This window comes from Manis javanica, chromosome 16 (genome assembly GCF_040802235.1).
Source record: "Manis javanica isolate MJ-LG chromosome 16, MJ_LKY, whole genome shotgun sequence".
Taxonomy (NCBI): domain Eukaryota; kingdom Metazoa; phylum Chordata; class Mammalia; order Pholidota; family Manidae; genus Manis; species Manis javanica.
Window position 1 is genome coordinate 47,875,095 of NC_133171.1, and position 118,672 is coordinate 47,993,766.

Sequence of the window (118,672 nt, forward strand, 5' to 3'; positions counted from 1 at the left end):
AGGAATTCCTAAGCATATGTAGACTATAGTTAGAGAACTGCTGGTCTTAATATTAAAAAGAACTGTCAGCATTTTATTCATATGTTACATCTTGTCCACCTCCTAAACTGGTGTAGTGTAAATATTTAATTTCCTTGGAACATCTGCTCTGTATCCAATATAAACTTTTCCCATGGATTGTCACTGTATCCTCACAACAATCCTGGCAAATTAGATCCATTCTATGGATGAGAAAGGTAAAGCACAGCATACACAACTAACTCAGGGTCACACTACTAGCACTTTGGAGCAAGAGTAGGAAAAAGCACTGGAAAATGGGTTAAGGCCAAATAGCAAATGCCAGCCTGTGACTTTAGCCTATAATCCTGTAGTCAGAGGGGAAACATTGATAGTTTTGGGGTAGGGGACTGGCATACACTAACCAGAGGAGCGAAGATCCAAATACACTCAGCAGAGCGCACACACAAAGCAACGCTGGGTGCAAATATACAGGGTGAGCAGGAAAATAGATGACAAAGAAGCCTGTGGAATCGCTCACTAGCAATACAGTTGTAGAGAATTTCCTAAGCGGCATGTTTTTCCTACAGTAGTTGTTGTCATGGAGTTGACCAGAATGTCAGACCTGACAAAGCTCCACCAAGCAGTGGCTGCAGGAGACGGCAATTCGGTGAGAAAGATTTTGAAGAGAGGTCTCTGTGACCCAAACTATAAGGACATGGACTGGAACGACAGAACCCCACTTCAATGGGCTGCGATTTAAGGTGAGTGGGAAATGCCTAGGGAAGTATCCAGGCCTTTGTGTCCATTTGTGAAATCACCGGTCAGTCGTCTGTATGGGGAGCATAAAGACCATCTCATGAGAGCTGGATGGGACATTTCATTCCCGGCACCACCACTCGCTCATTGTAGCACCATAAATTAGTTATTTAACATCCTTAGGCCTTAGTTTATTCATCTATGTAACGGGAATCTTGTGGTGAGGATTCAGTAAGATAATGGGTGCATCGTGGCTAACACACAGTCCGCTCTCAGTTAATATTAGCCCTCTTCCCTCTTGACCTCTGGCAGGAATGGAGTATCATTCCTGTGGTGGGACAAGGACTGTGTCTTGTCCATTGCTGGGTCCCCCGTGCCTAACACAGCTCAGTTATGTGATGGGAGGGCAACAGGGGCAAAAATTCAGCCAGTGGTCGTATCAAGGCCTTTGGCAATAGAACACCAATGAAGAATGTCAAGTAAGAAACTGCTCTAGTAAGCTTCACTTTTTAAAAATTTGTTTTTATTCCACTATGGAGGATGGATTGGAAGGAAGCAAGACTGGCTGCAGAGAAATCAGTTGGGAGAATTTTAAAGAAATTTAAGTATAAAGTGATGGTAGCTGTATCAAAGCAGCTTTTAATGAACATTTGCTATATGCTGGACACTATGCTGTGTACTTGATGTCTGCGATTTTATTTGCACCTCACAAAAACTCAGGAAGCCGTGATAATAGCCTTAATTAAGCAATGAGGACACTGAGCTTCAGATGGTTGTTCTTGTCAGGGTGCCACAGTTAGCCAGTGGCACTTATTGTCAGGTCTGAAGCCATATCTATTGGACTGGAAAGCCTGTGCTCTTAGTCTGTGCTAACTGTAATGTAAGTGGGACTTAAAATATTTTTTATTGAGATATTATTGACATACAGCATCCTATCAGTTTCAGGTGTACAATACAGTATTATTAGCTATAGTTTCCATGCTGTACATTACATCTCCAGGACTTATTTAGCTTATAACTGGAAATTTGTACCTTTTGACCCCTTTCACCTAATTCATCCTCCACCTCCACCTCCAGCCTCTGCCTGTGGCAACCCTCAATCTGTTCTCTGTATCTATGAATTTGGTTTTTGTTTTTTAAGATTCCACATATAGGTGAGATCATACAGTATTTGTATTTCTCTGTCTGACTCATTTCACTGAGCATCATGCCCTCAAGTTCTATCCATGTTGTCACAATATACTTGTTTTTTAAATCAGCACCGAGACTGCCTGAAGCCGAGTAAGCCTTGCCAGCCAGCAAAGGCAAGTGTAGAGTGACTTGGGAGAGAAAACAAGACTCCCAGGAATGGCCTGCGGGAATGGGCGGGGCCGAGGGGTGTTCTAGAAGAAGTCTAGGGAATAGTGGATGGCTTCCAACCCCAGGTGGGAGCAAGGCTCACAGGGCGAGGATGGAGCACTGAGTCCCCGGAAGGGGAGCGGGAGAAGAAGGGAGGAGGGGTTGATGCTAAGGAATTGGCTGGGCCTGCCAATGTCTCCCCTCCTTTGTGCTATCTAGGTTAGCCCTGGCCTTAGTCCAGCAGAGACGTTTCAATCTTAACCTCCTCCTGTTTCTTCTTGATAAACTGAAGGGCATTTGGACGTGATGCAGCTCTTAATAGAATATGGAGCCAGGCCCTGCCTGGTAACTGATGTGGGCTGGACCCCAGCTCACTTTGCAGCTGAGTCAGGCCATCTGAATGTGCTCAAAATTCTCCATGCACTGCATGCCGCCATCGACACCCCCGACTTCTTTGGAGACACACCAAAGAGGATTGCGCAGATCTATGGGCAGAAAGCCTGTGTGGCATTCCTGGAGAAGTAAGTTTCATTTATTTCCAGCCACAGAAAGGACAGAAACAGGAGCCTGTGATCAAGGTCTTTTCCAACTCAGCGGTCTCAGGTCAATGAAAATGAAATGAGAAAATCCAGCCAAATGTTGTTTGAGTTGTTTTTCATTAAATTTTCACTGAGGTGACTAGTTTGGGGTATAAACTGCATTGTTTTAGATTAAGTAAAATCTATTGTTTTTAAATTACACAAATTGTAATAATTATAACACACATAATTATTATAATTTTGATCATATAATTGTTATAATTATTGTTTTAAATTATACGAAAATTATCTCAGATAAGAGAGGTGGGACACCAGGTTTGAAAACGGAACATGGGACAAGATTTGTATATTCACATTAACTGTGTGACCTTGGACAAGTTAAGTCTCCTGTCTGATCCTCAGGTTCCTCATATTTAAAATGAGACAGGTGAATTAGGCTATCATCCTTACGGGCCCTTCTACCTTTTAAAACTTCTATTCATCTGTGAATCTCTACTCACACACTCACCAAAGATAAGAACGTCCCTAATATTTGTTAATATTTTGTCAGCTAAGAATTCAAATAGAATTAAGTATCCATTATGTACCTGAGAAGTACAGCTCTAGAAAGGATGGAAATAAAATTTAGGAATTTGTGATTTGGTTAATAAGTAATTTATGCAACAGACAGTAAAGTAGCAAAGTGAAGGCAGCACTGCTTGAAAACTGAACTGAGATCGATAGCGAATCGATCCATAGGGCAGTTCTTGGTGAGCAGGGGGAGTGACAGTGAGATGCCTTTCTAAGAACTTGAAAATAAAATTATTTTCAGAAACTTAGACTATCAAATCTTTGCCTGCAATGAGATTAGTCATCTGTAGGAGTAACTAAGGAGACCGTCTCTGGAAAGCGGTGTCCTACATGTAAAATATTCAAAATCATAATCGAGGTGATTTGTGGAACCAACAAGCAGAACCTTGACCCCGACTCAAAGACTCTTCCTTCTCCCCCATCCTGCTCTCACTGCCTGCATTCAGGGACCTCCTCCATGCGGCTCAGCAACATTGTTCTCCAAACTTTTTAAAGCTCTAATACACCACTAGGCAACCATTGCTCTCTTTCTTCATTTACCAGCTCCTGGATCATCACACAGGTATTTGAGGGCATCAGGCCCTCTTCTCATCCAACTTCTACCCTCCCAAACTGTCACCTCCCTCTAGGCTCACCGCCTGCATGTGGACGCCACCCCTTCCCCTCTCTTCCTGATATTCTTAAATTCCCATCTCCTGTCCTTCTGTAGTGTCTAAACCAGGGTTCACAAACTTGGATCGGTCTCTGTCTTCTCCACTCCAACGCTTAGTCTGCTGGAGAAAAGCCCACAGGTAAGTAGATGGGTGGGTACCACCAGAACTTCTAGGATTTTTATCTTCAGCTGAGCCCCCAGAATAGCTTGGCTATTTACCTAAAAGTTAGGTTGGCTGTCTATTGACAATCGACAATTCCAAGTCCCCTTCACATTCAGCATCTCCTGCAGAAGGTATAGTTTCTACTTCACAGAGAACACTGAAGCCTGGGTATACATTTTAAACCTCTATTACCTATATATTGTATATACATGTACATCTTTCCCTTCTTACCTTGCTGCCCATCATTCTATAAGAAGTCTCATCCCCCATCCAGACCCTTGATCCAGTCCTTTGTCTCCTTTCGAATCATCATTCCTACATTCTTCATTGCTTCTTTCATCCTCTCTTCTATATTTTTAGTTTTTTTCCAATTCCCTCTGTTCAGTTATTTTTGGCCAATGGACATGCTCCAATTGATCTTATTAAAAAACACACAAGTGATTAGAGGTCATTCTCATGTCTGCGATGACTTTCTTCTCTCCTTTTCTAAGGAACTCGAAAGTTAATCTATATCATTGTCTCTACTCCCTCACCCACTTTTCAGACTTCTTCCGCTGTCATTGTACTGCATCAGCTCTCATCCAGGGATATTCTTGTTGCTAAATCAATGGCATCTTACCTCTTCTTAATTCACATCTTCCCTCCACTTAATCTGGTTTTTGACAACTCTTCTCTCCTGATTTGTCTGACACTGCTCTAGTCTAGATCTCCTTCAGTCTGTCTGACCATGTCTTCTCATGATTTCTCTGAGCTCCTGTACTTGAAGCCTTTTGGATGCTGAAATTTCTCAGGGTCCTGGCCTTGGCTGCCCTCTGCTGACTTTCTCTGAGTAGTCTCAGCCCCTCCCTAGTGATAAGTGGGTGGATGAACATGCCCCATGACCCCAGCATAACTGAAGTGAAGGAGGAGTAGTTCCTCCAAATGGTGGAGAGTGTTACTACCAGGAAAAGTGGGCAAGCAGTGCTGAGCCGACAAAAACAACGGAGGTCACCTGCATCATGAGCAAGTCATTACTGACCATCATTAGCTCCCATGAGGGACTTCCCTTTTGACAGAGAGAAGGAATTCTGGTTAAGGGGAAATTAATCTGAACCTTAAAAGACAGCTAAGATCTGACTAATGGGGGATAGAGGAAGATCCTTGTTTTGGAGGGAAGGCAGAAAGTTGGAAATGTGCATAAGGTGTGTGTATATGGGAGAAAGTGGGAAGATAAATGGCCTGGCTAAGTAGAGAATTCATGAGGAAGAGAAGTAGAGAATAAGCTTGGGTGAGTGAGTGACCACAGACAGCTGGGCAGGCAGATGAGTATGAATTCATCAGGGAGGAGCAAGATGCAACAGATGCTAGCGAGGTTCTCTTGTAGTGGAAGAGGTGGTGCTGTGCAGGTAGGATTGGAGGCAAGGAGATCACTTACAGAATCTCTTAACACTCATATTGCAAGTAGGTGGGCTCCTAGGTTAGGATGGTAAAGAGAAAAGATATAAGAGAATTTCCTAAAGAAGCCTAGACAGTATTTGAAAGTTTTCTGAAGATCCTAGGAATCTCAGTAGAACAATTCAACTTTAAGTTTAGCCTAAGTAGTAAATTTCTCATACAAAAAATATTTTTGAGTCCTACTATGTGCATGGCATCAAACTAGATGCTAAAAAGGATTTAAAGATAAATCAGATACAGTGCTAGACATTAAAAAGTTACCTGCCTGGGAAAAGACATAACTTGTTTACATAAATTATACTAATATAAGATAGAAAGTGATACTGGTTAAAAGAACAGGGCGGAAGAGGGACACTATGTGGTCTGAATATGAAGAGATCATATCTAGCTTGTTGGGGGCATGGGACTTGAAGGACAAGGAGGTTTGTTAACTTCTAAGTGAACTGTACTTTTTAAAATGCTTTGCAGTTAAAATGTTTGCCCTGCCTGTACCATCACCCCTCAGATTCCATCCATGCTCATATTGGCTCAGATTTGGTCTATGTGAAGTGGCTTCACCAACGACTTTAAGCAAGCCACATGCTTACTTAAATACAAATACCTCAGACACAAAAGTTACTTTTGTATGCTTCCTATTGTCCAGGTGTGTATGATGACCTATTCATCTAGTTCTCCATTTATCATCTGTTCTGTTATTCTATATCTGTCATCTACATATTATATATAATTGAACTATTATTTACATAAATCCATCTATACCTATAGCACATATGCAATTATGAGTAGTTTTTAACATGTTTCTGCACTTCAAAATTTTATACAGTGAACAAACATGGCTTTATAATTAGGAAAAAATACAAAATAAATGAAGGAAAACAGCCTCCCAATAATACACTGGTTACTTTATAAATGTCAACAAATAAAAATTATCAGCACCTTCTTCAAGCTAAGCACCTGCCTTCAATCCTCCTAGCATCCAACTTTGCCATTTTTTTGCCTTCTCAAAGTAGTTTCTTTCAGATCTGAGCCCTCCCTAAGAGTGTACTTGGAAATGCTCTAAGTTGCCCTCCTTCCTTCTCGATGGGATCACTGAAGTGCCCGGCTGTGTGTGGAGGGCGGGAAGAGGCCCACCCCCCAGCCAGGCCAGGCTCTGGGGTCTGCGTGCTGAGGGCTGCCGTCTCCCCTCCCCCAGGGCTGAGCCTGAGTGCCAGGCCCACTGCCTCACCGCCAGGCGGAAGGGGCTGCCATTGGACCAGCAGGATGAAGACTGGGATGCCAAGAAAAGGGAACTGGAGCTGTCTCTTCCCTCCCGGAATCAAAACACTAATAAGAAAAAGAAGAAAAGTCGAGGCCCCACCAGGGTCGGCCATACCAAGGAGAGGAGAGCGTGAGAAAGCCTGTGCCCAAGAGGCTAGACCTGCTTTCTGGTGGAAACCTTTCCCTGGTGGCAGAGTCAACTTATTAGGTGTGTGTTGTCTTTACATGATTTTTCCTCATGGACCATTCCCAGACAGCTCCTGAACGTCAAGACTTGTCAATGGCAAGACTTGCCAATTGAGCGAATATCATTATATACCCAGGAGGAGCAACCTGGACAGTAGACTGGCTCAGTGGAAATAACTGGAAATCCTGACACGAATTAATTTCATCCCACCTAACTAGTGAGAGAGAGCATGAGGTAATGGAACATGTGATTATAGCTCTGCTTGTCAACTATTTAGGAAATGTAAATAAATACAGATGAGGCATTTCCAGTGAAAATATTACATGCAAATTGAGATGTGAGGTACATGTAAAACACATACCAGATTTTGAAGACTTAGAACAGAAAATGTGAAGTAGCTCATTGATAGTATTTAATATCGGTTACATGCTGAAATGATAATATTTTGGATATTGGGCCAAATAAAATAGATAACAAATAGGAATTTTACCATTTTCCTTTCACTAGAATGTTTAAAATTATATAGGTGGCTTGCCTTGCTTTTCTTCCCTATCAGATGACACCACAGTAGAAACCAGAAAACCATGGGAGCTCCCACCAGGCAGCTGGCTTGGTGCACTTTAACTGGCTACCCTACGTTTTAGGTTTACTAATTTCTCTCCCTAAGTCAATAACTTTAGGCACCTGACATTCTTTACTACATATTACTCAATAAATGCTACTATTAATACAGGCTAAGTTCGGTTTGAATTTTCCAAAATGAATAAATACTTGGACCCCTCTGTTGGGCTAGGGACCCCCAAATTCTTGCTAAATTTGCAGGAGAGAGATCAAAGACCTTCTGCCCCCTAGGAATCATGCAAGTGTTTCTCAACTTTATATCAAGGAGTTCAGGAACTGGGGAATCAGCTGGTACCCTCTGTATCATATTCCCATCTCTGGCCTGCTCACACTGAGGCATTTCTCTGGCCTTATCTACCACATGCACTCATTGCACTAGTCTTTGAGCAAATTAATCCACAAAGATTTCTTTTTTAATGTTCAATGCAGGAATTTTCATGGCCATGTGACTCTGTGCCTCCTTATCAGTTGCCGTGAGACTTGATGATTGCAGCCTATGAAAAATCTAAAGTCATAAAATACCTCTCACTGAGAAGTTAAGGTTGCATATGCAGCAGTGAAATTTGAGGTCTGGATATTATCGCTCTTACAAAAACGTCAAGCTACGTAAGACTTTGGGTTGTCTTTCCTGCCATCAGAAAAAGCTCTGGAACTGGTTGGCAATGAGCCAGTAGACATTAGATGAAATTTATTTTTAACAATTTACGTGCCATAAAATGTTTTCATTTTAAGTGTACAATTTGGTGACTTTTAGGAAACTTACAGAGTTGTGCAACTATCACCACTACCCAATTTTAGAACATTTTTATCACACCAAAGAGATCCCTCTTGCGCATTAGCCAGTCATTCCCCTTTCCCACCCTCAGCCCCTGGCAACCATTAATCTACTTTCTTTCTCTGTAGATTTACCTCTTCTAGAAAATGTATACAAGTGGATAGATGGGTTCTTCACAGTAAAATCATATCTCTACTGCTCATAAATATGATCAAACACTTAATGAATACATATTAAGCACACGTTGTGTCAGGCATTGTACTAGGGATTTGCCCTAAAGTTAGCAAAACAGAATGGTTCTGGTCCAGCTAGGAAGGCAGGAAGTTCAACAACCAAAACCAAGAAAAGGTGGTGGTCTGTGAAAGGGGAGGCCCAGGACTCTCTGGGAACCCTTATCTGGAGCTCATAAAGTAGTTTGAAGAAGTCAAAGGAGGTTTCTGGAGGAAATGGCATTTCAAGGGGAAATTGAAGGGTGGGCTGGAAACTGTTGGGGAGAGGACTCTGTAGCTAGGGAACTGCTTTATGAAGGCCCAGACATAGGAGTGTTGAGTTTGAGGGTCCAAAGCAAGGGACCCAAACAAGCTAAAGCTGGAGTGTAGTGTGTGTACAGGAGCAGAGAAGAGCAGAGGAGATGGTAACATGGGGGGTTAATGACCTTGGAGGGTAAATGAAGCCAGGTCACAGTGGGCTATGGTATGATACTTGGATGGTGTCCTGACGGCAACATGAAGCCTCTGAGAGGCTGTAGGCAGGGTTGGTTGTGGCATAATGGCATTGCAAGCAGATTGGAGCTGGGCAAGAATTCGGACAGGAAGACCAGCTAGAAAAGTGTTGGAGTAACTCAGAAGAGAAATGCTCCTGGGAGGCAGCATAACTTAGTGGTGAAAACTCAGATTCAACATTTTTCCAAAGACATACAGACAGCCAAGAGGCACATGAAAAGGTGCTCGGCATCACTAATCATCAGGGAAATGCAAATCAAAACCACAATGAGATACCTCCTCACAGAAATCAGAGTGGCTACTGTCCAAAAGACAGAAATAACAAGTCCTGGAGAGGATGGGTGGAGAAAAGAATCCTTATGCAGTGTTGGTGGGAATGTAAATTTGTGCAGCCATTATGGAAAGCAGGATGGAAGTTCCTCAAAGAATTAAAAATGGAACAACCATATGATCCAGCAATTCCATTTCCCAAGGGTGGTCAGGCAGGAAAATTCTCTCTTATTTGGGGGACAGCCTTTTGTCCTATTCAAGCCTTCAACTGATTGGATGAGGCCCACCATGTTACAGAGAGCAATTTGCTTACTCAGTCTACTGATTTAAATGCTAATCTCATCTAAAAACACCCTTACAGAAAGACCCAGAATAATGTTCGGCCAAACATCTGGACAAATTCACACATAAAATTAACTATCATCTGGGTCAAGAGGAAAGACAATAACTGGGGGTGGGGGAGCCATTTTATAAAGTGGAGTCAGGGTGGGAATCTCCGATAGAGGCCATTTGAACACTACTCTAAATGAAGCAAAAGCAAGAAGCTTTGGAGGAGGATCATTGCAAGCAGAGGGCCCAGCAAGTACAAACCGCTGTACCTGGGATAGGTTCAGGATATCTGAGCTCCAGGAAGAAGCCCTATGGCTGGAGCATGGGGCTGATGGGGGCATGTCAGGGAAGGAGCCGAGGCTAGAGAGGTGGACAGCCGCTGGTTCATGTAGACCTTGTGGGCCAAGGTGAGAACGGGGCATTTCATTTAAAGGGTCACGGAAAACGACTAGAGTGTTTTAGCCACATCTCTCTGGCTGCTGAGTAGAACATAGGCTGGAGAGGGGCCGGGTGGAAGCAGGGACACCAGTCATGAAGCTTATTGCTGTCATCAGGCTAGAGACCCTGGTGGCCTGGGCGGCAGTGGCTGCAGGGAAGGTCGTGAGAAGTGGCCAGATTACAGATATTCTGGAGGGAGTGCAGAGGACCCAGTTGTAGGGTGGATAGGTGAGTTACTGGACACATTAATAGAATATAGACAAATGCGCAGGATTTGTTGTGCCCCATCAACCCTTTCTACAGACCCTGATGATGCCTGATGACAAGCCAGCTTTCACAGAGGGACCCTTTTGCTGACGTGGTCTTTGTCAGATGCCTGTTTTTCTGAATGGCTACGGGTGTGCCCACTCTTCTGGAAAGTTGCTCTTGGTTTATTCATCACTATGTGCTTCTGTCTGTGTGCCAGGGAAGGCATCTCTGTCCATGCTGCCTTCATATTTCTTGGTAGCTCCACTTTGCTTTGTGATTTCTTTGTGGCTAGTTAAACATCATGGTCTTATTTGTTTTGTTTTCTCTTATTTTTCCAAAGGACCACAGTGTTATTAGGATATAATTTACATACATCAAATGCACAAAGCTTAATTGAACAGCTTAATCTGCTTACCTGTGAAATCTACATCCTAAACAGGATTAGAACATTCCCATTGCCCAGGAGAGTTCCCCCAGGCCCCTTTCCAGTCCATCTTTACCACTCTAGTTCCTGTTCCCCCAACCTCTGTTTTGATTTCTGTCACCGTAACTTAGTTTGGCCTATTCTTGAATTGCATATAAACAAATCATTAGTATGCCTTATTTTGAATCTGGTTTCTTTTACTCAACATGACGTATTTGAGATTCATCTATGTTACTGATTTTGTTGGTAGTATGTCCACTGGATGAATATAACACAATTTGTTTATTAATTCACCACTTGATGGACATTTGCGTTGCTTACAGTTTGAGGTGATTATACTTAAACTGCAGTGAAACATTATTCACAATAGCCAAGATGAGGAAATAACCTAAATGTCCATCAACAGATAAATGGATGGTCTGTATACACAATGGAATATTATTCAGTCTTAAAAAGGAAGAAAATCCTGCCATTTGTGACAACATGCATGGACCTGGAGACATGGTGCTAAGTGAAATAAGCCAGTCACAGAAGGACAGATACTGCATGATTGCGCTCATGTGAGGGGCTAAACTAGCTGAACTCACAGAAACAGAGAGTAGAATGGTGACTGCCAGGGGCTGGGGCGAGATGGAAATGCGAGTTGCTGTTCAATGGGAATAAAGTTTCAGTTATGCAAGATGAAAAGTTCTAGAGATCTGCTGTACAACGTAGCAGTTGTGATTAACAATATTGTATTTTACACTTAAAATTTTATTTAATGTTCCTAAGGCCAGTCCAAACCATATTGAAAAAGCCCATGTTTTTTCTACTAATTCTACAACCTCATATAAGAAGTCCTTGTGGACCTCATTTTTCATGTTTTATCAGGATGCCCTGACCAGCCTGCTAGGTGGCTGCTTTGCTTTTTATGAGACATTTTGGGTGTCCTCGTCATGTTCTGTTTGCTTGACAGCTGCCCTACGGTGTCTGAAGTGCTGACCTTATCTGAAGTCTGAAGTCTGTGTGGGTGTCCCTACAAGGTCTCTTTGGTATTCATTTGTTTGTCCCCCTCCACCTCTACCCTCCCAGAGTCTCCCAACTCCTTTCTCTCTCCTTCCCTTGTCCCTGTAACTTTGCCCCCACTTCACATCACCACTATCTCCATCACCAAACCCCATCAAAATTTACCTAACCCTCATCAATGTACATCCCTGAATCAACTTCTCTCCATGGTTAGAAGTATCTTCCCTCAAAACTACCTAGTTGCTTTCCAAAATACTCAGCCTATTTGTGGAGATACTCTTTCTTTGAAATTAAAATAAGAAAGGTACTAACAATTATCTTTTGACCTATCTAAACAAGTTATAAATACAGTTTAAAATGTTTACAATTCTGTGATCCCTGATATTTCTCTGAAATTTAATTGACGGTTTCTGTAAAACCAAAACTGTCATGTGCAGTTTTTTAGAAAGTGGGCGCCCTCTTGTGGACCATATCATACCAAAGACAGATTTCAGTCAGGAAGTATTAAACAATCTAAACACAGCAGAGCTCACCAATGTACACACGGAATTCCTAGTATTGAATTATAAAAGCAAATGAAATCTTAGAAGTAGATAGTAAGGCTATTCATGACCTCAAAGAACTTAGAATTTGAGGTGGTACATCATCAAGGTGTGACATCATTTTACAGATAAGGAAACCAAAGCTCAAAGTGAAGTGGCTTGTCCTCAAACCATAAAACAATACAAATCTGAGGTCCTGCCAAGAATTCAAGACCTTTCATGAAAACAGTGTTAACCCGCTGAGTAATCACATAGGGCTACATGTCGAGATAAATACATAGTATGGCAAATACATAGACTTTTAGTAATACCTGTTCTGCATTCCTTAAGCATTCTTAAAGTTTCTTGCCTCTGGAGAGAGACTTTGTGGGGAGGCTAGTTAGGCTCGTTAGGAGGCTGATGCCACAGAAGGGAGTGGCCATACTGATCTGAGATGGGGCACTACTGGGAAGTGGGGGAGCAGACGGTTTTGCCAGTTGGTTATGAAGTGAACCCACAGACCTTCCTGAGATTAATTGCTGTGAGAGGGAAAAGGCAAGGACAGCTCCTAAATTTCTAGTTTGGATGGCAACTGAGAGTGAGTAAGTGATGGCTGAACAAGTGAATAGCTGGAGTGTCTACATGCTTTTTTAGGATTCAGCCACAGAGTTGGAAAGCTTTTGTGAGTGTGCATGTCCACATGGGTGTTTAACCGATAGCGGGGGAATTAGAGAGGCCATGGCTGGCTTGGGAATATTAATGAGAGGCTGCTGCTGTTACTTAATAAAAGGCATGTAAACATTTTAGAAGTGACTAACCACTCTAATCTCCAAGCTTTCTGGTTTTAATAATCCCCAGTTTTCTGGGTTAAAGCTGTTGTGAAAAATAGAGGAGTAATGTATTTGTGAAATGCATAACACTGTGCCTAGCACAGAGCAAGCACCGCATAAACATTAGTGATCTTATTGTTTTTGTAATAATGGATTCACAGAATTCAAAGTAATTTAAGTTTAATTTTCATTTATTGGTTTCTTTCATACTTACAGTGTAAGTGGTTATAACACAAAGTATATATATATCTCATGAAAAATCCTATACATGTATTTCATTCTTTGATATGATATTCTGTAGTACAGCCTTAATTTTAAAATGAAAATACTCGTTTAATAGATATCTAGCATAACATGGTGAAATCACCACATTTTATGTTTACGGTGTGAGAAAATGTGTGTGTGATATTAAAAAAAGATCTTCTCCTAGTCTTCTGCTTAACTAGGCCATTGAAATTTACTTATGAAATAGAAGGCAACAGAATCTTTTATTTCCTTCTTAGCCCATGTTAAGAAAATATGTGGGTCTAAAAACTCAGTATGAACACTGATGGAAAACGGTAGTGATGCATTAAAAATGAAGTTAAATTGTCCCGGAATGTTCAAACTGAATTCTGTCCCCAAATCCTAAACATTGGATTAGCTTCAGCAAAATTGAAATTCGTCTTTATTTCAAGAAGGAGTTGAAGTACCTGTGATTAAAAATGCCTCATTTCTTCAGAGTAAAAAAATAAAATAAATGTTATTTAGTAGTATTGTCAGTAGGGAGTTTTAGCTGGGGCATTAAAAACCTGATTTTCTAGGCCCAATTATAGATCTATTGGATGCAGCTTTTTACACATGTGGCTTTACCCTTAAGTCCTGGAAAATAATGCAAATAAAAATGTGTGTTTGAGTCTGTTTACAAAATGGAATCCTTAATAAAACAAAGCTTGTCAATGGAGGTAATTCCACTATAGCTTTCTACTCCCTGTATTCAGGAGGGAGATACTTAGCATTCACATACTCCTTTTTTCCTAACGCAATTTTGCTCTCCAGTGTTAAGCAGCGTTGTCTGTAATGACTCTTGCTATACTAACTATAGCAAACAAACAAAAACATTTGCTACCATCTTTAAGTACTAAAAACCTCAAGTGTTTCAGTGATAAGAATAATGGTAAACTCTTGTGTAAGTCCTTATTAAGTTGTAAATGATGCTACCGTATGTCTAGGGTCCACACGTGAAGAATCACAGATCCAGGACACTTGGGATGCTGATTGCCAGGGCCTTGTTTTTTAGATTACACTATGCTACCTTCTTGTTCTTGAAGAGAGAAGCAATTATTGGCAGTGGCCTCAAGAACAAAATCTACTTTGTAGAGCTTTATTATTCTTGCCTAATTTGCCATAACTCCCACCTATTGCTGTTGGCACAACCAACTGTACAACATATAATCAATTAAAAAAACCTTACAACTGTTTTATTTGTTGTCTGTAGCCTTGTTTTTTTCTTATTCAGAAGAGGATTAATACCTACTTCACTGTTTTGAGGATATAATCACAAAATCATGTATGTAAGTGTCCAATACAGTACTTGGAACAAAAAATGGTATCTAGTTAATCTCATGATTTTAGCAAAAATATATTTTTAACAATTTTAATTGATTCGTGTTATCTAATACATTTTAGTAAAAAAAAATCTAAGAAATACGTACCATGGAATTATCTTTTGTGGATTTGTGTGTTTTTATTTCTGGAATGTTTTTCTCAAGAAATGCTAGAAACCACTTTTTGGATTTTGGCCAGTTTCTAGTGAGAATAAAATTTGTATATAAAGTAATCTCAAAGCACTTTAGGAGTAATAAGTCACAGCATAAAAATAGGAATGCTTATATAATTATTTCTGCAAATTTCTTCATTTTCAGCTAGACCTTTAACTGACTTACTAGTTCACCAGGAAAATTGAGGGGGCAGAGCAGCCACATTTTAGTTGCTCCTGCAAGTAAATCTTTGGCCGCCTGTAGGATTAGCATTGAATAAGAAAACAGGACCCACGGCTTGCTTGGTCTATTTTTACTCCGGCTGTTGTTAGTTGTAGGAAGATAAAAAACTAGCACAGTGACCCATTGCTGGGTTAAGCCAGGTAAAGCAAACTGGCTATGATCTTTCTAATCTTTTCAGATCAGTCAGCACTATACACCAACTGCTGCCTATAAATGAAAAAATTATGTGTTACTTTGCATTTGAACCATTTTATGAACATTTATCTTAGCCAGTGATGAGAAATACATTTGGCCAAACCTACTTTGTCTCAGAGGGAATAAGGACAACCATGTCTGATTCTGAGACGGGTGACTTGATGATTTAGCACAGTTCCAGACTGTCACAATCAATGTGATAAGAATAAGCTATGAATGGAATAAAAGGCCTCAAAATAAATTTATTTCATTTTAGTTTTCTCTCTCTCATTTTTGCTCCTCAAAATAAGTAAAAAAGGAAATAATGTACCTCTCTTCTTCTTCCTCCCTCAATTCCCACACATACCAAAAACAAAGTGGTCATAAGAAATAGCTTCTGTCTCTTCCACTTAAATTATTGTTATATCTACCTAAAACAGAGAAATAAGAGAAATGTATGAGTTGCAGAGAGGAGCTTGGTCAAAGAATTAATTATAAGAAACAACTTTCTACCTTAGGAGATATTCTGGTATCTGGGATGCATACTCAAAACCTTCGTCATAAACTTGAAAATGTTGATGGAACTCCCTGATTTTCTTTTCATTTATGGGAAACATACCTTTTTTAAAGAGTGCATTCACTGTGACTGGATAAAGGAGATGTCTGCAAAGAGAAACACATAAAAATTCCGACCCAATGACCAAAGAAGAGAGGCACAGGGTACAGAAGAGGGCATTATTAGTAGTCATGTATTAGACGTAGATAAGGACATGTGACATATATTCTTTTGGGAAAAAGTCACTCTTAAGAAGTTTTAATATTTGCTTACTGTGGACAAGTGTGAGATGACACACAGAAATATATTGATTCAATATAATTTCAACAAGGATTTATTTAGCAAATAGTAACAACCAGAACTAAGATGAAGACTATGCCTTTAGACAGCAACAAAAAATGATCAAAGAATCAAGGGTAATATTAGTCATCAAATTTCCTAATATTTCACAGGACCCTATAAGCCTGAACTATCATGTATTTTTTATTGAAGTATTATCGATATTGAACTATTGCATATTGAAATATAGTGCCTATCATCAATAAGTATGTGACTAAAATGATCACTGTGGTATATTTAAGTAAAAGAGTATTAAAGAATGTTAATATGCTCTAGATTAGTAACACTAATACTGTTTATTTAATTTTTATTTACCATCCCTTCCTCACTAGAAAGTTTTCAGGATGTCCTTCCCCCAAAGACATCCGAGAACTTGCTGCATTTTGCTGTACGCTGGGCATGCTAACAGTTTAGTTGCTTGTTTGTTTTCATTTTTGCTTTTTCCTCTCTTTCTGGACCTCTAACAACACATTCAATGTAGTTCTGTTTTATGAGTCTGAACCGTGAAACCCTGCTTTCAGCGGCCCAGTATCCCACTGACATGGATCAGTTTACCAAACCTCCTTCTGCATATGGAGTTTTTTTCACGGCTCTATGCCCAGCCCTTACCTTTGCCAGAAAGCCTCAGAAGGTGGCAGAGTGCTCCCAGGATCCCTCCACTGCGCTTCCCTGTCTCACCTGTCTCTCGGCATCTGCCTCTAGGAGGACGCTGGCTCAGTCTTGAGGCCCACACTGACGTGAGTTAGCCTCCTTGTCAAGTCTTACGAACACCACCTGGCCCCTTGTTATCTATGTTATGATACTTTCCTCACCCATGCCCTTTCAATGTCCACTTGTCCTAATAATCAGAGATTACACAGAACTGTGATTTTGAACACAATATATAAAATTCTGACAGATGCTTGACAATTGAGAGGTAAATCTGTGTAAAGCTTACACAATTGTATGGAATGACTAAGGAGAAATTACTGTAAATGTATTAAAATGATTGCCTTCGTGTATTTGCTTGCTTTAAAATTGGAGTGCTAACTGAAAATTGTCCATTTATTAGAATTTAAAAGATCAATATAATCTTTCAATTGCCTAGTTAGGTAGACCTCATTAATCCACTAGATAGTTTTTGCAATCCAAGGTACAGGCCTTAAGTTTTTTATTCCATAAAAACCCCAAAAAACAAAAAAAAGAGGTCAAATAATATGAATTGTACCTACTTACCTTACTAAATTGTTCAGGTCCATCGTCCCATGAGCACCTAAATTCTCCAGTTGTTCGTGTAATCCTTCAGACAGTTGTCCAGTGAATTGATATAGGTTGAAAGCCCCCATTTTCCCTTTCATCACAATATAAAGCTTTTCATGCAGTTTTAAAAATATATTTTTTGGAATTGATGCTGTAAACAGAGAAAGTTATTTTCAAAAGAAGCAACAATTCTTTAGAACAAAGAGTCAATATACCTTTACTGTTACTTAGTCAGTAAAGACTACAGCCAAAGTCCTTCTAGTACATAAAATCACCTCCTGCAAAAAAGCAGGTGAAGATTCAACCTATACTGTGAGCTACTAAAAATCTGTAGAATGATTCACTTTAAGGGATGATCTACAAGTGGATGACAAAGAGGGCCTCTGGGAAACACAAATCTAGTGATCTTATTTCCATATTTAAAAACCTTCCACGGCTTCTTACCTCTAACAGTTTACAAGGCCTTCTACCATCTTTCTAGATCTCCAATGACATTTCCAGTCCCTTTTCCCTCCCCTCCAAATCTATACTCCATACATGTTTGAAAACAGAATCTTTTATATATCCCAGCATTTTATTGAGCTGTTTTATCTGCTCAGAGCATTCTCTACTTGACCAACCTCACTCCTCCCCCTATACACCCACATCTGAAAGCTATACATTTCTCCTGCTAATTGTTATTTCTCCTTCAAGTGTCTTCTCAAATATCACTTCTACCAGGAGATCTTTCCTAACACCATGAATACCTTTGGTTCCAGAGTTTCTTTTATATTTGTGTTCATGTTCCTTCCAAGATACACATTCCTTGTTGGGTTTAAGGTGGTAAGAGCATATATGAGTTTTTAAACCCATTACTCCTTTATATATTTTTTCCATTCTGTTTTATGGTCTTCAAAGCAACTTTTTCAAAAATAATTTTTAATTTTATATTTCATTATCTTATTATGTTGTAGGTTATATTTTGTGTAAGTTAATTAAAAATGGTTTCTACATTTCCTGAGCATACATCTTCTCTGTGGTAGGGGAATATATGAGAGGAATGTGGAGCTACCTTGAGTAAATCCTAACATATTTCATCTGTTAAATTTGTTAAATAGAAATGTTTAAACATGAAAATGCCTAGACAAGTAGAGGTAATAAAACTTAATCACTTCCATATGCCTCTGATAGATGAATAAGTTGGTGTCTTTTTATGAAGAGATATGTGAACTTACAGATAAAAAGCCTTCAAAATATTTATATCTTTGGATGTGGGACTCGACGATTATCAAGAAGCACTAGTTAAAGAATTAACCAACATGCTGTGACTTCCATGTAAACAAAAAGAAATAATCGTGTTATTGACCACTGACAGCTTTTATTTTTATCTGTTTTTTTTATTAAGGTATCACTGATATACACTCTTATGAAGGTTTCACCCTTATTATTGTGTCCTCCCCCTCATACGCCATTGCAGTCACTGTCCATCAGTGTAGTAAGATGTCACAGAGTCCATACTTATCTTCTCTGGATCACTGACAGCTTTTAAAACAAACTTTCTGTCTTAATGGCAAGAATGGCATGAGAGGCTACATGAAAAAGAAACTAAGAAAGAAGCAAAAAAAGAAAATAAAGAGGAAGAAGCCATAGGCCACAGAAGCAAGCACAGATACTGTGAAAGCAGAGAAAAGAACCAAACACAAAATGCACTGGCTCTGCCTCCTCGGGAGGACAAATGGCATCAGCACTCACGTTTGCAGCCTGGGAAGAAATAAAGGCAGACAGACAGACACACTGGAAGCATGCTGAGGGGTGCAATCCAGCAGTGTCTGAGGATGGAGAATGAAAGGGCATATGAAGCCAAGCCCCACTTAACTTAATAGCCCTATGGAATATGTCAGAAAAGGCCATGTTAAAGAGCTCACTGAGCAGTGGAATTCTACTTTCAGGGAGCAGAGTAGCAACATGTGATTAAGACAAGAGCTAAAGCCTGTAGAACATGGTACACAAAGCAGCATGACACAGTTAACCACATCTTGGGAGCTATAACAGGAGACAGATTTCAAATACTTTCCAGGAAACATCAGTAAGGTAACCTCACCTCTAATACGTGTCTAATTGAGATTTAAATGTATTAGGCTGCCAATAATTTGATCTTCAATAACCAAACTCATCATACACTCTTCTCTCCTATCTCTACTCTAAAGAATAAAATAATGGGCCCTCATCATTCTTGATAAGTGAGACTGTAATTACTACCTAAACTACTCTTGGATTCCAATGTTGTATTTCAAATGAACTATCTGAAACACTCTTTACCTGTACGGTAGACAGGATTTTGCACTGCTAGTTCAAAATCTACATCTTTGGATTTGAGAAGCATGTTAATTCCCTCTTCTTCAGTAACAAAGGTCATTCAGATACCCATAGCAAAGACAGTGAATATTGGTCCATACTGAAAGAAAACACATAAATATAGATTAGCAAGCATTTCTGATAAGTTACTGGGCCATGGGTTATGCCAGAACACTAATACTGAAATTACAGTCAAGATACAAATTATTATGGTTATATATCTTAATTACAAATGTTGACTGATACTGCCAAATCTAAATTATAGAAATCCTTATTTATTCTGTCCTAAATACTTCCTTAAGTATCATGCCATGGCCCACTGTGACCTGGCTTCATTTACCCTCCAAGGTCATTAACCCCCCATGTTACCATCTCCCCTGCCCTTCTCTGCTCCTGTACACACACTACACTCCAGCTTTAGCTTGTTTGGGTCCCTTGCTTTGGACCCTCAAACTCAACACTCCTATGTCTGGGCCTTCATAAAGCAGTTCCCTAGCCTACAGAGTCCTCTCCTCAACAGTCCTGCTTATTTCCAGCCCACCCTTCAATTTCCCCTTGAAATGCCATTTCCTCCAGAAACCTCCTTTGACTTCTTCAGACTACTTTATGAGCTCCAGATAAGGGTTCCCAGAGAGTCCTGGGCCTCCCCTTTCACAGACCACCACCTTTTCTTGGTTTTGGTTGTTGAACTTCCTGCCTTCCTAGCTGGACCAGAACTATTCTGTTTGCTAACTTTAGGGCAAATCCCTAGTACAATGCCTGATACAACATGTGCTTAATATGTATTCATTAAGTGTTTGATCATATTTATGAGCAGTAGAGATATGATTTTACTGTGAAAAACCCATCTATCCACTTGTATACATTTTCTAGAAAAGGTAAATCTACAGAGAAAGAAAGTAGATTAATGGTTGCCAGGGGCTGAGGGAATGACTGCCTAATGCACAAGAGGATCTCTTTGGTGTGTAAAAATGTTCTAAAATTGGGTAGTGGTGATAGTTGCACAACTCTGTAAGTTTCAATATTTTTCCAAAGACATACAGACAGTCAAGAGGCTGTGAGGAGTAGCAGGTGCTCCCATAGGACGCTGGTGAAAGTATAAATTGATACAAGTTCTAGTGATCAAGTCTAGACTATCATATTTAAACACACATCTGAACTGATCATTTAATTGCAGTTTAATTCTGACCACAGGGGAATAAAAACAGCATAGATGCTGTAGTCAATCTAATACTTTTCTAGCTGGTCTTGCCCAGCTCCAATCTGCTTGCAATGCCATTATGCCACAACCAACCCTGCCTACAGCCTCTCAGGACACCATTCATAGGACTTTGTAACTGATTATATGTAGAGGGTGAAGGTGGGAAAGAAGGAAAAAGGGCTTTTATGTTTCTCGTGTGGGAGACGATGAGGATGGGTGAGAGCACTGATGAAGAATAAAATCAGGGCCAGGAAGGGTGACGCGCAGGGAGATCATCCAAGCACAAGGGAATACTGAGACCAATTCTCTTTATACATGGGAATCAGGAAGTGTAAATGACAAAAAAAAGTACTTAATATGTGACAAATGCTATGTTAAACTCTTTACACACATTTTTGAAGTCTTACAAGAACTTAGTAAAACAGGTGGTGTCATCATTTTTCACATGATAAAAATATGGCTCGAAGTATAAGAAACTTGCTCAAGTTCATAGAGTGGCAGAGCTGGGAAATCTGGCCAGATCTGGTCCATTCTAAACCCTGTTCCTGACTAATAATGAATTGTCTTCCTCAAGATCCTGCAGTAAGTTATAAAAATGTTAAAAAGAAAAGAGATAGTGTATGGTGATGGGGAGATGTTACCAGAGAAAGGCTGGCTAACCATCAAAGATCACCAGGGTGGCATTGCCTTGTTGATTAGCCACAGTACAGGACCCTGAGCTAAGAAGCCTGGCTCATGGGCACTTTCAAGCAAAGTGGCCTTGCAAATGCCAGCCTCTCCTCAGCTGAATTCACTGAAATTAATGATTGGACAACATTATCGGTTCATTCACATTGAGAAATACACTTGGCAAGTGATCCAGATGCTGAAGTCCTCTCGTCAGCATGCTTCCTCCTGAACTCAAGCTACAGGGGAACTAAATTATTATCAGAACGTTGCTTGCTGAACACAGAATAATAACAGGAAGAGCTTGTTTGTAAACTTAATATTTAAGAATATGAACCCAAGAGCCTTTATGTGTTTAGCTCGACAGTAGTAGGCATGGAGAAGGACTCTTTCCAGCAGTTATGGCAACAGGCAGACCAGAGAAGACAACATGGGTTCACATATACTTGAATGATTCCAGTGGTACAACTATGCCAGTGAGGAAAAAACAAGTCAGCATTCAGTGCCCACACATGCTCCTGCCCAGAGGCTCAGCATATCCCATCTCAGTATATGATATGCTACCCATGTCATACAGCTGTATGATCTCCCCCTTTAACTTCTATTCAAAACCCAGCTAAATTCAGTCCCAATCCCTTCTGCTGGGTAGGGTTAGTATGGCCTTTACTTTGTTCAGTCACTGACTAACACGTATTCCACTTGCATATGGTTTGGTTGCCTACGTCATTAACATGAGGAAAACGTCTGGCTGCCAGATCAATTAGAAATGAGTCCATCGTCCCTGCTTAACTAAGACCTCTGCTCCCTCTTCTTACTGCAGTTATATCATTAGCTTCTTTATTTTTGTTTTCACAAGAATATGGGATGGTCATAGTTTCATATTCTTTATTTTGTCTGTGTCTTCACACATTTAATGGACCATGATGTGTTCTCCTGAATCCACTAGTAGATTCTCAGTCTGCCAATATAACATGCTCAATATTTCCAAACACATATGACATAAATACCGCTTCACAGACTCTCTAACCAAATGCATCTTACACTCTAATTGCTTAAGCTTATTTCTCTAGTCTGATAGAGTTACTGATCATTATTACCCATCTCCTGTAAGCCAAGCCAGACAGGAACTGGATCCAAGCCACCCTTTCTTTGATGGTTACTTCCAGTGTTCCCTCTGTGACTTCCCTCTGTGATTTGTTAGCATTTGTATCTTCCATTGCTGATTAACTCTCATCACTTTGGTATTCTTTTTGGTACTGTTACACCTTCATTCAAGTTACTCAGGTCCTTCCGAGCTAGAAGCTCTTTTCTCCATTTAATGTGAAATTTTATGATACATCAGGTATCATACATCTTACGACCTAACTCTCAAAGGACAATCTTTCATCATCACTTTCAAGTTCTTACATGCCTCCTTGTCATACTCCACATACAAACTACACATAAAGGGACCCAGAATTCAGGCATGCTGAGTCCCAACCTTTTAGTTAGTAATGGTTCAGTACAAATGGGAGCCAGAAGCCTGTGGTCTAGCTTCACAACATGCTAGTAGGCATTTGGTTGTAAGATTCCGTGTCCTCATCTATAAAATATGGGTATCAGTACCTTTCCTTTCTATTATAAATTATTCAGAGAAATCTGTGAGACATAAAACATAAAATGTTTTGTATGTTACAAAGTGCTCTGCAGGGATCAAATACCAAAATACTTGTTTCAGCCTAAGTGGATTCAAAATGATGCTCATTCAAAGATGTGTATGCATATATGTAGAATATTTATATAATTGCTTTGAAATATGTACTACCTTCTTTGGTTAATCTTTCAGACCCCTTGGTCACTGGTATTCTGGCTTACTTATGAAAAAATCAGAGAGATGAGTGGAGTCAGTCTATTTTAAGCCCTTACAGATGCAGCCCTTAAAGATACAGTGTTCAGTATCATTGAAAAATGGTCATCTGCAACACACACCCCCTATCATTCCTACCTCGTTAGGAAGACCTTACTTCACAGAGACTGTGATTTATAGGGAGCAGCACTTTATTTGTCTCTGGAAACCCAAGTTCTTTTTGACTCCTCTTTTTGTTCAAAAGCAATCTGATTGGATCACAGAAGGCCACCAAGTGAGACCCAACACTGCACTTTCTAAAGAAGAATTGATCCTGATCACTTACTTTGGGCAAGAAGATTCGACCTTCTAGATGCTATTCTATTCTGAGGAGCCTGCTTAGAGGAGACTTGCCAGGAGGGAGACAGCATCTCAGATCTGAAGTAGACAATAGGGATGTGGAAGAATATATACATTCATAGTGATTAAGAAATGTATTTAGCCTGTAATGTCTATTTTCAATTGAAATTTGATAATTCATTTTTTCTGTTGTGGAAGTGTAAATACTGTAAATTATAGGGAAGTAAATGAAAATCCACGAATAAACAGTTTGAATTTCCCTTGTGTTGAAGGAAGTTGATATACCTTTTCTTGCCAAGAGAATGAAAAAAATCAAGTTGAGATGATATTTGGATTTTAAGGAAGGAAGCTTCTTTCTGTCAGTTTCCCATTGTTAGATTTATGTGAATTGGTTAGCATTTCACTGCACATGCTGAGGACCTCCAGACAGCCACAGACTGAATCTTGACAAAAACAGAGAAGTGTTTGCTTTGTTACATATCGCATTGCAACTTGAATTTGTTGCTAGCTCTCAAGAATCTCAATATGTTTTTAAAAATTCTAACTTATTTGATTAAAGCTCAGATGGATAGGTCCTTTTTATTAAGTGACTTCTGTTACCAGCCTTTCGGTGGCATTTTAAAAACAAGGCTGAGATGAAGTTGGCCCATTCTGACATGCATCCTTTCTTATCTCTTTTCTAGCACTAAAGGCTCTAAAGAGAGAGAGAGAACTCAGAAATCACACTAAAGTTGTCTCTAGCCTGAATCTTGATCAGTTTGACAAAACTTCCTCCCTTTAAAAAGTGATAAATATAAACTGCCTGTGGTATAGTTATGTCTCCAGTCGCTGAATCCAATCCCTTTTCTTATTTTAGAAAGGTGAGAGATTTCAGATTCACCTGTGTACTACCTGCCCCAAACTCTGGACCGGAGGCATTTCTGGATGGATGCCACAGTTATGGATAGAGGCTGTAACTGTCAAAATAGGAAAACTCAAAAACCTCAGACCCAAGAAAGACCTTAGAGCTGACCAAACAGAATTTGTCATCATGGACATGAATGATGTTGAACAGAAAAACATTTACAAGTGCTCTGTGATTGCACTGATGTTTAATCACTTCCATTTAGGAGGGGAAATATACTTCAATATATATTTTAATATGATGTACTAATACGCAGTGGCTCATTGTTTTCCTATAGAATTTGTAAAATGTGGGGTTTAATCTCTTAAAAATCTTTAGGCAACCTAAGACAGGCACAGTCGCAGGGGGGTCATCAGGTGAGAAATTGGGGATCAACAGAGGTGAGGCTCAGAACCTCACCCCCCACCCCCTGTTTTGAGAGAAATCTTCTGCATCCGTGGATGTTTTGTTGCCCTTGTCTAGCCTGGATTAATACTTATTCTATAGGCACAGACCTGATCATCTACATTTGCCCTCTTACAGCACTAAATCATGTTTTCTACCTTTATCTTGCATCTACCTACCACTTTAGCATTTCATTAAAAAAAGGGGGGGAGAAATGTGGGATTCACATATAAATCAAGTATAAGAATCAAATGAATAATCATATCTGACTTGATTGTTTATAGTTCATGATGCGTGATCAAAACTGAAAGTTTCTGTGATGACTGCCCTTGCACTGTTCACCATGTAAGAACTTACTCGCTATGTAAGAACTTGTTCACCATCTAAGAACTTGTTCGTTATGCTTCAGAAGATTGGAGACTGTTGAGAATTAGGCTTGGGGTTGATTAATGATTGTGCATTGAGTCCCCCTATACAGAATTTTATTGTTGTTAACAACCATTTGATCAATAAATATGAGAGATGCCCTCTCAAAAAACTAAATAAATAAAATATTTTTTAAAAAAAATCTTTAGGTGGTCTGTTTTTCCATTGTGTTTGTGTGTCTGTATGAATTGAGTTGTTAAATATGTTTAAACTATGTACTTAAGAGTCCCAAGTGTTCTGCATTGGAACCACTGTAAGGAACTTCTGCTTTTTATGTTTTATAATTTTTTAATTAAGTAAAGACTCTATCAGAATACTTAACATTCAAGCTGGACCATGAAAGAAAATATTAAGTTTTATTCTTTGAGGGGCTTGGAGTGAAAACATTGCTTAAGTATTAAAACTGTTCTTGGTATCTGGATTCAATATGAATAATTGGAAGTTTTTAACCTGAAATGAATGACCCCTTTGGATCACCTAGTTTAACCCTCTCATTTTACATATTAGGAAACTGATAAGCTTCTTAGTAGCAGAGCCAGGATACAAAAATACAGGTTTCCTACTTACTATTACAGTTGACAGTTACTGTACACCAATCAGGTACTGAGTAAATGCTTTATGTCATTTTCACAACAACCCAGTCCAGTGATCTTGAATCTTCCAAAAACAGATTTTTCCTTTATGGCATTTTTGTCTTATAGATTTTAAATTAATTTGAGCACAAATTTTAGAATGGGCTCACCATGCATTGGCTGAACATTAAGACCCTGCATAGTCTGATCAAAGCCTGTTACCCAACACATTTATCCCATCACATTCATACTATCCCAGTGAAATCATATTCATTCATGTACCTTGGAACTTTCATTTATTTTTAACAACTTAAATCACCTTGTTCCTCTCCAAAACAGTCCACAGTAAATAGGAATTAAAATTTCATAAGTTTGTGTCCATACTAAGAGACTTAACTGTTTGAAGCTCATTTTCTTACTATACTACTGTTATATGTGGTATTTATCTTCAGCTCAGCATTGATAATACTTAGCATCGACTTCTCTTTTGCTTAACTTCCACATTTTTTCTTTTCCCAAATGACTTTTTTCTTATTGAAATTTCTTTTTAGTTCTATACAGTTCTTTGCTCTTTATATGCAGAAGTGAATTAGCAGGAATATCTAAATAGAGATAACACTTTTTAAATATGTTTTTAGTGCAAAATAGTGTATCTTTATCAAGTACTCCAAATCCTATTTGATTATAAGCCACTAATGGGAGGACTGTATCTTGTTTTTATTATAAATCTCTACTTTCAGTAGCATTTCTTTGCTGTTAGGTACTCAACAAAAGTTGATTATAGTTACATGTAATGTGAATCAATTAATTTTGTCTTCATTATTTTAATCTGTGATCATCGTAAAACTAGTCTGAAATTTCACTTTGCTAAGAAAAAAGGCAACAAATTCAGGGAGATTTTAAATATAAAAAAGAATTTGCTGTCTGTCATCTTCAAATTTTTAAGCACAACCATTTATTTAAATTGAAATACATGTTCTTCCCTTAATTATACATGTAATTCTCTTAACAGTTAGTGAAAACAGATTTCCTCAGGTCCTCCACTGGAAAATGTTTTATTTTAATGCTTGATGGTTCAAAAAATTAGGGGAGTCTTCAATTCTCTTCTCCTTAATGAAACCATGACTCTTCAAGAATGATTACCAAATATATATCATTTTTAATGCCAGGTAATGTGGATGAAAGACTGAACCTGGATTCTAAAGACCTTTATCCAGTTTGGGTTCTACTTCTGGAAGAGTGGTATTATAAGCAAGTCCTTCTGCTTCTCCTGGTTTCCATTATTCCATTTCCTTTAAAAGATGAGGTGATTAAACTCTTGAATCTTAACTTGCATTTACTTGAAGGAGGCCATTATACTTTATGTCCTGTGAAAACAATAGGATTTTTAAAAATTTTTATTGGGATTTGTGTTTTCCTGTATTTAATTAGTATCTCACATTTCAAGATCAGGAAAGGCTTATTCAGGCCTTAAAGTATAATACAAACTTTATATGGCTGGAGGTCTTACACAGAAACCTTCCTTCCGAGTAGCAGATTCATCTGCCTTCAGACAACTCTGAGCATGTTACTCCTATTCTAACCTTCAAATGACCCTTTATACACACGAATACTGTATCTAAGACCCGTCAATCTGACTCCAACCTGTTTTTCTAACCTCTGCATTTCACCGCATACCTGCATTCCACCTCCTTGCAAATGTATGGCTCCACTTATTTTTCTGGAGATGCTCTTCACTTGGCTGCTTCTCATGCAGTGTTCCTGCTGTGCTTCTGCCCAACTTTCCTCCCACTGCCACCACTCATTCTTCATTTTCATTGTTTAAATCCTACTTTAATATGTAGAATGATCTCTGAAGACTTCAACATTTCTACACCTCCACGTCTCATTCCTTGTCCCACTGTGGCTGTATTTCTGTATGTGGTATGCCTGCTGCTCCTATACAGAATGAGCTGCTTGCAAGGAAGGACCATGTAACACATCTTGGTTCCTCTTATAAACTTCAAATAGAGGCCAATTAGGTATTTGTTGAATTCAGAGATGTTTTGGGGGATGGAGAGAGAAAAACATTTGTGCACACATGATTTAAGTCGTTATGTTCTTTTTCTGCTACTTTCAGAATAATTATGTTGGGTCAGTAACACGATTTCATGAGATTATCATGTTAAGTGCTTACCTGCATTTTCAAAAGACTGTGTTTCAACATATGCAGTTATAATTTTTTGAGAAGTACTCATCAGTTTAACAGCTATTCCACAAAAGTCTAGAATTTGGTAGTTCTAAATAATATAAAATATTTGATTAGTTGATTAATAATGGTTAATAAGTAAGTGATGAGTTTGTATTCTCCATTTTAGAGTGTGTATGGAAATTGCATCACTATTTTGGCCTTCATCAACACCCTACAAATGCACATTTTACCCACTCAAGTATTTTATTATTTCTGAATTTTGAAGAATACATGATTATTTTTCTCTCCCCATACTTTACCCCCATCAGGCTGCTGTGATAGTCAACAGCAGCAGGAGCCACTTTGAAGGTTTGATAAAAGCAGATGAAGATGCTTAAAGATGTCTGTTTGCTGAAAATATCTCATAACAGGACTATATGTGAGTAAATATAGTATGTTATTTTGCTTTTTTTTTTTTTTTGAGAGGGCATCTCTCATATTTATTGATCAAATGGTTGTTAACAACAATAAAATTCTGTATAGGGGGGTCAATGCTCAATGCACAATCATTAATCCATCTCAAGCCTAATTCTCGTCAGTCTCCAATCTTCTGAAGCATAAAGAACAAGTTCTTACATGGTGAACGAATTCTTACATAGTGAATAAGTTCTTACATGGTGAACAGTACAAGGGCAGTCATCACAGAAACTTTCAGTTTTGATCATGCATTATGAACTATAAACAATCCGGTCAAATATGAATATTCGTTTGATTTTTATACTTGATTTATATGTGGATCCCACATTTCTCAGTTTATTATTATTATTATTATTATTATTATTATTATTATTATTTTTAATAAAATGCTGAAGTGGTAGGTAGATGCAAGATAAAGGTAGAAAACATAGTTTAGTGCTGTAAGAGGGCAAATGTAGATGATCTGGTGTGTGCCTATGAACTAAGTATTAATCCAAGCTAGACAAGGGCAGCAAAACATCCATGGATGCAGAAGATTTCTCTCAAAATAGGGGGGGTGAGGTCCTGAGCCTCACCTCTGTTGATCCCCAATTTCTCACCTGATGGTCCCCCTGCGACTGTGCCTGTCTTAGGTTGTTCCTCCCTTGAGGAATCTTACCCGTCTCTGGCTAACCAGTCATCTTCCGGGGCCATACAGGGAAATGTAAAGTTGGTAAGTGAGAGAGAAGCCATATTGTTTGAAAAGGTTAGCTTTTTACTTCTTTGCAGATTTATGCCCTGTGGCTTCTATGCCCAGCACTTGTCTCGAGGTATCTTTACCACCTGGAGGAATTATGATACTCGGTAACTTCGATATGAGGCACGAATTCTATTTAAGGGTTGTAATTAGGAAGGAAGAAGAAAAGCTATAGAGGTAGCATATGGAAGAAAACATGGGAGGATTATTTCTTTGACATATCTTCTTGTAGAGTACCTTAAGCATGTATAGGTTTTAAACTACTAACTAACTTGCGCACACATATTAACATAATAGGAATATGGTGACATAAACTAAGCAAACCTATAATTACCAGCCATCTCCAGTGAAGCCAAGAAACCCTGTTAGGCATCCTAGGCATTTGTGAAAATTTGTCTATGATATGATGGATATTGTCCAACTGTACTTGAACAGTCTGAGAGAAATCAGACAAATTAAAGCAACCCATTTCTGGGATCTGTTCACATCCCATATGTTCTTTTAACCGTAGATAGTCTATAGTCATAAGATTTTGGAGCGCTACAACTTGCACCCCTCCCAACTCCTGATTGAGTTCCAACAGTACAGATCCGGTCAAATTCGTTGTCTCACTGTATGCACATGCCAGCCTAGACATCTCCCTCCTCATTCCTATGGCAAGTCCAGGAAACGGTGGGGTGGATGCAGCCACAACCGCAGCATCGTCCGGATCCCTGTGGAGGCTTTTTGATGATCGTCCCACGGCACAAGTCCTCCAGAGAGTGCTGATGCCGGAAGCTCCTCCTCATATCGTATCTTAGTTCATTTTCTGGGTAGCTAAGCTAGGCCTTGATCTTCTGCATAGAAACAAACAGACCCTTTGCCCACACTTTGACATGCCCTCTATACCACTGTGCAGAACTCATTGGAGGTCAGCACACAGGAACTGATTTTTTTTTTTATTAAGAGAAAGGAATATTATCAGAAAAGAGTACCTCCATAGCTGATCATCTGACACCCTTTAAGTGATCAACATTAAGGATGTTTAAAGCATGCGTTGATCTTTGATTTACCAATAGTTTTATCCTATCAAGGAGTAATCCCCCTTTTCTTTCTTCCTTTCTTTTTTTTTTAATCTTTAATCTACACTTACATGAAGAATACTATGTTTACTATGCTCTCCCCTATATCAGGTCCCCCCTAAAAACCACATTACGGTTACTGTCCATCAGCTTAGCAAAATGTTGTAGAATCCCTACTTGTCCTCTCTGTGTTGTACAGCCCACCCTCCCCTTTCTCCCTCCCCCCCATGCATGCTAATCTTAATACCTCCCTTCTTCTTCCCCCCTTATCCCTCCCTGCCCACCCATCCTCCCCAGTTCCTTTCCCTTTGGTACCTGTTAGTCCATTTTTGGGTTCTGTAGTTCCGCTGCTGTTTTGTTCCTTCAGTTTTTCCTTTGTTCTTATACTCCTCAGATGAGTGAAATCATTTGGTATTTCTCTTTCTCCGCTTGGCTTATTTCACTGAGCATAATACTCTCCAGCTCCATCCATGTTGCTGCAAATGGTTGGATTTTTCCACTTCTTATGGCTGCGTAGTATTCCGTTGTGTATATGTACCACATCTTCTTTATCCATTCATCTATCAATGGACATTTAGGTTGCTTCCAATTCTTGGCTATTGTAAATAGTGCTGCGATAAACATAGGGTTGCATCTGCCTTTCTCAAACTTGATTGCTGCATTCTTAGGGTAAATTCCTAGGAGTGGAATTCCTGGGTCAAATGGTAGGTCTGTTTTGAGCATTTTGATGAACCTCCATACTGCTTTCCACAATGGTTGAACTATTTTACATTCCCACCAGCAGTGTAGGAGGGTTCCCCTTTCTCCACAGCCTCGCCAACATTTGTTGTTGTTTGTCTTTTGGATGGCAGCTATCCTTACTGGTGTGAGGTGATACCTCATTGTAGTTTTAATTTGCATTTCTCTGATAATTAGCGATGTGGAGCATCTTTTCATGTGTCTCTTGGCCATCTGTATTTCTTTTTTAGAGAACTGTCTGTTCAGTTCCTCTGTCCATTTTTTAATTGGGTTATTTGTTTTTTGTTTGTTGAGGCGTGTGAGCTCTTTATATATTCTGGACGTCAAGCCTTTATCGGATCTGTCATTTTCAAATATATTCTCCCATACTGTAGGGTTCCTTTTTGTTCTATTGATGGTGTCTTTCACTGTACAGAAGCTTTTCAGCTTAATGTAGTCCCACTTGCTCATTTTTGCTGTTGTTTTCCTTGCCCGGGAGATATGTTCAAGAAGAGGTCACTCATGTTTATGTCTAAGAGGTTTTTGCCTATGTCTTTTTCCAAGAGTTTAATGGTTTCATGACTTACATTCAGGTCTTTGATCCATTTTGAGTTTACCTTTGTATATGGGGTTAGACAATGGTCCAGTTTCATTCTCCTACATGTAGCTGTACAGTTTTGCCAGCACTATCTGTTGAAGAGACTGTCATTTTGCCATTGTATGTCCATGGCTCCTTTATCAAATATTAATTGGCCTTATATGTTTGGGTTAATTTCTGGAGTCTCTAATCTGTTCCACTGGTCTGTGGCTCTGTTCTTGTGCCAGTACCAAATTGTCTTGATTACTATGGCTTTGTAGTAGAGCTTGAAGTTGGGGAGTGAGATCACCCCTACTTCATTCTTCTTTCTCAGGATTGCTTTGGCTATTCGGGGTCTTTGGTGTTTCCATATGAATTTTTGAATTATTTGTTCCAATTCATTGAAGAATGTTGCTGGTAATTTGAGAGGGATTGCATCAAATCTGTATATTGCTTTGGGCAGGATGGCCATTTTGACGATATTAATTCTTCCTAGCCATGAGCATGGGATGAGTTTCCATTTATTAGTGTCCCCTTTAGTTTCTCTTAAGAGTGACTTGTAGTTTTCAGAGTATAAGTCTTTCACTTCTTTGGTTAGGTTTATTCCTAGGTATTTTATTCTTTTTGATGCAATGGTGAATTGAATTGTTTTCCTGATTTCTCTTTCTATTGGTTCATTGTTAGTGTATAGGAAAGCTACAGGTTTCTGTGTGTTAATTTTGTATCCTGCAACTTTGCTGTATTCCAATATCAGTTCTAGTAGTTTTGGAGTGGAGTCTTTAGGGCTTTTTATATACACTATCATATCATCTGCAAATAGTGACAGTTTAACTTCTTCTTTACCAATCTGGATTCCTTGTATTTCTTTGTTGTCTGATTGCCGTGGCTAGGACCTCCAGTACTATGTTAACTAACAGTGGGGAGAGTGGGCATCCCTGTCTGGTTCCCGATCTCAGAGGAAATGCTTTCAGCTTCTCGCTGTTCAGTATAATGCTGGCTGTGGGTTTATCATCTATGGCCTTTATTATGTTGAGGTACTTGCCCTCTATTCCCATTTTGCTGAGAGTTTTTATCATGAATGGATGTTGAATTTTGTCAAATGCTTTTTCAGCATCTATGGAGATGATCATGTGGTTTTTGTCTTTCTTTTTGTTGATGTGGTGGATGATGTTGATCGGTTTTCAAATGTTGTACCGTCCTTACATCCCTGGGATGAATCCCACTTGGTCATGGTGTATGATCCTTTTGATATACTGTTGAATTCTGTTTGCTAATATTTTATTGAGTATTTTTGCATCTACATTCATCAGGGATATTGGTCTGTAGTTTTCTTTTTTGGTGGGGTCTTTGCCTGGTTTTGGTATTAGGCTGATGTTGGCTTCATAGAATGAGTTTGGGAGTATTCCCTCTTCTTCTATTTTTTGGAACACTTTAAGAAGAATGGGTATTATGTCTTCTCTGTGTGTCTGATAAAATTCCGAGGTAAATCCGTCCAGCCCCGGGGTTTTGTTCTTGGGTAGTTTTTTGATTACCATTTCAATTTCTTTGCTCGTAATTGGTTTGTTTAATTTTTGTGTTTCTTCCTTGGTCAGTCTTGGGAGGTTGTATTTTTCTAGGAAGTTGTCCATTTCTTCTAGGTTTTCCAGCTTGTTGGCATATAGGTTTTCATAGTAGTCTTTAATAATTCTTTGTATTTCTGTCGAGTCTGTCGTGATTTTTCCATTCTCACTTCTGATTATGTTGATTTGTGTTGATTCTCTTTTTCTCTTAATAAGTTTGGCTAGAGGCTTATCTATTTTGTTTATTTTCTCAAAGAACCAGCTCTTGGTTTCGTTGATTTTTGCTATTGTTTTATTCTTCTCAATTTTGTTTATTTCTTCTCTGATCTTTATTATGTCCCTCCTTCTGCTGACTTTAGGCCTCATTTGTTCTTCTTTTTCCAGTTTCGATAATTGTGATGTTAGACTATTTATTTGGGATTGTTCTCCCTTCTTCAAGTGTGCCTGGATTGCTATATACTTTCCTCTTAAGACTGCTTTTGCTGCATCCCACAGAAGTTGGGGCTTTGTGTTGTTGTTGTCATTTGTTTCTATATATTCCTTGATCTCTATTTTGATTTGTTCATTGATCCATTGATTATTTAGTAGCATGTTGTTAAGCCTCCATGTGTTTGTGAGCCTTTTTGTTTTCTTTGTAGAATTTATTTCTACTTTTATACCTTTGTGGTCTGAAAAATTGGTTGGTAGAATTTCAATATTTTGGAATTTACTGAGGCTCTTTTTGTGAGCTAGTATGTGGTCTATTCTGGAGAATGCACTTGAGAAGAATGTATATCCTGTTGCTTTTGGATGTAGAGTTCTATAGATGTCTATTAGGTCCATCTGTTCTAGTGTGTTGTTCAGTGCCTGTGTGTCCTTACTTATTTTCTGCCCGGTGGATCTATCCTTTGGGGTGAGTGGTGTGTTGAAGTCTCCTAAAATGAATGCATTGCAGTCTATTTCCCTCTTTAGATCTGTTAGTATTTGTTTCACGTATTTAGAATGGTTATATCCTCTTGTTGGACTGAGCCCTTTATCATTATGTAGTGTCCTTCTTTATCTCTTGTTACTTTCTTTGTTTTGAAGTCTATTTTGTCTGATATTAGTACTGCAACCCCTGCTTTCTTCTCACTGTTGTTTGCCTGAAATATGTTTTTCCATCCCTTGACTTTTAGTCTGTGCTTGTCTTTGGGTTTAAGGTGAGTTTCTTGTAAGCAGCATATAGATGGGTCTTGCTTTTTTATCCATTCTATTACTCTGTATCTTTTGATTGGTGCATTAAGTCCATTTACATTTAGGGTGACTATTGAGAGATATGTACTTACTGCCATTGCAGGCTTTAGATTCGTGGTTACCAAAGGTTCAAGGTTAGCTTCTTTAGTATCTTACTGCCTAACTTAGCTCGCTTATTGAGCTGTTATATACACTGTCTAGAGATTCTTTTCTTCTCTCCCTTCTTATTCCTCCTCCTCCATTCTTCATATGTTGGGTGTTTTGTTCTGTGCTCTTTTTAGGAGTGCTCCCATCTAGAGCAGTCCCTGTAGGATGCCCTGTAGAGGTGGTTTGTAGGAAACAAATTCCCTCAGCTTTTGCTTGTCTGGGAATTGTTTAATCCCGCCATCATATTTAAATGATAGTCATGCTGGATACAGTATCCTCGGTTCAAGGCCCTACTGTTTCATTGAATTAAATATGTCATGCCATTCTCTTCTGGCCTGTAGGGTTTCTGTCAAGAAGTCTGATGTTAGCCTGATGGGTTTTCCTTTATAGGTGACCTTTTTCTCTCTAGCTGCCTTTAAAACTCTTTCCTTGTCCTTGATCCTTGCCATTTTAATTATTATGTGTCTTGGTGTTTTCCTCCTTGGATCCTTTCTGTTGGGGGTTCTGTGTAATTCTGTGGTCTGTTCGATTATTTCCTCCCCCAGTTTGGGGAAATTTTCAGCAATTATTTCTTCAAAGAGACTTTCTATCCCTTTTCCTCTTTCTTCTTCTTCTGGTATCCCTATAATATGAATATTATTCCTTTTGGATTGGTCACATAGTTCTCTTAGTGTTGTTTCATTCCTGGAGATCCTTTTATCTCTCTCTATGTCAGCTTCTATATGTTCCTGTTCTCTGGTTTCTATTCTTTCAATGGCCTCTTGCATCTTATCCATTCTGCTTATAAATCCTTCCAGGGATTGTTTCACTTCTGTGATCTCCTTCCTGTCATCTTTGATCTCCCTCCGGACTTCATCCCACTGCTCTTGCATTTTTCACTGCATCTCATCCCATTGCTCTTGCATTTTTCTCTGCATCTCTGTCAGCATGTTCATGATTTTTATTTTGAATTCTTTTTCAGGAGGACTGGTTAGGTCTGTCTCCTTCTCAGGTGTTGTCTCTGTGATCTTTGTCTGCCTGTAGTTTTGCCTTTTCATGGTGATAGAGATAGTTTGCAGAGCTGGTAAGAGTGACCGCTGGAAGAGCTTCCCTTCTTGTTGGTTTGTGGCCTTCCTCTCCTGGGAGAATAGCGACCTCTAATGGCTTATGCTTGTCAGCTGTGCGCAGACAGGGCTTCTGCTACCTGCCAGTTTGCTATGGAGTTGATCTCCGCTGTTGCTGTGGGCGTGGCCTGGCTGGGGCTGCTCCTCCAAAGTGGTGGAGCCCCGTTGGAGGGGGAGCGGCCGGGAAGCTATTTATCTCCGTAAGGGGCCTCTGTGCTCCCTGTTGCCCAGGGGGTTAGAGTGCCCAGAGATCCCCAGATTCCCTGCCTCTGGTCTAAGTGTCCTGTCCTGCCCCTAAGACTTCCAAAAAGCACTCTCCAAACCAAAACAACAACAGCAACAACAAAAGAGGAAAAAGAAAAAAAAAAAAAAGGAAAAACGCACGATTTTCTTTGTCCTCAGGCGCCAGTCCCAGGCACCTGCTCACCGGTCCTGCTGCCCTGCCTCCCTAGCACCGGGGTCCCTGTCGCTTCAAGGCTTCCAAAAAGCACCCGCCAAAAAAAAAAAAAAGTGAAAAACGCGTGACAGTTTGTCCTCAGGGGCCGGTCCCAGGCACCCGCCCACCGGTCCTGCCGCCCTGACTCCCTAGCACTGGGGTCTCCGTCCCTCCAAGGCCTCCAAAAAGCACTCGCCAAAAAAAAGAGGGAAAAACGCGTGACCCTCTCCATCCCTAGGCGCCGGTCCCAGGCACCCGCTCACCGGCCCTGCCGCCCTGCCTCCCTGGCACTTGGGTCTCTGTCCCCCTAAGGCATCCAAAAAGTACTTGCCAAAAAGAAAAAAAAAAGGGAGAAACGCGTGATTTTCATTATCCTCAGGTGCGGTCGCAGGCACCCGCCCACTGGTCTTGCTGCCCTGCCTCCCTGGTATTGGGGTCCCCGTCCCTCCAAGGCTTCCAAAAACACTCGCCAAAAGAAAAGGGGAAAATGCATGATTTTCTTTGTCCTCAGGCGCCGGCCCCAGGCCCCCGCCCACTGGTCCCACCACCCTGCTCCCTAGTATTGGGAAAAACGCCCTGCTTCCCTGGCACCGGGGTCCCTGTCCCTTTAAGGCTTCCAAAAAGCACTCGCCAAAAAAAAAAAACCGCTCCGGTTTCTTTCCAACAGCCGGGAGCCGGGGGGAGGGTCGCTCGGGTCCGGCCGGGCCAGGGCTTGTATCTTTCCCCCTTCGCAAGGCGCTGGGTTCTTGCAGGTGTGGATGTGGTCTGGATGTTGTCCTGTGTCCTGTGGTCTCTATTTTAGGAAGAGTTTTCTTTGTTATATTTTCATAGATCTATGTGTTTTGGGGAGGAGATTTCCACTGCTCTACTCACGCCGCCATCCTGGCTCCGCCCCTCTATTTTGCTTTTTAAAATAAATGTTTTAAAACATCTAATTGGTTAAGGGTTTTGTTTTCTGTTGCATTTTTGTAAATGATGGCAAATGTAGAGATGAGTTTTAAATCTTAATCTTTTCACAACTGAAATAGAAACAGGCTTAATTTAGGATGTCAGATTTGAAAAATTTATTTTAGCAAAAAAATGCTCATACCTTGTTTCTGTAAATATACTTATTTATAATAAACCCAGTTCTGCTATTAATCCCGTTTTCCCTATTAATCCAGTTTTGCTCTGACTAAAAGAAATAGATAACTAATAATTAGAGTGGTAAACATGTTCACTGGCTGAGGATAGAACAGGAAAATAAAATGGAGTTTTTTAAACACTGACAAATTATTCTTTTTTTTTAACACCATGTTCTATTTGGTTTCCATGATACTATTTAATCCTTCCTGTCACTTATATTTTTTGTCTCTATTCACTGTTTCTTTGCTAACAAAAAATAGAATACTGATTATCCGTCCTTCAAATTTTGTGTTCTTCAAAGTTCTGTTCTTGACCCTCTTCTCAATTTTTGCTTTTTCTAGGAAGAACCACACATTCTGTGATTTCAGCTACTACATTTAGGTTGGTAATTCCCAAGCATGGAATAGGCTCTCAATAAATGGTGGATCTTACCACTATCTGTTTCTGCTCCTACTCATTTCTCAAACATTAGTCATGTTTTTTCAATTGCTTACTGTATATTTCCACCAAGATGACCCACAGTCTTTGTGAGCTCAAATTCCCCAACATTAAATCAGTATATTTTGTCTGAATCCTTCCTATTTTGCTTGTAAAATCTGCTCTTCCTCCAGGATTCTGTGTTGCACTGCACACACACTATTGCAGCCAAGAAATCACAGGTCATCCTTTACTTCCCATTTCTTTCCTTATTATCAAAATGCTTAAATCCTTTTATAAAAAAGAAAGTACAGACTAATGTATCTTATGAACATAGATGCAAAAACCCATGAGCACCACTTCATACTCATCAGGATGACTGTTATTAAAAAAAGGATTAATAATAAGTGTTTGTGAGGATGTGGAGAAATTAGAACCCTTGTGCATTGCTGGTGAGAATATAAAATGGCTAAACTACTAAATGAAACAGTATGGAGGTTCCTTAAAAAAATAAGCATAGAATTATCATATGATCCAGCAATTCCCCTTCTAGGTATATACCCAAAGAATTGAAGCAAGGACTTGAGTAGATATTTGTACACCAATGTCCGTAGGGTTTTTACATAGCCAAAAGTGGAAACAATCCCATTACCCATTGACAGATGAATGTATGAATGGATAAATAAAATGTGGTATGTACACACCATGTAATATTATTCAGCCTTAAAAAGGAAGGAAATTCTGAGACATGCTACAACATGGATGAATTTTGAAAACATCATGCGAAGTGAAATAAGGCAGACACAAGTGGGCACATATTTTATGATTCTACTTACATGAAATACCTAGAATAATCAAGTTCATAAAAAGAGGAAGCAGAATACTGGTTACCAGGGACTAGAGTGGAAGAGAATGAGAAATTAGTTTTGAATGGGTGCAGACTTTCAGTTTGGGATGATGAAGAAGTTCTAGAGATGGACAATGGTGATGGTTGCACAACAATGTGAATGTACTTGATGCCACTGAGCTATGCACTTAGAAATTGTTAAAATGGTAAGTTATGAATATTTTACTACCACAAAAAAATATGAAAAAAATGTCCATGGGTACAGATGTGAAAAAATTTAACAAATTGAATTAAGCATTATAAAAAGAATATACCTAAGTGGGTTTTTTTCTTCCAGAAATAAAAGATGGATTCAACATTCAAATATCAGTCACTATAATTCACCTTATTAATGAACAAAAAATCATCTCAATGGAATATGGAAGAGCATATGATAAAATACAATATCTATTCATGACAAAGGTCTCAACAAACTAGGAAATGAAGGGAATTTGCTCAACCTGGTAAAGATCTAAGTAAAACCCATGGCTAACATCAAACTGGTGAAAAACTGATGAATTTCTCCCTAAATCAGGAGCAAGACAAGGCTATCCATTCTCACCATTTCTACTCAAAGCTGTACTGGAGTTCTTCCCCATTATAGAGAGGCAAGAAGAGAAATAAAAGGCATATATATTAGTAAGGAAGGCATAAGACATGATACCATGTAGAAAATCTAAAGGAATCCATAGATGCAGATTTTTTACATGCACGTGTGTGTGTGTGTGTGTGTAGTTCTATGCAATTTTATCACCTTTGTGAGCATCTGTAATCACCACCACATTCAAGATCCAGAACAGTCTGATCACGAGGCTGGGTTCCCTGGAAGTAGCTTGAATGGACTCACCAACTTACTGAATTCTCATCAAAATTCTGAAAAAGAGCAGACGCTATTTGCTGCTGGCATCTCCATGAGTTGATGAAGCAGATGAATTGGCCCAGCTATGCTGGCTAGAAGGAAAGCCTGACTCTGATGTGGCCCAATGGTTAAAAAAATGTTTGTTGCATCTAGTGCAAAAGACAATGTTGGCTGTAGCCCTTCAGCAGGGCCTGGACTGATGAGCCAAGCAGGAGTGCACTGTCTGCTCTAAAAGGGACTTAACACCAAGGGAAACAAAAGCAGAAATGAACACATGGAACTACAGCAAGCTAAAAAGATTCTGTACAGCAAAGGACACCATCAGCAGAACAGAAAGGCATCCTACAGTATGGGAGAATATATTTGTAAATGACAGAAGAGGTTAACATCCAAAATGTATAAAGAACTCACATGCCTCATCAAACAAAAGCAAATAACCCGATTAAAAAATGGGCAAAGGATCTGAACAGACACTTCTCCAAAGAAGAAATCCAGATGGCCAGCAGGCACATGAAAAGATGCTCCACATTGCTGACTATAAGAGAAATGCAAATTAAAACCACAATGAGGTATCACCTCACACCAGTTAGGATGGCCACCACAGAAAAGACTAAGAAGAAGAAATGCTGGTGAGGATGCGGAGAAAGGGGAACTCCTACACTGCTTGTGGGGATGTAAGCTAGTTCAATGACTGTGGAAAGCAATATGGAGGTTCCTCAAAAAACTAAAAATATAAATATCCCACTCCTACAAATTTTCCCAAAGAAAACAAGTTCTCAGATTAAAAAAAGAGATACGCACCCCTACGTTTATCACAGCACTATTTACAATAGCCAAGATGTGGAAGCATCGTGTCCACCAGTAGATGAATGGATAAAGAAGAGGTGGTACATATACACAATGGAATATTATTCAGCCATGAGAAAGAAGCAAATCCTACCATTTGCACCAACATGGATGGAGTTGGAGGATATTATGCTCAGTGAAATAAGCCAGGCGGAGGACAAGTACCAAATGATTTCCCTCATCTGTGGGGCATAACAACGAAACAAAACTGAAGGAACAAAATAGCAGCAGACTCACAGCTCCAAGAAGGGACTAGTGGTTACCAAAGGGGAGGGGTGGGGGTGGGTGGATGGGGAGGGAGGGAGAAGATGATTGAGGGGTATCATGATTGGCACACGTAGTGTGGGGGGGACATGGGGTAGACAGTGGAGCACAGAGAAGGCAAATAGTGACTCTGTGGCATCTTACTATACTGACAGCCAGTGACGGCAATGTAGTATAGGGGGGACTCCATAATAAGGGTGAATGTAGTAACCATACTGTTTTTCATGTGAAACCTTCATAAGAGTGTATGCATCAATGATACCTTCATAAAAATATAAAATAAAATAAATAAAAGGGACTTACACCAAGTCCCACTGCAACATGGGATACCTAAGGGGCTGATACTCCTCAAGTGGCAGGTAACAAATCCTACCATTTGCAACAACATGGAGGAGCTAGAGGGTGTTATGCTCAGTGAAATAAGCAAGCTAGAGAAAGTAGAAGTATGAAATGATTTCACGCATCTGTGGAGTATAAGAACAAAGCAAGAACTGAAGGAACAAAACAGCAGCAGAATCACAGAACCCAAGAATGGACTAACAGTTGCCAAAGGGAAAGGGACTGGGGAGGATGGGTGGGAAGAGAGGGAGAAGGGGGAAAAGGAGCATTACGATCAGCACACATAATGTAGGGGGTGGGCATGGGGAAGGCAGTACATCACAGAGAAGACAAGCAGTGACTCCATAGCATATTACTATGCTGATGGACAGTGACAGTAATGGGGTATGTGGTGCGGACTTGATAATGGGGGGGAATCTAGTAACCACAATGTTGCTCATTTAAGTGTATATGAATCATACCAAAATTTAAAACAATAACACACAAACGAAAAACAATATTGGAGTTTTGGTGCTGTACAGATCGTGTTATGGGGTGAGAGTTGCAGAGTGGCTTTCCAGAGCGTCCAGGCTGCAGCAGGTATGAGTGGCATCATTCATCTGGTCCGGTTGGGCACCCTGGCACCATGAGCAGGTGCTGAGGATGAAGCAATGGCAGCTGGGTGGATGCTGTGTGCGGCAGGATGATCCACGACGGGCGTCAGTAGGGGGACAGCAGAATCACCTGTCTGTGGGGAAGAGGAGAGAGGGAGAAAGTCACTGAGAAGGTCTCCCTCAGCCCAGCCTGGGGTATCAGCACCTGTCTAGGGCCCTTCTCACCTGCACTGTCGTTTCGCCTTTCTTACAACACGACATAATCACCGTAAGGCACTTCTTTCCCAGTGACCCCGGAATCTACTCCGCAACTTCCAGCGGGGGCTGAAGGCTGTAGTTTCCCTCACTCATGGGGTTGGCCAAGTTCCTTGTCTTCTCAAGCCCACCCTTGTCCTGCTGGCCTGAATCCCACTGATCCCCCTGCCAGGTCTACCTAGGGGCACCATGGAGCGTGCTAACATCAGGCTTCCGAGAACCTGTCTTTCCTGCATCAAGCCTCAGAGCACACTCTGCCCATATCCTGTCCTAGGCTCATCCGTCTCTGGCAGGAAGTCCACTCTCATCTTCCTGTGTATCTACTTCCTAGCCAGGCCCTTGGCCTCCCTTCTCAGACCTACTAGAGTGTCTCCTCTCCCCTGGGCACCTGGCTCTGGTCCACCCTATTGCAGGCCTCACAAAATCACCTTCCCCGAGAAGCAGCTCCTGGCAGCTGCCACCTTCAGCTGTGCCTCCCCTCTGCCTGGGAATCCAGCTCCAGGGCCCAGCTGCCTTGCTAGACTCCTCACCGCCAAGCCCCTCACTGGTCACCAGCCTGGCCTGCATGCATGCAAAGCCTGTGACCCTGCCCTGTGTGTCCCTAAGGTCCCACTCTGCCCCTGGTGCTTTTCCGCTTGAGAGCTGTACACTCCCCTGGCCTAGCCCCTGACCTTTTTGCGAGAGCAGAACAAACAAGGCTGCCTATGTTAGTGCATGAAAGGCCACAAGGGGCCCGGTGACACCCCGACCTCTCAAGCCAACTGCACATTTGTAGACTCTACTCACCCGTCCCCCCCCACCTTGTCCGTATTGCCACATTCCTAAGGCCAAACTGGGGCACTCTGGCCCTACAGCCCCAGAACACTGGACCTGGATCTCCCTTCTCAGCACTGACGTCAGCCTTCTTCTGCCCACGGGGAGGTCCCAAAGAGATTAACTGTTTCTCTTGGGCATATTCTTAACTGTCTATTTCTTCAAGTCAACTTTAGAATTGTTCTGATCAAATTCCCTAAATGTGTGTAAGCAACAGCTTATACAATGACACCCATTTTGCCTAAAAAGGACCTCGAGAGGGGGTGGCATGGGTCACCCTTGCTGGGAGCCCTTCTGTTGCCTGGGGCGCCCGTTCAGTGAGAGGGTAAGATTCCATCCTGAACCTGACTCTCATGATGGATCCACGAGGGTCGTTTCCCATGAACTGTGGGCCGCCATGGGCTCAGGCAATGGGGAAGAGAATCGTGTGCGCGTGCGGGTGTGTGTGTGGGGGGGGGGGTGTGTGGTGTGTGTCGTGGTGTGTGTGTGTGTCTAGTGTGTGATGTGTGTGTGTGTGTGTGTGTGTGTGTCTAGGAGGGTGTGTGTGTGTGTGTGTGTCTAGGAAGGTGTGTGTGTGTGTGTCTAGGAGGGTGTGTGTGTGTGTGTGTGTGTGTGTGTGTGTGTGTGGAGGTGTGGTGTGTGTGTGTGTGTGTGTGTGTGTGTGTGTGTGTGTGTGTGTCTAGGAGGGATGCTCTATAAGGGAGCATTAGGAGAGAAACTCCTCTGGGATTTGAAGGCAGTGGGGCAGAGTCACAGGCTGTTTCCCAGAGCAGAAGTGAACAAGGCTGCCGCTGTTAGTAGGTACAAGGCCACAAGGCCACTCCTTGGTAACATGCCCCCAGGCACACTGGGCTGGCTGGCTGGCGCTGAGATCAGGTGGGGCTGGGGTCTTTCCTGCTCTGCAGAAACTACAGGGCCCAGTGACACCGAAGCCTCTCAGCCCATCATTACCTTGAGGCCTAGACTCTAACACTGAAGGCTTAAAGAGCAGGAGCCAAAACCCCAGCACCTGTGAGAGGGTCTGGATGTCCAGCTGGAACACTACAGTCCTGGGGTCTCTAGTGCTGTGGCAGGGGAGATGGGGGGAGCCCGTGCACAGGGCACAGCTCTCCTCAGCACGAGCTCAGTTCATGTAAGAAATCCTGTGTGCTGCCACGTACTGTTGGGGTAACCTTGCCCACTTCCCTGACCTCTGGGAAAGAAGTGGTCACCTGGGGCTCACAGCACTGCTGGGACGACTTCAGAGGTGGAAATGAGGGGCTTGACCAAACCCTGGGCAGCTGTACATGCCCAGAACCCATCACTCTGCTACCCTCCTCGCCTGAGCTGGGCCCTTGGAAAGGTGACCATTTCAGACAGTTGCTCAGAGTCCCCACCCTCACCTTGCTGGGCACGAAGGCCATCCTAGCAGCTTGCTCTTCTCCACACTCTGGTCGCTTGCCTCCCCTTGCTTGAACTCTCTATCTGGCCCTGTTGTACCTGCCCCTGTCCCTGCATGGTGTCTCCGGGTTGTGACTCCACTGGTCAGAACCTAGAGCCCACCTTCCACAGGAGACCTGAACCTCTGATGCCAGGCAGTGGCCCTGCTGGTCTCATCAGCCATGTGCAGAGGCTTCTGGGGCTTCCCAGAACTTCTTCCTGGGGGATGGGGGTCCTTCAGGCCCCTCCTCCAGGTGCCTGTCACCCTTTCCCAGTGGGTCACAGGGACCCTGCAGTTCTCTCCCTCACTCTGCGGAGGGGACCTCTGCAAGAGCAGCAGCTGACACTCACATTTCCGGGGAGTGTTAATGGCAGAAAGAACTTGGCACAGACCTTCCCCAGCTGTCCCTGCCCTGTGTGGGCTCGTGCCGTTCAGTTTGTTCTCCCCGATCCACCTGAGGGCCACTGAAGCCCAAACTTTGCTGGGGCGGACAACAAGCTCTGCCAGAACCGCGGACTGGCACCTGTCGGGCAGCCACCCGCACCCAGAAGCCTGCGCCCGTGCCAAGGGGGAGCCCCGGAGGCTGGGACCAGCCAGGGTTGGGGGGGGAATATGAGCCCTCGTGCCTTTTCTCTCTCCCAGGCCTCTAGGCCGGGACGGTGTCTTGTACTGTGGCGCCAGGTGATCGAAGCCCAGCACCCATAACCTCACCACCACAGAAGCCCGGCCTTCTGGGCCCGTGTCTGTGGGGCAGGAGCCGGCTGCCCCTGTCCTCCCTCAGCCCAGCCTGGGGTATCAGCACCTGTCTAGGGCCCTTCTCACCTGCGCTGTCGTTTCACCTTTCTTACAACACGACATAATCACCATGAGGCACTTCTTTCCCAGTGACCCCGGAATCTAGAAAGGGAAAACAGTGTCTGCTTCCTTGCAGGCAGCTCCTGGGGCAGGGACGCTGTAGCTGCTGCCCTGCACCTGTCACTTCCTGGCCATTCCGCAATGTTTGCTGGCAGAACTCAAGGACCAAGGAGTCGCACCCTGTCCCTTAGGAGAGAGCCATCCTAGGGAAAAGCCAGCAAGCTCTTAGTTTGCAAATAAGGCTGTTCCCCAAAAGGGCAAGAAATTCTGTCACATCCCCTTCACTCCCTGAGGCAGCTCCCTTAGACAGACCTGGTCCTGGGACTCTGTGACTTAGAGGGTGGCCAGGGTTTGAAAGGACAGGGCTGTGCTCACGTGACCCTGGTAGATTGGTCTCCCCAGGCCACCTGCATCCATACAGGGTACTGACCCGGACAGGGAGGCCCACCTTCCACTAAACCCAGACCCTCATTTCCTGCCCCGGGACACCCACCTGAGGTGAGCCATGCCTGCTCATCTGATACTTGGGCTCTGTGCACACCTGGGCTGGGCCTCCCTCACAGCCTAATGCACATAAGATGCCCTCCACTCTCCCTAGCCCTGCTGCCCTGAAAGGCCAACCCTACCAGAGCTCCTCTCTCAGCCAGGATTCAGGGATGAAGGCCTGTGAAATGCAGCGCCACATACATGAGAGCCCAGAGGAGGGGACCAGGTCCTGAAACCCGAGCCTCTTTACCATAACTCAGCGAGTCCTATGGAAGAGGCTCCTATACACAGGCCCTTGAAGACTGAACAAATGCCCCTTTGTTTCAGTGGGAATCATAGCAGTTGTTGAAACAGGCCCGAGTTGCTAATTCAGTGACAGAGGCCTTTGGTCAGGCTCTGATGGGAGCACGAGAAGGGTGTCCTCTGTGTGTCACTGTGAGTCCCACATCTTAAAGGGGGCCCCTCTCTCTCTGCTCAGGGCATGAGAGCTACAGGGTTCGGGGGGATCTCCCTAGGCTGAGGGGGACCTCATTGTGAAGGCCAGTGTGCCCTCAGGCTCTGGCAACACCACAACCAAACATGACCTACCGTGTCTGGTTTTGGTGGTGGCTTCTGGGAAATAGAAAGATGGAGTTATAAACACAGGGTGAGAAGGGCTCTGGCTCAGCCATGCCCCCAGGAGGGGACCTGCTCTGCAGCACAGGGACAGAACAGGGCTTTGGGTGTCCATCTGGGTGCTCGCTGCGTGCGGGTCTGTGGCCAGCTGGCTCCACCTGCCTGAGCTGAGCCCACACTTCCCTGTGCGTCCCGGGGGGGACATTCAGCCTGGGATGCCTGGTGCTGGTACAGGCGTCTAACCAGGTGGTTTTCATCAGCAGCCTTTAGGTCGTATGAAGACAAGAGCTCCTCCCCTTCCCCTCCTGCTCCTCCCTCCCCTTCCTTCGCACACCCTGAACCGCCCCTGTGCCCAGAACTCAGGGAAATCCACCCAGCACCCTGGCTTCCTGTCCTCATGCTCCCACTTTGCAGATCTCAGACCTGCAGGTGTCTTGCTGGTGCTGCCCTCTCACACCTCTGGGGGTCCCTCCCCCAGAGCCCCCACACCTGTCCTGGGGAGCCAAGCTAGCCAGGCCTCTGCGCCCGTCCTCCCCGGGGCCCGCCTCTGCCCTTTGCTGTTGCTCTCATTAGGCAGGACACTGGCCACATGCCATGAAGGTGACATTTTTTCCCCCAGTACCCCAGGGACCGAGGCCAGTCGAGACAGCAGACCTGGAGCTGCCATGGCAGGACTGGGGCCACTTCATTTCTGCCCCCTGCCCAGCACGGGGCCCAGCACAACATGGTCCTGAGTAGTGACTGGGAGGGAAGGACAGGGCTCCAGAGATGGGCAGAGGCCATGTCTGTTTGTAAAGGCACAGCTGCCCCCGAGGAGAGCAATCCTGGGGCACCTGGCCCTCCCTGTGGGGTCATCATTGCAGGAGGAATCTGTGTTTTCTCCAATCCACAGTAGAGGTCTCTCCCTGGCCTTTGTCCCTTTGAGTCCTTCAGAAGCCTGAGTCAGGGCCTGGGGTCACTTCTCCTCAGGGGGAGGGAAGCCTGAGGCACAAAGCTCCTTAGAGGCCAGGCTGTGTGCCCAGGAATGGGAGGGCAGCTCTGAGCCTCCATATGCTCAGCTGATGACCTCGGAACTGATGGGACCTTCCCACAGGCGGAATTCTGGGGCAGCCAGGAATCCCGATACTTTGGGGGGCTGGGGAGGGCCTGGGCCACAGGGCTGTGTAGTCAGGGGTCACTCACACATGCAGTGCACCGTCGCCTGATACAACACCAGAGCAGCACAAGAAAGGGCAGCACCATGAGAGGCACAGCCCAGTAGAGAGTTTTGATACTGAGGACTGGACTGGAAGACTTTTCATCCGGGTAAATATGTCGTATGACACCCGGCACAGCATGTGGAAGGGTATGTCGTTGGGCAGCTGGTGATACGGCATCCAGTAGGGCAGGTGGGGTCCTCTCCTGAAGAAAGCACACACGTTAAGTCCTCGGTGCACCTGAGGTGCCTATCACTTGGCATCCCACCCCACACCTCCAAATCCACCTTTACACTCAGACTGTCCCACTCTGAGAGGGCCCAGCAGGCCAAGGAGCCCAGGGCTGGATCCTCAGGGCCCCTGAAGAGCCCTGGGCCACAGACCCTGCACAGAGGCTCCGCCTCAGAGCCTTGTCAGGGAGTCCGGCATCCTCTGTGCTGGGCCACAGGCAGCCCCCACTGCACGCCTGGGCTGACAGCACAGGGGCCTGGGGAGGAGCACACCAGTGAAGGCACACAGAGGGTGCAGGGGGCGCTGCTGAGGCCGGGATGAAGGGGTCTGCAGGATGAGGGCAGCACCCTGGGTCTATCTTCCCATAGCCTTGCCCTCACTGCCCCCTTCCACAGAGCCACTCAGACCCTCTGAAACTGCACTTCCACATCTGTAGGAGCGAGTGAGTGGACACCTGTGAGGTTTAGAGTTCATAGCCTGTCCTAGAACAGGGCAGACCCATAACGAATGGGGGCTCCTGTCCTGTTGTTACTCATGGCCAAGGAGAAGCTCACTGCATCTGTGCACTCAGGTGCTGCAAGTGCTGAACCGTTACACCAAGTGAGATGCTTCAGAGAAGTGTGACAGGGACAGGGCGAGACTGACTCAGTGCCCAGGAGGCAGGGCAGAGGAAAGGAGAGGCCAGGCCAAGGCTGGGGGAGAAGCCACTGTGCTGGGAGTAGACACCAGCTGGCTCCTGAGTTCTTTTCCCAATGTGCCTGTTGAAGGGCGGCTGTCACTGGTTGGTACTCCTGATGGGCAAATGGGTCAGTTCTGTCTGCTGATCTGTGAGCAGACACCCAGGGATAAGTATAAACAGACATGCACAGGAGTGTCAGGGCTGTTGGAAGCCAGGCTTGGGGGCAGGGGCTGTACCCACAGCTGGACCGGAGCACCAGTGCTGTGGAAATTCACCTCAACTATGTAGGGCCACAGGTGGTCCCAGCCTCCAGGGCTCCTGGGTCTGGGACCCAAGTTTTGAGGGCCTGGGCTCTAGCTCCCGGCACACAGCCTCCAGCTTACACCCCTCACCTAAGCCAGACCCAGATGGAGCTCTGAACTCCCCACCAGGAGAACCAGGCCAGGGAGGCGGCAAGGTGGGAGTCAGGGGGCCGGTCTCAGCATTGTTCCGGAGTCCGCTTGGAGCTCCAAGTGGTCGGTGTCATGTGCCTTCAGGGTCCACAGCCCCAGACATTTTTACAGAGGGACTCCCAGGGCACTTCTGAGAGTCGGGGCACAGCTCCCCAATGAAGGGCTAAGGGGCTGTAGTGGCTGTGACGTGCTGCAGGTGCCCAGCTGCACAGGCTGCTTGCTGGGCCTGCCTTGGGCATTGCTCCTGCCTTGTGCTTCCCAGTGTGTCTGTCCATCCAGTGAATGGACTAAGCATAGTCCCAGAGGGAGGCTGCAGTCTTACCGTGGAGGTCACACAGCTCCTCCTGCTGACATCGAAATCGGTCTTGATAAAGGAGAGGCCATTATTCAGGCTGATATCAATGAAGACGGCCCTAAAGCACAGAAAGGGCAGACGGTGACCAGCAGCCCAGATGGCACAGTGCGTACACTTGGCTCAACCTGCAGTCTGACAGTGGTCCTCGTTGTAATGGCTCTGATCAGTGGGCATTCAGGACACCAGAGAGGAGGCAGCACGGGACAGGAGAGCCCACCCCAGGCAAGATGAGGTCAACCTCTGCAATGAAGGCTGAGCAGGCCGTGAGGAGCCCTGCATGGCCCAGATGCCCTCGTGGCCATGGGCTCAGTGGCCAGGCGGGCTGTTTGCTGTCCCCTTCCAAACTCTTTCCTATGACAGGGTATGCTGGCTTGGCCCTGAAAGGCTGCCTGGGCCAAAGGTACCATCCCTGGGGCCCATCCCCTCCTGCATCCTGCCCTCCTTGACAGAACCTGGGTGACAGGGGGTCACAGCCCCTCAGGGGACCACCCACACAGGTGGGTGCAGAGGAAGCTCTGAGCCCTCCCAGAACAGGTGTGAGCAGCTCGGCCAGAGGAGGCACCCCCCCCACCCCCGCTGGTCGCGCCATAGTGCCAAATCTGACCCGTTCCCTGAGCTTTTCACTTACTTGCCCTGATTATTTAACTTCGGTCCTGGGCATGTAATGGAGGTGTCTCGCACAGATACAGCCTCTATTCCTGGAAGAAATTTACATGCAAATAATGTGAATGGACATGTCCCCACATCCCCGTCTTCCCTCCTGTGGCCCTTGGCAAGCAGAGCCCACCCTTTGGCAGATGTCGGCTTCTGTTCTCTGCCTTCCTCAGAGCACCTACCTCACACCAAGTACCGTGCTGCTGACTCAACTGTCAGTTTAGCTACGACCTTCTGAACATTCTTACCCCTTTGTTGGAACTTATAATGAAAACTAAATGCTAAGTATGGTTATGGGAAAGATTTCTGTGTATTAGTTTGGTATACTGCACCTTTGCTGAATTCAGGCATTAGTTCTGGTAGTTTTGGAGTGGATCCTTTAGGATTTTTTATGGCATCATCTTTCAATCTCAAGTGAACACACCATGCAGGGAGACCTGGCAGAGACTCAGAGCCCTGGGGCTGCCTCGACTTCCCTCCCACAGACTAATGGACTCGAGTCCTTGCCTCTCAAGGGAAGTGAGAGCCCAGGAAAGGGAGGGGGATGCAGCTCTTAGGGCACACCCCACCCCACACCCAGCCAGGGCTGCAGGAGAGGCTGCTCCCAGGTGTGTGATGGTTCTGGGGATTGATTAAGTCCTGGGCACGAGTGGCAGGTGCTCAGGCTCCCAACCAGTTACCCCTTCCACTGTCCATGTTGCTTATTTTTACTGTGTACATAGCAAATGGTCAGCACGGGCTTTGAAGGTCTGGTTTGCTGTGGGACAGCTGTCACTGGAGGAAAGGAGGGGCTACTTACTTGCCATTTCCTTTCCAAGTCGAAACTGACACACAACTTCATCCTTCTGTATGTTTTTAAAACCTTTTCCAATAACCTTGACTTCATTTGTATCTGCAAGAGTAATATCCAAATGTCTCTGTGAGGAAGCGCTGAGGTATTTTCCTCAGATCACAACTATGGCAGGCCGCCCCCAAAACAGAATCCCCATGAACTCTAGGGAGGAGGCAGCTGTAGCTGAACCAACATCTGGGCAAACCCCTGGCCAAATCCTCTCCTTTTGCTCACTGAGGGCCCACGCTCAGGAGCCTGGGCTGTGCCTAGAGCACTCAGGGGCCCCTCCCCACTTCCCATGACCCACGAAGTCCATCCATTAAAGGCACCCAGCCTAGTTCCCTCTATAGGGGCAAACCCAGCCACAGGTTTCTGCTCTGAAATACCAAGGTGCCCCGAATGGGCACAGGCAGGGACCAGGCAACCCTTACATAACTGAGAGAGGAGCCAACACATCCTGGTGAGTCAGCCCTGTGTCATGTCTGAGCTGTACACGCACACCTAGGGACCTGGGGACTTTCTGTCACCTGGAGTCAATTCTCTATTGACCCCCCCCCTCTTTCTGGGGGCCTATGGAAGAATGGAAACCAGAGAAGCCAGGCCCATTCTTGTGGAAACAGAATGTGGGGATTCAATAGGATACGTGGCTTTCCCCAACACCTGGCTGTCAGAGGGTCAGGATCTGCTGTCAGTGCCCAATCCAGGACCATAGAGGATGCCACCTCTGCTCTAGACCCAGCTGAAAAGCTATCACGCAGCTCCTCTGGAACACCCTGGCCTCTGGTTTTCAACTCATGGTGCTGTGACTGCTGAGCCTGAAACCCTAGAGGGGACCTAGCTGGCCTGAGCCTTGTGGGGAAATTTGGCAACAGCCTCTACTCCCGTGTCTGTGACACGCAGGGAGTGTGGCAGCTCCGGGCAGGGCTGAGAGCCCAGAGCATGGCAGGTGCCGGCACCCCTGGGAACGGTGCACAGCGCCCCTCTGCACCATGTGTCGTACCCTGCCTTGTGTCCCTGCTGCCCTTCAGGCCCTGCTCTTGGCCACTTGCCCTCTTGCAGGAACTACAGCTCTCAGGGGTCTGATTTACTCTGGGAATTGTAGGCATGTGGAGCCAGGATGAGGTTTCAGGGTTTTGAGCAGAAGAGATGTTGAGTTAAAGGACTGTGCTCTGCCCAGACAGCTGCTCCTTTTACATTCTACCTGCCCTCACCCTGTTCCTCCAACAGCAAAAACCCCAAGAAGAAAGTGAATCCAAGAGTGAGCACAGCCAGCTTGCAGGGAGCTGTACTTCCCCCGCTACACTCCCGCTGCCCACCAGCTCTGAGGGCGCAGAGGGACCTTCAGTCCCAGGACGGGAGACAGATCCTTTCTGGAAGAGAGGACATTCTTTCTGGGAGAAAAGTTATACACCAGTCTGCCCGGGATCCAAGGATAGGGGGTGGAAGGCAGCTTCCTGGGAAGGCCAGGTGGAGCTTGGCGGTGACAAAGGGTGGCTGACCGCCAGGACTGGCAGGGGCACAGCGGGAGCTGACTGCCCTGGGGCGGCCAGGTAGGGGCTGGGATACCACGTGCTGCCCGGCACAGTCTCGTGGAGAGAATTCCCACACTGCTCACCCACTGTTCACCTGTATGTTCCCTGCCTGCAGCTATTCTACTGCTGGTACTGATCCCAGGAGAACCCTGCCCCATGCCCACAGAGAGGGATGCTTGGGAAGACCCCACAGGGAGGCTTGTAGTAGCATCTCCTTCAGAACAATCTTACTGTTGAACAAGGGAGACTAATTAAATTAATTTGGTCCTTCAATGTAACGGATTGCTGTGCAGATGGCTGGAAAATATTATGTAGTGCATAATCCCAATAATATGGAAATATCCTTCTCAAGTTTACTGAGATAGGTGTGCACACGTGTAATCAAGTTCTCATTATACAGGCATGTAACATATGTATACTCAAGTAGTCACAGCAGTTCTCCTGGGAGAGAGTGGGATGGGACCAACGGGGACTCTCAACATAGTGGAGGGACAGTGGCTACCCAGGCTGGTGGCAGGAGGGTCCCTTACTGCACAGAAGGCCCTGCAATGGCCAGTCTCATAAGGAAAACAATTCGAGGCCCCTCCTCCAGCATGGCCCCCTGAGGGTGAAAAGCCCCAGCATCCCCAGCAAATACACAGGCAGGATGAATGTCAGACCGCTGTGCCCAGTGCACCAGGCCAGAGCCAGCGTTCAAAGCACGTGGGCCCACCGAGGAGAAGTGCAAAGCAGAGGACTGCCTGGAGGAAATGCCAGGAGGGGAGCTGCTCCCAGGGGCGGGGCTGGAGGCAATTAACTGGGAGGGCATCCAGGGGGGTTTCCTGAGCAGCGCTAAATTCTGTATGTCCGTGGGCTGACTCACACAGGGTCCTGTGCAATTCCCAGCCTTGTCAGATGGCACCGTTACCATTTCTGCATTTCAGAAAGAGAACTCTCAACGATCATTAGTCCCTAGTTTGAGATACACAGACTGAAGGGTTTCATGGGAGGTAGCCTGATGTCGATGTCGGTATTTCACTGTGAGGTGCTTCAGAAATCAGATGGATCATTGAAGGAGAGAGCGAGAGCCAGCAAGGACTGGTTCCACACGTGACCAGACAATATGGTCACACAGGAATTCTGAGGACCAGTTAGCGGAGATGGGGGCTCATCGTACAATTGTTTCCAATGCTGAACATTTTAAGCTTTGCATAACACAAGATTGGAAACAGAAAGCTGCATGATAGAAATAATATCATGGACCGAGCCCAGCAGAAGTCATTGTGCAGCTTGGATGATAAGTGCCTAATGAGAGGCAGAGACCAAAGGCAGAGGGAGGCAGAGGGGGCGGCCCACCAGGAGCAGCTTTGAGGGTGAGACTCCTGTGCGGTGGGCCTCAGAGGATGGGTGGGAAACTGAGGCAGGGCTTACAGTAGCCTAGCTGCCCAACCCCACCTCTGCAGCAAATGAGGTTTAGAGCAGAGGGGTGCTTGCCTTGCAGGGTGTCAGCCAGTGACCTCAGATTCCGTGGTCAGCCTGGGGTGGGTAAGTCCCCTTTCTGAGCACTTGTACCTGTGACAGGCTGGGGCACAGGCTTAGGGGCAGGGAGGAGCCCTTGAGACTCATGCCCAGCCCCTGCCTGCTTCCTCAGGGCAGCCTGTTGAAACGGGTTCTTCTACTTCCTTTGGGGGGCCACGTTTCTGCTTTGTACTTTCAAGTGACTGTCACTCTGTGTAGTGGCCTTTGACAAGAAGGCAGCAGTATAACAGATCAGAGCCAAAACTCTGGGCCACACTGGTAGAGGGCATGTGGCAGGCACCTGTCACTTCATCTTGGCTGCCGTGGGGGATGAATGGTGACTGGCACCCTCACTGGTCACTGACAATTGTGGCTTGTCATGTTAGTCAGATGCCATGGCCTGTGTGTCTGTGCAGACATAATCACAGAAATGAAGATGTCAAACTGGCTGCACAGATGGGCGCTTAACCCAGGAGGAGCAGGGAGGGCCCCCATGTGTGGGGTTGCTAGGCCACCTCCACACTTTGGCAAGCTTTGGGTTCTTCCTACAGAACTGTCACTTCTACCAGATGGTACACCTTTGCCCTGAAAGGCAAGTCCAGGAATTTCACAGGATAAGCATCAGCCTTCCAGATGAGCAAAAGCAGGAGTGGGCACACCTACTCTGCAAGACTCCCGCAGGTCCATGCAGGCCTGTTCCAGCACGATGATGGGGAGTCAGACAGCTGTCCCCAACAGCTGGCTCCGTTGGAAACCATCATCCCAGAGGTCCCTTACCCACTCAAATTACATTTCAAATACTAATCAGACTTGGATTTCTGGGGTGGTTTCTAAATAGTTTGACGTATTGTCCTGGTTATATGTGGTTGGGTCCCATTTGGTAGTGTCATTTAGGTTTTTTAAAACAGTTTTTTATATTTCCTAATTAATCTTTTGGTTGTGAGATTAAAGAAAGTAATTACACTAAACTTATGTGGCAGTCATTTTGCAGTACGGTCACCCAGCCATTGTTAAAGTGATAGGGAGCCCATTACAAACCTGAGCAAAGATGCCGTCACATGCCCATCCCCAGCACACCCCAGGCACCATACCTCACACACACTTACATACGTACCTGACACAAACGTTCTATGGACCCAATGCACATTCCAAACCACAATCCCCCCACAGACAGCACATTCACACACACACAGCATATTATACACATTCACACCACACTCAACACACACACACACACACACACACAGTACACTCAAACACACCGCACAAACTGGAACCACGTACACCACTCCCACCACACACATGGCACATTCACAAAACACACACACACGCACTTCTGTGTTTACAACAGTGACTCCAGTAATTACCTCTGTTGCAGATAGCGGAGAAATCCACAGACGTAATCTGCACACATGACCTTGCTATGAGCTGAAATAGAGTGAGGCGAGTGGCAGGGTCATGGGAGTGAACGGCGGGGGCATGGCGTGCAGCCCCCTTCATCCACCCTCACTCACTGGGTCAATGATGTCTTCCAGTCCAGGGTATCCACTGTCCACTTGAAACAGATGATCCTCTTCACCAGCAATTTCCAACAGCTGAAAGGGAGAGGAGATGACCTGAGCCCACAGCCAGGGGTGATGACCCAGAGGTCCCCATCCCAGGAGACAGACACCGGGGGCTAGACCCTGGCATCCACCAGCAGCCCACCCTCAGGGGAGGGAAAGCTCTTCCACCCTTGCCTCTGCTGTGCAGGTCTTACACAACACTTGTTATTCATTCTGAACGGCCACCTTGCACATCGTTCAACTCCCTGGGCCCAGTCTAAGTGGAGAGGGCCCCGACCCCACTCCCCAGGCACATTTTGGTGGGTACAGGCCCATCCTCTGGGTGACCCTGAGAGAGCCATCTTTGAAGCTTTCCCCAGCTAGACTCACAAGTGACCCCTCGTTACCTGCTCAGAATTACCTGGGATAGCTGATAATTTTGCACACCCACGAAATACAGAGTTGCCCCCAACTGCTTGGATTTTGCAGCCTGAGAAAGAGGAAGTGTTGGGTATAATAAATTTGGTCCAAATATGTGGACCAAAAGGCTGGTAACGATGGGCTTGACTCACTTCAACCTGTGTCTCTGCAAATGATTCTGGCAGCAGTTGTTCACCTGTCAGCACGATGATGAGGCTGGGTACCTTCGCTCCTGTGGGAGAGGCAGGGCATGTCTGGGTCTATGAGAGCAACTGTCACAGGCTTCCAGGACCCGAGCACTGCTCGCCACACCTCACCCTCCTGGGGAAAGGCCACCCCGACCTGAGCACCTGCCTCCCACATGCCTGGAAGGCTTTGCAGCTTATCATGCAACAAGAAGGGCCCCTAGCCCAGGACCCACTTTGCAGATGAGGAGACTAGGCCCAGCTTAGGGTTCTTCCTACAGAACTGTCACTTCTACCAGACAGTACAACCTTTGCCCTGAAAGGCAAGTCCAGCAATTTCACAGGATAAGCATCAGCCTTCCAGATGAGCAAAAGCAGGAGTGGGCACACCTACTGTGCAAGACTCCCGCAGGTCCATGCAGGCCTGTTCCAGCTCAGGACCTCACGCACAGCTCTCCCACGGGCACTTGTAGACCCAGCCTCAGGGCTTGAGGTCAGAGGCAGGTGAGCAGTAGACCCCCTCCCCAGCTCAATGCCTCTCCCTGGGCCCCACATCTTTCCTAGACCCTACAGCCAAGATGCAGATGTTTCTGGCAAGCACAAGACTTTTACACTACGGGAGACACAGAGCAGGAGCATCAACCCAAGGGAAGGAGCTGAATGGAGAAGGAGTCAGGGAGGAATGTGTGCTCAGCAAGGGGGAAGGTCAGGCTTCCTTCTTACACGGAGGCCCCACTGGCCTAGGACCAGCTGGGTTTCCCCCTTTCTTCTTCTTCAGGCAGCCCAGCTCCAGGGCCAGTGCCTCAGATTTCCTAGGAACCGCGAAGTCGCACACGCGACCCTTTGCTGTGCAGCGGGACATCACGGGGTGGTTTTCATCCCCACTGCTCGGAGCAGGAGGCTGCCGCTCAGAGAGGGCACGCAGCTGGCTCCACGAGTCAGAGCTTGGATGCGGCCAGGGACGGTCTGCACCGACCTCACTGAGGCCCAGGCCTGGCTCTTTCCCCGGACACCATCGCCAAGAAGGCAGGAAGCAGCTCACTTACCTGCAGCTCGTGTTCTTTCGATCTGCTCATTGGCCTGCAACAAAATGAAGGAAAAAGTGTTTTGGGGGTACAGTGAGATGACCCAATGATGATCCTCTGAGAACTTGATAAAGCACAACCACATCTCAGAAATCTAGGTTCTGTACCTTTTCCAATCCGTGCTGCATATTTATGCCTCCGGAAGGTCGTACATTGAGCAATTCAACAAGCGCATTGTTTATTTTTTTTCTGGAAAAAAAAAAAAAAAGTCAGAGGAGGTGGGAGATGGAATGAGGAGTTGCCTATTACAACCAGCCCCAGGCTGTCCTTGTCCATCTGCACTGCATGCAGCCCTGCCTGGACGGGAGACGGCCAAGCCAAGGAGCCCTGCCCCGGCCCTCTGTCCTGTGCCTTTGGCATTGGCTGGCCTGCTTCCCACCTTCTCAGCCCGTATCAGGTGAGCAGGGTGGCGAGGGGACACTGCTTTCCAGGCCCGTAGGTGAGGCCTGGCCTTCTCCGTGCCCAGCTCTAAGCCGTGGAGAACTGGGGGCCTCCCCAGGGGTCCACCCTGACTGTCCATGGTGAGTACGGGGAGATCCCAGCTGCGATTCCATCACAGTGTGACTGGCAGCACGACCGCCCCCCGGGGGCCCTGCTGAGGGCACACTGTACGCGCACACTTAAGGCAGAGCTTGGCAAGGTCACCGTGCTCACCCTGGCCCCTGCTGTCCACAGGCCCTGGGACCCTCCAGTGCAGGGTCCTCAGGCGCTGTCTGGTGCTCCTCCCACTCTCAGGGGGGTTCCAGTCATTTTCCTCCATGAGAATCTTAACCTCCCTGCTACTCAGAAGCTCCATAACGTCCCACCTCCCACCTAGACCCTCCTGGGATGCAGGCCCACGGGGCCTTCCTCCAGCACCCTGTCCCAGCCTGGTGTTCAGGACCCACTCCTGGGCTCACCTGACCAGACTCTCTGGGAATGTGCTCCCCTCCTGAAGCACCCACACTTGGATGATACCCATCCCTTCCTCCCTGCTTCTGATTGTCTCCCTCTTTCCCCAGCGGCCCAGGACAGAAACTGACAAACAACAGCAGGTGCCAGGCTCTGTCCTAAAAGGCCCCCCACATCTGCTCCACCTGATCAGGGAATCTTCACAGTCAGCCTGTTCTAGGGAAAGCATAGAGCATGGAGGGAAGGACTAGGGTCAGGTGGCAGGATGGCCTCTGAGGGGAGGAGTCTGTCTACTAGCACAGGATCCAGCCAGTGCCAGTGCAGAAGTGGCAGTGGGGCCCAGGGGGCCAGGGCTGAAGGTCACGGAGGGCAGTGAGGGGAGGGTCCAGGGCAGCCGTGCCTGCACACCAGTGGGTTCCTCAGTGTGGGCTCAGGGGCCCCCTCTGCTCCCTGGCCCTCCCTGTGGCCTGATTGCTGGGTCGGCTCTGGGGGATCAATGAAACACTTACCTGTTCGAGGTCAGCTTCATGTTGATGCGGCCGTGTGTCGAGTAGGTAATGAACGACATACGCTGTTTGGGGCTTGGGAGGAAACATGGGCTTGTGAGCACCTATACACACAGGCTGAAAGTGATGCTGATATGCAACAGGGAGGGGGTGCCCACCAAGCTCCCTGTTCTCCATTCTGTCTCTTTTAGTGTGGAGTCTATTTCCTGGACTCCAGAAGTTCTCATCACTTTAGTGAAGGATTATGAGGCCTGGAAGGCGTGCAGCCCTCTTGTCAGAGTGCGGCATAGCACCCTGTAGACCCAAATCCCAAAAGTCTGTTTACTCTCTCTGCCTCTCTCTCTCTCTCTCTCTCTCTCTCTCTCTCTCTCTCACACACACATGCACACAGGGCTGCTGCATGCACAAGGAGATAGACAGCTTCATACTCTTCCACGAGGGCCCTCCCAAGCTGGCCTCTCCTCTCCTGTCAAATTCTTGGTACTTTCACTTCTCCTCCTCCCTGGACCATCTTCCCCAACTCTCTCCCCCTCATCTCAAAGAAATTATCCTCCCTCATCAGCCATTCATATTCTCCTCTCCCTTTTCACCTTCTGGCCCCTCTCTTCTGATCGCCTGGCCCTCATTATCCTTTAGTTACATTGTTCCCACAGGTCCCTATATGAGCTCCCCACTGGTCCTGGCTCTTGCCCACAATTATGAGACTTCTCTGCCTGGAGTACAGCTGGAGTCCTGCCTTTCTGGAGTCCCACCAGCGTCTCTGATCACGCATCATCCAGAGCTCCCTATGGCTCACAGCAGGAAATCCAAGCCCTGCTTCCTGGCATTATTGGCCTCTTTTGCCTTGGTCACAAGTTGACCTCTCGCTTCATCGCCCAGCCTTCCCATGTTAATCATGTTCAGCCAAACAGACCTCTTACTGCTCAAATGACCTTCATGGTTCTTGTTACCCTGTATTTCTCATCCTTCAAGATCTAGATAAAATTTCCACATCCAGATGTTTAGTTACAGTGTTAAGTAGTTTGCCTAGTTCCTAATCTATGAGGTCCTCCAGGGAAGACTGTGCCCCTGAAAACAAGGCCTGACTCCCAGGAAGGAGCCAAGCAAGGCTGCAGAGATCTTAGAAAACAAATGGGATCTGTCCTTCTCTCCTGCTTCAGAACACTGCCCTGAGCTTTGCAACCTGAGGCAGTCCCATGTACACTGCATCTAAATACCAATGTACTCAGTTAGAGAGGAAAACGCCCTGCAACACAGAGCTGAAAAGCCATACTTTTTAAATCTGTTCACCAAATCCTGCACAAAGCTCTGTGTGAACTCCCAGTTGTCATTTACACTGCGTGATCTGAAAAAGAAGAAGACATGAGTCAGAGATGGAGGTGCATGTATCACGTGAGCATGGTTTCTGCCTTCCCTGCCTCCCTGCAGGCCCTTAGCAAGCTCCTCCACGACAGCCCCCAGCTCCTGAAATAGCTAAAGCCAGCACAGCTCCTGGAGTGAGGTCAGCGGGTTACCTTCGTGGTGACTTTAGTCAGTGTGAGTGGCAGCAACTGACTCATTAGACCTGTGTGGTAGGGGATGGGGGACTTCTCCGATGAGGGGCTTTCGGTGGCAGACACGGATGGTTGATCATGCTACATGGGAATGTTAGGAAATGAGGTAGGATGCATTGGTCTGTAAAGCCTCCCGAAATTCTGATATGCTGTCTCTCCTGGTCCCCATTTTCCCTTGGGAATCACCATTCCCAGCTCTCTGCTCCTCTTCCAGCCCTCGAACACGGAGGTGGGTCATGGCTCTCCGCTCTTCCTCCCCACCATTCCTGCCTACAAGGCTACATCTAAAACCGTCAGCAAACAGTGAGGAAACTAAGGACAGATGACCCCAATATCAAGATTATCCAGGGAGAACGTGTCTATCAGGCACTTTACGTACATGATTTCTGATTCCAGAACAACCCTATGATAGTACAATTATTCCCACTTTTCAGATGAGAAAACAGGATTCCACAGGTCATAGAATGTGACACAATTTCAATAGCTAGCATGGATGTGAACCCAGCTCTGGCTGCAAAGCCCACACTCTACCCATCGCACTTGGCAGGTCAGGGTGACACTGAGGCAGACAACTGCTGGGTAGCAAAGCAGCAGACTTTGTCCACCTACTTAGAGATTTTCTCTCAGACCCACACTGAAGTGCAGGACAACTCCATTCCTAACTAATGATGGCAGCACTTTCTCTTTTCCTCCCCATTATCTCTCTCCTCTGCTTTCCCATTGAATGAAAAGGACACTCCAAAGACAATTTATAGGAAACAAGAGTCTTCAACCCACTATCTACTCTGGGATAGTTGTTAATTGATGTAATTTTGAAGGAAACCTTTGATTCCATAACACAAGAATGTGAGAGCTCGTAGGCAACCACAGGGACCTACAGTCCCCAGCAAGGAAGCAGTAGGGAACAGGGCAGACACGTGGGCTTCTGGCACTCAGGGCTCCAGTCATGATTTAGTGCCCCACTCGTCAATGAGAATGGAGAGATGGGCATCAATACACAGCCCCACTATTAAACCTTGAGGCCAAACGTCCTAGTGATATAACTATTCTGGGAGAATGGATGCATAGAGCAGAATCATATAAGGGAGCTGAGATGTAACTAAGCTAAATTGTCTTCTCCCACACTAAGAAGTTAAGAGAGAATATGTAACCTCAAGCAGCAAGAAACACCAAAAAGTATAAACATGTTTTAGCGTATGAACATAGTATTAGATACATGGTCACAATGTGTAGAAAATACAATCTGGAATACTTGCACATGGCTGTCTCTGAAGAATAGGATCAGAAGTGGGGTGGTATGGGGCAAGAGCCTCAAGGTTTTTTTTTTTTTTTGTGTGTGTGTGTGTGTATTTGTAATAGTGTTCCATCTTTAATGTTCAAGCATTTCCTTGATAAATTTAAAAATGAAATTACAGACAAACTAGTGGCATGAAGTGTGAAAATGGCAGACTTGGAAGCTCTAAGCCTTCGATTGCACAAAGAAACACTGAACAAACAGAGGCTTAAATCTGATACATGCTACAACACACAATAAGGCAAACACAAAATGCCAACTGTCGTATGATTCCATTTACATGAAGTGTCCAGGACAGGCAAATCCATAGATACAGAAAATAGGAGGTTGCCAGGAGTTGGGGAGGGGTGAATGTGGAGTTATTGTTAATACAAGTCTCAGAAGCCCCTGTCCCTGAGAAAGCACACAAGCCATGGCTAGCTCCGTGAGGAACAGGTGTGAAGGGCCCTGAGAAGGAAAAAACAAAATACACGGAACGGCCCATCCAAAGGGGAGCACAGATCAACAGCCAGGCCTGCACAGCTCTACTCTTCCGTTCACCTGAACTCGCGAGGAAGCTGTGCAGGACACACACATGCTGAGTCCGGATGCGTCACTGAGGACGCCCATTCAGCTGTCATCCTCCCTGAGAACCTCTCCCTTTGCCTTTCCCGAGGTAGCCACATGCAGTGACGGATGGTCCTAACATCTGGTCCAACTTGGGAAAACCCTGAGTGCCAGCTGAGGCTGTCAGACCAGCATGGAAGCTCCACCTAATCCTACTTCTGCCCATTTTGTCACACAGGGGTTGGTGCCAAGGTGCTGGTTAATAAGCATCCTGCACAGGCTCCATGTCTGCAGTGGACGGATCTTGAAGCTCTGCTCTCCCCGCTAGGCCATCCCCTCTTCCTCCACCTTTGTCACACGTGTGGGTGCTCCCCTGGATTCTGCCTCTCCATTATCCTCTCACTGGGCACACCCACCTTGGGATCCTACTCGACTACCTCCAGCCTAGAATGAATGAATAGGACTACTCATCACACGGTGACTGTGACGGCGCCCAGAGAACCTCAGGAGGGCTCCCAGCAGAGACATTAGGCTCACACATCCCCCACACCCAGAGGGCACATGGGAAGAAAGCTGAGTCAGGGAATCTGGGCTGGGTCAGTGGCCCCTGTGGGGCAGGGAGATCCCAGAAGGTGTGATTTTGGCTTAACAGGCAGTTCACTTTATACTTATATTCCGTGACTATATCTGATGTTGTGCTGAGCAAACTACCTACAAGTTCCCCTTCACCTTCATCACAACACAGTGAGATGGGTATGAAGACCCCGACTGTATAGATTGGGACACTGAGGCACATAGAGATGAGGCAACTGGCCCAAGGCTCCCTGACCGGTGAATGGAGTCTGCCTGACTGTAGGGCTGGGGCTGCCTCCCACTGCCTGTTCCCCAGGAAGGGCAGGGAGCAGCCCCAGGAGGGAGGATGTTCTCTCTCTCCAAGCACTTGTCACCCAGCGGGCCCCGTCTGGGGGTGCGCAGCTCCAGGCCCTGGGGCTGAGGTTGCTGTGGTTTCAGATCTTGCCTGGTGGCTGCAGCTACACTCTAGGCACATTCCCCACTGGTGGCCCAGGGCTGGGAAGTGGGTGTGTTAATGCTTTCTTGGGCACCCTCAGCTCCTCCTCCCATTTGCACAATCTGGCAGGATTTAGTCCTGGCCAACCAAAACGGCAAGTGTCAAGGCGACAGCCATGGTGGGGGGTAGGGAGCACAGTCTGGTGGCACAGCCTGTCCTGGAGCCTGAGTGGGGTACAAGGGACTTCAGTGGCTCCCCTTCCTCTCCTTCCTTCTCCACTCTCAGGGCAAGGCCTGTACTCCTCACCCTGAGCTGCCGGGAGAGCCAGCTGTGGTCGGAGGGGCGAGGGCTGCCTGTCAGCATTTAAGAAGCCAAAGGAGGCAGTGGGAAGAAAGGGGCAGGAGTGGGGAGGTCCTGGCTCAAAACCTGTTTCTCTAGTACCTTTCTCACACGCCCATGTCACACTTCCTTCGGGGGGAGAGGGGAGTATCTTCCCACCGTCTAACGTTTGGAAGCAAATTAGCTTGGCTGACACTGAGTAAATCACTTGCACCCCAGCCTCAGTTCTGTCATCCCAAAATAAGGAAAGATCCATTGCCTTAAGGTTTGGGAGGCCTACATGGGAGGGCACGTTGCCTGGCACGTAACGCCCAATTATTATTATTACACATGCCCCTCCTGCACCCTGAGCCCTTCCCCATTCATCCCAGGGCCTAGATGTGCCTGAGCAGGCCCACCAGCAGAGAGCAGGGTGTGGGCAGGGGCACTAGAACAGGATGGCAGCTGAGAGGACCTTTCAGACTCACTGGCCCTCTCTGGGAAGACTGACCCAAGGAGGCTCTCAGTCCCCCAGGACCATTCAGACCCCAACCCAAGCCCAAGGTGGGAACCACTAGCCCCCTGGGCTGTGCTGAGGATCAGTGAGGCAAGAGCTGCCCAGGGCAACGCAGAGTCCTTCCCCGAGACAGTGAGGAGGGACCTTTCCTCCTTGGCAGGGGAGGCTCCCAGCTCTGCGGGTTCAGCTGGGCTTGCATCCCGCTATCACCAGTCTCCATGGAGACTAGGGGGAGTCAGAGGCAGTCCCCCCTGGGGATGGAATGAGGCAGCTCAGGGATCCTGGGTCCTGCAGCCTCTCCAGCCTCCAGGAGCTGCCCTCCTTTTCAGGAGACTGCACATCACATGCCTACCCTGCTCTCCCTCCAGGGATGGTTTTAAAGACAACAGAAAGGCCAAGAAAGCCCTTGGACACCAGAGACTCCTTTAAATATATTGACAGTCATACCACTGTCAACACTGAATAAGTAGCATTTATTCCCAGCCCACACAGGAGGTGAAAATGGAATCAAGGTCACCTCCCCCAAAGACTGAGACCCCCAAACCCCTTCCTTCTTTGAGGGCTTGCAGGGGCCTAACCCACAGCCTAGCTCCCCCGGGCTCTGGACAAACCAAAGTGTCCTGGAAGTGCACACACACACTGCAACTTGGGTCTCCAAGGTGTCCGAGAAAGAAGCAAAGCACTGGCAGCAAGAAAGCCAAGGGCTTTCTAAGTAGTGACACTGGGGATGCCCAAAAGCCACCTGGCCATCTCCCTGGGGCCCATTTACACAATAGTCATCGGTGTGAAAAACAAAATAAAACAAAACATGCCAACACACAAAAACCAAAAGCCAAAGCCAGAGGGCGCTAACTGCTGAGAAGTTTGCTCCCAGTAATTTCCTCACCAGCTGATTAAGGGGCCTGCAGGTCACAGATCTGGGCCATGTGGTCGGAGGGACTGAGTCATCTAGAAACCAGATGGGGGCCTTTAATCCTTTTCAGGAGAAAAAGTCCCAGGGAACAAATGCCTGGGGCATTCTTTCTGCCCCAGGAACAGGGAGGCCACAGAGAGTCTGTTCCATGAATGTGACCAGGACAGTCCCTGCTTCCCTCTCTCAGAGCCTGGGGCCCCGTACTGACCCCAGGGACAGCACTGTTCTATGGCACTGACTAGAGCAGGAGGGCCACTCACGAGTCCAAGACGAAGTACAGGTCGTCAGTGCTCCAGCAGGATTCCCCATCTGCTGGGCTCTCCTGGAGCCTGGAGCTGGGGTGGTGACCTTGGTCCTGGGTGAGGCAGCGGTGGAGGGTGCTCCCGGTGGTCAGGAGCGGAGATGGCAGCAGCAGCAGCAGGAGGATGACAAACATGGGACCCAGCATCCTGGGGCCCATAAACTTCAGGCCACCTCAAGCCAACACCTCCTCTGCTTCCTCCCGTGCTCAGGGTCCTCGGCACTCCCAACCTCAGCTCTACTCACGCTCTGATCAATATACCTTGCACCTGCAAGCAGCCACCTGATACCTGCCCTGTGGGTCCAAGTAGCAAGTGGTTGGCTGTGGGGTGATGGCCCCACTACTTATGCACCTTCACCCCACCCTGCTGAGGTATGTCCATTATGATGGACAACAGGTTGCCATGGTGACCTTGTGACCTGCAGCTCTGCTCAGTGTTCTCCCTGTGGGCAACCCCAGGCAGGAGTTTGAAGGGCTGGTCAGATGAGGCCTCTATTTGTCCCTTATCCCAAACCCTCCCAGGGTCTTTACAATTTCAAGGAAACCCAGCCCTTTGGTAAACTGACAGAGGGCAGCTGAGGGGGCCTACATACGGACATCACTGAGTGTGAGCAGGTGGAGACAAGAGTGCTGTAAAGTTTATCTGTGGGGACACTGAAGTCACCCAAGGAATAGAAGGATCTGGAAGACGGTTGTGAAAGCAGGCTAGTGTCCTTTGCGAATGAGGGACATTCCAGTTATCTGCTCTGTGTACTGAACCATCCCAGTCCTAAGGACAAAAAACAACAATTCCATATGCTCACAGGTTCTGCGGATTAGAAATTCAGAGATGTTTGAGCGGGCATGGGCTGACTTTCCTCCATGGAAACCCACTTGCCCTTTCATGTAAATTTTGGAATCATATCATAAACTCTCCACTCACCTAAACCTCTCTTAATATTTTACCAAAATAAAGTTAAATATGTAGATACATTTGGAGGGATTTGAATCTGCTATCTGGATTCTCCTACCAGTGAACATCAGGCACCAGGCCTACTTCCCTCCTTAGGGGCAAAACCAGCCATGGGATTCTGATCTGAAATGCCAAGGTGCCCCCTAATGGGTGCAGGCAGGGGCACACAGAGGGGGACACAGCTCTGAGGGCACACCCTGCCTCAAACCCAGCGTGGGCTGCAGGAAAGGCTACTCCCAGGTGCGTCGTGGTGCTGGGGATGGATTAATTCCTGGGTGTCACCAGCAGGTGTCCAGGCTGGGCTCACTGTGGGGAGGCAGCCTGATGTGGGACGGTTGTCACTGGAGGAAAGGAGGGCCTACTTGTTGGGGATTTCTTGTTACCCAATCTGAATTGACAAATAACTTCCTCTGTGTTGTCTACATTTTGAAAGCCTTTTCTAATAACCTTCAATTTCTTGTTAACTGCCAGAGTATCATCAATATGTCTGTGTGAGGAAGGGCTGAGGTATTTTCCTCAGATCACAACTATGGCAGGCCGCCCCCAAAACAGAATCCCCATGAACTCTTGGGAGGAGGCAGCTGTAGCTGAACCAACATTTGGGCAACGTCCTCACCAGATTCTTCCCAGGGGTCACTGACGGCCCACTCTCAGGAGCATGGGCTGGGCCTAGCCTTAGGTGCCGCTCCCCACCTCCAGTGACCCACGAAGTCCATTCATTAAAGGCACCCAGCCTAGTTCCCTCTATAGGGGAAAACCAGCCATGGGTTTCTGCTCTGAAATACCAAGGTGCCCCCTAATGGGCACAGGCAGGGACCAGGCAACCCTTACGTAGTTGAGAGAGGAGCCAACACATCCTGGTGAGTCAGCCCTGTGTCATGTCCGAGCTGCACACACACACCTTGGTGCCTGTGGGACTTTCTGGAACCTGGAGTCAATTCTCTATCGCCCGCCCCCCTTCCTGGGGGCCTATCGCAGAATGAAAACCAGAGAAGCCAGGCCCGTTCTTGTGGAAACAGATTGTGGAGTTTCAATAGGGTACGTGGCTTCCCCCAACACCTGGCAGTCAGAGGGTCAGGATCTGCTGTCAGTACCCAATCCAGGACCACAGAGGATGCCACCTCTGCTCTAGACCCAGCCGAATAGCTATCATGCAGCTCCTCTGGAACACTCTGGGCTCTGGTTTTCAACTCATGGGGCTGTGAATGCTGAGCCTGAAACCCTAGAGGGGACCGAGCTGGCCTGAGCCTTGTGGGGAAATTTGGCAACAGCCTCTACTTCCATGTCTGTGACACGCAGGGAGTGTGGAGCCCAGGGCAGGGCTGAGAGCCCGGAGCACGGCAGGTGCCGGCACCCCTGGGAACGGTGCACAGCGCCCCTCTGCACCATGTGTCGTACCCTGCCTTGTGTCACTGCTGCCCTTCAGGCCCTGCTCTTGGCCACTTGCCCTCTTGCAGGAACTACAGCTCTCAGGGGTCTGCTTCACTCTGGGAATTGTAGGCATGTGGAGCCAGGATGAGGTTTCAGGGTTTTGAGCAGAAGAGATGTTGAGTTAAAGGACTGTGCTCTGCCCAGACTGCTGCTCCATTTACATTCTATCTGTCCTCACCCTGTTCCTCCAACAGCAAAAACCCCAAGAAGAAAGTGAATCCAAGAGTGAGCACAGCCAGCTTGCAGGCAGCTGTACTACCCCCGCTACACTCCCGCTGCGCACCAGCTCGGAGAGCGCAGAGGGACCTGCAGCCCCAGGACGGGAGGCAGATCCTTTCTGGAAGGGAGGGCATTCTTTCTGGGAGAAAAGTTATACACCAGGCTTCCTGGGATCCAAGGACAGGGGATGGAAGGCAGGCACCTCCCTGGGAAGATTTTTTAACAAATCTTTTACTTCCCCCACAGCACCTTACAGCTTGCATTCTCGAGCTGCCTCCTCTCGTATCAATGCCATTTTATTCTTCAGTAAATCTACAGTCCTTCACAGTTCAAGTTCTTGTGCTGCCATTTCTCATGTCTCTTGCAGAAGCACATTCCTCTCATCTGTAGATATTTTGAATACTGTGAGAAACAGCCAAACCACGGTTCCCACTGCCCAATGGCCACTCTTTTTTCTTCAAGAAGCTCCTTATTATGCTGTGGGCTCCACCTTCCTCAAGTCCTGAGACAGGGTTGAGACCTGTAGCAGACAAGCCACCTCAGATCAGATGCCCACTGGGGGCCTCTCAAATGTCTCCCCTTCATAGGGGTATCCCGCTGAAGTAACCCTCCTATGAGGGTAGCCTTTTCCATTCTTTGGTCTACAATGAATCCTGCTGGCTAAGCCAGTTGTCTTGACTGAGTGTTTCAGTCCCATACAAGCTCACTATGGATTCAGTGAGACCAAGAAATGACAATGGAACATTCTTGGGATAAAAGGGTTACACCCAGCTCTATTCTCCTGGTGATAGGTTGAGCACTAGAATCACATCTGCATCCAACTGTCTCCAGGTCCATAATCCTCCTCCATCTCTGCCTCCACCCAGGGCACGGGGCAGAGCTCTTTAGATCGTGACTCAGTCAATATTAGCTCATTGCCTATGGATGCGCAAGCACTAGCCTAGCAGTAGGCCAATTAGATCAAGTAGTTTGGGGCCGGTGAGCATCTTGGCCACAGGAGCTTGCATTTCCCCACACTGAGATCGTGTTCCTGAGAGACACTGTGGAGAAGGTAAAGGATGTAGCAGAGGACATGCTCTGTGGAGCAAAACAGCTGCCGTCAGCTCCAGAAATGGAGGAGGGTACACTGAAGGGGAATGAGGAGGTAGAGGTGGTGCTGGAGGCCCCAACGCTCCTCTGTTGAAAGCCTGCCCAGCTGTAAGTCAAGTAAATAAAGAGATAGCAACTGCAGGTTCCTCCAGGAGAGGTACAGCCCGCTCTCCAGGGCACAGTGCACTCTATGTTCCCCTAGACACAGGCAGAGCTGGTGGATTTGGGCTTCCAGTCTCAGCAGAAACCCTCAGAATCCATATCAGCCTGGCTCCTGTACCTTTGGGACATAGAGGTGGAGAGTATCCTCCTGTCTGAATCAGAGATGGGAAAGCTGGCTTCCCTGACAACTCATCCTGCCTTGCAACAGCCAGTGCAGAATGAACACCAGACCCCTGGGACCCATTCCCTACTCATATGGCTGATGGCCACACTTCTCACTGTACAGCCCAATCCGGTGACTTACCATCTTCCCCACTAGATGGCAGCTGCATGCAGAGCTCTTAACAGGTGTTAACAGAATTTGGGCATGAAAAATACCATTTATAACCCAGTAAATTATGACCCAAACGGGGAGCTGTTTACAGTGGAGATAAGGGTATGGTGCTGCAAATGGCTCCCTGAACCCTCTTTGGGCCCTTAGTAGCCATTCTTGCCCCTCACGTAGGGCAGCCAATAAATGAGGTTACCCATATTGTGGCAGATTTGGAGGAAGCTGAAGTGCTGAAGGCACAGAAGGGAGTGCAGTCCCCTACTGAGAGGAAGGGCTTAAAGGGCCCCGTGAAGGTCATGAGGACCCAAATATGGATTGATTTGAGAGGGGCAGGAGCGGACAGAGAGAACTTGGATGGGAAGTTCAACAGAATTTTATTGGAGCTGTGGTAACAACTGAAGCCAGAGCAGTGGTTCCAGCAGCTGGGGATCAAGAAATGGAGACAAAGCCACAGTCTTGGCCTGTGAGCCTGCAAGACTTCCTGCTGGACAGTGAGCCATCCTCACCTGAACGCACACACGAAGGTGAGTGGGCTATAGTTTTACTGAGTGGAGGGTCAAGGCACCCGCCTTGGGGCACCAGGTGGGGACCAGAGGCCACATGCTCAAACATCAATTCATTGGTACCCAGTGAATGTTCAACACATACCAGCTCTGGCAGACACAGGAGCTGAATGTTCACTGACTTATGGCAACCCTGAGCGGTTTCAGGGACCCCCAATGTTATAGTTGGATACAGAGGTAAGGCCACCAGACTTAAACAAGCCTGAATCCCATTGGGAATAGGGCATCTATACCCAAAGAAATATACTCTGTACATCTCTCCAATCTTTAAATATATTTTGGAGATTGATATCCTCCGGGGCCTATGGTTGCAGACCACTGCAGGTGAGTTCAGACTGAGTATATGTGTGGTAAAGGCAGTTCTGAGTGGACATGGTAAGCACCTGCCTGTATCTTTTCTTGTGCATCAGCACGTGTCTAATGCCAAGCAATACAAATTCCCTGGAGGGCATAGAGGAATTGGAGAACCCCTCCCAGGAACTGAAAAGTGGGCATTATAAAACCTACTCATAGCCCTTTTAATCCCCTGGTGTGGCTGGTAAAAAATCTAGATGGCTGCTGGCATATGACCGTGGGTTACAGAGTACTGAGTAAGTCACACCCCCTCTGCAGGCTGCTGTCCCCTCTAGTACAGCCCTCATGAATACCCTAAGTCATGAACTAGGGACATATTATGTTGTGGATCTTGCTAATGCTTTCTTCTCCATAAACATACCACAGGACAGTCAGGAACAGTTTTCCTTCACCTGGGAAGGATGGCACTGGGCTGTCACTGTCCTTCCACGAGAGCACCTCCACAGTCCCACTGTCTGTCATGGACTTGGAGCCCAGGATTTGCAGCATGGGAGAACCTGCCAATGGTGCAGCTGTACCATTATATTGATGATATCATGCTTACTGTTTATATTCTTACCAGAAGTCCTGCATGCAACAAACATTGTGCAGCACCTAGACTGCTGCAACACGTACAGGAGAAAGGGTGGGCTGTGAACAGCACCAAGTTTCAGGGTCCTGGTTTGTCAGTCAAATTCCTGGGGGTTGTCTGGTCGGGTAAGACTGAAGTTACCCCAGAAGCAGTGATTATAGATGAAGTTCAGGCTTTTCCTACCCCCAGAACTGTCACACTATTGCAAGAGTTTTTGGGTCCTTTAGGCTACTGGAGAGTGTTTATCCCACACTTGGCACTAATGATGAAGCCCTTATACCATGTGTTATGAATGGGCATCAGGTGGGCCTAGGAGGAGACGTGCATTTTCTTTCACTGCTGAAAAATGGGCCAAGGCCTTCTAGGCCTTGAGTGTGATAGACCTGTCAAGACCCTGTAACGTGGATGTCCATGTGACCATAGACAGTTATGGCTGGGTTCCCTGGAAGTAGCTTGAATGGACTCACCAACTTACTGAATTCTCGTGAAAATTCTGAAAAAGAGCAGACGCCATTTGCTGCTGGCATCTCCATGAGTTGATGAAGCAGATCTAATTGGCCCAGGTATGTTGGCTGGAAGGAAAGCGTGACTCTGATGTGACCCGATGGTTACAAAAATGTTTGTTGCATCTGGGCCAAAAGACAATGTGGGTTGTTGCCCTTCAGCAGGGCCTGGACTTTAACCTTTGAGGAAGTCATCAGAGCCCTGCAGGAGTGCACTGTATGCTCTGAAAGGGACTTAACACCAAGGGAAACAAAAGCGAAAAGGAACAAATGGGACTACATCAAGCTAAAAAGATTCTGTACAGCAAAGGACACCATCAGCAGAACAAAAATACATCCTACAGTATGGGAGAATGTATTTATTTGTAAATGACATATCTGACAAGGAGGTAACATCCAAAATACATAAAGAACTCACACACCTCATCAACCAAAAAGGAAATGACCCAATTAAAAAATGGGCAGAGGATCTGAATAGACACTTCTCCAAAGAAAAAATTCAGATGACCAGCAGGCACATGAAAAGATGCTCCACATCGCTAATCACAATGGAAATGTAAATTAAAACCACAATGAGATATCACCTCACACCAGTTAGGATGGCCACCATAGAAAAGACTAAGAACAAGAAATGCTGGCGAGGATGTGGAGAAAGGGGAACCCTCCTACATTGCTGGTGGGAATGTAAACTAGTTCAACCATTGTGGAAAGCAATATAGAGGTTCCTCAAAAAACTAAAAATAGAAATACAATTTGACCCGGGAATCCCACTTCTAGGAATTTGCCCAGGAAAACAAGTTCTCAGATTCAAAAAGAGATATGCACCCCTATTTTTATCACAGCACTATTTACAATAGCCAAGACGTGGAAGCATCGAGTAGATGAGTGGATAAAGAAGAGGTCGTACATATACACAATGGAATATTATTCAGCCATAGGAAAGAAACAAATCCTACCATTTGCAACAACATGGATGGAGCTGGAGGATATTATGCTCAGTAAAATAAGCTAGGCGAAGAAGGACACGTACCAAATGAGTTCCCTCATTTGTGGGCTATAACAACAAAGCAAAACTGAAGGATCAAAACAGCAGCAGACCACAGCTCCAAGAAGGGACTAGTGGTTACCAAGGGGAGGTGTGGGGGCGGGTGGATGGGGAGGGAGGGAGAAGAGGTTGAGGGGTATTATGATTGGCACACATGATGTGGGGAGGATCACGGGGTAGACAGTATAGCACAGAGAAGGCAAATAGTGACTCTGTGGCATCTTACTTCACTGATAGACAGTAACTGCAATGGAGTATGGGGGGCTCGATAATATGGGTGAATGTAGTAACCAAAATGTTTTTCATGTGAAACCTTCATAAGAGTGTATATCAATCATACCTTAATAAAAATATAAAATAAAAAAATAAATGGGACTCAGACCAAGTCGCACAGCAACCTGGGATGATACCTAAGGGACTGATACTCCTCAAGTGGCAGGTAACAAATCCTACCATTTACAACAACATGGATGGAGTTAGAGGGTGTTACATTCAGTGAAATAAGCCAGGCAGAGAAAGCCAAGTATCAAATGATTTCACTCATCTGTGGAGTATAAGAACAAAGCAAAAACTGAAGGAACAAAACAGCAGGAGAATCACAGAACCCAAGAATGGACTAACAATTACCAAAGGGAAAAGGACTGGGGAGGAAAGGTGGGAAGGGAGGGAGAAGGGGAATAAGGGGCATTACGATTAGCACACATAATGTGTGGGGGGGGCACGGGGAAGGCAGTATAGCACAGAGAAGACAAGCAGTGACTCTATAGCATCTTACTACGCTGATGGACAGTGACTGTAATGGGGTATGTGGGGGGGACTTGATAATGGGGGGAATCTAGTAACCACAATGTTGTTCATGTAAGTGTATATTAATGATACCAAAAAATAAAAATAAATAAATAAATAAGAAGGAACAAGCTAGAACTAGTACTCCTAAATCACGTGATGTCACCAATACTGATCTAGGAACATGGCCTCGGGTACACACACAATCCATAACACTGGGCATGGATACTCTTCCTGTCACTAAAACTGCAGACACAGCCCATCAACTCACTGAACACAAGGGCCCTAAAATACCACCATCAGGACTACTGGTGGCTATGCCCAGATGTGGGATGAGTTTATGTGGCTTACCCCAGGTTATGGACATTTGAGCCCTGGGTCACCCTTATGTTAGATGTTCAAAAATTAAAAAATCACTCTAAACAAAACCGGCACAACTGTACCAAGAATCTGGGATGGATATCGCTGAACCTAGGCAGTCATTCTGCCACATTAAGGTATGGCAACTGGTTTGGGGCTGACTCATTGTACTGCCCAGGTATATACTAGGTAGCCCCAAACGGGACCCATGGTTATGTGGCACAGATCTTTGCCCGTGGCCTCCACCCAGGTGGTTCGGCTGCTGTACCCTGGGTTTTCCCTGGGCATAGGGGAGAATCAACCCCAGTGTAACCACAGTTGCCCAAGTCCCTCTCTTTTAAGCTAGATGAGCACAATCCATCTTTCACTGGTATGTATGATCATTTGGCCTCTTTGCCCCACACATTGGCCTGGAGGATGTTATAGCATATATAAAAGCTCTTATGAAATTTATTCAACAAGCCTTAAGGGAGAGCCAAGAAGGCCTGTCCTTATTGAACACCGATGTGTCCCTAAGAGATAAGCTGTCCTCCAAAATGGGATGGATTTGCATATTATTAGGGCATCCCAAGGAGACACCTGTGCCATTATCCAAGCAGAATGTTATGTATTTATACCTGATGAGTCTACTTTATCATCTTTATTAAGGACATTTACTGAGGACACAGTTGAATGACCTAAGTGATCCAACACCCAGCCTAAGGGATTTAATAGATCAGTAGTTTGGATTATGGGGCTCCAAGTGGAAAATATCGTAGTTGATTTTGGGAGTCATTGTCCTAATCTGGGTTTTCTTCTTGCACACACCCGTGCTGTTACTGCAGCATATGTCTCCAATACAGCCAGACGGCTGTCAAAGGAGCCCCCTCTGTGTTGGTGAAACTCTTTGTTGACCACTCAGGGCACAATGCAAGAGGCAGGGGAGGGAAGGGAGCATATGAGATTATAACAACCAATCACAAGGGATGGAGGGTAGAAGGAAATCATCAAGAAGACATGACCACCAATTGACCTGTGACCCAAGCAACTGGAGGCTCCTCACCCCTGCCCTGTCCTTAAAATGTGGGCTCTGCCTGCCTTCTCTGCTCCTAGAAGCTGCCTGAGGCTATAACCTTGAGATAGCAATGCGGGTTTGATACCATCTGGACTGTATACATGACCAAACCCAGTTACAGCTTCTGTGTAAACTTTAAGATTTGGTGGGTGGGTATGAAGATCTACTCATTTTGTGGCTGCCCAAGACAAGTCTCATCTGTAAATTCCTTTGCTTACTAACTTTGCTACCTATCATTCTGGAATGGCCTGCGTCTTTGTAGGTCTTTCCGTGCCCTCCAAGTATGGGATCATTTTCAGATTATACCTGAGAAGATCCCAAAGAGCTTGTGAACCAGCATACTTATATGTGGAATCAAAACAAAAAACAAAAAGCAGAACTCATACGTACAGAGAACAGGTTGGTGGTTGCCAGAGACAAGGATGGAGGGGGCAGTGAAATGGGTTCTAAGCCTCACCTCTGTTGACCGCCAATTTCTCACCTGATGGCCCCTCTGTGACTGTGCCTGTCTTAGGCTGTTCCTCCCTTGAGGAATCTTACCCGTCTCTGGCTAACCAGCCATCTTCCAGGGCCATACAAGGAGATGTAAATTAAAGTTGGTAAGGGAGAGAGAAGCAATATTCTTTGAAAAGGTTAGCTTTTTACTTCTTTGCAGATTTATGCCCCAGGGCTCCTATGCCTAGCACTTGTCTAGAGGTATCTTTACCAGCTGGAAGGATTAAGATACACGGTAATTTTAAATATGAGGTATGAATTATAGTAAAGGGCTGTATTTAGGAAGGAAAAAGAAAAGCTTTAGAAGCAGCAAAGGAAGAAAATATGAGAAGATTGATTATTTCTTTGACATAACTTCTTGTAGAGTAATATAAGCATGTACAGTTTTAACAAATTACTAATTAAATTATGTACACACCTTAACAGAACAGGAATACAGATACATAACAAAAGCAGACCTACAATTACTGGCCATATCCAATGAAACCAAGAAAACCAGTTAGGTAACCCAGGCATTTGTGAAAACTTATTAATAATATGATGAATATTGTCCAATTGATTTTGAATAGTTTGAGAAAAATCAGACAAATTACAACAACACATTCCTGGAAACTGTTCACATCCCACATTTTCTTTTAACAGCACAATTAGGGAGCAACTTGCACTTCTTCTAGCTCTTGATTGAGTTCAGATAATATAGAAGCAGTCAGATTTGTTGTCTTACTATATGCACAGGCCAGCTTACATATCTCTTTTTGCATTCCACTGACCAAGTCCAGGAACTGGCAGGATGAATGCCGCTGCAACTGCAACAGAGGTGGGACCTACAAGTTTCAAGTTGTCGTCACAATCAGACGGCAGAGCTTGGAGAAATCTTTTGTGACTATTTCCGGGATAATCCATTAGAGTAGGAAGGATGCATCCCACGCCACACATACTTTGATAATGTGAGGAGAGGGCTTAGGGTGTGGACTTGTACCACCTGCCCGACCCCTAAGGTGGGCTGGGTTGTGTCTGTTTGCTAGGGTTGTTTACAGTGAGGTCACGGGTTATGCTGAGCTACCCTTCTTTATTTGCGGAACACTCAAACATTCCAGGCCAAGTTTCTCCTGGCCTTTTGAGCTTTAACTGATCTCACTGAAAAATGACTCTAGAGCTTAATGTTTAACACAGAGTTTTGGTAGGGGGTTTCCTTGCATGTAGTTATTACAATTGCTCTGACTGCAAATATCCTGCCTTGCTTTTTCCGGAAGCCCTCACCTTATTCTGTCTAAGCTCACGGTACCTCTCTCATTCCCCCCTCTACAGATAGAGACCCTAGCTGCTGCTAGGGAAAAGAGGCCATGACTGCTCTGGTTGCTTCATGCTGAGAGGGGGCGCAGTAAGGGGTGCAGCTAGGTCTCCATCACTGGTCAGTTGAGAGGGCCTCGGAAGATTGGCACTTCTATTTCGGGTTCCATTTCTATTACTATTTGCAGTTTTATGGCTTCTAGGCAAGATACAACAAATCGTGTTATTAGGTTAAGTAGCAACATCTGAAGCTGGATTTTCTTTTTTGGAACAACTTGACAAGATTAAGAATGCATGGCTGAATATGAGAACTAGAAATAGTAAAACTTTAATTGAAATGATGGGAGAAAACTAAAACATCTGGAGAATCATAGCTAGATATTTTGGGGAAACTAGAATTCTGGATCTAGTCTACGTCTCAATGACTAGTATTAGGATTTAGTATAAATAAGGCTGCATTATTGAAACAATACTTTTCTCTAAAATCACCCCCATTTTTATTAGAAGTAACTAGATTAAGAAAATAATTAACACTTGGCTTGACTATTTGCATAAGTGCATCAAGAAGACCAACTGATTACATAGGATCCTTTAAATGTGCTTTGAAGGAACTTTTTATAAGGAATTTCAGATTGGACATTTAAAGGCCTCTGGAGGCTAGAAAGCCAAGCCAGACTTGCCTTCAGGTTTTGCCTGCAGTACCTGTATATTTGGGTGAATTCTTCTCTTCCCAAGGTCCCCAAGCCATCGTGAGGTTCTTGCACTTGCCAGGAAGTGACGTTCCTTACGCACCTGGTAAGGCTGCTGGGAACCCTGTACCCAAGGTACCAGGCCAGTTCTTCGATGGAGCTTTGTTGGCTCCATAAAGTCAACCTTAGTTCCTTAAAGCTATTCATATCTGAGTTTATGCACGTGTCTCTCAGGCATGACATTCCAGTCAAAGCCTTGGTAATATAACCTGTGTTTTTAATTGATCCTCTTACAAGGAAAGCAGACTCTTAATGAACTTATGCAAATAAACATACTGCTGTAAAATATGAAAATAGTCAGAGAGGTTTTAAATTCTGGAGGGATTAGGTAGAGAGAAAGATAAATGTTTTGATCCTGCCTATAAAGATATTGTCATTTACTAAACTGTTGTCAGTTTAAGAGAAAAAGCTTAAAACACTTTATCAGCAACATTTGAAACATAAAGCCACAAAATCATTTTCCTTAGTTTATTTAATCCTATGTAACCAATACCTGTTCTTCTGAAATCTAGTTCTTTACTAGTTTAGGAGTAATAAAACAGTTACTGTAAGTGACAAAAGATTTACAAATGACAATGGGGAAAGATCTGATGAGAGCTTACTATAAGACAGTTGACATAAGAAAATTTGGATATTTCTGAAACACAAAACATTCAGTAACAAAGTTTAGCATCATTCCCTTTGACAGTGCTTTCCAGGTAAATATATATCAGTTAAATAAGCCAAATTAGCCAACTATTTTCCCCGATGAGGAGAAAAAATTCCTCTGACATGTTCCAGGGGCCCTCTACAAAATATCAGAGTTAACTAGAGGTAAAAGCACCTTTCTGAATTTGATTTTGGGAAGTTGTCAAAAGAAACTCTCTTTGGCACTTGCTTACATAAGATTAGAGGTTGACATGAAGCAATACTTATCCATTTAACTAGAATGACAACAAAATACTTCAAAGGCAGACACAGAAGGGTACACAGTTGTTAGCAAAGTTTAGCTTTTAGTCCTTCTAATATTGAGATCTCATTTTCTTAAATACTCAGACAATTCATTGAGACTTTAAGCATGAGAAATTGCTTTGATAAAACAATTAGAAAACTTTCTACAATTTTTCAACATTAACTGCAGACTAAGAGTTTAAGAAAACTTGTACTTTTCACTGAAAACAAAATTCTAATTTGCTGTTAATGTTGAAAAATTGGATTCTACAATTTTTTTTTACATTTAGAGTTCTTCCTCTTTAAATAAACAGCTGTACTTTAGAACAATTACTTTCTTTTACCCTCAACAAAACAAATTTCCATTCCTTATACTTTCTCTTATTAAAACACACATCTTCATTTTTCTTCTCAAGAGGCGGCATGAGTAGAGCGGCGGAAATCTCCTCCTGAAACCATATATATTTTGAAAATACACCAAATGGAAAGGTGGGGGAATGACAGCCTCTTCAACAGCTGGTGTTGGCTAAACTTGGACAGCTACATGTAAGAGAATGAAACTGGACAAGTGTCTAACCCCACACACAACAGTACACTCGAAATGGATCAAAGACCTGAACGTAAGTCATGAAACCATAAAACTCTTAGAAAAAAACATAGGCAAAAATCTCTTGGACATAAACATGAGCGACTTCTTCATGAACATATCTCCCCGGGGCAAGGGAAACAAAAGTAAAAATGAACAAGTGGGACTATATCAAGCAGAAAAGCTTCTGTACAGCAAAGGACAACATCAATAGAACAAAAAGGCATCCTACAGTATGGGAGAATATATTCATAAATGACAGATCCGATAAGGGGTTGAGATCCAAATTATATACACAGTTCACGCAGCACAACAAACAAAAAGCAAATAATTCAATTAAAAACTGGGCAGAGTATCTGAACAGACACTTTTCCAAAGAAGAAATTCAGATGGTCAACAGGCACATGAAAAGATGCTCCACCTCGCTAATTATCAGGGAAATTAAAATTAAAACCACAATGAGGTATCACCTCATGCCAGTTAGGATGGTCAACATCCAAAAGACTAGGAACAACAAATGCTGGCAAGGATGCGAAGAAAAGGGAGCCCTCCTACACTGCTGGTGGGGATGTAAACTAGTTCAACCATTGTGGAAAGCAGTATGGAGGTTCCTCAAAAAACTAAAAATCGAAATACTATTTGACCCGGGAATTCCACTCCTAGGAATCTGCCCAAAGAAAACAACTTCTGAGATTCAAAAAGACATGTGCACCCCTATGTTTACTGCAGCACTATTTACAAGAGCGAGATATGGAAGCAACCCAAGTTTCCATCAGTAGATGAATGAATAAACAAGAGGTGGTACATATACAGAATGTAATACTATCCAGCCATAAGAAACAAATCCTATCATTTGCAACAACATGCATGGAGCTGGAGGGTATGATGCTCAGTGAAATAAGCCAGGCAGAGACAGACAAGTACCGAATGATTTCCCTCATTTGTGAAGTATAACAACAAAGAAAAAATGAAGGAACAAAGCAGCAGCAGACTCACAGAAACCCCCGCCTGGCGGCCACGTCCCAGTAAACCCACCAGCCCGCACCTCAGGGGACTCCTGCGCACCACCGGCCCGCTCCTCAGGGGAACCCCGCGCCCGCGCCCCGTCCTACCTTGAACCAGCGCCTGGAGCAGGTGCAGCTGGAGCGTCAGGGGCGGCCGCCAAGCGCGCCGCCAGCCTGCGCTCAACTTTGGAGTCGGCAGCCCTCCGCGCAGCCCCGCGTCCTGGCCGGGGCTCTCGGGAGCCGCGCGGGCTCCGCGGTGCAGACGCCGCTGCCGCCACAGCTCGGGGCAGCGCAGGGCGCGGGCCACACTGAGGGGCCGCCCACGCCTGCCCCCGCCCTGGGGCCCTCACGCTCTCGCAGAGCGGCCCATTAACGGGAGGCGGCGGGTCTTGAGGGGCACGGTGGCGGCGGTGAGATTGTCAGCACGGAAATGCCCGTCAGACCGCCTTCAGCGGCCCCGCAGCCAGAGCGCCCGGGCCGCGGCAGCTCCCGAGGAGTCCGGCTGGAGCTGAGGAGACGCCACTTCCGACCCCCTCACCACCCGGCGCAGAGGAGAAAGTGCGGCCCCACAGGCGCCCGCTGCGGCCGCCGATTGGTCGAAGGGAGGGGCTCGTGGGCCGCCGCGCCCCGCCCCGACCCCCGCGCCCGTTTTCGAACTTTGTGGTATTTCGCACAGACCTGCGAGCGCAGGCGGCTTCCCGCACCGCCTCGCCCCCTAGGGACGTGCAGCACGCCCTGCAGGTACTGCTGCCCTTGAATCTTTGGTAACCACAAATCCAAAGCCTGCAATACGCATTAGTAAGTACGCATCTAACGATAATCACCCTAAATGTAAATGAACTGAATCCACCAACCAAAAGACACAGAGTTACAGAGTGGATACAAAAGCAAGACCCATCTATATGCTGCCTACAAGAGACTCACTTCAAACCCAAAACATACAGACCAAAAGTGAAGGGATGGAAAAAGATATTTCTGTGGGACCCCCAGAAAGTCAGCTTGACCTAACTCACTCCATTTTGTAAAGCCTAGCCTAACTAACTCCATTTTGTATTAAAACCCCATACTAAACAAAATAGGAAAGAGGAAGTATCCCGCTTCTGGAAAAATAACAAGCTAGAAATAATCACCAATGAGCTTAAAAGGTATAATAAACCTGGGAAAGCCCCTAAACTGTTTTACTACATCTGCTAACTGTTTTGATACATCTGCTAACTGTTTTTGCTGCATCTGCTACATTCTAAAAGTATAAAAGCAAAAAGGGAACTTTGTTCAGGGTCTCAGATTGTGTCCTGTGTTCTGACGGGCTGCTGAGACCCTAGTTCGAACTAGCAATAAAGACTTGTTTTCTTTTTGCATCTCGGGACTGAGCATGGGACTGCAACTCTGAACAGGGACCCAAGGAAATGGGGCACATTTCATGCAAACAATAGGGAGAAAACAATCAGGTGTTCCAGTACCTGTATCAGACAAAATAGACTTCAAAACAAAGAAAGTAACAAGAGATAAAGAAGGACATAACATAATGATAAAGGAGTCAGTCCAACAAGAGGATATAACCATTATAAATATATATGCACCCAGCACAGGAGCACCTACATATGTGAAATAAATACTAACAGAATTAAAAGGGGAAATCGAATGCAATGCATTCATTTTAGGAGACTTCAACACACCACTCAAACAACAGATCAACCAGACAGAAAATAAGTAAGGACACAGAGGCACTGAATGACACCCTAGACTAGAACAGAAGGATCTAACACACATCTACAGAACTCTACACCCAAAACTGTAGGATACAGATTCTTCTCAAGTGCACATGGAACATTGTCAAGAATACATCGTATACTAGGCAACAAAAAGAGCCTCAGTAAATTCAAAAAGATTGAACTTGTACCAACCACCTTCTCAGACCACAAAGGTATGAAACAAGAAATAAATTATGCAAAGAAAACGAAAAAGCCCACAAATACATGGAGGCTTAACAACATGCTCCTAAATAACCAATGAATCAATGACCAAATAAAAACAGAGAACAAGCAATATATGGAGACAAATGACAACAATTCAACAATGCAAAAATCTGTGGGATACAGTGAGGGCTGTGCTAAGAGGGAAGTATACTGTAATACAGTCATACCTCAGGAAAGAACAATAATCCCATATGAACAGTCTAAACTCACAATTAATGAAACTAAAAGAGAAGAAAAATTGAGGCCCAAAGTCAGAAGAAGGAGGGACATGATAAAGATTAGAGCAGAAAAAAATAAAATCGAGAAAAATAAAACAATAGAAAGTAATCGATGAAAGCAGGAGCTAGTTCTTTGATAAAATAAATAAACTCCTAGTCAGACTTCTCAGGAAAAAAAGAGAGTCTACACACATACACAAAATCAGAAATGAGAAATGAAAAATCACTACAGATGCCACAGAAAAAAAATTATTAGAGAATACTATGAAAAATTATATGCTAACAAACTGCATATCCTAGAAGAAATGAACAACTTTCAAGTAAAGTACATTTTCTAGAAAAGTACATTTTCTAGAAAAGTACATTCTCTGTGGCCTATCACCACATGGGCAAAAGACCCTAGCAAGGCTGGCCCAGGGAGAAACAGAAAATCTGAACAGACCAATTACCAGCAATGAAATTGAATTCGCACTCAACACACTACCTAAGAACAAAGCTCCTGGACCACATGGTTTCACTGCTGAAGTTTATCAAACATTTAGTGAAGACCCGAATACCCACCCTGCTTAAAGTTTTCCAAAAAGTAGAAGAGGAGGGACTTACACTCATTCTAGGAGGCCAGCATCACTCTAATGCTAAAACCAGGCAAAGACACCACAAAAAAAAAAAATCACAGGCCAATATCCCTGATGAATATAGATGCAAAAATACTCAACAAAATACTCCAAACCAAATTCAAAAATACATCAGAAAGATCATCCATCATGATCAAGTAGGATTTATTCCAGGGATGCAAGGATGGTACATTTGAAAACCTATCATCATCATCAAACACCACATCCACAAAAAGGACAAAAACCACATGATCATCTCCATAGATGCTGAAAAACTATTCAACAAAATTCAACATCCATTTATGATAAAAACTCTCAACAAAATGGGAATAGAGGGCAAGTACCTCAACATAATAAAGGCCATATAGGACAAACCCACAGCCAACATCATACTTAACAGAGAGAAGCTGAAAGCTTTTCCTTTAAGATAGGAAATAAGACAAGGATGCCCACTCTCCCCCCTTTTATTCAACATAGTTCTGGAGTTCCTAGCCATGGCAATCAGACAACACAAAGAAATAAAAGGTATCCAGACTGGTAAGGAAGAAGTTAAACTGTCACTGTTTGCAGATGACATGATATTGTACATAAAAATTTGTTGTGAATTTGTTTCCCACAGGGACTTCCTAGAGGCAGTTAAGCCAGAGGCAGTAGGTCCACAGAAGATGATGGAAAAGATGAAATGTCTGGGCAAAGGCTGCTAGGTGGAAGGGGTACCAGGTACCAAAACAGTGATACAGAGCCTGTGTATAAGCTCCATCCAAAAATCAGCATGTAAGAGAGCTACACAGACCCACATTCAAGTTGCGTAGCACCCAGTAGAAGCTGAGAGGGATACCACAGCTGTGTCTATGAAGGACACAAGATGGCAAAATGACACCTTAGAGAAAATACAGCCAATCTGAACGTCCTTATTCACCCGAACAAGATTTTGCACCTCATGCTGGATTGGCACACATCTCCAGCTTGTGCAGATCAGCAGCGATGCTGGAATCCTAGACCCAACACATTATTCTTGTTCAGTCTGATCCCAGGGATGGCTCATGATTTTAACTAAGGTCTTCCTTCCTGACTAAGAGGGTCCCTGAAAGCTCCTATGAGATTGGTGTAGCCAGAAGGGGACAAAGGAATTAGGAGCCACAAGTGGAACCCAATTCTCATCTTCCTTGTCCCAGAGGCAGGGAAGCCTGGAGCTTCCCAGAGATAGGGGCCCTGGTAATCACACCATCAGGTACAGAGGGCTCTCTGCTCTCACTGTCGACTCTGAAGAGGAGGCAGACAGATTTGGCCTACAGATGCTTAAGCCCTCTGAGCCTCAGTTTCCTTGCTTGCAAACTACATTCAGACTTGGTATTGGGAATGATGAGGCAATATTTACAAAACATCTAGAACAATTCCTGATGCACAAAGGCATTCAGCAAATATCTCATTTCCTTCTTGCCCCTGTCAGTTCTCAGGTCACCATTCTGTCCCCCTTGCTGCATTGCCTCTTTTACAAGTATTGCTTTGAAATAGAAACTGCATCATTTCCCAGGTAGGGAAGCCTTAACTTCAATAACTTTTGCATGTGACTTTGACTTACCATCTCGGGATAAGATGTAGCAGAGTAGGTAAGAACATGACTACAGCAACCAAATCACTCGGTTGTCCGACTGGCTTTGTAACCCTAGACAAGTTTTTTGATTACCATGTGCCTGAGTTTGCTTTTCTGTAAAGATGGCATCATTATGGTACCTGCCCCATACAAACTTGGTAATGTATGTTACAGCACGGAGAACAAAGCCTATATAGGTTTGTTACGATCATCTTTCTCAGAATTGGAGGGTGGTAGAAGAGAATCAAACCACAGTGTTGGGAGCAAGGGACAACAGTAAGCAGTAAACATGCAAGGAAGCGGCACAGGGCCCAGCCCACACTTGAACTTAAGGTCGCTGTGCGTCTCCTTTATATACTGAGCTTGGCCAGCATGGGGTAGATAGTTGGAGAGGAATTAAAACACTGCAGTGTGACTCATTAAATGAGTTAATGTCAGTGGGTCTCAACATTCTCATCTATAAAATGAGTTTTTGACTGATGATTTCCAGAGTCCCTTCCTTATCTAAAAATGGCTGTGAGTCTCTGGAGAATTGCTTCATGGAAGCCACCTCAGTCAGAAATTTTAGTTCCAATGCTTGAGCCAGGGTGACCAAAGGGCAATGACTGACCCACAGATATTGCCCAGAGGCCTCTGTGGCCTATCACCACATGGGCAAAAGACTCTCAAGGGTATATTTTTGACATTGACCCCGAATGAAATACTCATTCAGTCACAAGGGCACACTGGCATCACTGGAAAGCCCTTACCACACAAATTCAGTATTCCATTTGCAGATGCTACAACTTGTACTGTACAAACAGTTAGTATTTCTGTAAGGATTTAACTTTGTCTTATCTTTATATGGCCTTGTGTGCTATTTGTGTCAGATGTTTAATTTTTAAAAAATATATCCTTTGTGGTTACTTCTTCCTTTTGCTTAAATATAACAGAAGTATCTCCCTTCACTCTTGACTTATGAGAAATCTTGGGGGCTCCTCCCTTTGGTTACCTCACTCCCTGGCCAGCTCATGGCCTATCAAAAAGTTAGGTGTCAGAAACCTATTATCAGAGGAAGGAAACATGTAGTTGGGGATATGGCCCCAGACACAAGCAGTTTGCTAATGGTAACAGCTACAAATTCTTACCTACTATCCCCTAGTAGATGACAAGGATGGCAGGGCTCTGTCCTTGTACACATACGTCACTCAAGGCATATTAGCTACTTATCAAATGTATGGTAGATGGAATTGAGCTGACCTGGAACTGTTATGAAACTCAGAAAGCTCCATGTGACCCTGAGCTCTTTTGAGGGTGGGCCTGGGATTGCATGTTAGTCTTTGTCAGCCTGTAATGGACCGCCATGACACCCTGCCTTCTTCGGTTGACCGTCATCGCTAGCCACATGCTTCCCCTTTAGCTTCTGTGAGGCTGTGTTCTCCTGGTTTCCTCCTACCTTTCTGGAAGGGCTTCTTAATCTCCTTTAAAATTCTTCCTAGTTTACCAGATCTCAGAAGGATAGTAGGCCTCAGAGCAGGGGTCTCCTCTGTACCTGCAGTCCCAAGTGTGTAACTCCATAGCACTAAAGCTTCAATATTTATTTGATATTTAGCCCTAGACTCATATTCAATAACTTGGATGTTTTACAGAACTTAACACATTCAAAACAGAACATGTAATTGAACTACCCTCCTACGACACAAACCCGCCCCGCCCTTGGTCACCACCACACCACTACATGTCACCATCCTCCCAACAAGCCAGTCAAACCAGAAACTCAACCATCACCTTTGAGTCTTCCATTTCCCTCACTATTCATGTGTAATCCACTGACAAATCCTGTTAATATTTTCACCTAAATAATTCTTGATTTCATTTGCCTCTCTATATCTCCACTGCCAAATATACCCAGCCACGAGCGCTTCTCGACTGGGCTCCAGCAACAGCCTCCTTGGTGGTCTTCCTGCTCTCGATCTTGTCTCCCTCCCTTCAGTCCATTTTCCATGAAGAAGCCAAAGTGACCTTCAGAAACTATGTAAATTGACCATCTTGTTCCTTGCTTAAAACCTTTCATTCAGTATTTAGCACACATAACGTCGGGGGGTCACAGGGAAGGCAGTACAGCACAGAGAAGACAAGTAGGGACTCTATAGCATCTTACTATACTGATGGACAGTGACTACAACGGGGTGTGTTTTGGGGGACTTGATAATATGGGTGAATGTAATAACCACAATGTTGCTCATGAGAAACCTTTATAAGATTGTATATCAATGATACCTTAATTAAAAAATAAATAAATAAAACCTTGCATTCAGTGACTTCTCTTTGTACTTGGAATAAAATCCAAACTCCCCACCATGTCCTGGAAGACTGCATGACCTTGCCCTTGCCTATACTAAACGAATCTTTTCTTCTTGTCCCACACCCCTTGCTGCATCCTCCTCTTCTTTATTCTCACTTCAGCCGAGCTCTTTGCCTCCCTCCGCTTGGACACCTCCCCCAGCTCCTCAGACGCTCCTCTTATGCCAGGTCTCACCTGCCACTGCCTCACGGCATCCATGACCACCCCCTTCTCCCATTATTCTCTGTCCCTGTACCTTGTCTGTTCATGGTACTTACACACGCTACACTTTCACAAATATACATTTATTTGTCTTCTTCCTTACTGCCTTTTTCTTCGGACTCTAAGCTCAAACGAGTGCCTTGTTCTCCACAAGCCCAGTACAGTGTCTGGCAGATAAAGGCATTAAATAAATACACGTGGGAAGAAAGGTAGGCGAGAAATGGAAGGAAAAACAGAACTGGGAGGAGGAGGAGTAGGAGGAGAAGGAAGGAAGAGAGAGGACAGAGTGAGAGACGGAGGAAGGTCTTTGAGATGAGCATCTTCATAAAACAGCAGGAGCTTAGAGTGAGGGAGCAAAGAGGGGAGGCGAGGAGAGAGCACCTGAAGTTTTCCTCCCTCCCTTCTGTGCTCTCTCCTGTTCATGTACTTTGTAGGTTGTCCTCGCTAGTCGTCTTGCATAGCCCTTTGAGAAAGGCGTCAAAGCTTCACTTACTGGTGAGAAGAAAGAGGCTCAGCCAAGTGAAGGGCCACCGCTCCCCACCCGCAAGATCTCATAGCTGGTTCTGCATGTGGGCGGTGGGGCGCGGCTCCTTTTCTTCCCTCCTCCACAGTGGCTTACGTCCTTCGCAGTGTCTGTGGACTGGCAATGTTTTTTTGATCAAATGCTATCTGAAGAAAACCTGGGAAGGACCACACTTGGAAGCGGACTGGACCTGCCGCACAGCTTCTGTGCGTTGCAGACCGACAGTAAGCCCGCCACCAGCCCACAGCCTGTGAGGCTGACGGTGACTGGCAGCCTCGCTAAGGGGGGCGGGCTCAGTCTCCATGGTGTGCGGCGCACAAGACTAGCAGCAGCCTGCCTGCCGGCTCCCAGCGCCTCAGATCTCAGGACAGTGAGTATTTTTATATTACCCCTGTCTTCAGATGTATTTATTAGAATTTACATTTACTGGCTACTTTTTTACATTGAGACACCTGTACCAGAAAGACAGAAATTCAACTTCACTAATCAGATTTACAAGGATTCATGTAAAGGGAAATTTGCTGAAGTCATTCAAAGGCTAGTGAATTGTAAGTTTTCCATAAATACATTTTTGGTTTTCTTAAGAAAGCCTCTAATAGTATCATTTATTTATTTGAACAGCTTTATTGAGATTATTCACATACCATAAATCCATCTATTTAAGGTACACAATTCTGTGATTTTTAAATATATTAGAAGTTGTGAAAGCATCACCCTCCACTAATTCTAGAACATTCATCACCCTCAAAAAGAAATCCTATAGTTATTAACAGTCACTTACAGCCATCCACCTCTCCCCAATCCCAGACAACCAATAATCTACTTTCTGTTTCTGTGGATTTGCCTATTCTGGACATTTCACATAAGTGGCATCATATAATATGTGGTCTTTTGTGATTGGCTTCTTCCACTTAACATGTTTTCAAGGTTCATCCATGTTGTACCAGGTGTCAGTACTTTGCTCCTTTTTTATTGGCAAATAACACTCTATTGTATGAATATTCCACATTTATTTATGCATTCATCCATTAGTGGACATGGGATGTTTCCACTTTCTGGCTACTAGAATAATGCTGCCACAAACATTTGTGTACAAGTTTTTGTATGGACATGTTTTTCTTTCTTTTAAGTAAAAACCTAGGACTGGAGTTATAGGTTATGTGATAACTCTAAATTTAACCATTTAAAGAACAACTACACTGCTTTCCAAAGTGGCTGCACCATTTTATATTCCACCACAGTGTATGACGTTCCAATTTCTCCACATCCTCAACAACACTTGTTTTTGTTTTTGTTTTCTTTTTTTAATTTTAATATCATTGATATACAATCACATGAGCAACACTGTGGTTTACTAGATTCCCCCTATTATCAAGTCCCCACCGCAAACCACATTACAGTCACTGTCCATCAGTGTAGTAAGATGCTATAGAGTCACTGCTTGTCTTCTCTGTGCTATACTGCCTTCCCCATGCTCCCCCCCTAGGTTGTGTGTGCTCATCGTAATGCCCCTTATTCCCCTTCTCCCTCCCTTCCCACCAATCCTCCTCAGTCTCTTTCCCTTTGGCAACTGTTAGTCCATTCTTCAGTTCTGTGAGTCTGCTGCTGTTTTGTTCCTTCCATTTTTGCTTTGTTCTTATGCTCCACAGATGAGTGAAATCATTTGGTACTTGTCTTTCTCCACCTGGCTTATTTCACTGAGCATAACACCCTCTAGCTCCATCCATGTTGTTGCAAATGGTAGGATTTGTTTTCTTCTTATGGCTGAATAATATTCCATTGTGTATATGTACCATATCTTCTTTATCCATTCATCCACTGATGGACACTTACATTGCTTCCATTTCTTGCCTATTGTAAATAGTGCTGCAATAAACATAGCGGGGCATATGTCGTTTTGAAACAGGGCTCCTGCATTCTTAGGGTAAATTCGTAGGAGTGGAATTCCTGGGTCAAATGGTATTTCTAATTTTAGTTTTTTGAGAAACCTCCATACTGCTTTCCACAATGGTTGAACTAGTTTACATTCCCACCAGCAGTGTAGGAGGGTTCCCCTTTCTCCACATCCTCACCAGCATTTGTTGTTCCTAGTCTTTTCTATGTTAGCCATCCTAACTGGCATGAGGTGATATCTCATTGTGGTTTTAATTTGCATTTCCCTGATAATTAGCGATGTGGGGCATCTTTTCATGTGCCTGTTGGCCATCTGAATTTCTTCTTTGAAGAAGTGTCTGTTCATATCCTCTGTCCATTTTTTAATAGGGTTATTTGCTTTCTGGGTGTTGAGGTGTGTGAGTACTTTATATATTTTGGATGTTAACCCCTTGTCGGATATGTCATTTACAAACATATTCTCCCATACTGTAGGATGCCTTCTTATTCTGCTGATAGTGTCCTTTGCTGTACAGAAGCTTTTTAGCATGATATACTCTGATTTGTTCATTTCTGATTTTGTATCCCTTGCCTGAGGAGATGCTTTCAGGAAAAAGCTGCTCATGTTTATATTCAGGAGATTTTTGCCTGTCTTTTCTTTTAAGAGTTTTATGGTTTCATGACTTACATTCAGGTCTTTGATCCATTTTGAGTTTACTTTTGTGTATGGGTTTAGACGATATTCCAGTTTCATTCTCTTGCGTGCAGCTGTCCAGTTTTGCCAATACCAGTTGTTGAAGAGGCTGTCATTTCCCCATTGTATATCCACGGCTCCTGTATCATATATTAATTGACTATATACGCTTGGGTTTATATCTGTTGATTGTCTTTTTAATTATAGTTATCCTAGAGGGTGTGAAGTGGTGTCTCATTGTGGTTTTGATTTGCATTTCCCTAAAAATGATCTAGAACATTTTTATATGCTTTTTGGCTATTTGCATATTTTTTTGAGAAACTTTTGTATGTTTTATTTTTATATGGCTCTTTTTAACTGAATTTTTTATTATTCAGTTGTAATATATGTGTATATATACATATATATATATAATGTGTGTATATATATTTATTTATATATATATATATATATATATACCCTGAATACAACTTCTTTATCAGATATGTGATTTGTAAATATTTTCTCCTATTCCATGGTTGTTTTTTTCATTTTCTCAAAGGTATCATTTACAGAAAAAAGTTTTCAATTTTGTTGCAATCCAATCTTTCTAATTTTTTCTTTTGTTGCTTATGCTTTTGTTGTTATATCCATGAACCATTGCCTGCCCCAATGTGATGTGCTGCCATTATTGTCTTCTAGGAGTTTACTTTTAGGTCTTATAGATAGGTCTGTGATCCTTTTAAGTTATACATTTGGCATGAGGTACAGCGCCACTTTCATTTTTTTGCACGTGGTTGGCCAATTGTGTCAGTACCACTAAAAAAAAAACTGTTCATTCCCTACTTAATTTTCCTGATACCTTTGTTGAACATCAATTGACTATAGATGTAAGGTTTATTTCTAGACTCTCAATTCTATTCCATTGCTCTGTCTACCTTTATGCCACACTTCCTGCCACCTTGTTCTCTTCGTATATGCACATAATATACTTTGTACCACACTGTCTTGATTACTGTAGCTTTGTAGTAAGTTTAGAAATCAGGAATGGTGAGTCTTCCTACTTTGTTCTTCTTTTTCAAGATTGGTTTGGCTCTCTGAGTCCCTTGCATGTCTATATGAGATTTTAGGATCATTTCATCAATTCCTCTGCAAATAAATTTAGCCACCCATTGAACACTCCTACTTGAATTATAATTCATCCGTGAGAAGTTGTGGAGTTTCCTTGGTATGAACTCATATGTGGAACAAATGGAGTGGGTCTAAGTGAAACCCACTGAAAAGTTTGTGTGAAAGGCAAGCAAAAAGGCTTCCAGTCACTGATTCTTAAAACGGTTTGGTTTTTCATGATACCTGCAGGTTGGAAACCCTCTTCTACTTCTGTTTACTATTTTATGTTGTCATTGATCAAATGCTCCAGTGTAAAGGTATTCTACCAAAACAAACAAGCCCAAAAGACAAAATGCATCCTGTGCCATCTTGTCTCCTAACATGTACTGAGCACCCACTTAATGCAGAAAGGCATGCGTGTCCTACACATTCAGAGGCTCTGGGACCCATTTGGGCCTCTCCCGTGGTCCTTCAACAGGAAACAACCTCCACATCCTTACTGCCTTACATCACATCCCCAGTCTCCCTCACTGCTGTCTCTCCCCTGCCTTACAGCCAAAGGGAGAGATTGCTTCTCAAATTGTGGTCTGTGAACCAGTGGTTGCTATGGGGACTTTTGTACAAATGCAGAATCTCAAGCCCCATCCCAGACCTACTGAATCAGAATCTGCAATTTAACAAGATTGCAAATGCTTTATATATACCAGAGGTTGGTAAACTATGGTTACTGGCCAAAACTGGCTTGCTCCCTGCTTTTGTAGGCCTTGGAGAACCTCACAGCTGTGCCTAGCTGTTACCCAGGGCCCTGCTGGTCACCACCTACACTTTAGGGACTCTGCTGTTGGCAACTGCTGGGCACTGAGCAGTAGAATCCCAGTCCAGTCAAATCACCTTGCTTCCCACCAGCTGTCAACTTGAGATGGCTGGACTCTTGGAGAGGAAAGAGGCCAGGCTGGGATGTAGGCATCCCCAGGGCAGAGTGAAAGTGACCATCCCACAGCTCAGGCCTGCTCAGTCACGTTGCTCTTTGTTCTAAGAATGTCTGCAGCTGAGGGCTACTGGGCAGAAAGCATGCTCACCCACTCCCGCCAACCATTCCCTCTGTCCCCAGAAAATCTCCACCTTCATAGCACCCAGGGCACTGCCTGTTCATTACGTTACTCACTCCTCTCCCACTATCGGATTGTCATCATAGTCCGCGTGTATCAGACCCATGTGGAGGGCTTACTACATACAGATGGCTGGCTCCCCATCCACCCCAGTTTCTAATTCGGTGGTCTGATTTTGGGCCCAATAATTTGCATTTCTCATAAATTCCTGGCTGATATTGCAGCTGCTGGGGCTCAGTTTGTATGATTGACTCCACATTCTTCCTGAGATCTCAACTTAAATATTGAGATCAAAGAGACATTCCCACTGACCCCACCTTAAGTGGCTCTCTCCTCATCCTTTGTCTGTGTGTGTGTGTGTGTGTGTGTGGTCTATCTCAGCCCCTTCTTGTTGACTAGAATCTGAAACAATCTAAATGTACTTTTCATGCTATTTTGAAAGGATCTCTTTACTCATGCATGATTTTGTAACATCATACACTTGTCACATGGAAAATATTGGTTCATGAAATTATTCAGACTTCCCAAATGTTGACATGTCTCATTATACGATATTTTATGATCATTTTTATTAAGTCGTATAATCAAGGATTGTAATTTAATACAAATAATTCCTACTTCTTTAGTTTCTTTTGTGAAACTAGTTTAGGTATTATTTATTTACTTATTTATTTATTCTTACTATGCATGTGTGGTGGTGAAGAATGTCAGAATCCCATGACTGCAATATCCAGTATGGTGTCACTGCCCACAGCTTGCTTCTTGCTAAGGCACCAGCAGTTTCTACATCATTACTTTTGAACCATCAGAACAATTGTCAGGACAGCGAACAAGGCCAATGACATTGTAATATTTTAATGAAAATACTTTGGCCTCATGGATCCCCTGAAAGAAACCTAGGAATTCCTAAGCATATGTAGACTATAGTTAGAGAACTGCTGGTCTTAATATTAAAAAGAACTGTCAGCATTTTATTCATATGTTACATCTTGTCCACCTCCTAAACTGGTGTAGTGTAAATATTTAATTTCCTTGGAACATCTGCTCTGTATCCAATACAAACTTTTCCCATGGATTGTCACTGTATCCTCACAACAATCCTGGCAAATTAGATCCATTCTATGGATGAGAAAGGTAAAGCACAGCATACACAACTAACTCAGGGTCACACTACTAGCACTTTGGAGCAAGAGTAGGAAAAAGCACTGGAAAATGGGTTAAGGCCAAATAGCAAATGCCAGCCTGTGACTTTAGCCTATAATCCTGTAGTCAGAGGGGAAACATTGATAGTTTTGGGGTAGGGGACTGGCATACACTAACCAGAGGAGCGAAGATCCAAATACACTCAGCAGAGCGTGCACACAAAGCAATGCTGGGTGCAAATATACAGGATGAGCAGGAAAATAGATGACAAAGAAGCCTGTGGAATCACTCACTAGCAATACAGTTGTAGAGAATTTCCTAAGCGGCATGTTTCTCCTACAGTAGTTGTTGTGATGGAGTTGGGCAGAATGTCAGACCTGACAAAGCTCCACCAAGCAGTGGCTGCAGGAGACGGCAATTGGGTGAGAAAGATTTTGAAGAGAGGTCTCTGTGACCCGAACTATAAGGACATGACCTGGAATGACAGAACCCCACTTCACTAGGCTGCGATTTAAGGTGAGTGGGAAATGCCTAGGGAAGAATCCAGCCCTTTGTGTCCATTTGTGAAATCACCGGTCAGTCGTCTGTATGGGGGAGCAGAAAGACCATCTCATGAGAGCTGGATGGGACATTTCATTCCCGGCACCACCACTGGCTCATTGTAGCACCATAAATGAGTTATTTAACATCCTTAGGCCTTAGTTTATTCATCTATGTAACGGGAATCTTGTGGTGAGGATTCAGTAAGATAATGGGTGCATCGTGGCTAACACACAGTCTGCTCTCAGTTAATATTAGCCCTCTTCCCTCTTGACCTCTGGCAGGAATGGAGTATCATTCCTGTGGTGGGACAAGGACTGTGTCTTGTCCATTGCTGGGTCCCCCGTGCCTAACACAGCTCTGTTATGTGATGGGAGGGCAACAGGGGCAAAAATTCAGCCAGTGGTCGTATCAAGGCCTTTGGCAATAGAACACCAATGAAGAATGTCAAGTAAGAAAGTGCTCTAGTAAGCTTCACTTTTTAAAAATTTGTTTTTATTCCACTATGGAGGATGGATTGGAAGGAAGCAAGACTGGCTGCAGAGAAATCAGTTAGGAGAATTTTAAAGAAATTTAAGTACAAAGTGATGGTAGCTGTATCAAAGCAGCTTTTAATGAACATTTGCTATATGCTGGACACTATGCTGTGTACTTGATGTCTGCAATTTTATTTGCACCTCAAAAAAACTCAGGAAGCCATGATAATACCCTTAATTAAGCAATGAGGACACTGAGCCTCAGATGGTTGTTCTTGTCAGGGGTGCCACAGTTAGCCAGTGGCATTTATTGTCAGGTCTGAAGCCATATCTATTGGACTGGAAAGCCTGTGCCCTTAGTCTGTGCTAACTGTAATGTAAGTGGGACTTAAAATATTTTTTATTGAGATATTATTGACATACAGCATCCTATCAGTTTCAGGTGTACAATACAGTATTATTAGCTATAGTTTCCATGCTGTACATTACATCTCCAGGACTTATTTAGCTTATAACTGGAAGTTTGTACCTTTTGACCCCCTTCACCTAATTCATCCTCCACCTCCACCTCCAGCCTCTGCCTGTGGCAACCCTCAATCTGTTCTCTGTATCTATGAATTTGGTTTTTGTTTTTTAAGATTCCACATATAGGTGAGATCATACAGTATTTGTATTTCTCTGTCTGACTCATTTCACTAAGCATCATGCCCTCAAGTTCTATCCATGTTGTCACAATATACTTGTTTTTTAAATCAGCACCGAGACTGCCTGAAGCCGAGTAAGCCTTGCCAGCCAGCAAAGGCAAGTGTAGAGTGACTTGGGAGAGAAAACAAGACTCCCAGGAATGGCCTGCGGGAATGGGCTGGGCCGAGGGGTGTTCTAGAAGAAGTCTAGGGAATAGTGGATGACTTCCAACCCCAGGTGGGAGCAAGGTTCACAGGGCGAGGATGGAGCACTGAGTCCCCGGAAGGGGAGCGGGAGAAGAAGGGAGGAGGGGTTGATGCTAAGGAATTGGCTGGGCCTGCCAATGTCTCCCCTCCTTTGTGCTATCTAGGTGAGCCCTGGCCTTAGTCCAGCAGAGACGTCTCAATCTTAACCTCCTCCTGTTTCTTCTTGATAAACTGAAGGGCATTTGGACGTGATGCAGCTCTTAATAGAATATGGAGCCAGGCCCTGCCTGGTAACTGATGTGGGCTGGACCCCAGCTCACTTTGCAGCTGAGTCAGGCCATCTGAATGTGCTCAAAATTCTCCATGCACTGCATGCCGCCATCGACGCCCCCGACTTCTTTGGAGACACACCAAAGAGGATTGCGCAGATCTATGGGCAGAAAGCCTGTGTGGCATTCCTGGAGAAGTAAGTTTCATTTATTTCCAGCCACAGAAAGGACAGAAACAGGAGCCTGTGATCAAGGTCTTTTCCAACTCAGCGGTCTCAGGTCAATGAAAATGAAATGAGAAAATCCAGCCAAATGTTGTTTGAGTTGTTTTTCATTAAATTTTCACTGAGGTGACTAGTTTGGGGTATAAACTGCATTGTTTTAGATTATGTAAAATCTATTGTTTTTAAATTACACAAATTGTAATAATTATAACACACATAATTATTATAATTTTGATCATATAATTGTTATAATTATTGTTTTAAATTATACAAAAATTATCTCAGATAAGAGAGGTGGGACACCAGGTTTGAAAACGGAACATGGGACAAGATTTGTATATTCACATTAACTGTGTGACCTTGGACAAGTTAAGTCTCCTGTCTGATCCTCAGGTTCCTCATATTTAAAATGAGACAGGTGAATTAGGCTATCATCCTTAAGGGCCCTTCTGCCTTTTAAAACTTCTATTCATCTGTGAATCTCTACTCACACACTCACCAAAGATAAGAACGTCCCTAATATTTGTTAATATTTTGTCAGCTAAGAATTCAAATAGAATAAAGTATCCATTATGTACCTGAGAAGTACAGCTCTAGAAAGGATGGAAATAAAATTTAGGAATTTGTGATTTGGTTAATAAGTAATTTATGCAACAGACAGTAAAGTAGCAAAGTGAAGGCAGCACTGCTTGAAAACTGAACTGAGATCGATAGCGAATCGATCCATAGGGCAGTTCTTGGTGAGCAGGGGGAGTGACAGTGAGATGCCTTTCTAAGAACTTGAAAATAAAATTATTTTCAGAAACTTAGACTATCAAATCTTTGCCTGCAATGAGATTAGTCATCTGTAGGAGTAACTAAGGAGACCGTCTCTGGAAAGCGGTGTCCTACATGTAAAATATTCAAAATCATAATCGAGGTGATTTGTGGAACCAACAAGCAGAACCTTGACCCCGACTCAAAGACTCTTCCTTCTCCCCCATCCTGCTCTCACTGCCTGCATTCAGGGACCTCCTCCATGCGGCTCAGCAACATTGTTCTCCAAACTTTTTAAAGCTCTAATACACCACTAGGCAACCATTGCTCCCTTTCTTCATTTACCAGCTCCTGGATCATCACACAGGTATTTGAGGGCATCGGGACCTCTTCTCATCCAACTTCTTTCCCTCGCAAACTGTCACCTCCCTCTAGGCTCACCGCCTGCATGTGGACGCCACCCCTTCCCCTCTCTTCCTGATATTCTTAAATTTCCATCTCCTGTCCTTCTGTAGTGTCTGAACCAGGGTTCACGCACTTGGATCGGTCTCTGTCTTCTCCATTCCAACGCTTAGTCTGCTGGAGAAAAGCCCACAGGTAAGTAGATGGGTGGGTACCACCAGAACTTCTAGGATTTTTATCTTCAGCTGAGCCCCCAGAATAGCTTGGCTATTTACCTAAAAGTTAGGTTGGCTGTCTATTGACAATCGACAATTCCAAGTCCCCTTCACATTCAGCATCTCCTGCAGAAGGTATAGTTTCTACTTCACAGAGAACACTGAAGCCTGGGTATACATTTTAAACCTCTATTACCTATATATTGTATATACATGTACATCTTTCCCTTCTTACCTTGCTGCCCATCATTCTATAAGAAGTCTCATCCCCCATCCAGACCCTTGATCCAGTCCTTTGTCTCCTTTCGAATCATCATTCCTACATTCTTCATTGCTTCTTTCATCCTCTCTTCTGTATTTTTAGTTTTTTTCCAATTCCCTCTGTTCAGTTATTTTTGGCCTATGGACATGCTCCAATTGATCTTATTAAAAAACACACAAGTGATTAGAGGTCATTCTCATGTCTGCGATGACTTTCTTCTCTCCTTTTCTAAGGAACTCGAAAGTTAATCTATATCATTGTCTCTACTCCCTCACCCACTTTTCAGACTTCTTCCGCTGTCATTGTACTGCATCAGCTCTCATCCAGGGATATTCTTGTTGCTAAATCAATGGCATCTTACCTCTTCTTAATTCACATCTTCCCTCCACTTAATCTGGTTTTTGACAACTCTTCTCTCCTGATTTGTCTGACACCGCTCTAGTCTAGATCTCCTTCAGTCTGTCTGACCATGTCTTCTCATGATTTCTCTGAGCTCCTGTACTTGAAGCCTTTTGGATGCTGAAATTTCTCAGGGTCCTGGCCTTGGCTGCCCTCTGCTGACTTTCTCTGAGTAGTCTCAGCCCCTCCCTAGTGATAAGTGGGTGGATGAACATGACCCATGACCCCAGCATAACTGAAGTGAAGGAGGAGTAGTTCCTCCAAATGGTGGAGAGTGTTACTACCAGGAAAAGTGGGCAAGCAGTGCTGAGCCGACAAAAACAACGGAGGTCACCTGCATCATGAGCAAGTCATTACTGACCATCATTAGCTCCCATGAGGGACTTCCCTTTTGACAGAGAGAAGGAATTCTGGTTAAGGGGAAATTAATCTGAACCTTAAAAGACAGCTAAGATCTGACTAATGGGGGATAGAGGAAGATCCTTGTTTTGGAGGGAAGGCAGAAAGTTGGAAATGTGCATAAGGTGTGTGTATATGGGAGAAAGTGGGAAGATAAATGGCCTGGCTAAGTAGAGAATTCATGAGGAAGAGAAGTAGAGAATAAGCTTGGGTGAGTGAGTGACCACAGACAGCTGGGCAGGCAGATGAGTATGAATTCATCAGGGAGGAGCAAGATGCAACAGATGCTAGCGAGGTTCTCTTGTAGTGGAAGAGGTGGTGCTGTGCAGGTAGGATTGGAGGCAAGGAGATCACTTACAGAATTTCTTAACACTCATATTGCAAGTAGGTGGGCTCCTAGGTTAGGATGGTAAAGAGAAAAGATATAAGAGAATTTCCTAAAGAAGCCTAGACAGTATTTGAAAGTTTTCTGAAGATCCTAGGAATCTCAGTAGAACAATTCAACTTTAAGTTTAGCCTAAGTAGTAAATTTCTCATACAAAAAATATTTTTGAGTCCTACTATGTGCATGGCATCAAACTAGATGCTAAAAAGGATTTAAAGATAAATCAGATACAGTGCTAGACATTAAAAAGTTACCTGCCTGGGAAAAGACATAACTTGTTTACATAAATTATACTAATATAAGATAGAAAGTGATACTGGTTAAAAGAACAGGGCGGAAGAGGGACACTATGTGGTCTGAATATGAAGAGATCATATCTAGCTTGTTGGGGGCATGGGACTTGAAGGACAAGGAGGTTTGTTAACTTCTAAGTGAACTGTACTTTTTAAAATGCTTTGCAGTTAAAATGTTTGCCCTGCCTGTACCATCACCCCTCAGATTCCATCCATGCTCATATTGGCTCAGATTTGGTCTATGTGAAGTGGCTTCACCAACGACTTTAAGCAAGCCACATGCTTACTTAAATACAAATACCTCAGACACAAAAGTTACTTTTGTATGCTTCCTATTGTCCAGGTGTGTATGATGACCTATTCATCTAGTTCTCCATTTATCATCTGTTCTGTTATTCTATATCTGTCATCTACATATTATATATAATTGAACTATTATTTACATAAATCCATCTATACCTATAGCACATATGCAATTATGAGTAGTTTTTAACATGTTTCTGCACTTCAAAATTTTATACAGTGAACAAACATGGCTTTATAATTAGGAAAAAATACAAAATAAATGAAGGAAAACAGCCTCCCAATAATACACTGGTTACTTTATAAATGTCAACAAATAAAAATTATCAGCACCTTCTTCAAGCTAAGCACCTGCCTTCAATCCTCCTAGCATCCAACTTTGCCATTTTTTTGCCTTCTCAAAGTAGTTTCTTTCAGATCTGAGCCCTCCCTAAGAGTGTACTTGGAAATGCTCTAAGTTGCCCTCCTTCCTTCTCGATGGGATCACTGAAGTGCCCGGCTGTGTGTGGAGGGCGGGAAGAGGCCCACCCCCCAGCCAGGCCAGGCTCTGGGGTCTGCGTGCTGAGGGCTGCCGTCTCCCCTCCCCCAGGGCTGAGCCTGAGTGCCAGGCCCACCGCCTCACCGCCAGGCGGAAGGGGCTGCCATTGGACCAGCAGGATGAAGACTGGGATGCCAAGAAAAGGGAACTGGAGCTGTCTCTTCCCTCCCGGAATCAAAACACTAATAAGAAAAAGAAGAAAAGTCGAGGCCCCACCAGGGTCGGCCATACCAAGGAGAGGAGAGCGTGAGAAAGCCCGTGCCCAAGAGGCTAGACCTGCTTTCTGGTGGAAACCTTTCCCTGGTGGCAGAGTCAACTTATTAGGTGTGTGTTGTCTTTACATGATTTTTCCTCATGGACCATTCCCAGACAGCTCCTGAACGTCAAGACTTGTCAATGGCAAGACTTGCCAATTGAGCGAATATCATTATATACCCAGGAGGAGCAACCTGGACAGTAGACTGGCTCAGTGGAAATAACTGGAAATCCTGACACGAATTAATTTCATCCCACCTAACTAGTGAGAGAGAGCATGAGGTAATGGAACATGTGATTATAGCTCTGCTTGTCAACTATTTAGGAAATGTAAATAAATACAGATGAGGCATTTCCAGTGAAAATATTACATGCAAATTGAGATGTGAGGTACATGTAAAACACATACCAGATTTTGAAGACTTAGAACAGAAAATGTGAAGTAGCTCATTGATAGTATTTAATATCGGTTACATGCTGAAATGATAATATTTTGGATATTGGGCCAAATAAAATAGATAACAAATAGGAATTTTACCATTTTCCTTTCACTAGAATGTTTAAAATTATATAGGTGGCTTGCCTTGCTTTTCTTCCCTATCAGATGACACCACAGTAGAAACCAGAAAACCATGGGAGCTCCCACCAGGCAGCTGGCTTGGTGCACTTTAACTGGCTACCCTACGTTTTAGGTTTACTAATTTCTCTCCCTAAGTCAATAACTTTAGGCACCTGACATTCTTTACTACATATTACTCAATAAATGCTACTATTAATACAGGCTAAGTTCGGTTTGAATTTTCCAAAATGAATAAATACTTGGACCCCTCTGTTGGGCTAGGGACCCCCAAATTCTTGCTAAATTTGCAGGAGAGAGATCAAAGACCTTCTGCCCCCTAGGAATCATGCAAGTGTTTCTCAACTTTATATCAAGGAGTTCAGGAACTGGGGAATCAGCTGGTACCCTCTGTATCATATTCCCATCTCTGGCCTGCTCACACTGAGGCATTTCTCTGGCCTTATCTACCACATGCACTCATTGCACTAGTCTTTGAGCAAATTAATCCACAAAGATTTCTTTTTTAATGTTCAATGCAGGAATTTTCATGGCCATGTGACTCTGTGCCTCCTTATCAGTTGCCGTGAGACTTGATGATTGCAGCCTATGAAAAATCTAAAGTCATAAAATACCTCTCACTGAGAAGTTAAGGTTGCATATGCAGCAGTGAAATTTGAGGTCTGGATATTATCGCTCTTACAAAAACGTCAAGCTACGTAAGACTTTGGGTTGTCTTTCCTGCCATCAGAAAAAGCTCTGGAACTGGTTGGCAATGAGCCAGCAGACATTAGATGAAATTTATTTTTAACAATTTACGTGCCATAAAATGTTTTCATTTTAAGTGTACAATTTGGTGACTTTTAGGAAACTTACAGAGTTGTGCAACTATCACCACTACCCAATTTTAGAACATTTTTATCACACCAAAGAGATCCCTCTTGCGCATTAGCCAGTCATTCCCCTTTCCCACCCTCAGCCCCTGGCAACCATTAATCTACTTTCTTTCTCTGTAGATTTACCTCTTCTAGAAAATGTATACAAGTGGATAGATGGGTTCTTCACAGTAAAATCATATCTCTACTGCTCATAAATATGATCAAACACTTAATGAATACATATTAAGCACACGTTGTGTCAGGCATTGTACTAGGGATTTGCCCTAAAGTTAGCAAAACAGAATGGTTCTGGTCCAGCTAGGAAGGCAGGAAGTTCAACAACCAAAACCAAGAAAAGGTGGTGGTCTGTGAAAGGGGAGGCCCAGGACTCTCTGGGAACCCTTATCTGGAGCTCATAAAGTAGTTTGAAGAAGTCAAAGGAGGTTTCTGGAGGAAATGGCATTTCAAGGGGAAATTGAAGGGTGGGCTGGAAACTGTTGGGGAGAGGACTCTGTAGCTAGGGAACTGCTTTATGAAGGCCCAGACATAGGAGTGTTGAGTTTGAGGGTCCAAAGCAAGGGACCCAAACAAGCTAAAGCTGGAGTGTAGTGTGTGTACAGGAGCAGAGAAGAGCAGAGGAGATGGTAACATGGGGGGTTAATGACCTTGGAGGGTAAATGAAGCCAGGTCACAGTGGGCTATGGTATGATACTTGGATGGTGTCCTGACGGCAACATGAAGCCTCTGAGAGGCTGTAGGCAGGGTTGGTTGTGGCATAATGGCATTGCAAGCAGATTGGAGCTGGGCAAGAATTCGGACAGGAAGACCAGCTAGAAAAGTGTTGGAGTAACTCAGAAGAGAAATGCTCCTGGGAGGCAGCATAACTTAGTGGTGAAAACTCAGATTCAACATTTTTCCAAAGACATACAGACAGCCAAGAGGCACATGAAAAGGTGCTCGGCATCACTAATCATCAGGGAAATGCAAATCAAAACCACAATGAGATACCTCCTCACACAAATCAGAGTGGCTACTGTCCAAAAGACAGAAATAACAAGTCCTGGAGAGGATGGGTGGAGAAAAGAATCCTTATGCAGTGTTGGTGGGAATGTAAATTTGTGCAGCCACTATGGAAAGCAGGATGGAAGTTCCTCAAAGAATTAAAAATGGAACAACCATATGATCCAGCAATTCCATTTCCCAAGGGTGGTCAGGCAGGAAAATTCTCTCTTATTTGGGGGACAGCCTTTTGTCCTATGCAAGCCTTCAACTGATTGGATGAGGCCCACCATGTTACAGAGAGCAATTTGCTTACTCAGTCTACTGATTCAAATGCTAATCTCATCTAAAAACACCCTTACAGAAAGACCCAGAATAATGTTCGACCAAACATCTGGACAAATTCACACATAAAATTAACTATCATCTGGGTCAAGAGGAAAGACAATAACTGGGGGTGGGGGAGCCATTTTATAAAGTGGAGTCAGGGTGGGAATCTCCGATAGAGGCCATTTGAACACTACTCTAAATGAAGCAAAAGCAAGAAGCTTTGGAGGAGGATCATTGCAAGCAGAGGGCCCAGCAAGTACAAACCGCTGTACCTGGGATAGGTTCAGGATATCTGAGCTCCAGGAAGAAGCCCTATGGCTGGAGCATGGGGCTGATGGGGGCATGTCAGGGAAGGAGCCGAGGCTAGAGAGGTGGACAGCCGCTGGTTCATGTAGACCTTGTGGGCCAAGGTGAGAACGGGGCATTTCATTTAAAGGGTCACGGAAAACGACTAGGGTGTTTTAGCCACATCTCTCTGGCTGCTGAGTAGAACATAGGCTGGAGAGGGGCCGGGTGGAAGCAGGGACACCAGTCATGAAGCTTATTGCTGTCATCAGGCTAGAGACCCTGGTGGCCTGGGCGGCAGTGGCTGCAGGGAAGGTCGTGAGAAGTGGCCAGATTACAGATATTCTGGAGGGAGTGCAGAGGACCCAGTTGTAGGGTGGATAGGTGAGTTACTGGACACATTAATAGAATATAGACAAATGCGCAGGATTTGTTGTGCCCCATCAACCCTTTCTACAGACCCTGATGATGCCTGATGACAAGCCAGCTTTCACAGAGGGACCCTTTTGCTGACGTGGTCTTTGTCAGATGCCTGTTTTTCTGAATGGCTACGGGTGTGCCCACTCTTCTGGAAAGTTGCTCTTGGTTTATTCATCACTATGTGCTTCTGTCTGTGTGCCAGGGAAGGCATCTCTGTCCATGCTGCCTTCATATTTCTTGGTAGCTCCACTTTGCTTTGTGATTTCTTTGTGGCTAGTTAAACATCATGGTCTTATTTGTTTTGTTTTCTCTTATTTTTCCAAAGGACCACAGTGTTATTAGGATATAATTTACATACATCAAATGCACAAAGCTTAATTGAACAGCTTAATCTGCTTACCTGTGAAATCTACATCCTAAACAGGATTAGAACATTCCCATTGCCCAGGAGAGTTCCCCCAGGCCCCTTTCCAGTCCATCTTTACCACTCTAGTTCCTGTTCCCCCAACCTCTGTTTTGATTTCTGTCACCGTAACTTAGTTTGGCCTATTCTTGAATTGCATATAAACAAATCATTAGTATGCCTTATTTTGAATCTGGTTTCTTTTACTCAACATGACGTATTTGAGATTCATCTATGTTACTGATTTTGTTGGTAGTATGTCCACTGGATGAATATAACACAATTTGTTTATTAATTCACCACTTGATGGACATTTGCGTTGCTTACAGTTTGAGGTGATTATACTTAAACTGCAGTGAAACATTATTCACAATAGCCAAGATGAGGAAATAACCTAAATGTCCATCAACAGATAAATGGATGGTCTGTATACACAATGGAATATTATTCAGTCTTAAAAAGGAAGAAAATCCTGCCATTTGTGACAACATGCATGGACCTGGAGACATGGTGCTAAGTGAAATAAGCCAGTCACAGAAGGACAGATACTGCATGATTGCGCTCATGTGAGGGGCTAAACTAGCTGAACTCATAGAAACAGAGAGTAGAATGGTGACTGCCAGGGGCTGGGGCGAGAAGGAAATGCGAGTTGCTGTTCAATGGGAATAAAGTTTCAGTTATGCAAGATGAAAAGTTCTAGAGATCTGCTGTACAACGTAGCAGTTGTGATTAACAATATTGTATTTTACACTTAAAATTTTATTTAATGTTCCTAAGGCCAGTCCAAACCATATTGAAAAAGCCCATGTTTTTTCTACTAATTCTACAACCTCATATAAGAAGTCCTTGTGGACCTCATTTTTCATGTTTTATCAGGATGCCCTGACCAGCCTGCTAGGTGGCTGCTTTGCTTTTTATGAGACATTTTGGGTGTCCTCGTCATGTTCTGTTTGCTTGACAGCTGCCCTACGGTGTCTGAAGTGCTGACCTTATCTGAAGTCTGAAGTCTGTGTGGGTGTCCCTACAAGGTCTCTTTGGTATTCATTTGTTTGTCCCCCTCCACCTCTACCCTCCCAGAGTCTCCCAACTCCTTTCTCTCTCCTTCCCTTGTCCCTGTAACTTTGCCCCCACTTCACATCACCACTATCTCCATCACCAAACCCCATCAAAATTTACCTAACCCTCATCAATGTACATCCCTGAATCAACTTCTCTCCATGGTTAGAAGTATCTTCCCTCAAAACTACCTAGTTGCTTTCCAAAATACTCAGCCTATTTGTGGAGATACTCTTTCTTTAAAATTAAAATAAGAAAGGTACTAACAATTATCTTTTGACCTATCTAAACAAGTTATAAATACAGTTTAAAATGTTTACAATTCTGTGATCCCTGATATTTCTCTGAAATTTAATTGACGGTTTCTGTAAAACCAAAACTGTCATGTGCAGTTTTTTAGAAAGTGGGCGCCCTCTTGTGGACCATATCATACCAAAGACAGATTTCAGTCAGGAAGTATTAAACAATCTAAACACAGCAGAGCTCACCAATGTACACACGGAATTCCTAGTATTGAATTATAAAAGCAAATGAAATCTTAGAAGTAGATAGTAAGGCTATTCATGACCTCAAAGAACTTAGAATTTGAGGTGGTACATCATCAAGGTGTGACATCATTTTACAGATAAGGAAACCAAAGCTCAAAGTGAAGTGGCTTGTCCTCAAACCATAAAACAATACAAATCTGAGGTCCTGCCAAGAATTCAAGACCTTTCATGAAAACAGTGTTAACCCGCTGAGTAATCACATAGGGCTACATGTCGAGATAAATACATAGTATGGCAAATACATAGACTTTTAGTAATACCTGTTCTGCATTCCTTAAGCATTCTTGAAGTTTCTTGCCTCTGGAGAGAGACTTTGTGGGGAGGCTAGTTAGGCTCGTTAGGAGGCTGATGCCACAGAAGGGAGTGGCCATACTGATCTGAGATGGGGCACTACTGGGAAGTGGGGGAGCAGACGGTTTTGCCAGTTGGTTATGAAGTGAACCCACAGACCTTCCTGAGATTAATTGCTGTGAGAGGGAAAAGGCAAGGACAGCTCCTAAATTTCTAGTTTGGATGGCAACTGAGAGTGAGTAAGTGATGGCTGAACAAGTGAATAGCTGGAGTGTCTACATGCTTTTTTAGGATTCAGCCACAGAGTTGGAAAGCTTTTGTGAGTGTGCATGTCCACATGGGTGTTTAACCGATAGCGGGGGAATTAGAGAGGCCATGGCTGGCTTGGGAATATTAATGAGAGGCTGCTGCTGTTACTTAATAAAAGGCATGTAAACATTTTAGAAGTGACTAACCACTCTAATCTCCAAGCTTTCTGGTTTTAATAATCCCCAGTTTTCTGGGTTAAAGCTGTTGTGAAAAATAGAGGAGTAATGTATTTGTGAAATGCATAACACTGTGCCTAGCACAGAGCAAGCACCGCATAAACATTAGTGATCTTATTGTTTTTGTCATAATGGATTCACAGAATTCAAAGTAATTTAAGTTTAATTTTCATTTATTGGTTTCTTTCATACTTACAGTGTAAGTGGTTATAACACAAAGTATATATATATCTCATGAAAAATCCTATAGATGTATTTCATTCTTTGGTATGATATTCTGTAGTACAGCCTTAATTTTTAAATGAAAATACTGGTTTAATAGATATCTAGCATAACATGGTGAAATCACCACATTTTATGTTTACGGTGTGAGAAAATGTGTGTGTGATATTAAAAAAAGATCTTCTCCTAGTCTTCTGCTTAACTAGGCCATTGAAATTTACTTATGAAATAGAAGGCAACAGAATCTTTTATTTCCTTCTTAGCCCATGTTAAAAAAATATGTGGGTCTAAAAACTCAGTATGAACACTGATGGAAAACGGTAGTGATACATTAAAAATGAAGTTAAATTGTTCCCGGAATGTTCAAACTGAATTCTGTCCCCAAATCTTAAACATTGGATTAGCTTCAGCAAAATTGAAATTCGTCTTTATTTCAAGAAGGAGTTGAAGTACCTGTGATTAAAAATGCCTCATTTCTTCAGAGTAAAAAAATAAAATAAATGTTATTTAGTAGTATTGTCAGTAGGGAGTTTTAGCTGGGGCATTAAAAACCTGATTTTCTAGGCCCAATTATAGATCTATTGGATGCAGCTTTTTACACATGTGGCTTTACCCTTAAGTCCTGGAAAATAATGCAAATAAAAATGTGTGTTTGAGTCTGTTTACAAAATGGAATCCTTAATAAAACAAAGCGTGTCAATGGAGGTAATTCCACTATAGCTTTCTACTCCCTGTATTCAGGAGGGAGATACTTAGATGTTCACATACTCCTTTTTTCCTAACGCAATTTTGCTCTCCAGTGTTAAGCAGCGTTGTCTGTAATGACTCTTGCTATACTAACTATAGCAAACAAACAAAAACATTTGCTACCATCTTTAAGTACTAAAAACCTCAAGTGTTTCAGTGATAAGAATAATGGTAAACTCTTGTGTAAGTCCTTATTAAGTTGTAAATGATGCTACCGTATGTCTAGGGTCCACACGTGAAGAATCACAGATCCAGGACACTTGGGATGCTGATTGCCAGGGCCTTGTTTTTTAGATTACACTATGCTACCTTCTTGTTCTTGAAGAGAGAAGCAATTATTGGCAGTGGCCTCAAGAACAAAATCTACTTTGTAGAGCTTTATTATTCTTGCCTAATTTGCCATAACTCCCACCTATTGCTGTTGGCACAACCAACTGTACAACATATAATCAATAAAAAAAACCTTACAACTGTTTTATTTGTTGTCTGTAGCCTTGTTTTTTTCTTATACAGAAGAGGATTAATACCTACTTCACTGTTTTGAGGATATAATCACAAAATCATGTATGTAAGTGTCCAATACAGTACTTGGAACAAAAAATGGTATCTAGTTAATCTCATGATTTTAGCAAAAACACATTTTTAACAATTTTAATTGATTCGTGTTATCTAATACATTTTAGTAAAAAAAAAAAAATCTAAGGAATACGTACCATGGAATTATCTTTTGTGGATTTGTGTGTTTTTATTTCTGGAATGTTTTTCTCAAGAAATGCTAGAAACCACTTTTTGGATTTTGGCCAGTTTCTAGTGAGAAAAAAATTTGTATATAAAGTAATCTGAAAGCACTTGAGGAGTAATAAGTCACAGCATAAAAATAGGAATGCTTATATAATTATTTCTGCAAATTTCTTCATTTTCAGCTAGAACTTTAACTGACTTACTAGTTCACCAGGAAAATTGAGGGGGCAGAGCAGCCACATTTTAGTTGCTCCTGCAAGTAAATCTTTGGCCGCCTGTAGGATTAGCATTGAATAAGAAAACAGGACCCACGGCTTGCTTGGTCTATTTTTACTCTGGCTGTTGTTAGTTGTAGGAAGATAAAAAACTAGCACAGTGACCCATTGCTGGGTTAAGCCAGGTAAAGCAAACTGGCTATGATCTTTCTAATCTTCTCAGATCAGTCAGCACTGTAGACCAACTGCTGCTTATAAATGAAAAAATTATGTGTTACTTTGCATTTGAACCATTTTATGAACATTTATCTGAGCCAGTGATGAGAAATACATTTGGCCAAACCTACTTTGTCTCAGAGGGAATAAGGACAACCATGTCTGATTCTGAGACGGGTGACTTGATGATTTAGCACAGTTCCAGACTGTCACAATCAATGTGATAAGAATAAGCTATGAATGGAATAAAAGGCCTCAAAATAAATTTATTTCATTTTAATTTTCTCTCTCTCATTTTTGCTCCTCAAAATAAGTAAAAAAGGAAATAATGTACCTCTCTTCTTCTTCCTCCCTCAATTCCCACACATACCAAAAACAAAGTGGTCATAAGAAATAGCTTCTGTCTCTTCCACTTAAATTATTGTTATACTTACCTAAAACAGAGAAATAAGAGAAATGTATGAGTTGCAGAGAGGAGCTTGGTCAAAGAATTAATTATAAGAAACAACTTTCTACCTTAGGAGATATTCTGGTATCTGGGATGCATACTCAAAACCTTCATCATAAACTTGAAAATGTTGATGGAACTCCCTGATTTTCTTTTCATTTATGGGAAACATACCTTTTTTAAAGAGTGCATTCACTGTGACTGGATAAAGGAGATGTCTGCAAAGAGAAACACATAAAAATTCCGACCCAATGACCAAAGAAGAGAGGCACAGGGTACAGAAGAGGGCATTATTAGTAGTCATGTATTAGACGTAGGTAAGGCCATGTGACATATATTCTTTTGGGAAAAAGTCACTCTTAAGAGGTTTTAATATTTGCTTACTGTGGACAAGTGTGAGATGACACACAGAAATATATTGATTCAATATAATTTCAACAAGGATTTATTTAGCAAATAGTAACAACCAGAACTAAGATGAAGACTATGCCTTTAGACAGCAACAAAAAATGATCAAAGAATCAAGGGTAATATTACTCACCAAATTTCCTAATATCTCACAGGACCCTATAAGCCTGAACTATCATGTATTTTTTATTGAAGTATTATCGATATTGAACTATTGCATATTGAAATATAGTGCCTATCATCAATAAGTATGTGACTAAAATGATCACTGTGGTATATTTAAGTAAAAGAGTATTAAAGAATGTTAATATGCTCTAGATTAGTAACACTAATACTGTTTATTTCATTTTTATTTACCATCCCTTCCTCACTAGAAAGTTTTCAGGATGTCCTTCCCCCAAAGACATCCGAGAACTTGCTGCATTTTGCTGTACGCTGGGCATGCTAACAGTTTAGTTGCTTGTTTGTTTTCATTTTTGCTTTTTCCTCTCTTTCTGGACCTCTAACAACACATTCAATGTAGTTCTGTTTTATGAGTCTGAACCGTGAAACCCTGCTTTCAGCGGCCCAGTATCCCACTGACATGGATCAGTTTACCAAACCTCCTTCTGCATATGGAGTTTTTTTTCAGTGCTCTATGCCCAGCCCTTACCTTTGCCAGAAAGCCTCAGAAGGTGGCAGAGTGCTCCCAGGATCCCTCCACTGCGCTTCCCTGTCTCACCTGTCTCTCGGCCTCTGCCTCTAGGAGGACGCTGGCTCAGTCTTGAGGCCCACACTGACGTGAGTTAGCCGCCTTGTCAAGTCTTACAAACACCACCTGGCCCCTTGTTATCTACGTTATGATACTTTCCTCACCGATGCCCTTTCAATGTCCACTTGTCCTAATAATCACAGATTACACAGAACTGTGATATTGAACACAATATAAAATTCTGACAGATGCTTGACAATTGAGAGGTAAATCTGTGTAAAGCTTACACAATTGTATGGAATGACTAAGGAGAAATTACTGTAAATGTATTAAAATGATTGCCTTGGTGTATTTGCTTGCTTTAAAATTGGAGTGCTAACTGAAAATTGTCCATTTATTAGAATTTAAAAGATCAATATAATCTTTCAATTGCCTAGTTAGGTAGACCTCATTAATCCACTAGATAATTTTTGCAATCCAAGGTACAGGCCTTAAGTTTTTTATTCCATAAAAACCCAAAAAAACAAAAAAATAGAGGTCAAATAATATGAATTGTACCTATTTACCTTACTAAATTGTTCAGGTCCATCGTCCCATGAGCACCTAAATTCTCCAGTTGTTCATGTAATCCTTCAGACAGTTGTTCAGTGAATTGATATAGGTTGAAAGCCCCCATTTTCCCTTTCATCACAATATAAAGTTTTTCATGCAGTTTTAAAAATGTATTTTTTGGAATTGATGCTGTAAACAGAGAAAGTTATTTTCAAAAGAAGCGACAATTCTTTAGAACAAAGAGTCAATATACCTTTACTGTTACTTAGTCAGTAGAGACTACAGCCAAAGTCCTTCTAGTACATAAAATCACCTCCTGCAAAAAAGCAGGTGAAGATTCAACCTATACTGTGAGCTACTAAAAATCTGTAGAATGATTCACTTTAAGGGATGATCTATAAGTGGATGACAAAGAGGGCCTCTGGGAAACACAAATCTAGTGATCTTATTTCCATATTTAAAAACCTTCCACGGCTTCTTACCTCTAACAGTTTACAAGGCCTTCTACCATCTTTCTAGATCTCCAATGACATTTCCAGTCCCTTTTCCCTCCCCTCCAAATCTATACTCCATACATGTTTGAAAATACAATCTTTTATATATCCCAGCGTTTTATTGAGCTGTTTTATCTGCTCAGGGCATTCTCTACTTGACCAACCTCACTCCTCCCCCTATACACCCACATCTGAAAGCTATACATTTCTCCTGCTAATTGTTATTTCTCCTTCAAGTGTCTTCTCAAATATCACTTCTACCAGGAGATCTTTCCTAACACCATGAATACCTTTGGTTCCAGAGTTTCTTTTATATTTGTGTTCATGTTCCTTCCAAGATACACATTCCTTGTTGGGTTTAAGGTGGTAAGAGCATATATGAGTTTTTAAACCCATTACTCCTTTATATTTTTTTTTCCATTCTGTTTTATTGTCTTCAAAGCAACTTTTTCAAAAATAATTTTTAATTTTATATTTCATTATCTTATTATGTTGTAGGTTATATTTTGTGTAAGTTAATTAAAAATAGTTTCTACATTTCCTGAGCATACATCTTCTCTGTGGTAGGGGAATATATGAGAGGAATGTGGAGCTACCTTGAGTAAATCCTAACATATTTCATCTGTTAAATCTGTTAAATAGAAATGTTTAAACATGAAAATGCCTAGACAAGTAGAGGTAATGAAACTTAATCACTTCCATATGCCTCTGATAGATGAATAAGTTGGTGTATTTTTATGAAGAGATATGTGAACTTACAGATAAAAAGCCTTCAAAATATTTATATCTTTGGATGTGGGACTCGACGATTATCAAGAAGCACTAGTTAAAGAATTAACCAACATGCTGTGACTTCCATGTAAACAAAAAGAAATAATCGTGTTATTGATCACTGACAGCTTTTATTTTTATCTATTTTTTTTATTAAGGTATCACTGATACACACTCTTATGAAGGTTTCACAAGAAAAACAATGTGGTTACTACATTCACCCATATTATTGTGTCCTCCCCCTCATACGCCATTGCAGTCACTGTCCATCAGTGTAGTAAGATGTCACAGAGTCCAAACTTGTCTTCTCTGGATCACTGACAGCTTTTAAAACAAACTTTCTGTCTTAATGGCAAGAATGGCATGAGAGGCTACATGAAAAAGAAACTAAGAAAGAAGCAAAAAAAGAAAATAAAGAGGAAGAAGCCATAGGCCACAGAAGCAAGCACAGATACTGTGAAAGCAGAGAAAAGAACCAAGCACAAAATGAACTGCCTCTGCCTCCTCGGGAGGACAAATGGCATCAGCACTCACGTTTGCAGCCCTGGGAAGAAATAAAGGCAGACAGACAGTCACACTGGAAGCATGCTGAGGGGTGCAATCCAGCAGTGTCTGAGGATGGAGAATGAAAGGGCATATGAAGCCAAGCCCCACTTACCTTAATAGCCCTCTGGAATATGTCAGAAAAGGCCATGTTAAAGAGCTCACTGAGCAGTGGAATTCTACTTTCAGGGAGCAGAGTAGCAACATGTGATTAAGACAAGAGCTAAAGCCTGTAGAACATGGTACACAAAGCAGCATGACACAGTTAACCACATCTTGGGAGCTATAACAGGATACAGATTTCAAATACTTTCCAGTAAACATCAGTAAGGTAACCTCATCTCTAATACGTGTCTACTTGAGATTTAAATGTATTAGGCTGCCAATAATTTGACCTTCAATAACCAAACTCATCATACACTCTTCTCTCCTATCTCTACTCTAAAGAATAAAATAATGGGGCCCTCATCATTCTTGATAAGTGAGACTGTAATTACTACCTAAACTACTCTTGGATTCCAATGTTGTATTTCAAATGAACTATCTGAAACACTCTTTACCTGTACGGTAGACAGGATTTTGCACTGCTAGTTCAAAATCTACATCTTTGGATTTGAGAAGCATGTTAATTCCCTCTTCTTCAGTAACAAAGGTCATTCAGATACCCATAGCAAAGACAGTGAATATTGGTCCATACTGAAAGAAAACACATAAATATAGATTAGCAAGCATTTCTGATGTTACTGGGCCATGGGTTATGCCAGAACACTAATACTGAAATTACAGTCAAGATACAAATTATTATGGTTATATATCTTAATTACAAATGTTGACTGATACTGCCAAATCTAAATTATAGAAATCCTTATTTATTCTGTCCTAAATACTTCCTTAAGTATCATGCCATGGCCCACTGTGACCTGGCTTCATTTACCCTCCAAGGTCATTAACCCCCCATGTTACCATCTCCCCTGCCCTTCTCTGCTCCTGTACACACACTACACTCCAGCTTTAGCTTGTTTGGGTCCCTTGCTCTGGACCCTCAAACTCAACACTCCTATGTCTGGGCCTTCATACAGCAGTTCCCTTGCCTACAGAGTCCTCTCCCCAACAGTCCTGCTTATTTCCAGCCCACCCTTCAATTTCCCCTTGAAATGCCATTTCCTCCAGAAACCTCCTTTGACTTCTTCAGACAACTTTATGAGCTCCAGATAAGGGTTCCCAGAGAGTCCTGGGCCTCCCCTTTCACAGACCACCACCTTTTCTTGGTTTTGGTTGTTGAACCTCCTGCCTTCCTAGCTGGACCAGAACTATTCTGTTTGCTAACTTTAGGGCAAATCCCTAGTACAATGCCTGATACAACATGTGCTTAATATGTATTCATTAAGTGTTTGATCATATTTATGAGTAGTAGAGATATGATTTTACTGTGAAGAACCCATCTATCCACTTGTATACATTTTCTAGAAGAGGTAAATCTACAGAGAAAGAAAGTAGATTAATGGTTGCCAGAGGCTGAGGGAATGACTGCCTAACGCGCAAGAGGATCTCTTTGGTGTGTAAAAATGTTCTAAAATTGGGTAGTGGTGATAGTTGCACAACTCTGTAAGTTTCAACATTTTTCCAAAGACATACAGACAGTCAAGAGGCTGTGAAGAGCAGCAGGTGCTCCCAGAGGACGCTGGTGAAAGTATAAATTGATACAAGTTCTAGTGATCAAGTCTAGACTATCATATTTAAACACACATCTGAACTGATCATTTAATTGCAGTTTAATTCTGACCACAGGGGAATAAAAACAGCATAGATGCTGTAGTCAATCTAATACTTTTCTAGCTGGTCTTGCCCAGCTCCAATCTGCTTGCAATGCCATTATGCCACAACCAACCCTGCCTACAGCCTCTCAGGACACCATTCATAGGACTTTGTAACTGATTATATGTAGAGGGTGAAGGTGGGAAAGAAGGAAAAAGGGCTTTTATGTTTCTCGTGTGGGAGACGATGAGGATGGGTGAGAGCACTGATGAAGAATAAAATCAGGGCCAGGAAGGGTGACGCGCAGGGAGATCATCCAAGCACAAGGGAATACTGAGACCAATTCTCTTTATACATGGGAATCAGGAAGTGTAAATGACAAAAAAAAAGTACTTAATATGTGACAAATGCTATGTTAAACTCTTTACACACATTTTTGAAGTCTTACAAGAACTTAGTAAAACAGGTGGTGTCATCATTTTTCACATGATAAAAATATGGCTCGAAGTATAAGAAACTTGCTCAAGTTCATAGAGTGGCAGAGCTGGGAAATCTGGCCAGATCTGGTCCATTCTAAACCCTGTTCCTGACTAATAATGAACTGTCTTCCTCAAGATCCTGCAGTAAGTTATAAAAATGTTAAAAAGAAAAGAGACAGTGTATGGTGATGGGGAGATGTTACCAGAGAAAGGCTGGCTAACCATCAAAGATCACCAGGGTGGCATTGCCTTGTTGATTAGCCACAGTACAGGACCCTGAGCTAAGAAGCCTGGCTCATGGGCACTTTCAAGCAAAGTGGCCTTGCAAATGCCAGCCTCTCCTCAGCTGAATTCACTGAAATTAATGATTGGACAACATTATCGGTTCATTCACATTGAGAAATACACTTGGCAAGTGATCCAGATGCTGAAGTCCTCTCGTCAGCATGCTTCCTCCTGAACTCAAGCTACAGGGGAACTAAATTATTATCAGAACGTTGCTTGCTGAACACAGAATAATAACAGGAAGAGCTTGTTTGTAAACTTAATATTTAAGAATATGAACCCAAGAGCCTTTATGTGTTTAGCTCGACAGTAGTAGGCATGGAGAAGGACTCTTTCCAGCAGTTATGGCAACAGGCAGACCAGAGAAGACAACATGGGTTCACATATACTTGAATGATTCCAGTGGTACAACTATGCCAGTGAGGAAAAAACAAGTCAGCATTCAGTGCCCACACATGCTCCTGCCCAGAGGCTCAGCATATCCCATCTCAGTATATGATATGCTACCCATGTCATACAGCTGTATGATCTCCCCCTTTAACTTCTATTCAAAACCCAGCTAAATTCAGTCCCAATCCCTTCTGCTGGGTAGGGTTAGTATGGCCTTTACTTTGTTCAGTCACTGACTAACACGTATTCCACTTGCATATGGTTTGGTTGGCTACGTCATTAACATGAGGAAAACGTCTGGCTGCCAGATCAATTAGAAATGAGTCCATCGTCCCTTCTTAACTAAGACCTCTGCTCCCTCTTCTTACTGCAGTTATATCATTAGCTTCTTTATTTTTGTTTTCACAAGAATATGGCATGGTCATAGTTTCATATTCTTTATTTTGTCTGTGTCTTCACACATTTAATGGACCATGATGTGTTCTCCTGAATCCACTAGTAGATTCTCAGTCTGCCAATATAACATGCTCAGTATTTGCAAACACATATGACATAAATACCGCTTCACAGACTCTCTAACCAAATGCATGTTACACTCTAATTGCTTAAGCTTATTTCTCTAGTCTGATAGAGTTACTGATCATTATTACCCATCTCCTGTAAACCAAGCCAGACAGGAACTGGATCCAAGCCACCCTTTCTTTGATGGTTACTTCAAGTGTTCCCTCTGTGACTTCCCTCTGTGATTTGTTAGCATTTGTATCTTCCATTGCTGATTAACTCTCATCACTTTGGTATTCTTTTTGGTACTGTTACACCTTCATTCAAGTTACTCAGGTCCTTCCGAGCTAGAAGCTCTTTTCTCCATTTAATGTGAAATTTTATGATACATCAGGTATCATACATCTTACGACCTAACTCTCAAAGGACAATCTTTCATCATCACTTTCAAGTTCTTACATGCCGCCTTGTCATACTCCACATACAAACTACACATAAAGGGACCCAGAATTCAGGCATGCTGAGTCCCAACCTTTTAGTTAGTAATGGTTCAGTACAAATGGGAGCCAGAAGCCTGTGGTCTAGCTTCACAACATGCTAGTAGGCATTTGGTTGTAAGCTTCAGTGTCCTCATCTATAAAATATGGGTATCAGTACCTTTCCTTTCTATTATAAATTATTCAGAGAAATCTGTGAGACATAAGACATAAAATGTTTTGTATGTTACAAAGTGCTCTGCAGGGATCAAATACCAAAATACTTGTTTCAGCCTAAGTGGATTCAAAATGATGCTCATTCAAAGATGTGTATGCATATATGTAGAATATTTATATAATTGCTTTGAAATATGTACTACCTTCTTTGGTTAATCTTTCAGACCCCTTGGTCACTGGTATTCTGGCTTACTTATGAAAAAATCAGAGAGATGAGTGGAGTCAGTCTATTTTAAGCCCTTACAGATGCAGCCCTTAAAGATACAGTGTTCAGTATCATTGAAAAATGGTCATCTGCAACACACACCCCCTATCATTCCTACCTCGTTAGGAAGACCTTACTTCACAGAGACTGTGATTTATAGGGAGCAGCACTTTATTTGTCTCTGGAAACCCAAGTTCTTTTTGACTCCTCTTTTTGTTCAAAAGCAATCTGATTGGATCACAGAAGGCCACCAAGTGAGACCCAACACTGCACTTTCTAAAGAAGAATTGATCCTGATCACTTACTTTGGGCAAGAAGATTCGACCTTCTAGATGCTATTCTATTCTGAGGAGCCTGCTTAGAGGAGACTTGCCAGGAGGGAGACAGCATCTCAGATCTGAAGTAGACAATAGGGATGTGGAAGAATATATACATTCATAGTGATTAAGAAATGTATTTAGCCTGTAATGTCTATTTTCAATTGAAATTTGATAATTCATTTTTTCTGTTGTGGAAGTGTAAATACTGTAAATTATAGGGAAGTAAATGAAAATCCACGAATAAACAGTTTGAATTTCCCTTGTGTTGAAGGAAGTTGATATACCTTTTCTTGCCAAGAGAATGAAAAAAATCAAGTTGAGATGATATTTGGATTTTAAGGAAGGAAGCTTCTTTCTGTCAGTTTCCCATTGTTAGATTTATGTGAATTGGTTAGCATTTCACTGCACATGCTGAGGACCTCCAGACAGCCACAGACTGAATCTTGACAAAAACAGAGAAGTGTTTGCTTTGTTACATATCGCATTGCAACTTGAATTTGTTGCTAGCTCTCAAGAATCTCAATATGTTTTTAAAAATTCTAACTTATTTGATTAAAGCTCAGATGGATAGGTCCTTTTTATTAAGTGACTTCTGTTACCAGCCTTTCGGTGGCATTTTAAAAACAAGGCTGAGATGAAGTTGGCCCATTCTGACATGCATCCTTTCTTATCTCTTTTCTAGCACTAAAGGCTCTAAAGAGAGAGAGAGAGAGAACTCAGAAATCACACTAAAGTTGTCTCTAGCCTGAATCTTGATCAGTTTGACAAAACTTCCTCCCTTTAAAAAGTGATAAATATAAACTGCCTGTGGTATAGTTATGTCTCCAGTCGCTGAATCCAATCCCTTTTCTTATTTTAGAAAGGTGAGAGATTTCAGATTCACCTGTGTACTACCTGCCCCAAACTCTGGACCGGAGGCATTTCTGGATGGATGCCACAGTTATGGATAGAGGCTGTAACTGTCAAAATAGGAAAACTCAAAAACCTCAGACCCAAGAAAGACCTTAGAGCTGACCAAACAGAATTTGTCATCATGGACATGAATGATGTTGAACAGAAAAACATTTACAAGTGCTCTGTGATTGCACTGATGTTTAATCACTTCCATTTAGGAGGGGAAATATACTTCAATATATATTTTAATATGATGTACTAATACGCAGTGGCTCATTGTTTTCCTATAGAATTTGTAAAATGTGGGGTTTAATCTCTTAAAAATCTTTAGGCAACCTAAGACAGGCACAGTCGCAGGGGGGTCATCAGGTGAGAAATTGGGGATCAACAGAGGTGAGGCTCAGACCCTCACCCCCCCCCCGGTTTTGAGCGAAATCTTCTGCATCCGTGGATGTTTTGTTGCCCTTGTCTAGCCTGGATTAATACTTAGTCTATAGGCACAGACCTGATCATCTACATTTGCCCTCTTACAGCACTAAATCATGTTTTCTACCTTTATCTTGCATCTACCTACCACTTTAGCATTTCATTAAAAAAAAGGGGGGAGAAATGTGGGATTCACATATAAATCAAGTATAAGAATCAAATGAATAATCATATCTGACTTGATTGTTTATAGTTCATGATGCGTGATCAAAACTGAAAGTTTCTGTGATGACTGCCCTTGCACTGTTCACCATGTAAGAACTTACTCACTATGTAAGAACTTGTTCACCATCTAAGAACTTGTTCGTTATGCTTCAGAAGATTGGAGACTGTTGAGAATTAGGCTTGGGGTTGATTAATGATTGTGCATTGAGTCCCCCTATACAGAATTTTATTGTTGTTAACAACCATTTGATCAATAAATATGAGAGATGCCCTCTCAAAAAACTAAATAAATAAATAAACAAAATATTTTCTTAAAAAAATCTTTAGGTGGTCTGTTTTTCCATTGTGTTTGTGTGTCTGTATGAATTGAGTTGTTAAATATGTTTAAACTATGTACTTAAGAGTCCCAAGTGTTCTGCATTGGAACCACTGTAAGGAACTTCTGCTTTCTATGTTTTATAATTTTTTAATTATAAGACTTTTTATTTTTTTTATATGTTTTATAATTTTTTAATTATAAGTAAAGACTCTATCAGAATACTTAACATTCAAGCTGGACCATGAAAAAAAATATTAAGTTTTATTCTTTGAGGGGCTTGGAGTGAAAACATTGCTTAAGTATTAAAACTGTTCTTGGTATCTGGACTCAATATGAATAATTGGAAGTTTTTAACCTGAAATGAATGACCCCTTTGGATCACCTAGTTTAACCCTCTCATTTTACATATTAGGAAACTGATAAGCTTCTTAGTAGCAGAGCCAGGATACAAAAATACAGGTTTCCTACTTACTATTACAGTTGACAGTTACTGTACACCAATCAGGTACTGAGTAAATGCTTTATGTCATTTTCACAACAACCCAGTCCAGTGATCTTGAATCTTCCAAAAACAGATTTTTCCTTTATGGCATTTTTGTCTTATACATTTTAAATTAATTTGAGCACAAATTTTAGAATGGGCTCACCATGCATTGGCTGAACATTAAGACCCTGCATAGTCTGATCAAAGCCTGTTACCCAACACATATATCCCATCACATTCATACTATCCCAGTGAAATCATATTCATTCATGTATCTTGGAACTTTCATTTATTTTTAACAACTTAAATCACCTTGTTCCTCTCCAAAACAGTCCACAGTAAATAGGAATTAAAATTTCATAAGTTTGTGTCCATACTAAGCGACTTAACTGTTTGAAG

General features: G+C 43.7%; 1 protein-coding gene and 2 pseudogenes across 6 annotated transcripts; 2 read left to right on the forward strand and 1 right to left on the reverse strand.

Moving 5' to 3' along the window:
• Window positions 1-16,329, forward strand: part of LOC140846889 (ankyrin repeat domain-containing protein 66-like) — a 21,964-nt pseudogene extending 5,635 nt beyond the window's left edge.
• A 22,130-nt stretch (window positions 16,330-38,459) lies between these two features.
• LOC140846912 (anthrax toxin receptor-like) lies at window positions 38,460-86,653 on the reverse strand. 6 transcript variants are annotated; one of them, XM_073225176.1, is made up of 16 exons: window positions 86,436-86,653; window positions 64,481-64,669; window positions 59,344-59,415; window positions 58,074-58,145; window positions 56,781-56,862; window positions 56,635-56,668; window positions 55,556-55,635; window positions 55,405-55,473; window positions 54,954-55,034; window positions 54,807-54,867; window positions 50,378-50,470; window positions 49,553-49,622; window positions 48,892-48,982; window positions 47,194-47,412; window positions 44,878-44,952; window positions 38,460-41,701 (listed from the first exon to the last, which is right to left on the reverse strand). In XM_073225176.1, exons 1-16 carry the CDS (start codon window positions 86,495-86,497, stop codon window positions 41,570-41,572), a joined length of 1,482 nt encoding a protein of 493 aa, XP_073081277.1. In that variant the 5' UTR covers window positions 86,498-86,653; the 3' UTR covers window positions 38,460-41,569. The 6 variants fall into 6 exon arrangements, with proteins under 6 accessions (XP_073081277.1, XP_073081276.1, XP_073081279.1 ...); XM_073225175.1 differs by lacking the exon at window positions 44,878-44,952 and adding an exon at window positions 41,793-41,867 and having other exon boundaries at window positions 86,436-86,652; XM_073225178.1 differs by lacking the exons at window positions 44,878-44,952; window positions 86,436-86,653 and adding exons at window positions 41,793-41,867; window positions 79,104-79,601.
• Window positions 86,654-92,725: 6,072 nt separating this feature from the next.
• LOC140846741 (ankyrin repeat domain-containing protein 66-like) lies at window positions 92,726-103,469 on the forward strand (annotated as a pseudogene).
• Window positions 103,470-118,672: the final 15,203 nt, after the last annotated feature.

Coding starts and splice junctions, on each gene's coding strand:
- LOC140846912 (XM_073225176.1), bottom strand. CDS start 86,497: ATGAGATCTTGCGGGTGGGGAGCGGTGGCCCTTCACTTGGCTGAGCCT. Junction 56,669..56,780: donor TGCAGCACGGATTGGAAAAG/GTACAGAACCTA, acceptor ATTTTGTTGCAG/GCCAATGAGCAGATCGAAAG. Junction 55,636..56,634: donor CGAAAGAACACGAGCTGCAG/GTAAGTGAGCTG, acceptor CCTCTCCCACAG/GAGCGAAGGTACCCAGCCTC.